The sequence below is a fragment of the Dermacentor variabilis genome, unplaced genomic scaffold, assembly GCF_050947875.1.
Source record: "Dermacentor variabilis isolate Ectoservices unplaced genomic scaffold, ASM5094787v1 scaffold_19, whole genome shotgun sequence".
Classification (NCBI taxonomy): domain Eukaryota; kingdom Metazoa; phylum Arthropoda; class Arachnida; order Ixodida; family Ixodidae; genus Dermacentor; species Dermacentor variabilis.
Genome location: NW_027460357.1, coordinates 2,971,905 through 3,116,083, shown reverse-complemented (window position 1 = coordinate 3,116,083; position 144,179 = coordinate 2,971,905). Strand labels below are relative to the sequence as shown.

Here is a 144,179-nt window from a genome sequence, read left to right as displayed (position 1 = left end):
GGGAAGCAAGGCAGCGGGATGGCACCACGAAGACGGTCACTGAAGAAACAGCGGCCGACAAGGACAGCTGCACAAAGAGAGGACTCAGGCTTCAGATGTGGGTCATGCAAGGCCGCTGCTGCCAGTGAAGAGCAGGTGTCGATGTCCACTTGATTATAGGGCGCGCAGCGATAGCAGTGATCTCCAGTGGTGATTTTGCCGATGCCAGCAGCAGACCACGAAGTGCCTACGCAGTCGCAGATTCGACCAGTGTGGATGATTCAGCGCCGTCCAGGGAAGCAAGGCAGCGGGATGGCACCACGAAGACGGTCACTGAAGAAACAGCGGCCGACAAGGACAGCTGCACAAACAGAGGACTCAGGCTTCAGATGTGGGTCATGCAAGGCCGCTGCTGCCAGTGAAGAGCAGGTGTCGATGTCCACTTGATTATAGGGCGCGCAGCGATAGCAGTGATCTCCAGTGGTGATTTTGCCGATGCCAGCAGCAGACCACGAAGTGCCTACTCAGTCGCAGATTCACCCAGTGTGGATGATTCAAGGCCGTCAGGCAAGCAAGGTGGCGGGATGGCACCACGAAGACGGTCACCGAAGAAACAGCCGCCGACAAGGACAGCTGCGCATACACAGGATTCAGGCTTCAGATTTGGGTCATGCAATGCCACTGCTGCCAGAATCCCGTGCATGTAAGGCACAAGATTTCCTTTAAGGCGTTTGCCGGGAGTGGCATCGGCAACTGACATCTGCGCGCTGGATCGCGCTTCTCTTAAAATGCGTTCCGTAACAGACACTTCTTCCGGCGGTAACGCCGGAAGAAGTAAAGAAAGCCTTAGGAGATATGCAAAGGGGGAAGGCAGCTGGGGAGGATCAGGTAACAGCAGATTTGTTGAAGGATGGTGGACAGATTGTTCTAGAGAAACTGGCCACCCTGTATACGCAAAGCCTCATGACCTCGAGCGTACCGGAATCTTGGAAGAACGCTAACATAATCCTAATCCATAAGAAAGGGGACGCCAAAGACTTGAAAAATTATAGACCGATCAGCTTACTGTCCGTTGCCTACAAAGTATTTACTAAGGTAATTGCAAATAGAATCAGGAACACCTTAGACTTCTGTCAACCAAAGGACCAGGCAGGATTCCGTAAAGGCTACTCAACAATAGACCATATTCACACTATCAATCAAGTGATAGAGAAATGTGCAGAATATAACCAACCCTTATATATAGCTTTCATTGATTACGAGAAAGCGTTTGATTCAGTCGAAACCTCAGCAGTCATGGAGGCATTACGGAATCAGGGTGTAGATGAGCCATATGTAAAAATACTGGAAGATATCTATAGCGGCTCCACAGCCACCGTAGTCCTCCATAAAGCAAGCAACAAAATCCCAATAAAGAAAGGCGTCAGGCAGGGAGATACGATATCTCCAATGCTATTCACAGCGTGTTTACAGGAGGTATTCAGAGACCTGGATTGGGAAGAATTGGGGATAAAAGTTAATGGAGAATACCTTAGTAACTTGCGATTCGCTGATGACATTGCCTTGCTTAGTAACTCAGGGGACCAATTGCAATGCATGCTCACTGACCTGGAGAGGCAAAGCAGAGGAGTGGGTCTAAAAATTAATATGCAGAAAACTAAAGTAATGCTCAACAGTCTCGGGAGAGAACAGCGATTTGCACTGGAAGTCGTAAGGGAATACATCTACTTAGGGCAGGTAGTGACGGCGGATCCGGATCATGAGACGGAAATAATCAGAAGAATAAGAATGGGCTGGAGTGCGTTTGGCAGGCATTCCCAAATCATGAACAGCAGGTTGCCGTTATCCCTCAAGAGAAAAGTATATAATACCTGTGTCTTACCAGTAGTCACCTACGGGGCAGAAACCTGGAGGCTTACGAAAAGGGTTCTACTCAAATTGAGGACGACCCAACGAGCTATGGAAAGAAGAATGATAGGTGTAACGTTAAGGGATAAGAAAAGAGCAGATTGGGTGAGGGAACAAACGCGAGTTAATGACATCTTAGTTGAAATCAAGAAAAAGAAATGGGCATGGGCAGGACATGCAATGAGGAGGGAAGATAACCGATGGTCATTAAGGGTTACGGACTGGATCCCAAGGGAAGGGAAGCGTAGCAGGGGGCGGCAGAAAGTTAGGTGGGCGGATGAGATTAAGAAGTTTGCAGGGACGGCATGGCCACAATTAGTACATGACCGGGGTTGTTGGAGAAGTATGGGAGAGGCCTTTGCCCTGCAGTGGGCGTAACCAGGCTGATGATGATGATGATGATGATGAACAGACACTTGCACCACCTTAGATATCCTGCCAAGGACAAACGTCGAGTTTGCTTTTAAAAACTTACGTTCACTACATGGCACCAAGGCTGGCTAAGGGCATTCTTGAAGCAGAAATTGATAATGGCCCGCTTAACAAGCTTAGAATGAGCGGACATATACAATGCAGAAGGGGCTTGTTGGCTCGCGGCTGAAACTACCAACACGTGTGGCTGTCCTGAAAGCTTTGGCGAAGATCAAGAAAGCAAATAGACCTCTCTACCGGCAACTCATGAGTAGCTTTAAGAGGAACTAAGCACTTCCTAATTGTTTGTAACGCTTTCTTTGTTTCCAGAATGAAAGCACCAGAAGAGCATTCAATGAAAATTAAAAAGTCATCAACGTATCTAAATATCTTAAATACTGCCGTGCCTTGAACTTGTAGTGAAATGTCACGGTCTAAACATGATAAAAACAAGTCACTAAGGATGGGAGCAATACAGGAGCCAATGCAAACTCCGCTCTTTTGCAAAAAAACATTGGTTACCCTAAGGGATGCAAGTGGAATTATAATAATGCTCTAAAAGTTCTAAAAACTGACTGCGAGACATGCCGGCCTCATTCTGGAAGTAAACAGCACCATACACATGAATAAATTGCTCAACACAGGGCAGTACGCTTCCATGCGGCAAAGAATACTAGAAGTCTTTAAATAGGAAACGCCTGAAGGCCACGGTCAAAGCGTAAATTCAAAAATATCAATCACAGTGTCTGAACTCTTAACAAGGTGAGTGTTGATTACAGGCAGAAGGCCCAACTTATCTTGTAAAAACGCCCCCAACGGGATGATGCTTTGGCAAAGTTTTTCGACTACTGTCACTCGGGAATTCAAATCGGACACCGTCTTATTCGTTGCCAGTAGTTGGTTCCTAATGTCTTTCCTTTCTGTGATTTACATTTTGACCGTGGCCTTCAGGCGTGTTCTATCGATGTTAAGGACTTCTATTATTTTTTGCCGCATAGAAGCGTACTGCCCTGTGTTGAGGAATGTATTGATAAGTATGGTGCTGTTTCCTTCCAGAATGAGACCGGCATGTCTTGCAGTCAGTTTTTCTGTGTTTGGTTTTGGCCGGCTAATAGATTTTGCAGCTCTTTTAGTACAAGGTCAGCAGTGTCGGGACCCAGCTTACATTCGATGTCTCCTGACAAGTGAAGCAAGGACGGCACAAACACTCTCAACAGCAATAGCGACACAGCACCGGGGGCTCGGCAGCTGCACCAGAAGATAATTGCTAGACTTCTTCGCAAAAAAGAGAATACTTGTTATCAACCTGTGTGGCGAAGAACAACGGGTTAATTGATTGCATTGTGGTACAGCAACCGAGCCCACAGAGCGGTGTGGACAATCGCGGCTGCTTTATACTTGAAGGGAGCACGAGTGTCAGTGCCGATGGGAATTCCCACAGGGAATCCAGCATCTAGATGTCGCATGGTGGCGTTGACACAGATAAGGTTGCGCAGTCGATTCCTATGGCGCAGGCGCCAGATTGCATAAAAGGTGACCGCGTGCCGGCTCCTTTGATGAGGGGCAGCAGCACATATTCCAGTGACGTGTTGATAACCGCAGTTATCCGTGATGACAGCTGCTCGTGGGTGACGATAGCTATGAACACCTGCGTGACGAAGAGCAACGGGTTAGTTGTCTGCATTGTGGTACAGCAACCAAGCCCACAGTAATGGATTACCAACTTGCCCGGAATGCTGCCCTCGTTACGCAGAGATAATGGCTTGCGACACTACGGAACGCTGCCGCTTGAAGAACCTTATGCTACACATCATTACAAAAGCGCAACACATTTCGTTTTGCAGCAAACTGCCGTTATCATGTGTAACCCAAACACTTCTGTCTATTTTCAACGTTAAGCATCAGTTTCTTATTTTATAGAGCTTGCCAGCACGCAAAAGCACTGCCGCTGCCGAGCGGCTATGCCCCCCAAGGGCCGACTCGGGTATGTTCGGCCTCGTTTTCTCGCTGTCCTAAACAAATCCTGAACGCCATCGCACAAAACTTGCTCCACTCTCATAGTGAAGTTGCTTGCAGGGAGCAACGCAAACCACATGCACAATTCTGGTTGTATACTCTGTTATGGGTCAAAATGCTTTTTGTCAGTTGCTACCATGCTGGTCCATCAACAGCAAACTTTGGCTTTGCGCAGAGTGAAGGCACTTTGGAGGCAGCGCCTGCCTACGCGACGGACATTATGCAACGCATGCTGGGCGGACCCAGCTTCGGCCAGTGCGGCGTCCTGCGCACGTGCTGCAAGCTGCCAGGTTCAGCGCACCGCGGCGGGCCCGTGTTTCAGCCGGGAATTCAGCCCGCGATCATGGCCCAAATGTTCCCCAAGAAAGCGGCCTTTGGATCACTGCACAGGAGGCCTGTTCCTAACTTCCCGCTACCATTTGTAAGTACTTTCTTCACGCACTTCATGACTCAGTGTGTGGCACGCTCAAACAGGGCTTTTAGATGGCACCAAATACTGTTCTAGCTGGAAAGCACTAGGACGGGCGAAGACTGTTCACTTGACAAACCAGACAATCAGCATGTTCACTCATTAAACAAACGCGCTATGGAACTTCTCCGCTTAGCTGTGCCAGGAATTTCGAATGCTAAGGTGGGATGCTTAACGGTGGAGCGAGGAGGTATTTCCTAAGCAAGTGCCGACAGACAATCATGCGGCTGCGGAAGGCTAGTAACAGCACTGCGCAGCACGTTATACGAAATTCATTTCTCTCTCTCTCTCTCTCTCTCTCTCTCTCTCTATATATATATATATATATATATATATATATATATATATATTGACTCAAACGTTCAAATTCGCGCTAGCTGTAGCATTTGGCTAAAGCAATCGTGCACTAGAAGCTGCTGCAAACCAACATGCTTCGCTAGAGTAGTGCACAAGCAGCTAAATTCTCTCTCTTTGGCAACTATTGACCTCTCAATACAGGAGGGAGTGCGCAATGAGAGATAAAATATAGATATGGTGAGTACCCCTTATATATGCTTCGTCTGTGTACATGAGTTAATAAGCGCACTTCTAATACCGAAGTTCCACCAACTAACCAGGGAAGTACTACGTCGGTTTTTATATTTAGTATTTAACCAGAAAACTGTATGCGCATTATTTTCCGTGGGACGAAACTTTCACTGCGCCAGAAAAACATCGACATGCTGAAGATGCACGCTGTTCCTTTTGTGGGCTGCTTTTCTAAGTCTTCTTGCAGGACTGTTGAAAGTAGATGCGTGCGCAGAGGGTCACTGAAAGGAGTCTTCCGCCGATATCCCCGTAGGCTTAGCAGTTAAGCCAAACCGAGCTGCCAGATTAGCGTCAGCGATCAAACATACCAACCGATCAAACATACCAACCAACTGTACTGATCGGTACAAAAACGTTTTCCTACCTAAATGATAGCGTGGCGTCACCTTCATCACCGCGACTCCTCGTCGGCCAAAATCATCAGCGCTGCGAATCTGGTTCGAGCCACGAAAGACACGCACTGTGATTCTCGCTCGGGCTGGCAGCACCAGCCCCGTCCTGCTCGTCACTTCGCGTTTCCTTCCCTAATAAACGTATCGACGACAGCACGCCACACTGGCTGGCATTGCGTCCTTTTTTCAATAGTCAACAAAGCGGGGACGTGGATGCCTTTCGAAAAAGAAAAGGCAAAAGAAGTCACCGCGAAACTAAGCAAGGTCGCCGTACATGGTACAGATATGGATATGTACTGAAATTGGGGACGTACTTAGATGTTTTTTCCTTATAAAATTTGCATTATTACTTGGTTCTAGTGTCACAACTGACAGTTCTTTCTTTGGACCATCTATTTCTTTTATTTAGGTCGAGTGTTTTCATTCCCTTGTGTTTACCCGCATGTACGACGACATTATCTTTTTTCGCGTTGACGTTTGTGTAGATGCTGTCTATTTTTTTACCCAAAGACTAGGTGGGCGGATCCCGAATATAAGGCAGTCTATGGTGCGACGGGGTTAATTTCGACTACAGTGTTGCTAATTATGCCCGTACAGATAATTTAATCTACTCTGCAACTAATTCACGATTCCTTTCTCTTAGAGACTTGCCTTTCGATTTATTTAGCGATTTGTTACGACATTCCAAGGTAACGTAATTGCCCCATTTCTTAGAAGCCAAATGCTAGATACGCAAAACACATTTGAAATCAGCGAACGCTTCAAAAAGCGTTGGGATGTGTACTCAATGGCTAACTGTAACGCTGAAAATGCGCCTAAAAATTCCGACAGAACTCTTATCACGATGAATGTCGATTTTAATGCGATCAGCACTGAAGCAAGTGCGGACACACCATATTGTCGCCACTGAAAACGCATCATGTACGCAGACTACCTCTTAAAGTTCTACCTTCTACCTACCTTAAACTCTTCTACCTCTTAAAGCTTCCGCTGCTGCTTCCGGTAGTGGTCAGTTTAGCCATAGAACACTTAGCGAAGTTGAGCAGAATCTTGTACAATACTTCTGAAACGCAGCCGATGAATGTGATGACATGTAATGCAAATCGCGTTAACGCAGAAAGTCATCTCTTCACGCAGCCTTTAATGATTGCGGACGCAAGCAGCAGTGACCCAAGTTGGCGTTTCCATTGAAGAGCAACACATACCCAATCGCACTCACCGAACAGGCCTGTCTTTTCGTTTTCTCAACCTACTTGATATAATCAGGCTTTACTACATCTATCGCCGTCTAGCATTTTGCCCATCTGATGTCAATCTTTACATTCATAATTAAAACATTTGCCTTTATATTGCACTGTTACCTACGCTTGCAGAAGCTCTTAGCATGTAATACTTAGTATAGGTACACAAGGTCGCATTTATAAGGTACATTGTAGCTAATATATTGTCACGATTCACAAGCAGCATGAACTGATAAAAAGGGCAGGACACTTCAGTTGTAGGCCTATTGAAAAACGATCACGCAGGGACGTCTTTTTCTTCCGCAATGCGCGAGAGCTTCGTGTTCCTCTACGTGCCCCGTACTGGATGTGGCATTTGCCTCCCTACAGAGAGAGGGCATCGTCCCGATGCTCGCCTGGCGGCAGGAAGATGTGTCAGACGAGATGTGGGCACTTCATTCTCAACAATAGGGCTTCATGCGCACAATATGCACAACTTCTGGTGGACGCTACCTCGCCCTGGAGGAAACAGTACTGTCAGGGATAGTTCAGGTCGCTGAGGCGTCGTAAAAGCTTGTAGGGACCAAAGTACCGCCTCAGTAGCTTTTCTGAAAGCGCTCGCGGACGGATGGGTCTCCAAACCCACACTTTGTCGCCTAGCTGATATGTGATGTAGCGGCGCCGTAGATTGTAGTGTCCAGCGTCGTAGTCCTGTTGTCGGGCGACTCTGACGCGGGAGAGTTGTCTCGCTTCTTCAGCACGTTGAGCGAAAGCTTTAGCGTCCGTGCCTATATCACCGCATTCATGTGGCAACATCGCGTTCACGGCCTTCACGGTCATGAAGAACTTCACGGCCATGAAGAAGGCTAAATGGTGTCTTTGGCGTTGTTTCCTGTTGAGCAGTGTTGTGAGCGAATGTGATGTACGCCAGAATTTTATCCCAATTTTTGTGCTCCACGTCTACGTACATACTCAGCATGTCGGCGATAGTCTTGTTCAAGCGTACTGTTAAGCCATTCGTTTGCGGGTGATAGGCTGTGGTCTTTCGGTGAGCGGTACCACTGAGGCTAAGCACTTTCTTTAGAAGTGTAGCCGTAAAGGCAGTCCCTCTCTCCGTTATTATCACCGCTGGTGCACCGTGCTTCAGAAGCACGTTATCAATACGGAATCGCGCAGCTTCGACTGCGGTGCCACTTCGAAGGGCCTTGGCTTCTGCATAGCGTGTCAGGTAATCGGTGCCAACTATTACCCACGTATTGCCAGTATTGGAAGTCGGGAAAGGTCCGAAAAGGTCCACCCCGATTTGGGCAAATGGGGTCGTGGGCACTTGGACTGGTTGTAGTAGCCCAGCTGGTTTCGTATGTGGTGGTTTGCACCGGTGACAATCGAGGCATGTGCGCACGTAATGTTTCACAAAGGTAGCAAGCCTTGGCCAGTAATATTTCTCTTTGACTCGGGCCAGTGTTCGCGTGTAGCCGAGGTGGCCAGATGTCGGTTCATCGTGGCAGGCTTGCAGGACCTCATTACGGAGGAACGTTGGGACGACAAGTAGGCGGCTGCTTCCGCTTGCAGAGAAATTCTTCTTGTAAAGAGCATCATTGCGGAAGCAGAATGATGGCAAGATCATTGTAAATGTTTTGGGCGCGCTTGTAATCAGGCCTTCTAAAAATTCAATAAGCGCAATCAGTTCGTTATCTTCCCGCTGCTGACGAGCAATCGTGGCCGTGTCTAGAACACCTATAAAAGCCATGTCCTCGTCATCTTCTGTGACTTTCTGCTCAATCGGTGACCTTGAAAAGTAGTCGGCGTCGGAGTGCTTTCGTCCGGACTTGTACACCACTGCCACGTCGAATTCTTGAAGCCTTAGGCTCCAACGCGCTAGTCAACCGGACGGATCCTTCAAGTTCGTCAGCCAGCAAAGTGAGTGATGATTGCTGACAACACTGAAGGAACGGCCATAGAGATACGGGCGAAGCTTCATAATGGCCGATACCACCGCAAGGCATTCCTTAACTGTGGTTGAGTAATTAGACTCAGTATGTGAGAGAATCCTGCTTGCGTATGCAATTACTCTCTCGGCTGAGTCTTGCTACTGCACGAGCACAGCGCCTAGATCTACGTTGCTAGCGTCTGTATGAATCATGGTATGAGCGTCCTCGTCAAAGTGAGCCAGTAAAGGAGGTTTTTGTAGGCACTGTCGGAGACATTAAACGCTACTTGTTCTTCTTCGTACCATACGAAGGTAACGTCTTCTCTTGTAAGGCGCACTAACGGTGAAGCTATATGTGAAAAATTGCCTATATATATTCGGTAATACGAACAGAGACCTAGGAAACGCCTCACTGCCTTCTTATCCGGTGGCGTTGGAAACTTTGCGACGGCCGTGATCTTGCCGAGGTCAGGGCGGACGCCTTGATGACTCACAGCATCACCCAAGAACTGGAGTTCATCGAAATCGAAGTGATACTTTTCTGCTTTCAGCGTTAAGCCGGCGGATCGGATCGTTTGTAGAACCGCCAACAGCCGTCTCAGGTGTTCCTCGAACGTTTCCGAAAGAAAACTATGACGTCGTCGAGGTATACTAGGCACGTCTGTCACTTCAGGCCTTACAGAACCACATCCATGAGCCGCTGAAATGTTGCTGGAGCTGAGCATAAACCGAAAGGGAGCCCCTTGAATTCGTAAAGCCCATCAGGCGTTACGAAAAATCTTTTCTCTGTCTCTCTCGTCAACCTCGATTTGCCGATAGCCACTTTTGAGGTCCATCGACGATAAGTAGCGGGCATGCCTCAGTCGGCTGAGGGTATCGTGGATACGCGGTAATGGCATACGTCTTTCTTTGTCACCCGGTTCAGCTTACGGTAGTCGACAAAAAAACGTAGATTTCCATCTTTCATTTTGACCATCACTACTGGCGATGCCCACGGGCTTTTTGATGGTTGGATAACGTCTTCGTCGAGCATTTTCTTCACTTGCGCTTGGATCTCTTCGCGCTCTTTTGGTGCTACACGGTACGGGTTTTGTCGGATTGGTCTCGCTGTCTCCTCCGTGGTAATCCGGTGTTTCGTCAATGGCGTCTGACCAACTCTGGATGTCGACGAGAAGCAATCACGAAACTGGTGAAGCAAGTCCAGAAGGTGCTACCTTTCCGCTGGTGATAACCACGCGCTCACGTCAAGAACAAGTAACAGTGTCGAAGCGTCTTGCTCTCCTTATTGTAATGCAAAGCATTCGCCGAATTCCGCAATCTCGTCGAGGTAAGCAATTGCTGCGCCTTTTGCAATGTGTCGTCGTTGCTTGCTGAAGTTTGTCAGCAGTAGTTTTGTTTTCCCATGCATTACAATGACAAGACTTCTGGGCGTGGCCCACCTTGAGTGAGCAAAAGTGTAATTATCTGCTCGGCAATACGTTCCCCATCGTACTCTGTGTCGCACCTCACGGAAACAAGACGGCGAGATAATGGTGGTACGGTCACATCGTCTATGATGCGCAAAGACTTGCGTTATAGTTCTGCACTTTCGAACCCAGAAAAGCTTAGTATACCTTCTGGTATGCTGATGACGGCACCGTACTCGCGTAAGAAGTCTATACCTAAGGTTACATCTTTGCAGCAGTTGGGCAGAATAACAAAATTTGTGACGAATGACGAATCCTCTATGTTGACTTGACCCTTGCAGTACACTTGTCTGTCGGTGTCAGTAGCTGGCCTGCAGCGCCTCTAATGTGCTCCCCTGACCATTCCATTTTCACTTTGCGAAGTCTGTCCACCAGTTCTTCAGTTACGATTGAAAAGTCCGCGCCAGTGTCTGCATGCTAGCGCCATCACGTCGTGGCCGTCAATTGATACAGTAATATCGGCGCTAACAATGTCGTCTGTCGTCAAATCATCCAGCTGTATCGGCTTCTCGTTCGACGGCAATGGGGGATTTTCGGCACTTCGATGTGTGGAAACCTTCCCTCCTAAGTTCGCGACCTTCAGTTTCCCCGGCGTGGGCTGGGAGATCGCCTTCGGGCCACATCGGTGGGACTGCGTCTTGTAGCTGGAATACGACGTCCCGAAGAAGGGGAGCGTGACCGGTAACCGGGAAAATCGGTTTGCCAACACGTTGAATTCGCGTCGATGTTCGCTCGGCTGTCGTCAAAAGCACGACGAGGAGCAGTGGATAGGAACGCTTGTTACCTTTCGACGCGATAAGGGCAATGACGGCAGATGTGGCCCCCTTCGCCACAGTGGAAGTCCAAGGGCCTGTAGTCAGCTGTGCGCCAAATGTCCGTTCTGCGAAGAGGTCGTCGCATCGGTTGTTCCCTATGGTAACAAGGTTCCCAAGGTGATGCCGGTGCTGACTGCTGATGATACTGCTGCTTCGGTATCGGAGGTGGTGGTCGACGGACAACATCTGCGTAGCTGGGCTGCCACGTCTGGGAATTTTGCTCGGGAGCTGCAAACGCTTGCTTTCAGCCATCGACTCAGCTGTGCATTCATTTGGCGTGGCAGTAAGCTTCTTAATTTTTTCCTGAACAATTTCGCGTATCATCCGGCGCAAGGAACCCTTGTGTGTGGCCGTCACTGCTGCGGCGCTTGCCGGTTCATTGCTGGTCAGCTGATCATACTGGCGGCTGCCTAGGTGTAACGCGCGCTCTATGGCCATCGATTCTTTATTACATTCATCGATGCTTGTCGGCGGGTTCCGTACAAGACCGGCTAACAGCTGCTCCTTTACGCCGCGCATGAGGTGGCTGAGTTTTTTTGCCTCAGACATATCCGGGCCTGCACGACGTCAACGACGTGTCATGTCCTCAGCGAACATGGCAACAGTTTCATTCGGCTTTTGAATCCGTGATTCGAGAAGACGCTGCGCTTGGTCTCGCTTTTCGTGGCTCCCGGACGTAAGGAGGAATGGGCGGCGGAATTCATCCCAACTTAGACAGATTCCCTCGCGATTTACGAACCATGTGCGGGCTCCGTCTTCAAGAGAGAAATACACATGGGATAGCTTCTGTCCTGCATGCCACTCATTATACTTGGCTACGCGCTCGTATTCCTTGAGCCAGTCCTCTGCATCCTCTTAGGCATTGCCGTGGAAGCTCACAGGAGATCGAGTAGTCAAAAGAGTCACCTGTGCAGGGCCTGGGTCTGTCATGGCTTGGGTACTGGTGGTAACAGGCAGACTTCCTAGTAGGGAACCAAATTCTGGGCTTAGGCCTAGTAGTCGATGGCTGGCGCGATGAACGGGTGTTTCGACGCACGGAAAACATCCTGGGCTTGATGTGGGGCTGTTGCCAGGTGTCCCAGACATTTACCCAGTGCCTCCACCAGTGTCACAATTCACAAGCAGCAGGAACTGATAAAAAGGGCAGGACGCTTTATTTGCAGGCCTACTGAAAAACGATCGCGCAGGGACCTCTTCTTCTTCCGCGATACGCGAGAGCTTCGTCTTCCTCTACGTGCCGCGTACTGGATGTGGCACTATTATAAGGTACAGTGTAACTAATACAATAAATAGATAAGGTACATTGCTACCCTGGAAAAAGTTAAAATTTAGAGGTCACGCCGTAACCATCAATTCTTTAAACGCAAATGTAACTTCTAATAGACGTTTTAAATTTAGGGTTTACTTCAGCTACCTATACGGATCTTCTTGTTTTTGATTGCACTCTATTTTTATAACCAACCTAGAAAATTTACGATGTCCTACTTCAAGAGATTTTGCATCTTGAATCGGGCTGGTATTGTGATGCCTGCCAGTTACCTTATTTCTTCTCACCTCAGATTGTTATGCAGATATTGAAATTGTGGGACTAAAGAGATTTTCATTCTCAATGCATGTCATTAAAGCTATGAAAAAGAGCATGTTTTTTGCTCGAATTGGTATTCTACCCACACACGTTTTTCTTTCAGTGTCATAATTCAAACTTCAGAATAAGAATCTCAAGTGAGAAGAAATCAGAGGCAGCTAGCAGGCATCAGAACGTTGGCCCAACTCGAGATCCTAGATACGCGAAACGCATTTGAAATCAGCGAAGAACATTACTAAAAGCATCGGGATGTGTACTCAACGGCTATCAATAACCGTAGCAGTTGACGCATGCTCTAGGTTAGCAATAAAAGTATCCCTCATTCAAAATAAAAACGTCTGCATAAGTAGCTGAAGCAAACCCTCAATTTTTAAACCCTCAACAGCCGCCCGTGTTGTCTTTATTTGTCTTCCTTTTGCGTGTGTGTTCAATTGCGGCAAAAAAAACGCCTTTTCCTCAATTTAACATATACTTTGGGTACAGTCCCTGCTGGACCAGCAATATAACTCAGCTGTAAGTATCAAACATATACTGCCTCTGAGCTAGTATCCCTCCAAAATATGTGGAAACCAAAAATACCTCAAGCTCCGGCAGTCTTACTTGTGCACGAAAGCCATTATTTAGTAAAAATCCATTCTCTTACAGGCACAAACATATTTGAGCTATAAATACAGACTCAACGAAGAAAAACATTTCTGGCAGCAACATCTTTGTAGGTATTGTAGTTCAAATACAATAATTTAGTGAAGGTGAGACTTTATTGCAAAATGTTGCTGACAATAACACGGTAACAACAAGTTGTTTTAATGTATCTAAAGGCAATACCATTATTTCGCTTGCTAACTATCCGCCTGAAAATTAGTGATAAGCTGTTCTGTTAAATATTTTGCGAATGTTTTTGAAAAATAAGTTCTCAGACACGAAATGCTTTATTATAAGTACTTTGTTTAACAAGACCTAATACAAAATATACCATCCTTGATGCCTCCCTTGTGCTGTCATCACACTACAACTATGTGAAAGGACAAAAACATAACAAATTTGATGCTGCATAATAACAATTGCAATACTATTTCTGCACAGAAGTATAAATCTACTGATCTGCTAGCACTGAGCAAGGAAGGGCAAATAGTACGAATTACTTGTTTGCAAATAAGAACCATCAACGTGGGTCAATGAAATGAATAAACTTTCTATAAGAAATTCTAAAACTTATAAATACGCAAGTAAAACAACATTAAGCGGCCTTCATTACAAATGAGAGAAATATATGACTTGCGCAAGTAAATGCACCGCTTGCGACTAGAAGTGAACAATGTATGAAGTCCAAAAATAACTGCTTAGGGGTTCAGTCTCTCCCAGCTTTGGAGGTAACCAACACCATTGAATTAAATCACATATGTTGTTCTTTCTGTCGCTTCACAGTTGCTAAGAAACTTGGAAAGCAGCGAGAAAAGCAACACTCCCTAGATGACATTTTCCTTCCTGAGGAGCGCAAGGAGATGCTTCAGACGGGCAAAAACCGTATTTTATTGTTTAGACAGGTGTGCTCTAGGGCTCAGTGTTTTACTACTTTGTCTCCTGGCAGCACAACTTTTTTGCACGAGAGCGAGCGTTTGGTAAAGCGCAAATGTGTATTCTAGGATGTTAATATAATACGTCACAAGACAAAAAAGAGCGTCCGTGGTAATCCAGATGTGGAGAGAGTGATAACAGCGGCTTGACTGCCAGCAAAAAATGCAGATCTTGTCAGGAGCACAGTAAACGCTAGGTGCTGTTACTTGAAGCTCATCAGATGGCAATTCCAACTGGCAAAAAATTACAGATGACATAAACCACTGCCCAAAATTTATCCATGTACTTCATAGCATGGCATGCATGTCGCGTTTGCCCACGTAATAAAACAAAGGCATGCAACAAAAAGGGCAAAGGGAGATAAGTGAGCTAGGAATGCTGGTGTAAACCAGACAAGTGTGTTACACAATAAGCAAACATTGACGGTGCTTATTATGTTGGATTTCGTACTACACTGACAACATCTCTAACGTAATGCTCAAAACTGTCGTAACGTCACAATTCTTGTCACGGAAACTCCCAACGGGGTGTGTCGAAATCTCGTGCCATCAATGAAATCCCTGAGGAAGTCACTTCGTAAGATGTCCAATTTGGACTTGAAGCAACGAAAACATTTCGATGGTGCAGCACATATTCAAGCAGGCTTTTAAGAGGACAAATATAGTGTTTACTCCCGCAATCAAGGATTGCCTCTACTGGAGCCATATTGTCACGTGGTGGTGACGTTGAAGAACACAGTAGCAATACTTTGGAGGACAAAACTAACTTTTATTGGGCGAACAGGGTACACTTATAGCACAACGATAGCGGTGAACACGGTCAGCGATCGTCGAAAATCTGATCAGCGGGTCAAGCGCGTCGGCTTTTATAGATTAGTCGTCGAATGTTCCAGATTAACCGCTGGGATCCGCGTGTCTTCCACAAAGTTCTACGCTATTCGCGTCGCGCATACATGCAATCAGATTACACAAGTTGCGGTGAAAGACAGTGGACGTAACCATCGATGACAATCCAGAAACTTCTTTTGCATGCAGGCGCGTCCTGAGCTGTGCGATAACATTTGTTAGGCGGTGAAACATGGTCGCCCGTTAAAGATAAGTACACATGTCATTATCCCCCTCTTAAAAAGCATCGACCCGATGCTGCAAACAAACGAAACTAAAAAACAAAAGCACTCGTAGCAAAGAAAACAAGCAAAATAAGGAAGTCCGTCAGCGTCCGTAAAAGGGTTAAAGGCGCACCACGTGGGCCACTTCAGATCGTGCGCTGCGCAGCTGTGAATGCGAAATGCCGTCTGGCATGACCTCATAGTCCAGAGCGCCAATACGCCGGATGACCTTGTAGGGTCCGAAATAGCGTCGGAGTAGTTTCCCACTGAGTCCTTGTCGGAGTATCGGGGTCCATACCCAAACACGGTCGCCGGGCTGGTACTCGACGAAGCGTCGTCGGAGGTTGTAGTGTCGGTCCTCTGCTGGTTCTTGATCCGCAGGCGGGCGAGCAGTCGGGCTTCTTCGGCGCGCTGGAGATAGGTAGCAACGTCAAGATTTTCCTCGCCAGTGACGTGCGGCAGCATGCCGTAGAGCGTCGTCGTCGGGTTCCTGCCGTAAACCAGCTTAAATGGCATGGCCTGTGTTGTTTCTTGCACGGCCATGTTGTAAGCGAAAGTAACGTACGGCAGGACCGCATCCCACGTCTTGTTCTCGAGGTCGACATACATTGCTAGCATGTCGACGAGTGTCTTGTTCAGGCGCTCCGTGAGACCACTCGTCTGCGGATGGTAGGCAGTTCTCTTCTTGTGACTTGTCTGGCTGTATTGCAGAATGGCTTGCGTGAGCTCTGCGGTAAAAGCCGTTCCTCTGTCGGTGATGACGACTTCGGGAGCACCATGTCGCAGCAGGATGTTCTCGACGAAAAATTTCGGCACTTCGGCTGTGCTGCCTTACGATAGAGCTTTAGTTTCAGCGAAGCGAATGAGATAGTCCGATAGTCCACGAGGATCCACTTATTTCGGAGGTTGATGTCGGAAACGGTCCCAACAAGTCCATCCCGATCTGCTGAAAAGGTCGGTAAGGAGGCTTGAACGGCTGTAGTAATTCCGCTGGCCTTGTCGGTGGTGTCTTGCGTCGCTAACAGTCTCGGCATGTCCTGACGTAACGGGCGACATCGGCGGTTAGGTGCGGGCAGTAATACCTTTCTTGTGTCCTCGATAGCGTCCGGGAGAAACCGAGGTGCCCAGCGCTCGGATCGTCATGTAAGGCGTGCAGTACTTCTGGACGCAGCGCCGACGGAACAAGAAGGTAGTTGGCGCGGGCTGGTGAGAAGTTCTTCTTCACGAGTAGGTTGTTTTGAAGCGTGAACGAAGACAATACACGCTTAAATGCCCTAGGGACAACGTCGGTGTGCCCTTCCAAATACTCGACTAGGGCTTTTAGCTCCGGGTGTCCTCATTGTTGTTCGGCGAAGTCTTCCGCGCTTATTATTCCAAGGAACGTGTCGTCATCCTCGTCATCTTGCGGCGGCGGGCCAATGTGGGCAATCGGCATCTGAGTGTTTTCGTCTGGACTTGCATGTTACAGTGATGTCGTATTCTTGTAGTCTGAGGCTCCACCGTGCCAGCCGTCCTGAGGGGTCCTTTAAGATAGCTAGCCAACACAACACGTGATGGTCGCTGACCACTTTGAATGGCCTGCCATATAGGTAAGGGCGAAATTTCGCTGTAGCCCAAACGATGGCGAGGCATTCCGAGGCCTAGGCTACTGGCGTCAGTGTGGATTTCGGTATCGGCGTGCTCGTCGAAGTGCGCAAGTACAGGCGGCGACTGCATGCGTCGTTTGAGTTCTTGAAATGCGTCGGCCTGCGGCGTTTCCGACTTGTACTCGACGTCCCATTTAGTTTACTCGACGTCCCATTTAGTTAGCTGTGTCAGCGGCTCAGCGATGCGTGAAAAGTCTTTGACAAATCGCCTGTAGTAGGCACACATGCCACCAAATCTACGCACTGCCTTCTTGTCGTTGGGCTGCGGGAACTTTGCGATGGCAACTGTCTTCTGCGGGTCGGGGCGGACTCCAGACATGCTGATGACGTGGCCTAGGAACAGAAGCTCATCGTAAGCGAAGCGGCATTTTTCGGGTTTCAGAGTGAGCCCTGATGACTTGATGGCCTCGAGTACTGTTGCAAGCCGCCTAAGGTGACCGTCGAAATTTCCGGCGAAGACAACGACGTCATCCAAGTAAACGAGACAGGTCTGCCACTTCAATCCTGCTAAAACCGTGTCCATCACGCGCTGGAAGGTTGCTGGCACCGAGCACAGTCCAAATGACTTAACCTTGAACTCGTAGAGGTCATCTGGTATGATGAAGGCGGTCTTTTCGCGATCTCTTTCGTCGGCTTCTATTTGCCAATAGCCAGGCTTGAGGTCCATCGACGAGAAGTATTTAGCGTTGTAGAGCCGATCCAATGCGTCATCTATCCGTGGGAGGGGGTATACGTCCTTCTCCGTGATCTTGTTCAGACGATGATAATCGACGCAGAAACGTAGGGTTCCGTCCTTTTTCTTTACCAGGACAACAAGGGATGCGCACGGGCTTTTCGACGGCTGGATGACGTCGTCGCGCAGCATTTCGTCGACTTTTTCTCTTATAGCTTCACGTTCTCACGGCGAAACTCGGTAAGGGCTCTGGCGGAGAGGTCGAGCGCCCTCCTTGGTGATTATGCGATGCTTGGCGACTGGTGTTTGTCGAATCCTCGATGACGTCGAAAAGCAGCCTTTGTATCGTCGGAGCAGACTTCTGAGCTGCTGTTGCTTAATCACGGGGAGACTTGGATTAATGTCGTAGTCTGGTTCGGGAACCATGGTCGTCGGGGTAGATGCGGTGGAATTCGAGACGACAAACGCATTACTGGTTTCCACAATTTCCTCGATGTAGGCGATCGTCGTGCCCTTGTTGATGTACTTGAACTCCTGGCTGAAGTTTGTCAGCAACACTTCAGTTTTCCCTCCATGCAGTCGAGCGATCCCTCTTGCGACGCAAATTTCACGGTCTAACAGTAGACATTGGTCGCCTTCGATGACACTTTCTACGTCAGCGGGTGTTTCGGTGCCGACCGAAATAACAATACTGGAGCGAGCAGGGATGCTCGCTTGATCTTCGAGCACACTCAAGGCGTGGTGACTACGAGGGCTATCCGGCGGTATCGCTTGATCTTCCGACAGCGTTATCGATTTTGACTTCAGGTCTATGATTGCGCCGTGTTGGTTCAGGAAGTCCATACCGAGAATGACGTCTCGTGAACACTGTTGGAGGATAACGAAGGTGGCAGGGTAAGTCCGGTCATTAATGGTTATTTTTGCCGTGCAGATTCCAGTCGGCGTGATGAGGTGTCCTCCAGCGGTCCAAATTCGAGGGCCTTCCCATGCGGTCTTAACTTTCTTCAACTGGGCGGCGATGTGTCCACTCATTACGGAGTAATCAGCCCCTGTGTCCACTAAGGCGGTAACTGCGTGGCCTCCGAGAAGCACGTTGAGGTCGGTGGTTCTTTGTCTGGCGTTGCAGTTAGGTCTTGGCGTCGGATCACGGCTGCGTCGTGTTGAACTGAAGTTGGAACGTCGCGTCGTCAAGTCGTCTTTCGTCGGTGTAGTCTTGGCTTCCTGATTCGTCGGGACGGCGGCGTGTCGTTATGTCGTCGAGGTAGTTTCTTCAACGTCTTCGTCGGCGGCGGAGGATCTTCGTCAGTTTGACGAACAGCAACCGCACCTCCATCGGTTGCTGCTTTTAGTTTTCCGGATATGGGCTCGCAGAGTGGCCCCGGGCTGAGCCGGTGCGTGGTTGGCGCTGCGGCGACAGGTAGCGGCCTGGTGACTTTCGTCGAACCCTTCACTATCCGCTGCATCGTCCGGCGGCAACCTTCCGTAAACCCTAAGCGCTTCTCCGCTTAACAGGTCGAAAGCGCGGTCGACCACTGGCCTTCGGGCCACTTCTTACCTCTGGCGATTCTCTCAAACCGCCGGATGAATGCGTCCAAATCGTCCCTCGCTTCATCGCAGGAGACGAGAAGCTTGTAGTGTTTATCCGGAAACTGTGCTCCTCCGGTACATCTAGGTGCTCGCCGCAAGCCCTGCTTCCGTTGGCACTTTGATTAAGCTGGATCCTTAATTGTAACAACTGTAATTCCCACTCTGCAGTTTCCTTCGGCACCACTCGCTCCCTCTCTTTTTCTTCGTGCTCTTCCTCTTTTTCTATGCACTCTTTCTCTTTTTCTTCTCGAGCCAACGCCCGCACTTCTCGGGCTATTGCCTGCCCCTGTTCCGTACCCATGTCCTCAGCTAAGCGCCCTCTAGGCTTAACTGTTTGCCTTGTATCCACTCGCTGAACTCCATTCCCTCCAAAATGCACTACACCTCCAAAATTTGCGCGCTCACAATTCGCATTCACGTGCATTCGACATTGGGCAACAATGTGTCAATAGCACGAATCGATCTATATTCACGATTCTCATTCTTCGTTCACTGTGCTGCTTTTGGACAGATCGCCCTGTCTGCGGACGCCAGTTTAATGCCACGGCTTGTGACGCGTTCGCCGTCGGTGCGAAGCCGTCGACGGGTGTACAAGCTGGTTGGTCGTTCCCTACACAAGCGAACACAGCGAGTCAGAATCAGGAGAAAGAAAGAAAAAAAATCATTTATCGAATGACAACGACACACAATTTAAACGAAACACAAAAAAACACAACACTAACACACATGCACTTAACACACATGCACAGTGGATATAGAATTAACCCTTAACGGTGGACAATTAACAGAGTCTAAAAGAAAACAAATGACGGCATATGTATGGCCGGGCAGCAGCAGCAGGTCCATAAAGCGTGGACTCAACGGCATATCTTTCCCGAAGAACACTGGTCAGCCGATATCGTTACGGTGGATGCGATTGCTGAGCTTGGTTTCCCGGGAATCTAGGTCTGTCTTCCCTCGAGCAGGTTAAGCTAACTTGAAGGGAACTACCGTGAGCTTCGTTGCAGACGTTGGTTTGTCTTCTCTTACGTAATGTAGGAAGTCACAGTTAAGACGCGGCTAGCCGGCCAAGGCGATACTGGATGGCAATAGCTCCTTGACGCTTTTGAGCAGATTGTAGGCTCTGCTTCTAGACTGCATAGCTGGGTCAAAAACCTGCGTTTAAATAACTTCTCCTTTCCCTAGTTCTATGTGTCAGGGAACGGCAGATATTGGTGACGATCCAGTCAAATTCACCCGATTGTATTCCGGCTGCTCCCAAGTTCTTGGCCGCGTCACTTTTAATTAGGGGCGAGGGAACGGGTGATTCCTCCCTGCTGTTAGAGGTCGCGCACTTGTATTGCTCCACACAGGCACATCCTTGAGTCCGTGGCGGGCCTTTATAATTCGCTCACAAACACAGGAGAAACGACGGCAGCCGGCCATACGGCACACATACAGTGTGAACAATTCGTGCACACAGGATTGCAGAGAGACACCAGATATTTCGGAGTATTCGCACCCCTGCCTTCTTAGCAAGATTATCAACGCACGCGCGGGGCAGAGGTTCCTATAATGCTTGCAGGGGTTCCTATAAATACTGTCAGGGCATCACGGTCGCGCCAGCGACAAAAAGAAAATTATCGCTAAATCTGCCGACTACTTTCGGCCGCTTGCTCCAGTTGCTGGCAATAACCGTCTTGCTCGTCGGTTCCTATTCCTACGAAACCTGGCGCCCGTTTATCGGCGCGTCGCCGAATCGAATAATGCCGCAACGTGACAGTTACCCTAAGCTTATGTAACTTTTCTTATCACGCCATTTTTCCCTGAGAAAAGAATCAGAACACTTACTTCTGCAGCATGTGAAGATTTTTTTTTCGGCTGAGATGTTATCATCCGCTAGAAAACAAATTTGCTCAATTTGTTAACTCATCACCAGGTTGAATGAAGTATGTCTGGTTTAGTAGAAACGCGGGCATTGCTCAGATGCACAATTAATTCCGGAAAAGGAGAGCGATTTTTTTAAACCTGCCCGTCGCAATTGTTTTATAGTTCACTGCAGCTACCGGTGTCAGTTACATTCAGTTTTCTTATATTGTCAAGTGGTACCGACGGTGAAGAAAACAGCAAAGCTGTGAATGACGAAACTGGCACTCTATTGGGCAAACCTGTGCCCACAAAAATGGGCTGCACTAAAAGCACAACGATTGCGGCGAACATAGTCGCCGATCGCCGAAAATCTGATCAGCGGGTCAAGCGTGGCTCAGGAACAGAAGCTCATCGTAAGCGAAGCGGCACTTTGGGGCTTCAGAGTGAGCCCTGATGACTTGATGGCCTCTAATACTGTCGTAAGCCACCTAAGGTGGTCGTAGAAATTTCCGACGAAGACGACGACGTCATCCAACTAAACAAACAGGTCCGCCACTTCAATCGTGCTAACACCGTGTCCATGACGCACTGGAACGTTGCAGGCGCCGAGCACAGTCCAAATTGCATTACCTTGAATTCGTACAGGCTGTCTGGCGTGATGAAGGCGGTCTTTTCGCGTTCTCTCTCATCGACTTCTATTTGCCAGCAGCCAGACTTGAGGTCCATCGACGATAAATATTTAGCATTGCAGAGTCGATCCAATGCGTTGTCTATCCGTGGAAGGGGGTATACATCCTGCTTATTGATCTTAGTGTTAGTCAACGACAATCGACGCAGAAACGTAGGATTCCGTCCCGCCTTTTTCTTCACCAAGACAACGGGAGATGGCCACGGGCTTTTCGACGACTGCATGATGTCGTCGCACAGCATATCGTCGCTTGTTGTCTTACAGCTTCACATTCTCGCGTCGAAACTCGGTAAGAGCTCTGGCAGAGTGGTCGAGCGCACTCTTCAGTTATTATGCCGTGCTTTGCGACTGGTGTTTATCGAATCCTCGGTGGCATCGAAAAGTATTCTTTGTATTGTCGGAGCAGACTCCTGAGCTGTCGCTGCTTGATCATGGGGAGACTTGGATATATGCCTAAGTCTGGTTCGGTAAGTACGGTCGTCGGGGTAGTTGCAGCAGAATCCGAGAGGACAAACGCGCTGCTGGTTTCCAGAATTTCTTCGGTATGTGCGATCGTCGCGCCCTTTTGGATGTGCTTGAACTCCTGGCTGATGTTTGTCAGCAACAATTTCGTTTTTCCTCCGTGCAGTCGAGCGATCCCTCTTACGACGCAGATTTCACGGTCGAGCAGTAGACGTTGGTCGCCCTCGATGACGCCTTCTACGTCACCGGGTGTTTCGGTGCCGACGGAAATAACAATGCTGGAGCGGGCTGGTATCGCTTGATCTTCAGACAGCTTTATGGACTTCGACTTCAGGTCGATGATTGCGCCGTGGTATTTCAGGAAGTCCATGCCGAGACTGACGTCTCGTGAACAGTGTTGGAGGATAACGAAGGTGGCAGAGTAGGTCCGTCCTTGGACTGTAATTCTTGCGGTGCAGATTCCAATCGGCGCTTTTAGGTGTCCTCTAGCAGTCCGAATTTGAGGGCCTTCCCATGCAGTCTTCACCTTCTTCAACTGGGCGGCGATGGTTCCACTCATGACGGTGTAGTCGGCTCCTGTGTCTCCGAAGGCGGTGGCTGCGTTGTCGTCGAGAAGCACGGCGAGATCGGAGGTTCTTTGTCTTGCGTTGCAGTTAGGTCTTGGCGTCAGATCACGGCTGCGTCGCGTTGACGTGTGGCTTGTAGGTCACGTCGTCATATTCGTCGTTGCGTCGGTGCATTCTTGGCTTTCAGGCTTTGTCGGAATGGCGGCGTGTCGTTGTTATGTCGTTTAGGTAGTGTCTTCGGCGTCTTCGTCAGTGGCGGAAGATCGTCATTTCGACAAACAGCAACCGCACCTCCATCGGTTGCTGCTTTTAGTTTTCCGGATATGGGCTGACCGAGCGGTCACGGGCTGGGCCAGTGTACGGTCGGCGCATCGGCGACAGGTAGCTGCCTGGTGATGGTGAACAGGATTGGTCGTCGAGGGCTCCACTGAGTAGCGGCGAGGTAGTCGGCGATGTCACGAGGGCGTTCCCCTTCCCGTGGGCGCGGTGCGTTGACGACGAACGGATGGGAGACGACACCACAATATACTAACTTCAACAACTTGATTTTCAGGAAATACACCTATATAAGCCATGCACATCGGCGCCACCTCATCCAAATCTTAACCATCCAAAAAAGCCGTCTCGTTATCTAACAAGTCGACCGAAGGGGCACTAAGACACGTATCGCTATTCCGCCAGATAGCCTGAGCCTCAATAATCTCTCGCACATCTTTATCTTTGTGATTCGCAAGAACCCGGCAGGATCAATACAGCGGCGCACAGCCGCATTCCTGACAGTGAGTTGATAGATGGCCGTATTGCTTATTTTTTACGTTTAGGCCATGTTCCCGTAATCGGTCATTAAGACATGTCCCTGCCTGTCCGATGTATTTTTCCCATATGACAGCGGAAGCTCTTATACAACAGCTTCTACGCAATCCACTGGTGCTTTTCAATTATTCGTAGAGCATCCGGCAGCTGGCTTACGGTACGGGTCCCTTAATCGACATATTTTTGCCAGCTTTTCTGGTGCTTAAAAGATCACTTTTGTGTCCGCCCGGCTAGCCATTTTCTTAAGACTATGTGCCGTTCTATGCAAGTAGGGCACTGCCGCTACCTTCCCTGGGCGTTCCGTCCGTTGATTTGCCGCGTCCCGAATTGTGCTATCTGACCTGCACCTTTTTAACAGCCCCTCTACGACCGAAACATGCACTGATTCCGGAAACCCTGCTGCTGATAACCTTCCCGACTGATCCATAAGACTCGTATACATCTTATGGTGGCAAGATTTCTTTAAAGCATTTCCAAAGCATAAGTTGGCAATGCTGTTGGTGTCGTCTCCTTCCGTCCTTGTTTGCTGGCGCTAAATAGGCTTTCCGGTTGTTAAAAAAGAAATTGTTAGATTCTAAGTGTCGGTAAACATGAGAAGCGATTATGTGTTCAAGAAGTTTGCAGCAGGTGCAAGTGAAGGAAATTGGACGGTAGCTTTCGGGAATATGTTTACCACCGGCTTTAAACACAGGCTCTATTTTACCAATTTTCCAATAATGGGAGGATGACCTATCGCTAAAGATTACCTGAAAAGGTGGTATAAAATGTCAGCAGAAACGGAGAGAGTGTTTTTAAGAATTTCAGAGTTAATATTGCCAATGCCGGCTGAAGTGGAAAATTTAACGGTATTAATTAGAAGTATTATGCCCTCGGCAGTTATTTCAATCGGTTCCATATATGGGAAGTGAAGAGCGGGTACGTATGGAACATCCAGATGGTCTTCCCGGGTTAAGACAGGTGAAAAGGATGTGTTAAATGCCGAGGTGCAATGACTGTCTGAAAGTGGAACATGATCGTCGTCTACCAAAGATATCTGTTGCGGGTCATGTTCGGGGGATATAAATTTCCAAAACGTCTTAAAGCTAGATTTCAGAAGGAAAGCTAAATCACTAGAAAAATATTATTGTTTAGCAGATTCTACTGTAGAACAATAAGTTATAAAATCTTTGTATGCCTTCCACGCGGAAGGCGTGCAATGTCGTTTTGCTGTGCGGTATAAACGTTTCTTTTTGTTTCTGAGCTGCTGGAGGGATTTTGTAAACCAGGGGTCTGATTTATCATTTTTGACTATTATTAGCGGGACGTACTGATTTGCTGGCGCACACAATTTGTCTCGGTAAAGCACCCAGTTATCATCGATGGGACGACTGTCGAAGAATGGTGGGAATGTGTCAGCGTATAAGCATTCGAGTTCGGCGTTAATTTTGCGGTAGTTGGCTTTGCTGTAATCGCGAATTTTTTTGCTGTCGGTGCTGGAGAATGGTGGCAGTATGTTAAGGGAAATTTGAAGGCGTTTGTAATCACTAAAACCATCCATGTGTAGCACGGTACCTATGGTTTCAGGAGCCGTCGTAAGTATTAGGTCGAGCATGTTTGAACCGCATGTGGATTGCTTCGCTATTTTAAATAAGTTAAAATCTAAGGTTAGGTAGGTAACTTCTGTGGACATGCGGCAGGGGGAAGACAACTGGTTCCAGTCTTTAAAACTGATGGTAGCGCTAAAAAGGACGAACGCACGATGAAAAGACGACATGACGACGAGGCCTTTTCACCGTGTGTTCGTACTTTTTAGCGCTACCATCAGTTTTAAAGAATGCATCACCAACTAGCCCAGCACCAAGTGTTATTGGTTCCAGTTTATTGTAGGAAAATTAAAGTCGCCGAAAATGTCAATGGTATCGGTGCAACATAACTTGATAGACCCAGTGATGCTACTGCGCAGTTCGTTCACAAATGAAAGGCTACAGTCAGGAGGTCGGTAAGAATTGCCGATGAGCAGAGTGGAAAACTTGGTTATGCAGGCTACCCAGATAATTTCTATGTTAGAGTGTGCATTGATTACATATGATTGTTGAGTCTTTTTTATTGCAAGAAGAACATCTCCGCCACGCCTATTTGTACGATCATTTCGGTATATGTGAAAATTGTTACGATCAGGCAGCATTTCGCTATCGGTGATGTCAGGGTATAGCCACGTTTCGCTAAGGGCAAGTATGTCGCAGTCGCTGTCGTCAAGGAAAGAACAGACCAAATCCCGTTTCGGTAGTAGGCTTCGGATATTACAAGATGATATCGATAATGAGGAAATGGCTTGATGTGACTCAGCTTTATTCCGATCTTGCATGCACGTGTTAAAGTTTAGCTATCTGCTAGTTAGAACAACTGAGTTAGTGTTGATATCATAAATGTAGGTCTTTTTGTTAATATACAGACGGTTGACTGATACTTTGAAAGGCTTGCTTTGGGCTTTGGCAAAGCCCACCAATTTTCGCCTTGCTTGTCGTGTCACTGGAGAAAAATCTTCGCTGACGGAAAACGTCGTCCCTTTTTTTTCGCGCCGAAGACAAAATCTGCTGCTTGTCTTTGAAGAAGGTGAGTTTTGCGATAGTCGGTTGGTTTTTCGTTAGGTGAACTTGCCGAGCCTGTGAACACGCTCGAATTGTGAACTAGTGGCCGTTATTTCTAATCGTTCAGAGCAAAAGCTTATTTTTTCCTCGGCCTTGGCCCATTCTTCTTCCTAATTATCTTCAACACCAAAAAAGAGGAGATTTGATTGTCGCTGCCTGTTTTCAGCATCGTCGCAATGAGACGTATTCTGGAACCTTGAGCAGGCCGTCGTCAGTAGGGCATTCGGTGTTACGCTGCAATGCAATCGTTGCCTCGAGGGCAGCGACTTTAGCGTTAAGTAACTTTATCTGATTTTTAGCTGTTTCTTATTTGTCACTTACTTGTTTCAGATGAGCTAACATTGTGGCTTGATCAGCTACTAGTTTATCAATGCTTTTTAAGGCCGAAGCAACGGCATGAGCTTTCTCTTTACTCATGGGGCCCGCTTCGATTCAACATCGCCCGACAGCATAAGCAATATGTTTAGGACGTCAGAACACAGGTTGTGCGGAATACACAACAATCGCCTCAATTCATCGTAAAACTCTGGTGTGCACGACACCGCAATAAGACGGGAATGACTGCACTTGGTACAGGAAGCACCCTTCATATAACTAACATGTAACGGCAGAGGACGTAAGTCAGCCATCCCAGATGCTGCGCCGTACGCAAAGCAGGCGGATGAAGGCTGGCGATTATATGCAGAACCGCTGAAGCCACGTGTCGATGCCGATGTTCCGTGCTGCCAGATTGAAGCGCCGATTACATCCAAGTTTGGCTTCAGAAGGGTTTCAGTAGGCCAAGGAAAAGGCAGGTGGTCAGGGTCGGTCAGCTAGCAGGATCTGGGGACCCAGGAGCAAATGGCGCAGGTGACCGCAGCCTGTAACAGCAGAGGGCGTAACTCACCCATCCCAGATGCGGCACCGTACCCATATTGCCTATTCTACCCGCAGCTACAGTGCCCACGACCCTCAAGCCATGGTTCCGACATTCCGAGGCCGCTGTTTGTTCTCGTTGCGCCATATTGCGCTTTTGAAGTTTCGAAATCGCACGTTCCGATTACTTGTGGCGACACGCATGCGCGGACGCATAAAGAGCAGGGTTACTTTTGTTTGTATTGTGTTGTTCATTGCTCTCCTGCTTGACATGATTCTATGCTTGAGACAGGCAAAAGAATAAACAAGACAACACAAAATTTTAAACGAAGTCAGATTGACTTAAAAACGAAATCTTTACTCTTGGTTAAATAGCCCGTCGAGGTCGCCAACAAAAAATTTGGAGGACGCTTAAGCTTCGCCTTCAAGAGTGGAACGCGACAGCGTTCCTGTCGACCCGCCAAGGGGTGTAAGACAATGGGCTACAGGGCAGCCATCACTTACGAGGCGCCCCGCATCGGACGCGGTGAGCGTCGAGCCATATGGTCGAGCAACGCAGCGTTCGGCGCAGCAACGAAACGTGCGCCTGAGCAAGCGGAACGAACCAAAGAACTCGGTATCTCGGAGGGGGAAATGATGCACGCCAGCCAAACGTCGTGATCGGCACGGGCCGAAAGATAGACAGATAGTGATCTAAAGAAAGGAAGGCCGCATGATTCTGCAGAGGGAGCAGGCGAAGCGTTGTCAGGGGAGAGAGAGTCCATGCCGCGACCCGCCTCGCACCGGTCCTCGTACAGCTCCAATGCGCGCGTGGCGCGCCATCTGTCGGGCAGCGCCGTACATGGAGAGAAGGGGGTCTTCTATGTTTGCCGCAAGATGGCTCTGCGTGTGCGGAAAGCCCAGAAGAAATGCAGCGGAAACGCACTTCGCTACTCGTGTAATTGCGACTTCTGTAAGTTACATGTTCATAATTACCGATATACACCGCAGTATAACTTTCCACGGCTCATTTCGAAGGCAACACCGCATTCACTAGAGGCGCGTTTGTACCGCTTGGAAGCATCGAACTCGTGGCTGAGTGGTAGCGTCTCCGTCTCACACTCCGGAGACCCTGGTTCGATTCCCACCCAGCCCATCTTGGAAGTTGCTTTTTATTTATGAAGTGCCTGCCGTGATTTATCGCTCACGGCCAACGCCGCGGACACCGACGCCGACAACACCGGCTTTTCTGCGACACGAGCTCCTTAACGCTATCGCGTTAAAACATCGGTGGCGGCGGCGTGCGGACGTCAGAAGACGCACCTCCACTTTACTCACTTTACCACGGCGGCGCGAAGTGCACGTTTTTCCGTTAAGCCCAGACCACGAGTACGCTTGCGGATGCGTGCAAACTCGCGTCTACGCGCCTTGCGCCTGCCGCGACCCTACGAGGTATAGTGGTTTGCATCCACAAAGATAGCGCGCGCTCACACGAGCTCATTGGGCAGGCTCATAGATGCCTTGTAAGACGCCACTTCGTACTTTGTTATTGACAGTCTAAAGGTGCTTCTCTATCTATAAAGGTAATTGTTGTATATTAAGAGTTCTTAGGTCTCTACAAGAAGAAAAGATTGAGCACTTTCTTGCATGCTATAAATCTGTTTCACTGAGAGTTGCATGTATCGTGCGGTAGCTGCCTAGCCAGGCGCGCCGACGCGACGCACTCCAAGCGCGCGATAACACCGAGGAGCTAGTCACCGAGATCGTGCCGTGTTTTGAACGCGTACAAGCCGTGCCGCACGGTCTGCGCTATGCACGAGCGCGCGGACGCAAGCTTACGTGCGTCCACATGCGCACGTGTGTTCTGGGCTTTAGTGTGTGTTTTGCTGCAGTTACGATCGCTCCGAGACAGCGCTAGAGCAGCGCGCGTCGTCTGTTCACCGATGACGTAACCGACAAGGCACGCGGCGATTGCGTCAAAACAAAGTCCTGTATGAACGGTGGTCTGTCCGCGCGGCTGCTGTGAATGGCGCCCACGCTTAACCCATGGGCTGCCTTTCGCGATCTCCCAATTAGAGAGGCAGTCGCTCTACACTTCGCTCTATTTGCAACGTGCCGCGCGAGATAGGTTGTCCGCGCCAGCCAATATATCGCGAAGTGAAAACCTGTATAGAGCTGCGCTGAAAGTTTGCATTAGGGAGTGTCATATATTCGTTGCAAAATTTTTTGTCTCGCTTTTTTTTGTGCTTTGGCCAGGACATCACGTTTTAACCAGCGAAGTGTCCTTTCAAGAGCACTAGACATCGTGTCGCGGAACAGCTGCCCGGATGAACCGCTGAAAAAGTGGAGTAACAATTATCGTAATGAAATGCACACGTAATTTTGACAAGCAGTACTTGAGCCCTGGAACAGCAAGGCCATTTTTTATCACCGCCTGGGAATAAGCACAGGCAAGATTTAGCATTAGTTTCGTTGCTCGTGGTGAAAAATGCCACCAGATATAGTCATGCGCAAGTTTAAGACTCCAATCAAGATACTGCAACTCAGCATTAGAAGGTAACTCGCAGATACGACGGAGATCTTTCCGTGTTCCTTGAAAACTGAATATGCTTGCGACATGGTAGTCTTTGGTTGCCAGATTATCAAGAAATCGTGAACGTATCTGAACGTTTTCATTTCTAGGGAACTCAAACTTTTTCCAAATCCCGATCCCTTTTTGCTAGGAAAATATCGCTGAAGTAAGGAGCTATTGGTCCAATACAGATGCGCCACTTTTCAACATAGGTGTCACATAACCATTCAACAAAGGTGGTACCAAATTAAAGAATCAGTTGTAGAAAAGATTCTACGGAAATGCGACAGCGCTTAGTAAACGAAATTTCATTATTATTCTCTGTAATGCAAGATTTAACACGGGCGCATAAAACGTAGTGGCCGTCATCACTGAAGATATGACAATATCTGGTTCGGGAAGCTACCGCAAGGAACACACGAGACAAAGAAAGGGACAACACGAAGTTGTACTGAAAACTCAAGATTTAAGAAAACTAACGCCGAGCTTATATAGATTAGACACCTATGCACCCGAAAAGCCAGGAAAAAAACAGAGCGACCTTCAACAGGGGTGCGATATGAATGCTAAGATAAACACTGAAGGCTACTGAAGCCCCGAACATGTGTGTATCACATGGAAAGAAGCAAACGTTCTTTCTAATAAACAGCAACTGACAGCTAGCTAGCGCAGTTAAGCTAACAAGTAAAGTGATATGCAACGTCTGGCTAATATCTGCGGACAGGAAGGCGACAATTTAGATCTGAAATTTAGCGTTAAAATTCAGATGTAATGGTAAGCAATGAAAGCAATGAACATACAGTGTCAATTTAGGACTAGGTATTATCTCACGTAAAAGTATAAATCGACCTTGGTATCTGGATAAACAAAGGCAATAAATATATATGAAAACACATGAGAAAACAACAACAGTAAAGGAAAAGAGAAATGCGGCTACAATGAAACACCTGTGCATGGTGATGTGGGCTCGACAAGTTCTGAAGTGGACGTTCACAGCAAAATTGATTATGAAGAACGACTGAGGAATATGGAAGAAAGGAAAAACATTGATTCGCAGTGGAGGAAAAGAACTAGGAAGCTTGCTAGCAAGTATGCGACCGGTAGGGTGGGCAGCATGGCAAGAAAAACGTAAAGCGTAATGTCAGAGGCCGAGATAATCTCAAGGGGGGCGGCAGTGGAAAAGAAACCTGCTATGAGCAACTACTTTAGAGGAAAAGCGAAATCATAACAGAAACAATTTATGATAACTCAAAGGGAAGCTCATTGCTTTTTGAAGCGAGATCAGGATGCCTTAGAACACGCATTTAAAAAGCGAGGTATAAGAAGGAAGAAGAAGGATGTGCTTGCTGCGGTAAAGCTAGCGAAACGATGGAGCGGGTTTTATTAGAGTGTGAAGATACCTGCCCCGCGGTCGACTGATGCACCACTGGCGTCCGTGAAGCCCTTGAGTTCAAGGAGAGCAGGGGGAAAATAAACATGTCCGCAATTGAAATTAGAGGCGATTGGAAGATTGGTGGAAGAAAAGTAGCGAAGCGAATACAACAGAGGCTTACGAAAACGAAGTTCCTAATAGGGGTTCAGGAAGTTTGCTTAATGGGAATTCATTGGTTTTCTTTTTTCTTTAGCTTAGGTAGGACGTTAGGCAATATAATAACAAGAGCTTGGTGGCGCAACCCACCAGCCCATTTCAAAGAGGATGCGCATAGCATTCATCCATCGTCTAAAACCTCTTGGTATTATTTAATCATTTGAAAGTAGCGACAATCGCCTCCCCGCGGCACTTTCCTTCTCGATTCTCCTCGCGCACCAGATGCGCGTGCTGCGCACGGCACCGTTTTTCTCCTTGGCTCTCGTGGACGGGCCGCAGTATTCCATGGAGGCGCGTGATTATGGGCCAGTTGCGCGCCCTGTGGTGTAGAAAATTGTGAAAATAGGCAATAACAGCATCGAGAATGCTGAAGCTGACGTTTATGAGGAGGTTGGTTTCTTCTTAAAGCTGTGTGAATGGGGCATACTGATGTAAAAGGTGCTTTGAGGCGAGTTCTACACTCCACTAGGGTTGAGGATCGGGCGAGTTCGTATTGCATTCTAGAACTGGTGTAGCGCAACATACAAAGGAACAAGCCCAGCCAGCCAGATAAAGGAACAGAGCGCTGTTCCTTATCTCTGTTCTCTGAGCGCTCTGTTCCTTTACCTGGCCGGCTCGGCTTGTTTCTTCGTTTGTATGTTTGGCTGTACCAGTTCTAGAATTCTACCCTCCAGACATTTTTTCTGCCACATGATTTGGTGGCTTACTTTGTGCATCTGATATTGCTTGTAGTATTGTTTGTAGCACACCCCTATGTGTTCGGCTTTTTTTCTTGCTTGTGCGTGCATGTATGCTGCAGGTATTAAATTCAGCGTTCCTTCTTATAATGGATTAGTTGTGAGTGCATCGTTTGTCCATGTGTTTCTGTTCTCAATGTGAAAGTAGCCTTTCCGCTGTGGTCTCTAAGCTGAATAGGACGGTTGCGCAATTTACATGCGAGCAATCGTACGCGATCATGTGAACGCCCCCTCCACATTGCCTTTATCCGTGGGAAAACCAAATACTTGCCACTCACTCATGCCTGCGTGGCAGCCCAATTCAAGGCAAATTGAAGAACTGAAAAATAATGTAGAAACTCCACTGAAGTTTGCTAAGTAGGCGTGGGCATACCCCCAAATTTAAATTGGCCAGCGCCCAGATTTCAACTTGGCTTATCCCCATGTTTAAGTTGGCCCACTACGAAATTTCAAGTAGGCCCGCCCCCAAATTTCCGTTCACTCACTTCCAAATTGCGAGTTGGCCAACCCAGATTGGTGGAGTTGGCCTACTCAAGTTAGCCGACCCAATTTAAATTGGCCCGCTCCCAAATTTCAGTTGGCCCACCTCCAAATTTCAAGTTGACCTAAGCCCTGATTTCCACTTGACCCAACCCAATATTTCAGTCGGCCCACCCTCCAACTTTCAGTTGGCCCACCCCTAAATAAGCTCCATGCATTTTCTAAGAACCTTTATGTATGTATATGCGCTACAAAAAGCTGGCACATGCATTGGATCCTGCGTCGCACCAGTGGTATGTGACATATTTATTTCACAAATGGGCCAAGTTCAACGCCAGGCTTTACCTAGACTAGCAAAGTTTTTAAAGTCTTTAGACATGTGGAAGATTTTTTTTTATAATTTTAACCAAGGACGGAAGCTTCAACTTCACAGAAGCTGTGGACAATGTTTTATACCTATTCAGACAACATGGAAAAGGCCTGGATTTTACGAGAAAACTGTCTGAGTGTAATGATTCAGTTTTTAGATGCGAAAATTGAGTTCTGTTCGGATAGGTTTTGTTGGAGTTATGCTCCCTGTGCAAAGAAAGGGCTTATGTCATTGCACTCCTCCCATTCAAAACTACTAGAAAGAGTGCTACGCTCTGCCTTCAATCCGCGCTCAGGAAATCTTGTATTCACAAGATGCATTCGAATTTCGAAATCAAGTTGACCAGGCAGGCTTCAGCTGGGTTCCCTGGTTCGCTTGTAACGGGGCTTGCGGAAAGCCTCTAGCAAAAATGTACAGAAGGGCTGTGAGAGCTAGTGCTGAGGTCCCTCAAGAAGAGGTGAGACCGGTGGCCGTGCCCTAGGTGCACAAGTTGGCACACAATTTGAAGAAGGCAGCGAGCAGGCATGGTGTTCCGCTCATTTTGACAGCTCCTAGGAAGGTCGGATGACTTTGCTCTCGGATGGAAAAAGAAAGGAAAAAGAAGAAGGAGGCTGCGGTACCAGGAATGGGCGACCGTTGATAATATGTGCCGTAGGGATAGTGTATGAAAAGTTGCTAAATATTCTTTCTGGTTGATGATAATGATGCAAAATGTTTATTATTTATTCTTATTTATGATTGCCTAATGAAGTTGCATGAGTAATAAATTTAGTATTTTGTATTGGCTATAAATTTGGGGCAACTATAACGGTTGTGGTCAACTTTGGCTAGTTTTCGGTTCAATTCTGGCTCCTCATATTAACTCCCCAAAAGTAACCCTGCTCAATATGTCCGTAATGGCTGCGCATCGGTAAGAAATTGTTGGTCAGAACGACCAGCAAATAGACCCTCAGTATTTCTTAAGGGTGTGAGAACTATCATATGTACAAACTTGCATACACCTGGGCGAAGAATGATTCTTTTTAAACGTAATTATCAATGATTATAAAATAAAAGTCACCTCATGTGTATCACACTCGACTAAATACGCATTTGCGGTATTTGCTTAGCGAGTCATCCTTACCTTTTGTTTTTCACGTCATGTTTCACCGGTTCAACTTTTGAGGTCAGCTTGTACGGCTGCTGCAGTAGGAACTGCCGGTGGGACAGAAGCGCAGCCTGCGTGGCAGCCTCATATTAGTATGACTCTCAGTGAGTAGTCATTCCTAAAATCAGCCAGCATAAGTACCCTCAGTATACTTAAACCTCGCTGACACATCGAACTCAAACGCTGATACATAAAGGTGTATGAAGGAGAGAGAGAGAATTAATTTCAACCATCGAGGTCATTGCTCTTGAGGTCGAGGGGGGGGGAGTGTCTTCATTCCAGGACTCCATTGGTCATGGCTGTGAGCGCTTCGTGGTCCGCCAGTGTATCGCCGATCAGCTGTACCTCCCACCGCTCAAATGAAATCCTAGGCGTATTTAAGTGTCGAGGTTCGCCCCAGCACCCCCACGAGATGTGGAAGAGTGAAGGGCGTGTGTCGCCGCACCAGGCACAGATGCGGCGACATGTTAGTGGGTAAATTTTGCTGTATCAGTGTAGGTTTGGCAATGCGTTTTTTTGGATAAGTCTGAGGGCTGCTGCCTCTTCAATGCTCAGCTTTTGTGAGGGGGAGGATAAATCCTGCGGTTGAGCCACTGGACCTCGATGCGTTCGCCGTAATTGGATGGCAGGGGCGCGAAGGCAAAGGGTGCGGATTGATGGGATGATTGGTTTCCCCCGATTGGTTGGTTAGCGCTCGAGCTAAGTCGTTCGCCCTTTTGTTGCCCTCCAGTCTCGCGTGGCCGAGCGTCCACGTTATTCGATGGGATTCTTCCAGGCTCCGGCCTAGGATCTCAGCTACCAGCAGCGCTGTTCGCCCGTTGATAAAGTTACCGCAGGCTTCGTGCGAGTCGGTAACGATATGAACTTCCCTGTCTACGTTTTCGCACAAATTGTGCGAGGCAATTTCAGCGCGATAGCGTTAAGAGCCCTGTGTCCCAGAAAATCCCGGGCGGTGTTGTCCCTGAGCAAACATTTCCTGATAGATTTCAGTATATGTATATGCCACGTCTTCCTATATGGCATGCGGTATATGCGGGTTATATTGCCACACTATTTTATCACTAAAGTTGCTCTTACCAAGTCTAAAATTTTTGACAAAGTGATTCCTCGGCATTTTGAGAATGACAGCCAACAAACAAATGTGACGAAACAAAACACCGACAGCGCATGCCTTTTATGTTAAATCTTATCAGATTTATATGTTGAAAGTGCGAAAAAATGGTAGAAATTTGAAAATGATGTAAATTTTTGGCGCGGCTGTGCACAACCTTCGGTATCCGCCCATGCAAAAGGCCGCGTTTCTACCAGAAAGCTCGCCTTCGTGCCTAGCGTTCCCCGCTAGCGTTTTCCAGTAAACATTACGGTTACATGACTTGCAGTTGCCGGGAAGCGTGAAGAGGAGTCGGGGATCTTCCACATTTTAACGCGAAGCTTAAGCGGCCTCCAAGGTTCTCCAAGGTCATTTTTTTGCCCAATTTCCCGTATGAATGCCAAATAAATAAACAATGAAACCAAAAGTGTATCTGCGTGGTGGTTAAGGACGTTCGTTACTAGCGTGTGTTTTAGGACGAGAAAGGATGGGAAAGACGCACGAGTAGGCAAAAAATTATCTTTCACACAAACGATGGGGAAAGGAGAGGAAAAACAAAATAGTATCACAAATCGAGCTGCACGGGAGAGGCAGACGCAACGCTCAGATCAGAGAGAGACAGGGAGTTAAAATGAAAAACAGTGCCGCACCAACATTCGGTGGGCCTAAAGTTCCATAGACCGTAAACGTCGTCTCACAGTTTTCGCGGGTGGTGACAGCTTGCCCGTCGTTGTTGCGGTACGGTCGTCGAAGCGAGCCGAGATAGAGATGGCACGGTCTCTGTGGTTGGAACCGTCGCCGGCACACGGCTGCGCTACTCCATGCGGCAGCTGCCTACGTTGAGGACACCACTGCGAATTTACGAGGACCGTGACCCAGGGATGAACCACGCAGACAGCAACTCGGTAGGCCTCGACCAAGAACGGGCCTCAGCGACTGCGTCCTGGCAGGAGCCGCTCAGCAGTCCCGAAACAGGCCTCCGCACCTGGCCCAGGCAGGCGCACCCTGGTCACACAGCAAGAACGGCACAGGCGCTCTTCTTTCCTAGCCGCTCACTCGTCTGGCAGCCACCGTGGCTTCGCTGCTCGAGCTCCACCGCACGTTTTCCACGTAGCACTTCTTTTTTTTCCCTCCACTTCCCGTGCTACCTTCCCTCAGCTAGTCTTCTCCGCTTCGGTTTCAATTTTCCTGAATCTCGCAAATCCACTTAGTCCAAAAATCGCACCATTTACGCAAAAAAATAATATAAAAATGCCTATTGTGTCCTTTCTCCGCAGTCACAAAATCATGATACATTAAAGACATCTCGCTGTCTTCCTTCGGTGTCTTCGGCTGGATCTTTTTTACTGATCGTACGTGTTGCGTACAGATGACGATAATTTGTGCTGGTCCGTTACTGTTCCCAGCGCAAGCCAGTGCGGCGTCCCCCGGTGCCCATCGACGCCACTCTGCCCTTTCCTGCTCCCTCGGTGGGCGTGCTGGGGCCCGTGCTCCCACCGCTGCAACAGGAGGCGTCGTCCCCAATGTGCGGAGCCCGAAATGCGTTCGGCATCCACGGCCGCGTGAAGAGTCTCCACTACCCGGAGAGCGGTGCAGACTTCGCTGAGTTCCCCTGGCATGTGGGTGCATTTTTAATGCGATTAGCATTCTTCGCCTACTTCAGCCATATTGAGAATTTCTATCTGTCTGCCCGTACGTCTATGCAGCGATGTGCTCAGGGAACGATTTCCTAGCTGAATGAATCGCTGAAGTGTGCTGCCTTTTTGTGGGGTTTGGGCTTTGCATGACACAATGCAGGTTACAGAACTTTAGAAAAACTTTGGCGAGCTAACACAAACGCTCAATTTCCACAGCACCGCTTTCGACACGGACGACGTAAGAACACGTCCGTGTCAAAAGTGGTGCTTAGAAAATGGATCGGTACAAGTACAATTTGCAATCTTAGCACACACAAACTCTTACGCACGTCAACAAATAACGTTGTCTTTAATGCACACGATACATACGGCACACGTGTCTTAAGCCAACGTAGTCTATTTGGAAAGCGTAACGTACGTGCTGTCTACGTATGCTAAGAAATAGCGTTTCTAAACACGGCAGAACCCGTGACTCCCGCTTCAATGCGAATTTATGAGAGCGCTCTCGCTATTGTTGATCGTCAGCGAATGGTGTAATACGGAAATCAAACAGTGCAAAAGACGGACGAAGAAGCAGACATAGGGCTTCGCTCTGTCCCGTGTTTTTCTCAATTCCATTTCTGTTTAAACGTGCAACAACCAGCCGAGATCAATATGTTCCTGCATCATGAAATAAGATTTCGCTTCCTCTGAAGTCTCCTGAAACAATATCGAAGAGAGCGTAATGCATCCCATTTGTGAAGTCCTTCGACGGTCGTTGCGTCCTTAAGGCTGGCCAGATGCGTCGGGTTTGAAACGACATAATGGTTGCTAAAGTTGGTGCTAATGTTTGTTGCCAATGTGAAGCTTCCCGCAAACGATATTTTTCTTAGCCTGAAGTTTTCCTAAAAGCTGTAATGATGTGAATATGCGTATCTCAGATCAAGTCGTTGGATACAGTGAAGCCTCTTTGCTTGGCACGGGGCGCCAGATGGTGCTCTCCCTGCTAACGAGTTTGGTTACGGGAATTCGTCGTTTGTTTTCTGTCTTTTCTTTGTTTTTTTTTTATTTTTTAACATAAGTAGGACATTAAGCAATATAACAAGAGCTTGGTGGCGCAACCCGTTCCCCGTTCCAAAGGGGACGCTCATAGCATCCATCCATCCATCCATTTACGAGGTACCGTTTTGTGAAACTAACGTACAAAGAGCGGCTGTGACCGCAAATGAGGCTATATAAAAAGTGAGCCTAGAGATAGGTTTCGAGGTTTTATAAGTGATCAGGGAAGTGAGAAGGTATCGTGGTTTTCAACGAGAGGGGATCCACTTCGATCACATGCTTGAACAAGAAGTGGCTGGCAACTTGCTGGTCACGCATTTGCTTTTTCGGAGAACCCACAGGTGCTCAAGAGCCCAGGGTAGGTAGCAAAAAAGGACCCCTAGGGCAACCTGCGACTAGCATCATCCTCCATAACCAAAAACGAGCAAAGGAGAAAGAAGAGATCGCCGTGTAATAGGCTACATAAACATGCAGGATATCAGAAGGAAAAAAGAATGCTAAGAGATTCCGGAGAAGTTAAATCGAAAACAGATAGGTGTGTATGCTGTTACAGAAACGCTCCTTATAGACATAGAAGAGCCCCCAAAGACTGAGAATTACTTTTGGGAAGGGTGAAACAGAACTAAATCGGAATAAAGCGAAGGGGAGTCGGAATGCTCATAGACAAGGGATCCAAATGGAAAAGAGTAGATTGAAAGTGTCAAGAGCATCTTTGGTTACCAGGCGCAATGAGCGGCACGAAAACTTGGCTGGGCGTGAAGTATTTATGTACGGGAGAAAGTGCAAAGAAAAGAACCAGGGGTTACTGGAATATTTAAGTGCTGATATTAAGGGTTTAGGGAATGATGACGAAATTATCCTATCAGGCGAACTGAATGCTCACATACAGGATCTAGACTGTTACACCGGCAACAACGGTAAGTTAATGCTAGATCTCTGTGAGCAACGTAACCTCGTTATCGTAAATACGGGCCCAGATGGGGCAGGCAAATCAATGGAAGTCAGAAATAGACAAAGGGCGATTGATTACTGTCTGATTACAGAAGGTATTTATGATACAATGGGATAAATGGTCATTTACAAGGAAGGGTATAGCAGCATACCATAAACGTATCATTTTGAAAATGCCATATGTAGTGGGGAAAGAGAGCAAGGAGCTCAGAATTGCCCGTCCAAATTTGAGCACTGAACAAATAACTATTATATTCACGAGGGTTGAGGCTAATAGCCAAACAAAAGGTGGGAATATATGCGCATCTAAGTGTAATTACGACGGAAATACGGAAAGAGAAGCAATGTGCTCGTTGGAAAGGAGAAAGGAAACCGAAAGCCTGGAGGAAAATAGAAATACGGGAAGCGATCGACGAACGACAGCGAGCATCACGAGATCTTAGACAGGAAAAAAAGCTCAGTTGCCACAAGTGGAAGTAGGCAGGTAATGGGAAATATACCGGGAGAAAAAAATATGTTGTTCAGATACTGCTTCGAGCAAATGGGAAAGATGAAACTGAAAGTTGGTTGTAAGAAATACGTGAGAAAAACAAGGCCGCACCTAGAATATTTCTGAACCACGTAACCTTAGTAAGCACAAAGTTTGGAGCACTACAACAACATATCCTATACGAGAATGGAAACAAAGTGGAAGTAGATACGGCTATAAATTACATCCGAAAAGTAACAGCCGAATCCTTCCAGACAAGGACGACGTGCTTTTAGAGGAAAAGAAGAGCATGGACAAGAACCAGATGGAAAAAAACCCGGTGGTAACGAATTTCAACTGGAAGAAAGGCGAAAATTCCTAAGCGCACAGCCAGATTCCTACAGGAGGTTTCCGTTTAGAAGCGTGCGGTGAGGGGCTAGTTGGTATGACATTATGAGAACAAAGAAAAACTGCGCAAAAAAGAACAGGACAGAGAAAGAGCCACATGACACAGGCGCAGACTAACAACTGGTTTAATGCTCCAACGCCACCTTCCGACAAACAACAGAACGCATGCGCGCCAACCGCAAAGACCAATGCCGCTATCATGTAGTCAAGCCAAGAAACGCCAACTCCTTGCGGTACAAATGTATGGAAGTCTCGCTAACACATTTATCCGGCCCTAATCTCGCGATTTCTAAAGCTTCGATTACTTCACGCTCTTTCTTATCACTTGCGCGTCCGACAATCTTAGTCCTGCCGAAAAGTGGAGTACAACCATTGCCGTCATGCCTGCAGGTCTTGCAATGCTTAGGAAGATGCTGTCCTCTAGAATCATCTAGTGAATTGGCATGTTCTAATAATCTAATATTAATGCAGCGGCCTGTTTGTCCAACGTACACGTTGCCACAACTCAGCGGAATCTCATAGATGACATTCGCTCTACAAGGCACAAACTAGTTCCTGTGGTTAGTGCTGCACTCGATTTTCTTTTTCCTATCAGGTCTAGCTAAATTGCACAGACTGGACAGCTTACAAGGTGCCGAAAAGAGAACCTGTATGCCGAATTTACCCGCGACCCACTTCAGGCCGTGCGAGACCCTGTGGACATAGGGCATAACTTCATACTTCCTCCTCTCCTGTGGATCCGCCCCACGAGGCTTTGAACTTGGTCGGAAGGACTTCAACAGGGACTCGGCAACGGCCCGAAGAAGGGCCAACGGAAAACCGGCCGACAAAAGGCGATCAGCTTGGGCATCAAAACTAGACTGAACCTTGTGTGGACAGGACTTCACTAACGAAGCCCTGAGGCACGTTGACGCAATCCCCCTCTTGACCAGCTTCGAATGGCTTGAGTTGAAGGGTAGAAGTGCTTTTTCGACCTAGGCATGTACGCCCAGCAGAGGTGGTCAGGATCGTTAAAAAATAATTTTAAGTCTAAGAATTGCAAGCAAGAGTTTTCAGGAAGTTCAATAGTAAAATTAAAACTGTCAAAAGCAGACTTAAAGGATGCTAAAACCTCCGATGCCACCTCTGCCAAGTTATCGTTGTGGTATAAATTTAAAAGAATTAAAAAATCATCGACGTATCGGAACACACGAACGATGCGGTCGTCAGAAAGTACCCGCGCTAGCGAGCGGTCAAATTCGGCTAAAAGGATCTCAGACAAAACAGGGGCTACACACGACCCGATGCAGATGCCGCGTTTCTGCACATAAAATTTGTCCTGAAAACTCACAATGGCTGAAGAAAGATATGCCTTAAGCAACTCTAGAAAACCTTCCACAGAAATACCACACGCATTCTGAAAAGACATAGCACCAGGTCGTTCAATACAGTTCCGGACTGCGCAGAACAGGTCTTCGATTAGGGTCGGATAAATGTGTTAGCGAGCTTCCATACATTTCTACCGCAAGGAGTTGGCGTTTCTTGGCTTGACTACATGATAGCGGCATTGGTCTTTGTGGTTTGCGCGCATGCGTTCTGTTGTTTGTAGGAAGGTGGCGTTGGAGCATTAAACCAGTTGTTAGTCTGCACCTGTGTCGTGTGGCTCTTTCTCTCTCCTGTCCTTTTTTGCGCAGTTTTTCTTTGTTCTCATAAGGTTTCCGTTAGGCTGCTTAACGAACTAGGACCAAAAAGTGAGGAAGCTCCTTTGAAATAAGTAGACGAATCCTTACAACATAGGCGAATACGAGACAGTTGGCGATAGAGTAGAATGAACTTAATTTGTAAAGGCAAGGAGGAGCGACAAAAATCCCTCTATTGACCTTTGACCATTGTATGGGTTGTTTATTTATTAGCAATTCAGGCGAATAAATTATTTCGGCACATCATTGATCCCCATACACCCCATACTATCAGTATCCCAAACGAAATGGGTGATATTTTATCAGGCACTGTCTGCGCTAACGTTTTTACCACAACATTTTCTTCAGTTTCCACCATGGAATCCGATATGCCACTTCAAAGCATTTCTGCTCAAGCCATGTCAGAAATGTTTCCCATTAATTTTTCATTGAACGGTATCTGCAGCATAACATAGAACCTCAAGATGTCAGCGTCTGCTGGCCCTGACAAAATTACATTAAAACTCCTAAAATACACTAAAATCATTCCTCCTTCTTTTAATCTTGCCGTTTTTCCAGTCATTAGCCACAGGTAACCTACCAATCGAATAGAAAGTGGGAAAGGTCGTTTCGGTCTACAAATCAGGTAATAGGAACTCACCACTAAACTGCCGCCTGATTTTCATAACACGCGCCCCTTGCAAAATCATGGAACATGTCATTTTTTCTCACTTAAGGGACTTTCTCTACTCAAACGATTTTTTTCAGTCATTACAACACGGTTTCCGAAAAGGGAGTGTCTTCTGAAACCCAGTTGGACATCTCCGTAATCTGCATTAAAACCTCGATACTAATACACAGACTGACACAATCTTCCTCCCTTTCGCAAAAGCCTTTGACAAAGTAGCTTATCAACGCCTGCTTCTAAAACTTACACAGTTGAATATCCACCCTAATGTTCTAAAATGGGTCAAATGATTTCTTAGTAATCGCTTATACTTTGTGCAAATCAATATAGTGCTTCCAACCCGCTTTCTGTACCATCAGGCCTTCCACATGGCTCTGTGCTAGAACCGCTCCTGTTCTTAATATATATTAATCGTTTACCACTTAATGTCTCTAGTCATATCTGCGTATTTGCTGAAGATTGTGTGGTCTACCATGCCATAACTGACACCAGTGACAATGTATTGCTTCAGAATGACCTAAATCAACATCACCACCACCACCACCACCACCACCACCACCATCATCATCATCATCATCATCATCATCATCATCATCATCATCATCATCCTGTTTTATGCCCACTGCAGGACGAAGGCCTCTGCCTGCGATTTCCAATTACCCCTGTCTTGCGCCAACCCACTCCACCTAGCGCCGGCGAATTTCCTAATATCATCGCTCCACCTAGTCTTCTGCCATCTTCGACTGCGTTTCCCTTTTCTTGGTACCCATTCGGTAACCCTAATGGTCCAAAGGTTATCTAATGAGCGCATTACCTGACCTGCCCAGCTCCATTTTTTTCTCTTGATGTCAATTAGAATATCGTCTATACCCGTTTGCTCTCTGATCCAAACCACTCTCTTTCTGTCTCTTAACATTATGCCTAGCGACCTTCGTTCCATCGTTCTTTGCGCGGAACTTAACGACCTGAATAATATTCGAAATTGGTGTGATGACTGGCTAATGCTACTAATTCCTTCTGAATGCAAAGTAGTATCGTTCCCCCTCCGTCGAAATCCTCTCGTATTCTCTTATGTAATACAAAACAAGCCTATTAAACCAGTTAAATCTTTCCAATACTTAGGCACCACTATATATCACGACCTTGACTGGTGTTTGCATGTGAATAACGTTACAAAATCTGCGAACAAAAGGTCGGTTTTTTGAACGCCACTTACGGAAAGGTCCTCCCCACGTAAAACTACCAGCATACAAATCGTTAATCAGACCTAAACTTGAATAGGCTTCTGCTATTTGGTGCCCGCATGAAATTCACCTTAATAACGCCCTTGAAGGCGTACAGAATCGTGCTGCTAGGTTCATTCACTCAGGATATTCTTACGACATCAGCGTATCATTCTTAAAAGCGGACACCAGTTTACCAACTCTTTCATATAGCCGTCGCATCACCAGCATATCATTATATCACAAATGTTTTGTACAGTCCGTTCACCATCCCACCATACATTTCACCGCTGGCATGAACATCACGTCACACGTAAGTGTATCTCGCCCCAAAACGCGCACTCTGACTTTTTCGTCTTGTTTTTTTCCTGGTGTAGTTGTAGACATCGCTGCCATCCCCAGTTCACCTGCACTCACGGAAGAAGTGTCAGCAATTCTCTCACGTTAACTAATACTGTTTTAAGTATAGTTGTAATCTCACCCCTTATGTATTACCTCCGTCTGGGGTCTTTAAGGAAATAAAGAAAGAAAGAAAGAAACAGGAAAAGCCATGTCGTTCACCCACAGGCTCTCAAGTTTCCGTACACAATTGAAAGCTTGCCTCTGGAATCAACTGATACCTATAAATACCTTGGTGTCAGTGTGTCCAACAACTTGATCGCCGGTACGCATGTTCCTGACATCCTTGCGTGGACAGGGAGAAAGAGAGCGAGGTCAGTCAGTGTAGACCAGCTGGATAATCTGTGCTGGGGTAAGGGGCTGAACGGAATTAAAGATTATACACAATTACAATGCTAAACATCATTGCAGCTTTTAAGAAAACTTTAGGGTTCCTAAAACATGATCTGCGGAAAGCTCCCAAACACGTAAAATTGCTTGAACGACCTAACCTATTTCCAGAAGAGGATTGTAGCGCCAAAAACACAACACACAGCAAGCGAGACGGGACAGGCGCATACTTCCAACTGTTTATTCATCGCGTATGCGAATGAATATAAGGACAAATCAAGATGGGTAGCATGAACCACACATGAGCGCGAGGGTTTTTACAAAAAAGCGGATAAAGATAGGTGAGACACACACGTATCTCACGCCCGTGTATCTAAAAAAGCAGTTTTATTCTAATAAAGGGAAATAGATGGGGCGCTAACACAATCGCTACAGTTTCTTTCAATATAGAAGGCCTCCAACAGTTCACGGGCTGTCCGGTCCTTACTTCTGTTTAAAACCTTTGCTTCGTTCAACCTTGCCACACACTTAATCTTCCTTTCTTCTCCGCAGGCTTTACAATGATGCGGCAGATTAGAACCAGTGCCATTTTGTAAATCCGGATTATGTTTCGCTAATCGGTCGTTAATACAACGGCCGGTTTGTCCGATGTACTTTTCGCATGTGAGAGGTATCTGATATACGACTCCCACGGCACATTTAACACGCCGAGCTGCATGTCTCTTTTTATATTCAGCTTTGTTTACCTTGTGGAGTTAGTTTTAAAGCACAAGCCAGCCAGTTTCTTTGGGGCGGAAAAAAAAAACAGGAACCTTATATTTTGTCGCTACATGCTTCAAATTGTGCGCTACCTTATGGGTGTACGGGATGACAACCGGTCTACTTTTGCTTTTGGTGACGTCATCTTGGTCGCCCCTTTTTTTACTTTCTTTTTTCAATTTTTGCAGCAAGGCTTCAGCTACTCCGGTTAAGATCGAGGTTGGAAAGCCTGCTTTTTCCAACTTCCGAATCTAGGTGTGAAAGCTTTCCTCTGCCTTATGGCAACAAGATTTCTCGCTTGCTGTGTGTTTTGTTTTTCGGCGCTACAACCCTCTTCCGGAAACATGCACCAACTAGCCCCCCAACAAGTATTACTCAGTTACCTAAACTAGACACACCTCCGGTATCTGGAATCCACATGAAGCGTATCTCATTGGCACTCTCGAATCGGTCCAAAACCGTGCCGCTCGGTTCGTGCATTCTTCATTCTCATACGACATCTACGTCTTCCAAAACTCACCCTAGCTGCGTCGGCCCATAGCTTCTCTCTATCTTTGCCACAATTAATTTTACCCTCGTACTTTTCATCAAGCACCTAACATCCGCACTAAACGACTTGTGGGCCGTTGAAGCGCATAATTTTATTTTCGTGGTGGTTGAGGCGCTTGGAGCGAGGTAGCTTCCGGAGCGCACTTGGAAAACGTCGTAGAGGCCTTATTATTGTGGGAGGCGGCGCAATATTGCCTTTAATGAATTTCATTATATCAACGCCATTGCAATCAACCTGCGTTGCAACTGGAACGTGGTTTTGTGTCGTATTAAGGCGGCAACATTTGCATCACCCTGGAACAGTTTGCTTATAGAGGCCAGGTTTAATTGTGGCGTTGGCAGCGCAGTGACCGCCGTCTGGCTCGCAGGTGGGCATCATGAAGAAACTGGCGCCGCAGGAGAGTCTGTACGTGTGTGGAGGGACCCTCGTCGCCAGCCAGTGGGTCGCCACGGCGGCCCATTGCCTCAAGAAGTGAGTGCGAGTTTTGGCTGCATACGGGACATTCGGCCGAACATTGAAGAAAAAGCGGCGCTGGCTCTGTGGGGCCGCATTAAGGCGCGCTGGTGGTTTACTCACAGGAAGCAAGATGGTGTACACACAAACAGGCGGGTAATTGTGAATGGTCTGAGGCTTCCCTCGTTCGAGCCCTGCTGGTCACTTTCTATGAGCTGTTAGACAACGCAATAGCAAATTCAGGGGCATTCTATCGGGGTGCGTTAAATGCGTTATCATTATGTCGCACCTCTTTGAAATCCCCAATACATGATTTAAACCACGTTGACCATTTTGCAATGTGTAGTTTAGGAGCTCACTTGACCCCAGCCCAGTGCAACTGACGGTGGTCCAGAGCACACCACCGTCAGTTGCACTATACAGGCTGCCTGTTGCAGTTAGCGCAATTCTAGTACATGAGGTCGTGTACTCGATACTTGCACAAAAGATTGAAACGGATAATCCAACTAATTAAAAAAATCATTAATTCACTTTTGCAATAATTATCGTAGGCGCATATTGCAATTTACAAATTCTAGCCGTGGAGTTCACAAGGCGGATGCACTTGAAACGAATTCTCAGGATGACACCAGTTTCAAGATATTACTTCCTGAATTTTTCGTAGAAATGCATTGGCGTTCCAGTTGCTTGTATTTTCATTTTTTCATTTTATTACCTTAAAGACCCCTTGCGGGATATTACATAAGGGGTGGGTGGTAAAAAATACAGGAGGTTGCCCACTATATGTTACTTTACAGACAGAACACTCGTTATTTCTTCCAGGAAGGAAGATGAGGTGGTGATGGCAGCGACGTGGTGGGGAAGGCCGTTCCAGTCTTTAGCTGTACGATGAAAAAATGGTGACGAGCAGGTGACAGTGCGCGCGCTAGGGCAAGCAACATTTAGTGGGTGGCCTGTGCGCAGCGATATGCGTGAAGGTGATAAAATGTAAGGTGCGCGGCGAAGCGAGCTGGTGTAGAATTTATGAAATAATGATAACCTCGCGATACGGCGATGTTGGGCTAGTATGTCCAAACCAGACTCTACTTTTAATGGTGATACGCTGATATCATATGAGTAGGTCGAGTGAATGTATCTTACGGCGCGGTTCTGTATGGATTTTAATGCCTTGCTGAGGTAAATCTGGTGAGGATGCCATATGGGTGATGCGTATTCAAGTTTTGGCTTAACCAGTGTTTTATATGCTAGTAGTTTTACCTGTTGAGGAGCACAGCGGAGGTAGCGTTTCAGAAATCCCAAGGTTTTGTTAGCAGATGATATGATAATAGTTATATGCGAGCACCAGTTTAAATCATGCGTGATCGTAATACCTAGGTACTTAATAGAGTTTACAGAGTCGATTGGGATGTCATCAATTGTGTAGAGAAAGTCATGACGATTACGGCTGTGGTAAATTGACATAGATTTACATTTATTATTGTTTAGTACCATTAACCAGTGATCACACCAGGCTGTAATGTTGTTCAGGTCATTTTGAAGATAAATACAGTCATTACTATGAGTGATAGTTCGATAGACAACGCAATCATCAGCAAACATACGAATCTGAGAGGAAACATGTAATGGAAGATCGTTAATGTATATTAGTAACAGGAGGGGACCTAAGACTGATCCTTGGGGTACGCCTGACGTTACGGGAAGAAATTCGGAGGTATTATTGTTAACACTGACGGACTGTGATCGGTTACTAAGAAATTCTTTTATCCATGTTAGGGCATTGGGGTGGAATTTCAAGCGAGAAAGTTTTAATAGTAAGCGTTGATTAGCTACTTTATCGAACGCCTTTGCAAAGTCAAGAGAAATATCCGCCACGTGTTAGTATCGAGATTTAAGTGTAGGTTATGAAGAAATGTAGCTAATTGAGTTTCACATGACAGGCCTTTACGGAAGCCATGTTGCGACGGATGGAAAAAGTTACTACTGTCTAGGAAATTTATTACGTGTGAGTATATGACGTGTTCCATTATTTTGCAAGGGGTACAATTTATTGATATTGGACGATAATTTAAGGGTGAATTACGGTTACCTGATTTGTGGACTAGAACGAGTTTGCTCTTTTCCACTCGTTAGGGAGCGTGCTTGATGATAATGGTTGGGAATACAGCAGGGTTAAATACATGGAAGAGATGCGCTTCGTGTTCTTTAAAAGCTTTGACGTGATATCGCCAACACCAGCTGATGAAGATAATTTATGATTATGAATGAGTGCGGATATTCCATCTGGTGAAAAATAATATCCGGCATTGGAGCCATGCCAGCAACAGGGAAAATAGGAAGACGCACGTGTAGTTCGGTAGTGAAAACAGATGAAAATGCATTGTTAAGCAGTTTGGCACAGTCAGTATCAGGTAAAATTTCACCATCTTTCGAAATTCTGACACCAGGGGATGACTGGGGATTGATAACCGGCCAAAATTTTTGGGGTTACTGTTGAGCATGCGGAGTAGGTCTGAATGAAAAAATGAGTGCTTCTGTAGCCGGATAGCTATCAGGTAGGCGCGTTCAGATGCATAGTATATTTCCCAGGAGCTAGGGCTTGGCCTCAGTTTAGCGGAGCGAAATATACGTTTCTTTTTGTTTTCAAGTTTTTCTAGTGCGTTCGTGAACAATGGTTTATTGCGATTACTGCTAAGTAAAATAGTTGGTATAAACTGTGCAGCGAGGTTAGTCATCTTATTTTGGAAGAGTAACCAATTCTCTTGTATTGAGCGATTTTCAAAACCTAATTCAAATTATTGATAGAATGCGACTAATTCGTTGTTTATCATGGTATAATTCCCTTTTTCGTACACGCGCATTGTTTTCTGATCCGAATGACGTACTGTAGGTGAAAATGAGAAAACAGCGTGGATTACTTTGCGATCACTTATTACGCGTAGGTAGCTAAAGGAGGACATGCTTTCAGGATAATAATAATAATAATATTTGGGGTTTAACGTACCAAAACCACTTTCTGATTATGAGGCACGCCGTAGTGGAGGACTCCGGAAATTTTGACCACCTGGGGTTCTCTAACGTGCACCTAAATCTAAGCACACGGGTGTTTTTGCATTTCGCCCCCATCGAAATGCGGCCGCCATGGCCGGGATTCGATCCCGCGACCTCGTGCTCAGCAGCCCAACACCACAGCCACTGAGCAACCACGGCGGGTCATGCTTTCAGGACAAGTGGTTAGTGTGAGGTCTAGTATGTTAGCCGAGCCACGAGTTCCACGCGTTTGATCTGTTATCATCTGGGAGAGGTTAAAATTAAGGCAAATATCTAAGAATTCTCTAGCTCCGGTCATGATAGTAACTGTGCTAGAATAATTTGACCAATTGATATGTGGGTAATTGAAATCCCAAACAGCGAGATGCAAGCATTCGGTAATTTTTGTTGTTGTTGTTAAATGGTTCAAGGTGTTATTCAGAAGCCGCGGGGAAGTCAGGATTAGTGTTGGGGGGACAATAACAGACGCCAAGAAGCGGTAGCTGTGGATTAGCGCGAATAATTAGCCATACAACTTCTAGGTCAGTGGCCATATTGACTGTGGAGCACATTATATGTTTTCTTACTGCCATAAGAACGCCACCACCCCGAGTACCCTGCCTATCTTTACGAAAAACATTGAAATTTGGTAGTTCACTCAGAACTTCACCCTCAGTGACATCATTGGTAAGCCATGTTTCAGTTAGTATAAGTAGGTCACTGCAGGACGAAGATACTAGATCTGATACTTGTTCTCTTTTCGGAAGAAAGCTTCTTATTTTAGTAAAAATAACCGAGATTGACAAAGAGTCTCGGGGAGCAGGCAGAGCACGTCGGGACGAATGCTGGTGACAACGCGGTAGCTATAGTTCTTTCACTGAATGGGATGCTGGATCAAAAATGTAGCGTTTTGAACCTATGAATAATGTTTTCAAGCGAAGTGAAAAGTGAACTGATTGGCTTCGTGAAAAAGCGACTAGATGTTTTCGCGCGTTCTGTACCGGCTTAGAAAAATCCTCACCCATGCCGTACGAAGTGTTTTTAAGCTTGCGGCCATTCGACAAGATGGCTTCTTTTGTTTTAAAGAAGGAAAGTTTGCCAATGATGGGCCGGTTACGACCAGGGATGTATCGACCAAGGCGATGCGCTCGCTCGATTTCCCTTGGCTCTAGGGAAACATTTAACTGGTCAGAACACAGCCGAATGACCAGTTCTTCTGACTGAGCAAATGATTCAGATTTGTTAGTATCGGTAATTCCATAAAAGATCAAGTTATTGCGCCGAGAGCGATTATCGACATCATCAAGGCGAGCTTCAAGGTTACAAACCCGATGAACCGTCTCAGCGGTGTCGGTTTGCACGGTTCTGAGCTGCTGTCTCAAGGGCTCAATTAGCTGGCAGTTTGCTTCAACGCTTGTTAAACGCCTACTGAGTTCGACCAGGGCGTCATTATTTACCGGCAGCTGATGTTTAAGATCCTGGACTTCCGAGAGAAGTTTAGACTGTCCAGAAGATAATTTCTTTAGCTCCTCTAAGACTGCCGCTGTATGGGGTCCAGAATTCAGCTCATTATCGCCTGATTGCAGCAACAAGAAACAAGCAACAACAAAGCACTCACACGCCATAGAAAACAAACCCTGGGTGCTCGGCAGCTGTACCAAGAGGTAATTGCTCATCCTTTCAGCAAATAAACTGCGTGGTGAACCAAGCTGCATGGCGAAGAGCTGCGGGTTAGTGGACATGCTCGAGGCACAGCCGCTGAGCCCACGAAATGAGTCGCACAGATGCGGAGTACTTATAGCTGCCGTGAAGGCGGCTGTCGATGATGATGGCGCTTGATACGCTCGGTCGAGGTCCAGGAACAGCGAGGGCAATACAGATTGTATAGTTGCGTTGATTATAGATGCACGAAGATGCGTCGTAATCGCCACCGCGTCATCGTTTGCGTGGGGCCATGATGCGCACGCAACTGGCATGTACGAAGGAACGGGGACGGCCGCTAAACGAAGAAGCGTCAGGATGATGCCTCGGTGAAACACCTGCATGGCGAATAGCAGCGGGTTAGTGGACATGCTCGAGGCACAGCCGCTGAGCCCACGAAATGAGTCGCACAGATGCGGAGAACTTATAGCTGCCGTGAAGGCGGCTGTCGATGACGATGGCGCTTGATACGCTCGGTCGAGGTCCAGGAACAGCGAGGGCAATACAGATTGTATAGTTGCGTTGATTATAGATGCACGAAGATGCGTCGTAATCGCCACCGCGTCATCGTTTGCGTGGGGCCATGATGCGCACGCAACTGGCATGTACGAAGGAACGCGGACGGCCGCTAAACGAAGAAGCGTCAGGATGATGCCTCGGTGAACACCTGCATGGCGAATAGCAGCGGGTTAGTGGACATGCTCGAGGCACAGCCGCTGAGCCCACGAAATGAGTCGCACAGATGCGGAGTACTTATAGCTGCCGTGAAGGCGGCTGTCGATGACGATGGCGCTTGATACGCTCGGTCGAGGTCCAGGAACAGCGAGGGCAATACAGATTGTATAGTTGCGTTGATTATAGATGCACGAAGATGCGTCGTAATCGCCACCGCGTCATCGTTTGCGTGGGGCCATGATGCGCACGCAACTGGCATGTACGAAGGAACGGGGACGGCCGCTAAACGAAGAAGCGTCAGGATGATGCCTCGGTGAACACCTGCATGGCGAATAGCAGCGGGTTAGTGGACATGCTCGAGGCACAGCCGCTGAGCCCACGAAATGAGTCGCACAGATGCGGAGTACTTATAGCTGCCGTGAAGGCGGCTGTCGATGACGATGGCGCTTGATACGCTCGGTCGAGGTCCAGGAACAGCGAGGGCAATACAGATTGTATAGTTGCGTTGATTATAGATGCACGAATATGCGTCGTAATCGCCACCGCGTCATCGTTTGCATGGGGCCATGATGCGCACGCAACTGGCATGCACGAAGGAACGGGGACGGCCGCTAAACGAAGAAGCGTCAGGATGATGCCTCGGTGAACACCTGCATGGCGAATAGCAGCGGGTTAGTGGACATGCTCGAGGCACAGCCGCTGAGCCCACCTCGCTTGAATGCCCGCCTTGCTTGAATGCCTAAATCAACGTTTCTTTAAGAAAGTAACTGGAACGCCATTGCATTTCTTTGAAAAGTTTGAAAACATTATTAGTGAATTTTTGTTAATTAGGTGATTATGCTTTTCAGTTTTTTGTTGAAGTAATGTCCACCTGGGGGGGGGGGGGAGTAATACTTGTTGGCGGGCTAGTTGGTGCATGTTTCCAGAAGAGGGTTATATCGCCGAAAAAACACAACACACAGCAAGCGAGACGAGACAGGCGCAACTTCCAACTGTTTATTCACCGCGTATGCGAATGAATATAAGGACAAACAAAGATGGGTAGCAAGAACCACACATGCGCACGAGGTTTTTACAAAAAGCGGATAAAGATAGGTGCGGTACACACGTATCTCACGCCCGTGTATCTAAAAAAGCAGTTTCATGGCTCTGCCAAGCCCCTCTTTCACTCACGATACATCTGAACGGGATTCGTTCCTTATGTGTTTTCGCTGTGAAAAACACGTGTAAGCTATTTCCTTTACAAAGCCGAATACTTTTAGCAATTCTGTCTAAGCCAATACTTTCACACAGAGAAACCGCATTAGATTTCAGTTTTCCCAGATTAACCACAGTCTTCCGGAAATTCCTGTGCACAGCTGCATGAACCTTTTCTTGAACGTACCAGACGGAATCTTGTTGCCATAAGGCAGAGGAAAGCTTTCACACCCAGGTTCGGAAGTTGGAAAAAGCAGGCTTTCCAACCTCGATCTTAACCGGAATAGCTGAAGCCTTGCTGCGAAATTTGAAAAAAGAAAGTACAAAGAAGGGCGACCAAGATGACGTCCCCAAAAGCAAAAGTAGACCGGTTGTCATCCCGTACACCCATCAGGTAGCGCACAATTTGAAGCAGGTAGCGACAAAATATAAGGTTGCTGTGGTTTTTTCCGCCCCAATGAAACTGGCTGGCTTGTGCGTTAAACTGATCCCAGCAAGGTAAACAAAACTGACTGTAAAAAGAGACATGCAGCTCCGCTTGTTAAATGTGCTGTGGGAGTCGTATATCAGATACCTCTCACATGTGGAAAGAAGTAAATCGGACAAACCGGCCGTTGTATTAACGACCGATTAGCGAAACATAATCCGGATTTACAAAATGGCACTGGTTCTAATCTGCCGCATCATTGTAAAGCCTGCGGAGAAGAAAGGAAGTTTAAGTGTGTGGCAAGGCTGAAAGAAGCAAAGGTTTTAAACAGAAGTAAGGACCAGATAGCCCGTGAACTGTTGGAGGCATAATATATTGAAAGAAACTGTAGCGATTGTGTTAGCGCCCCATCTATCTCCATTTATAAGAATGAAACTGCTTTTTTAGATACACGGGCGTGAGATACGTGTGTACCGCACCTATCTTTATCCGCTTTTTGTAAAAACCTCGTGCGCATGTGTGGTTCTTGCTACCCATCTTTGTTTGTCCTTATATTCATTCGCATACGCTGTGAATAAAGAGTTGGAAGTTGCGCCTGTCCCGTCTCGCTTGCTGTGTGTGGTGTTTTTTCGGCGCTATAACCCTCTTATGGAAATAATGTCCACCTCTTTAAGTACAGGAGCTCATGAACTATAATTGTGCTATCTACCACAGGCAACCTTTAGAAATTTTTAAAGTGGTCGCGGAAACACCCTGTGTATATACATTTTTTATAGAGCAGGCGTGACTTCGTACCACTTTTTATAAAGAAGCGAGTGTGTCTAACGCCGGATGAAGTAAAGAACGCCTTAGGAGCTATGCAAAGGGGGAAGGCAGCTGGGGAGGATCAGGTAACAGCAGATTTGTTGAAGGATTGTGGGCACAGGTAACAGCAGATTTGTTGAAGGATTGTGGGCACATTGTTCTAGAAAAACTGGCCACCCTGTGTACACAATGCCTAATGGCCTCGAGAGTACCGGAATCTTGGAAGAACGCTAACATAATCCTAATTCATAAGAAAGGGGACGCCAAAGACCTGAAAAATTATAGACGGATCAGCTTACAGTCCGTTGCCTACAAAGTGTTTACTAAGGTAATGGCCAATAGAATCAGGAAAACCTAAGAGTTCTGTCAACCAAAGGACCAGGCAGGACTCCGTCAAGGCTACTCAACAATAGACCATATTCACACTATCAATCAGGTGCTAGAGAAATGTGCCGAATATAACCAACCCTTATATATAGCTTTCATTGATTACGAAAAAGCGTTCGACTCAGTCGAAACCTCAGCAGTCATGGAGGCATTGCGGAATGAGGGGGTAGACGAGCCATATGTAAAAATACTGAAAGATATCTATACGCGCCGTGCACGCCGACGGACGCGCCACTGGTGGCGCCCTTGCGCAGAACACGCGGGAGAGGAGCCTGGCGCGCGCCGTAGCTTGTTGTGTCGTTGATCGTGCTTCTCTGTCTTATTAACGTTTTCAGAGCAAGATAGGCAACACCATTCGCACGTGTGGGGTGGCCAAAGCTTCAGGGAATGTCGAAGAAGAATTGTTGCAGGGTGGGGGGCTCAAATACCGGTGAAGACGTGGCGGCGATACGGTTCTAATCATTCCCGGCAAAGCCTCATCAGGGGGAGCAAGGGTAGCAAAAATGGATCGTCGCTTCGAAGGGAAATTTTTTGTTCTGATCCTTTCCTTTGTCTCGTCGGTGTTTTTTCCCACTCAATCATAGCTAGACGCGTGAGCAGCGAAGTGCGTCTGCAGTGCAGCATGAGGTTTAAAGGCATTTCCCTAAAGTTCGGAATGTTTTTGCCGCTTGTATTGTTTTCCGCTTCTTTACCGCGTTGCGCTAGCTAGGCAGCAAGACTGCACGAGCGCATTGCGTTGTATGTTAAAGCTACTGAAGTTTGCAAGAACTGAAATTGTTGGTTTCATCTGGCGCGGTAAATCCTCGCACCAGCTGTCGCGCACTTCATGTTTTTACATCTATTTTATGCGTGGCTTTGCAGATGTTTAACTGTTGCTAGTTGCTCCATGCATAACTCTTGTCGATTCTTTTGAGCTGCGAAATTTTCACCCTGCCTTGTTTGTAAAGGGTATAAATTACGCTGTGTCTTATCGGAATGATACCAGGGAAGCGCTTCTTTAAGAGCTTTATTCTTTTCGCCCGAGAGCATCTTAGATATTGTTTGCGTTTTTGGAAAAGCGTTTAGAAAATAGGTAGTTCAGGGCGAGAATTGCTAATAGCTGCTGCATATGGTGTTTTTGTTCCATTTCTGGCTGAAAAGTTCGCTTCCCGTTTGGGAAGTCATCACACCTTGATGCTGCCTGAGCAAACTTAACACACCGAGTGATTTGTTTGTTTCACAACGTAGTCCCTTCTTGCATGTGAGTTTTATACTCAACTGAATTCTTCCTAATACTTACGCTGCAGACTACTAAGCCGGACCTTGCCACCAGCGCTCTACTTTGACTGGCGCTGCTCTGCCTTTAAATATATCATGTGCCACCTCTTTCTAGTAAAAAAAAAAGTACTGAAAAGTTAGTCGTTCTTTAGCAATGTACGTTTCCAAGCAGCTCCCTTGGGGAATTTCAAATTGCACAAACTGCAGCGGGAACGGTAGTTCATCGGCGTATGCAGCAGAATTGCATCGGCGGTACAGCACTAACATGCGCTTTTATTAACCCGTGTGTTTTGTGACTTCGTTGGCTAGTGTACGCGTTTCCATCAATAAATTGGCAATTACTCTTCTTGAGGCGACTTCGACTGCACTTATTCGGCGATGTCACATGTATTCATCGGCAGAAAAATCACAACAGCATATGCAGAGATTGCACCGTGCGGATTTGTTTGATATAAGTCTGCACTAACGACGGGTGCTTATTATTCAGGTACAGAAGCAACATTGCGGCAAGGGTAGAATAAAGAAAACCATCGAGAGATCGCATCACTCAACAAAATTTATCAGCTAATGAACACGAGCTCCAAGTCATGTAAATGGGGTTCATGACGTTTCTCTGTGGGACACACCTTGCACGTATGTGGACCATGTTGTCCCAAACACCGGTAATACAGTGTTCATACCCGCTCGCACAGAGGTCAGCATCTTCCCTACAGCTGCCACCGCAGAAGAAGCAGCCTGGCACCCGAACAAAGGAGAAATCGCAGCCACGAACTTCAGCCATCCTTGCTGCAAAGGGTTGTCGTAAGCTTCTGCTCCCGCGTGTGCTGTTGAAAGCGTCCGCTAGGTGGCTTTCAGTGGCGCCTCTATAGGCGGAGCACGAGGCGTATGGCGGCTCCACAGCCGCCGTACGCCATCCATCCATACGCCATCCAGTAGTCATTTATAAAGAAAGCAACAAAATCCCAATAAAGAAAGGCGCCAGGCAAAGAGATACGATCTCTCCAATGCTATTCACAGCGTGTTTACAGGAGGTATTCAGAGACCTGGATTGGGAAGAATTGGGGGTAAGAGTTAATGGAGAATACCTCAGTAACTTGCGATTCGCTGATGATATTGCCTTGCTTAGTAACTCAGGGGACCAATTGCAATGCATGCTCACTGACCTGGAGAGGCAAAGCAGAAGGGCGGGTCTAAAAATTAATCTGCAGAAAACTAAATTATTGTTTAACAGTCTCGGAAGGGAACAGCAGTTTAGGATAGGTAGCGATGCATTGGAAGAGGTAAGGGAATACATCTACTTAGGACAGGTGGTGACCGCAGATACGGATCATGAAACTGAAATAATCAGAAGAATAAGAATGGGCTGGAGTGCGTTTGGCAGGAATTCTCAGATCATGAACAGCAGGCTGCCATTATACCTCAAGAGAAAAGTGTATAACAGCTGTGTCTTACCAGTACTCACGTACGGAGCAGAAACCTGGAGGCTTGCGAAAAGGGTTCTACTTAAATTGAGGACGACGCAACGAGCTATGGAAAGAAGAATGATAGGTGTAACGTTAAGGGATAAGAAAACAGCAGATGGGGTGAAGGAACAAACCTGGGTAAATGACATCTTAGTTGAAATCAAGAAAAAAAATGGGCATGGACAGGACATGTAATGAAGAGGGAAGATAACCGATGGTCATTAAGGGTTACGGACTGGATTACAAGGGAAGGGAAGTGTAGCAGGGGGCGGCAGAAAGTTAGGTGGGCGGATGAGACTAAGAAGTTTGCAGGGACAACATGGCCACAATTAGTACATGACAGGGGTTGTAGGAGAAGTATGGGAGAGGCCTTTGCCCTGCAGTGGGCGTAACCAGGCTGATGATGATGATGAGTGTGTCTGCTCTTAGTCAGGGAAGGAAAGAAAACGGATATATCCTGTTTAACATAATAAAAGACTTAGTATGGGTAGACATTGATGAAATGACGCGAATTGCCCTTAATAAGCACAACAAACACGTGAGGGAATCACATTGACAAAGACCAGTTCGAAGCATTCCATTTTCTCGTGACCGCGCACGAATGGAACCGTCTTTCTGCTGACGCTACATATGCTGAAGCTCGCGCTTTATTTCCAACCCTTGTTCCACATTGCTTGTAAGGATGGTATTTGTTTTGTTTTAAGACATTGATGTGCTCATGTGTTAGTTTTATTTTTTTTATGTACATCTATATTTTTGTAGTATTGCAATGTATTGCAATTATGTATTTTTGTATAGCGTTACTGTATTGATAGATTATGATACGTGCGTCTTTTTATTCATATAATGCCCGAAAGCATTACTAGATGTATGTAGCGTTTTATTGAGTTATTTTCAGCACTCATGTGGTGAACATAAGTACAATACTATCAGTCCAATATTGGACTGAACGCATCGTCAAACAAATATGTATATATATATATATAACGCTGTAATTGCGTTCCGCTTTGGTCAGCGCACGACTGGCGTAAGCAACGACGTACTCGGAGTAGCCAGACTTGCGCTGCGCAAGGACAGCGCCAAGGCCAATACCACTGGCATCGGTATCCACTTCAGTTGGGGCGGTGGGGTCGTAGTGTCGCAGTATAGGCGGAGACGTCAGGAGACGGCGTAAGGTCACGAACGCGGTGGCGCATGCAGGACACCAGGAGGATAGGTCGTTGGTGCCACTTAAGAGTTGTGTCAGAGGTGATATTATCGAGGCAAAATTGCGAACAAAGCGTCGGAAGTAAGAACAGAGGCCGATGAAGGCGCGGAGTTCGCTGAGTGTCTTAGGTTTCGGAAATTCTGCCACGGCGCGAAGTTTGGATGGGTCGGGGCAAATGCCGTCTTGTGATACGACGTGACCCAGAATCATGAGCTTGCGCGCGGCGAACTGGCACTTTTTCAGGTGCAGCTGCAGGCCTGCGTTGGTCAAGGACGTCAACACTTGCCTAAGGCGAAGAAGATGCGTGCTGAAATCAGGGGCGAACCCAACGATGTCGTCGAGATAGCACAAACACGCGCTCCGTTTTAGGCCGCGCAAGATATTGTCCATCATTCGTTCAAAGGTAGCAGGCGCATTGCATAGGCCAAATGGCATCACATTAAATTCGTATAAACCATCGGGCGTGACGAATGCAGTTTTAGGGCGATCAACTGCTAACATCGGGACCTGCCAGTAGCCCGAGCGTAAGTCCAACGAAGAGAAGAATTTAGCGCCTTGCAAGCTGTCCAGAGCGTCGTCAATGCGCGGTAGCGGGTAGACGTCCTTGCGCGTTATCTTGTTGAGACGGCGATAATCGACGCAGAACCGAATGGAACCATCTTTTTTGTGACGAGAGCCACCGGTGATGCCCACGGGCTATTGGAAGGTCGAATGACACCACGCTGAAGCATGTCGTCCACGTGCTCACTGATCACCTGACGCTCCTTGGCGGATACGCGGTGCGGGCGCTGCCGCAATGGCGCGTTGGAGCCAGTGTCGATGTGGTGGCTGACGGTTGACGAGCGACCCAGAGTAGGCTGAGCGACATCAAAAGAAGAGCGGAACTGGGCAAGTAGGTGAAGAAGCTGGGAGCGCTGCTCGGAAGTAAGGTCATCGGCAATGAAAGGTGTGAATAAGTCAGGCGATGGCGGAGCAGAAGTGGAAAGTGCACAGAAGTCGGTGAGCTCTGCATACGAAGCATCCGGCACGTCGGTTATAAACATGTCATCAATAGGCTGAACATGGCCAAGTGCTTCGCCGCGAAGAGCCATCAGGGCTGTAGGAAGCGGATTGCAGACAACGATGGCGCTGAAACCGGCTGAAATGTCAAGAGTGGCGAAAGGCAGGGGAACGTCTTTGCGGGTCATGAAGAGTTCTGAAGGAGTGAAGAGGACAGCGCCTTCATAGACAGCGCCACAGAAGACGGGAACAACGGCAGACGAGTACGGCGGTATGGCGATGTCTTCTCGAAGAACTAGCTTAGCGGAAAGAGAAGTGGCGCCGACGAGGGGCACGTCACACAGAGGCGATAATTCGACTTCAGCACGTGCACAATTGATGACGGCGTTATTTCGCAAAAGAAAGTCCCACCCAAGTATCACTTCGTGAGAACAGGACTGGAGAACCACAAACTCCACAATATAGAGAACGCCCTGAATAACAACTCGAGCTGTGCATGCTGCTGAAGGCTGAACTGGCTGCGCGCTTGCTGTGCGAAGACAAAACCCAGAAAGTGGCGTCGTAACTTTTCGTAAAGCGCGAGAGAGGCGTTCGTTTAGGACAGACACGGCTGCTCCAGTATCAATTAGCGCAACGGTAGGGACGCCGTCAACAGTAAGATCGACAACGTTGGAAGGCGACAATGGAGGACTTGTACAGATCGATGGTGACGCAGTTCTTGCCTCCTGAACTGCGGTACTTAGTTTCCCTCTAGCGTGGGTGAAGGGCGCCGACGCATGGGGGACAACGAGCGGCGACGCGGGGAAGGTAAACGACGTGTAAAGACCGGGCGCTCGGCTGGTGGCCTGTTCGACTGCCGACTAAAATAAGTGTCGTGGAAAGGCTGCACGTTGGCGTAGGGAGGCGACTGCACAAACTCATCAGAGTGCAGCATGCGGCGGCGGCATAGTCGTGCAACGTGGCCGGGAATACCGCAGGCATAACATATGGGCCTGTTGTCTTGCGTGCGCCAAGGATTAGTAAAGGCAGGAGCAGGTCGATGAACGGGACTATGAACGGGTGGTGGCGGCCGAGGATGTAGGGCAACGAGTGGTTAAAGAGGGGGCTGCGCGGCGACGGATGCGTAAGTAAGTGGCGCGGCGGCAGGGTACTGCTGGTGCTGCATTGTTAGAGCCTCAGCAACGTGGTCTTCAAGAACCCGCCGGAGCGTAGGAGCGAGCTGTGTAGGAGGCTGTTGCGGCAGCGGCTGCTGTAGCTCAGCGAAGGGTAGCAAAGAAAGCTGACGTGCAACTTCCTCCCGCACAAAAGCTTGGATTTGTGTGAGCAAGGAGGAACGATCAGAGAAGGCCGTCATGGAAGAGAGGGCCTCGTCAGCCACTGAGGTGCGCCTAGTCAACTCGCGCTGCCGCCTCAACTCGTCGTAGCTTTGGCACAAGTTTATGAGCTCTGCTACGGTGCGCGGGCTCGTGGCGATCAACATTTGGAAAATGTCATCGGCGATGCCCTTCAAAATGTGCTTCAATTTGTCATTTTCCGGCATAGACGCATCCACACGTTTGCATAGGTCGAGAGCCTCTTCAATATAACAGGTGAATGGTTCACCGGGTTGTTGCGCTCGCTCTCGTAACCGCTGCTCGGCGCGCAACTTGTGGACGGCAGGGCGACCGAAAACTGCAGCGAAACTGGTCTAGAACGCGGACCAGGACTGAAGGTCGGCTTCGTGATTCTTAAACCACAGGTTAGCCACTCCCGCTAGGTAGAATATGACGGCATTTAACTTGGCGGTATCATCCCATCGATTGTGCAAGCTCACCCGCACGTACGTAGCCAAATAGTCATTGACGTCCTGTTCGTCCATACCGCTGAAAACCGCTGGATGGCGTTGCGGGACAGCGCCAGAGCAGGCAACGGGGGGTGGTGGCGGCGTCGGTTGGGGAGAGTCAGGCATGACGGGAGGCACAGTCGGAGACCGGAGTTCCATGGTGTAGATGTTCTTGAGTACCCCGCACCTTCCACCAATTGTAATGGGTGCACTGAACAGTTCCGATGGTAACGTCTCTGCGTAACCGAGGAGGCAGGTGACGCAGAGCAGGAACAGCTGGTAGCTCGAACGGCTCACACTCGTGCCAAGCACTGGCGATCCGGCTGGCCCACTGGTTGCACAGCAGGCATGGAAGAGACGATCTGGCTGGCCTTGTTCCTGTGCTCTTCTTCTTCATTACAATATATATATATATATATATATATATATATATATATATATATGCAGTGAAATAGATGTGCGTATTAAGTAGAAATGTTCGAAATATACCATCGTCATCATCTAAGAATGACTGCCCTGACGCTATCGGAAGCCACGCTGTGCGGAAAACCGCGATGTAAAGTATGCCCCTACTTTCGTATATCGCAGCAAGTAACTAGTATGGCTTTCAATTCAATTCAATTTATTTCCAGAATTACAAGTGTTCTGGTGGATACCAAAGGCTAAAAGCTTTCATTTAAAAATCAAAGGCGATTTCAACTGCGATACCTTAAGCGTAATATATGTGATTGAATGTACACTGTGCAAAACAAAAACAATACGTTGGACCCCCAGAAGGGCCTTTTAGGTTGCGTTTGAGCAAAACACGTGTCCTGCCCACTGATTTGATAAGATGAAAGTCACGTTGCTCAAATCGGGATTTCCTTCAAATTATGATACAGAAGCCCGTTAATTCTTTCTCATATGCATTGACGCGACGGTATCAAACTTATCAGTTTGATGATACGGCCGCGTTGGTTTGAACGAAAGTGTAGGAAAATTGAGTTGCCTGTCCACATAAGCCGTCACATCTTCCCTCGTATCTTTCCTTTTTCATTAGTACGGCACTATTTTTGCGTTTTACTAGAAAGTCACCATTTTTCCTTTTTGCTTCCAATTTTCTTTTATTTTTTCGTTTGTTGTTGATTGGTGACGTAGCACCTATTCGGTGACATTTTCTACTGTCACCTGACAATTGCAGCTCGAATTTCATTTTCTGTGCGTATCTTCAAATTATGCGTTTGCAAACGCCATCTGTTTAAACATGTATCAGCTGTTTCTTCAGAACGATTGACACGCATTCTGTTCGCGCATTTCTTCGTTTTTTATGCAGATATATGTTCATTAGGTTTATATGCACATGTATATAAACTACGCTTACGCCTTACATTGTATTCTGATGAAAGCTGGACCCCGTCCGAAATGTCAATAAATCGCTCCATCCGCGCGTCCACATCACTCATATATTTATCCAGATCCAGAAACGCGTTTTCCTGCTATATATATATATATATATATATATATATATATATATATATATATATATATATATATATATATATATATATATTGACACGTGTACTTGCCTATCTTTATCTCTTTATCAGGCGGCCACGGTTCACCGCCTGACGAATGTTATCGCACAGCCCAGGGCGCGCCTGCATGTATCGGAAGTTTCTGGAATGTTATCGATGGTTCCACCCGCTGCCTGACCAAACGTTCTGTAATCTGATTGCATGTGTGTGCAGCGAATAATGTAGAACTTTGTGGAAGGCACGCGGGTCCCAGCGATAACTCTGGAACATTCGACGACTGATGTATAAAAGCCGACGCTCTTGACCCGGTGATCAGATTTCCACGACCGCCGATCGTGTTCGCCGCTATGCCATTTTTCTTTGTGTGTAGCCCGTTTTTGAGGGCACAAGTTCGCCCAATAACACGCTCGTTTCGTTAATCACAGTTTTGCTGCCTTCTTAGCTGTCACTACCACGTGACAATATATATATATATATATATATATATATATATATATATATATATATATATATATATATATATATTTATTCTAAAGGTGTAGTGAGCAGGAGCGCTCGACCCACTACCGTTTAGAGCCAGTAGCGCTGAAGCCACTAGCGTCTCTCTTCGCTACAATCACCCCCCGGGAGCGAGAAGGGAGCCGTCCGGCGACCTAACAGCTCCTCACGATGAGCGGGTCGTAGTAAGGCTTTAAACGGTCGACATGGACAATGTCTCGTCCACGGCGGCGCATGTCTGAAGACGGCTCAACTGGTTCTATCACATAGTTCACTGGAGGTGCGCGTTCGAGAACACGATAAGGGCCTTCATACTTAGGGACCAGTTTTGATGAGAGGCCAGGGGCAGTTAAAGGAACTGAGAGCCACACGAGCGCTCCCGGATTGAAGGAGACCGTGGCAGTGGCGTCACCGCGAGTGCTCCTCTGGCGCTCTTGATCAGCGGAAGTAAAGGCCCGTGCGAGGTCGCGGCACTCTTCTGCATGTCTGACCGTGGCAGAAATTGGCACGCACTCGGATGCATCCGGCCGGTACGGCAGAATGGTGACAATGGTGTGCGAAGGGTGTCGACCATACAGCAAGAAATAGGGTGAAAATCCAGTGGTGCTCTGCGTAGCGGTATTATACGCGTAGGTGACGAATGGCAGAACGGCGTCCCAGTTCGCGTGGCCGGAGGCAACGTACATTGAAAGCATGTCGCCGAGCGTACGGTTGAAGCGTTCTGTGAGGCTATTCGTTTGAGGGTGGAACGCCGTAGTCGTACGATGAACAACGTGGCACTCTTTGAGAATCGCTTCAACTACTTCCGACAGGAAGACGCGTCCGCGATCGCTGAGCAGTTCTTGAGGTGGACTGTGCCGCAGGATGAATCGGCGAAGCAGGAATCATGCAACATCGCGAGCTGTAGCTGCTGGGAGAGCGGTGGTTTCAGCGTATCGTGTCACGTGATCTACTGCCACAATGGCCCAGCGGTTACCAGACGACGTCAGGGGAAGTGGCCCATGCAAATCGATGCCAACGCGCCCGAACGGCCGGGTAGGGCAGGGTAGAGGCTGCAGACCAGCTGGCGAGTGGTGGAGTGAAGATTTTCGGCGCTGGCAGTCGGGACATGAGCGAACGAACTTTTGAATGTAGTTGTACATTCCCCGCCAGTAGTAGCGTCGTCCGAGGCGCTGGTAGGTTTTGAAAAGCCCCGAGTGAGCACACTTTGGATCAGAGTGCAACGATGCGCAGATTTCAGAACGCAGGCTTCGAGGTACAACTAATAACCACTGGCGGCCGTCAGAGGTGTAATTGCGTCGGTGAAGCAGGTCGTCTCGAATGGCGAAATGGCGAGCTTGACGGCGCAATGCACGAGTGGTTGGCTGCGATGACGGACCAGCAAGGCAGTCTATGATGGAGGCAATCCAGGGGTCCTTGCGCTGCTCAGAAGCGATGGTCCCAATGTCGATGGAAGAAACGTCAAGCTGGGATATTGCGCAGCAGGGATTGTCGACTGGCAAGGGAGAACGTGAGAGGGCGTCAGCATCAGCGTGCTGGCGTCCGTTGCGGTACAGTACGCGGATATCGTAATCCTGTAAGCGAAGCGCCCAGCGGGCGAGACGGCCTGAGGGATCCTTCAATGACGACAGCCAGCATAGTGCATGGTGGTCCGTGACGACATCAAATTGTAGACCATACAAATAGGGCCGGAACTTGGTAAGCGCCCAGATGATCGCCAGGCATTCTTTTTCCGTGACGGTGTAATTGGTCTCGGCTTTAGTAAGCATACGGCTTGCATATGCCTCAACATATTCAGCAAACCCTTCTTTGCGCTGCGCTAGGACAGCGCCGAGGTCAACACCGCTGGCATCTGTGTGTACCTCAATAGGTGCCGTTGGGTCGTAGTGGGGCAAAATGGGAGGAGACGTCAGCAAACGACGGAGCTTACTGAACGCCTCGTCGCACTCGGACGACCACGAATGAAGAGGTCCGTTGCTGCCAAGGAGCTTCGTCAGGGGCGATATGACGGCGGCGAAATTGCGAATGAAGCGCCTGAAGTAGGAACACAAACCTACAAAACTGCGCAGTTCTTTGACGGACGTCGGTTTAGGAAATTCAGCTACGGCACGAAGTTTGTCTGGATCGGGGAGGATTCCATCCTTCGAGACGACGTAACCTAGTATCGTGAGCTGCCGCGCTGCAAATCGGCACTTCTTTAGGTTCAGTTGGAGGGCAGCGTTTGCTAAGCACGTCAAAACACGCCGTAGGCGTTGAAGGTGCGTGGTGAAGTTAGAGGCAAAAACAACAACGTCTTCGAGATAACATAAGCACGTGTGCCACTTCAAACGGCGGAGAACTGTGTCCATCACGCGTTCAGAGGTTGCTGGCGCATTACAAAGCCCAAACGGCATGACGTTAAATTCGTATAAGCCATCGGATGTGACAAAGGCTGTCTTCGGCCTATCGACGTCAGCCATGGGTACTTGCCGGAGCGTAAATATAGAGATGAAAAGAATTCTGCTCCGTGTAGGCTATCGATGGCGTCATCGATTCGCGGCAGCGGGTATACATCTTTGCGAGTGATCTTGTTCAGGCGCCGATAGTCCACACAGAACCGTACCGAGCCGTCTTTTTTCGTAACAAGGACGACAGGGGATGCCCATGGACTGTTCGAGGGTCGGATCACTTTGCGGCGAAGCATATCGTCCGCTTGCTCATTAATCACATGACGTTCTGTGGCAGAAACGCGATATGGTCGTTGCCGCAATGGCGGTTGGGAGCCAGTGTCAATATGGTGCGTGACAGCACACGCCTGGCCAAGGGAAGGTTGCCCGACATCAAAAGAAGAACGAAATTCTTCTAAGATGTGCAGAAGCTGCGAACGCTGAGGTGGGGTGAGGCCATCGGCAATAGATGAATCGAACATACCTGTGGGCAAAGGGTCCGACGTAGAGAGAGAACCGAGCGTGTTGTAACTGGCGCAGGACGTGTCTTCGGGAACATCCATAATTTGTACGGCGTCGATCACTTCCACGTGGCCAAGACATTCGCCTTGAAGCAGCATCACAGGGTATGGGAAGGGGTTACAGACAAAAATAGCTGTGGAGCCCTGTTTGACGTTCACAGTCGCAAAAGGCAGCAGTAGACCTTTTCGAGTATAAAAGTGGCCCGACGGAGAAAGTAGTGCGATGGCGTCAGAGAGGCTGCTGCACTGCATTGATACAATCACTGACGAGTTGGCAGGAACGTTTGTGTCGTGCCTGACGAGTAGTTTGTTCGCAAAAGAAGCATTATCGGCAAGCGTCATATCTGAGATCGGCGACAGTTCTAGTTGGCCCATTGCGCAATGAATGACGGCATCGTGGCGGGCGAGAAAGTCCCACCCCAGGATAACTTCGTGGGAGCACGAGGAAATCACAATAAATTCGACGGCGTATACAACGTCCTCGATGAGAACAGGAGCGGTGCACGCCGCAATCGGGTGAATACGCTGTGCGCCTGCTGTTCGGAGGGCGAGTCCAGCAATGGGCGTCCTAAGCTTTCGAAGGAAGCGACAAAGCTTTGCGTCCATAACTAATGCAGCGGCTCCGGTATCCACGAGGGCATATGTGCGCACACCGTCAACTAACACGTCTATCGCATTGGTCGGGCTACGTTGAGGATTTCCGCGTTTCGATGGGGTCGCAGCCCTTACCTCATGGACTGCGACGATTAGTTTTCCTCATCCGGAGCTTCGGGCAGAGGCCGCATCGGTGATGGGGAGCGTCGGCGTGGAGAAGTTGAGCGGCGGATGTTGGCGGACCGGCGGAATGGTGGTGACGCAGCCCGAGGTTCGTCGTCGTAATAAGGGCGCGGAGAACCCGCCATAGAACTTGGCCCATATGGTGTAGCGCTAGGCGACTGCCCGTGACTACAGTAGCGTGCGACGTGGCCTGTGTAGCCGCACGCAAAACATATCGGTCGATTGTCCGCTGTACGCCACCGAGTCGTTGCGGCAGGTCCCATCCATGTGGAAGGACACGTTGGACGTGGCGGCTGGTGAATTGATTGCATAGCAGGCTCTTGTCGGGGCATAGCGAGGACTTCGGCGTACGTGAGAGGTCCCCGTTGAGGGAGTTGTTGAGGCTGGGTGACGACTTCCGCGTAGCTGAGTGGCACAGCTGTCGGGATCTGTTGGGGCCTGGCCATGACTTCGACGTAGCTTTGAGGCGCAGCCGCAGGAACACGCTGGTGGTGCGCAGGCAAAACCTCGTGCAGTTTTTGCGCTATGACACGGCGAAGCGGAGGCTCAAAACTTGGCGTAGGCGCGTGTACCGACTGCGGCTGTGCAAAATCCATCAACGAGAGTTGCCGGGCAACTTCCTCGCGGACGAACGCCTTCATTTCTGCGAGCAACGCTCCCTGGTTGGACATGGCAACCAAAGCAGCGAGGTGTTCGTCACACGGTAGAGATCGACGGGTCAGTGACCGCTGCCTGCGGAGTTCTTCATAGCTCTGATACAGTGTGACAATTTCAGCCACAGAGCGTGGACTTTTGGCCAGCAACATGTTAAAGGCGTCGTCTTCTATGCCCTTCAGGATGTTTCGGATTCGATCAGACTCCGCCATGGTCGAATCGACTTTCCTGCATAGGTCCAGGACATCTTCGATATAGCTGGTGAACGTTTCGCCTGGCTGTTGAGCTCGTTCTCGCAAACGTTGCTCGCCACGCAACTTGCGAACAGCAGGGCGACCAAATACATCGGTGAGGGAAGTCTTAAATTCCGACCATGTCTGGAACTCTGCTTGATGGTTGTTATACCACAGGCTGGCAACTCCAGCGACGTAGAACAGAACATGGCTCAGTTTGGCCGCTTCGTCCCACTTGTTATGGTCGCCTACCCTGTCGTACGCCGTGAGCCATTCGTCCACGTCAGTGTATAATAATAATATTTGGGTTTTTACGTGCCAAAACCACTTTCTGATTATGAGGCACGCCGTAGTGGAGGACTCCGGAAATTTTGACCACCTGGGGTTCTTTAACGTGCACCTAAATCTAAGCACACGGGTGTTTTCGCATTTCGCCCCCATCGAAATGCGGCCACCGTGGCCGGGATTCGATCCCGCGACCTCGTGCTCAGCAGCCCAACACCATAGCCACTGAACAACCACGGCGGGTCCACGTCAGTGTCGTCCGCTCCAGTGTAGATAGGAGGGTCGCGATGACGAGGCATCCCGGGACACTCAGTGGGTGCAGGAGGAGGCGTTTCCTGGGAGGCGTCCTGGGGTATGGTAGATGGTAGGGTACGAGACCGGAGTTCCAGGATGATCGCCTTAGGGTACCCCGCACCTCCACCAATTCTAAAGGTGTTTATTAGCCAGAGCTCGGAGCAGAGCAACGTCGACGGACAGGGCAGTCACAGCTTCCAAGCACGAGAGTCGTTGCTGAGCAGGAGCGCTCGACCCACTACCGTTTAGAGCCAGTAGCGCTGAACCCACTAGCGTCTCTCTTCGCTACAATATATATATATATATATATATATATATATATATATATATATATATATATTGCCGCCAGCATTGTGAGAAGAAAAAGACGACCGACATATCCCAACTGCGTAGCCGCCACACCGCGAGCAGCAAGCAAAGCACCGCAAGGCAACGCTCGGCCGGTGCTGACAGGCTGGCGGCTCGTGCGCGAGAATCGGACGATTGGCACGCGACAGGAGGCGACAAAGAGGAGAACGACGTTCGAGGGAGCGTGGCTCGAGGAACGTTTTGTTGTTGCTGTTGAGTATTCAGTCGGGTTCTGTTGACGGGCACAGGTTCGCCCAGAATAAATCAGTTTTCCTAGAAACGGCTGTTGTAACTGTTGGTTACATATCTGGTGGAGGTGCGGGGTATGATTCCAAGCCCCACACTAGCTAGGGAAGGTAGCCCGGATCCCCGAAGTTTGGGGCCAACGGAATTAACGCCTGTCCACCAACGCACGAGCCGCCGCATACGAGGTGAGGCCCCCGAGTTTGGTCCTCTCGCCGATTCACCAAGGGCAGCGGCGGCAGTCAGCCTAGGTACCAGTGCGATGGCTACCCAAGTAATCCCTCCTCACGTCGTCGTTGACTCGCCTCGGACGCCAGAATCCTTTCATGGAGACACATTCGAGGATGCCGAGCACTGTCTCGAAAACTTCGAGCGTGTCGCCAGGTGTCACGGTTGGCACGAGACAAAGAAACTCCGGTATGTGTACTTCGCGCTGGAGAAATCTGCACGCATGTGGTTTCAAAACCACGAAGCGTCGTTATCATCATGGAACGACTTCCGACGAGAGCTGTTAGCTACGTACCCGAGTACGGACCGCAGAGAGAGGGCAGAAGCCGCTCTTCAGGCGAGGAACCAGCGGAACAACGAAAGTCTGACCATGTACATTGAAGACATGACCCACTTCTTCCGCCGAGCCGACCCAAACATGGCTGAGGACAAGAAATTGCGGCACCTAATGCGCGGTGTGAAACAGGAACTCTTTGCCGGCCTGGTTCGTAATCCGCCCCGCAATGTAGGCGAATTTCGATCAGAGGCAACGACGAGGGAGAAGACGCTGCAGCAGCGTGCGAGGCAGTACAACAGAGATGTATGCGTCGCATCATTTGACGTTGGGTCAGGAGCCCTCCCCAACAACATGCACATCCTACGCGAAATGGTGAGGTCCGTCGTCAGGGAAGAGCTGCAGAAACTGCAGCTGGCCCAAAGCCCTCCTATGGTGTCCTCGCTTGCTGATGTCATACGCGAAGAAGTCCGGCAAGTAATTTGTGAGCCAGAGCCTCAAGTACGGCCCAACGCACAGCCAGAGCGTCAGCCGCGGATGTCGTACGCCCAAGCTTTACGTCAGGACCTAGGACGCGCCGACTTTGGACGAACGGCCACAATACCCCAGGTACTCCCTCGCAATGTGCAGCCCATGCCAGAAGGAAGCCCACGTAAAAGCGATGTATGGCGCACTGCAGACCGGCGTCCCCTCTGCTACCACTGTGGAGAGGCTGGTCACCTATACCGGGAATGCCAGTATCGCCGAGTAGGACTGCGTGGCTTCTCTGTGAATGCGCCTTGCCCTCGAAACGGTGAACGCCCTTATGAGATTGAGGCATTTTTATCTACGCGCCAAACTGTTCGGAACCCCCAGCAACACGAACCTCGATCAGCAGCGCCTATGCGTTATAGGTCGCCCAGTCCGCGTCCGACTTCCATTTCACCGAGGCGTCGCTGCCAAAGTCCGCGACGGGAAAACTAGAGCCAGCGACCTGTGGAGGCAACGCCGCTGACACTAGGAACAGTGAAGGCCCTCCATCGATAATCCGACAAGACGACGGCAGTGACGAAACGACGGACAAGTCGACGCCGTTACTTACGATTTGCGCGTCATCATCGACGACTTCGAAGTGACGGCGTTGATAGACACTGGTGCGGACTATTCAGTTATTAGCAGTGGACTTGCCAGAAAATTGAAAAAGGTATTGACCCATTGGACCGGATCTCCAATACGTACAGCGGGGGGACACTTAGTCGACCCCGTAGGAATGTGCACAGCAAGAATCGGAATTAGAGGCTTTACATACGTCAGCAGCTTTATTGTTCTCCCTGAGTGTTCCCGTGATCTGATACTGGGCATGGACTTTTTGCGAATGAATGGCGCAATTATCGACTTGCAAGAATCACGCGTGTTGTTTTCCACAGAAAATGCTGTTACCATTTCTGATACAGAACAGCCACATATTTCCTCTCTCCGTATTGTGGATGAAGACGTGACGGTGCCGGCACGGTGCAGTATGACTGTCGTTGTAAGGAGCGACGTATTTCGTGACTATGAGGGACTAGCAGACGGAAATATCGGGCTGCTACTGGAAAAGCAAATATGCGTGGCAAGAGGCCTAGTTCACCTGCGTAACGGATATGCGGACGTCCTTTTGACTAACTTTGGCAATGAGGCACAACAAGTGGCGAAGGGAACAGCCATAGCGTCTCTTCGTGACTATGCACAATTTGAGGATGTGTCCACCCTCGATGCACCATCACCAGCTTCTGCCACTTTAGACAGTGTCCGTACCTCTATCGACATTGGCCGAGAGCTGTCATCACTACAAAGAGATGAGATTGTGGACTTGGTCACAGAGTTTGCAGAATGCTTTTCGACTTCATCGAAAGTCCGTCGTACTCCCGTCGCAAAACACCGCATTCTGGTCGAAGAACCTGCAAGACCAGTTCGCCAACACCCGTGCCGAGTAGCTCCAAAGGAAAGAGAAGCGATAAGAAGTCAAGTACAGGAAATGCTCAAGGACGATGTAATACAACCATCCAATAGTCCGTGGGCATCTCCAGTAGTCCTAGTCAAAAAGAAGGATAACACCCTACGATTTTGTGTTGACTACAGGAAACTCAACTTCGTCACGAAGCGGGATGTTTATCCACTCCCCCGCATTGACGACACCTTGGACAAACTACGCAATGCCTACTTCTTCTCTTCTCCGGATCTCAAAAGCGGATACTGGCAGATAGAAGTGGACGAGCGAGATCGCGAAAAAACGGCATTTGTGACACCGGATGGTTTATACGAGTTTAAGGTGCTTCCATTGGGTCTGTGTTCTGCGCCAGCCACATTCCAGCGGATGATGGACACTGTTCTCTGTTCTCTCCGGACTGAAATGGCAGTCGTGCCTCGTGTACATTGATGACGTGGCGGTCTTCTCCACTACATCCGAGCAGCACGTGCAGCGACTGAGAGCAGTTCTGGATGCTATTCGCACGGCGGGATTGATCATAAAACCTGAAAAATGCCACTTCGGCTTTCGCGAGCTCCGCTTTCTCGGACACATTGTCAGTGCTGAAGGCGTCCGCCCCGATCCTGAGAAGATCACTGCAGTAGAACTGTTTCTGAAGCCAAGAGACAAAAAAGCTATTAGACGTTTCCTGGGACTGTGTGCCTACTACAGGCGTTTCGTAGAAAATTCTAAAATTGCTGAACCACTCACGCGACTGACAAAAGAAGATGTCCCTTTTGTGTGGGAGAAAGAACAAGAAGACGCCTTCTCTGAACTACGACGGCGTTTGCAGAGTTCTCCTATACTTGCCCATTTTGATGAAAATGCCGAAACGGACATCCACACCGACGCGAGTAACGTTAGTCTCGGTTCCATACTTATTCAGTGGCAGAATGGCAAAGAAAAAGTCATTGCGTACGCAAGCCGTACCTTATCGAAGGCCGAGACAAATTACTGAGCTACAGAAAAGGAATGCCTGGCGGTTATATGGGCCATCAGTAAGTTCCGGCCATACTTATATGGCAGACCGTTTCGAGCCATCAGCGACCATCACTCATTGTGCTGGCTGGCGAACCTCAAGGACCCTTCTGGAAGACTCGCTAGATGGAGTTTGCGTCTACAGGAGTATGACACCATGGTCATTTACAAGTCCTGTCTCAAGCACAATGATGCTGATTGCTTATCACGCGCACCAATCGAGGCTACGTCACCTGAATACGAGCAAGATTTCCCATTTCTTGGTGCTATGAATACGACGGAAATGGCTCATCATCAGCGTACTGATCCGGAATTATTCCAGCTCATCGAGTACCTGGAGGGTCTACAAGTGAAAGTGCCTCGAGTTTTCGTTCGCGGATTGTGTTCGTATGTCCTCCGGAACAACGTCCTCTACAAACGAAACTTCTAGCACAGTGGTGAGACGTTTCTACTTCTCGCACCATGATCGCTGTGAGCTGAGATCTTAAAAGCTTGCCATGATGACCCTGCAGCTGGCCACTTAGGCGTTAGTAGGACTCTGGCGAGAATCCGCCAGAAATATTACTGGCCGAAGTTGATGAATTCAGTGCAGCACTATGTCAAATGGTGCCGAGATTGTCAAAGACGAAAAACACCGCCACTCAAACCTGCAGGTTTTCTGCAACCGATACAGCCACCAACAGCCCCATTTGAACAAATAGGAGTGGATTTACTTGGACCATTTCCCGTTTCAACCTCAGGAAAGCGGTGGATTGTGGTAGCCACCGATTATCTGACCCGGTATGCTGAGACCTCTTCTCTTACAAAAGGAACCGCCATTGAAGTGGCTGAGTTTTTTGTCACACACATAGTATTACGACATGGCGCACCTAAGGTACTCATAACAGACAAAATAACAGCTTTTGTGGCCCGTTTGGTGCAGTCTGTTATGAAACTAACACATACTGCTCATAGAAAAACCACAGCGTACCATCTACAAACAAACGGCCTGCCTGAACGGCTCAAGAGAACGCTCGCTGACATGATCTCAATGCACGTGGACGTCGAGCATCGGACATGGGACAGTATTCTACCATACGCCACCTTTGCGTATAATACTGCAGTACAAGAAACGACACATTTCACGCCATTTGAACTTGTTTACGGTCGGACAGTAACAACGACACTAGACGCGATGTTACCTGTAGACAACAGCACCGAAGACGACCCCGACGTTAGTGAGTACATAGAAAGGGCAGAAGAAGCACGGCAGTTGGCAAGGCACCGTATCATACAACAGCAACACGTCGACGCAAACGGGTACAACCTAGGGCGAAGGGAGGTACAGTACAACCCCGGAGACAGTGTGGGTATGGACGCCTATACGTACGCCCGGTCTTTCGGAGAAGTTACTGCGCCGTTACTTTGGCCCCTACAAAGTACTTCGCCGGTTAAGTCCCTTAAATTACGAGGAAACTCCTGAAGGCCAAGTCTGCTCCACACGACGCAGGACTCGCCCAGAGGTCGTACACGTAGTACGAATGAAGCCATACTATGAAAGACATTGACTAACAGAAGTTGCACATACGGTCAAGCCTAGCACTGGCCATCCTCTGACCACTGTCCTTTTAAAGCAGCTAGCCTCTCTAGGCCTTTCCTACGCATCGGGACGATGCTTCTTCGGAGGGGGCTAATGCCGCCAGCATTGCGAGAAGCAAAAGACGACCGAGATATCCCAACTGCGTAGCCGCCACACCACCAGCGTCAAGCAAAGCACCGCAAGGCCACGCTCAGCCGGTGCTGACAGGCCGGCAGCTCGTGCGCGAGAATCGGACGATTGGCACGCGACAGGAGGCGACAACGAGGAGAACGACGTTCGAAGGAGCGTAGCTCGAGGAACGTTTTGTTGTTGCTGTTGAGTATTCAGTCGGGTTCTGTTGACGGGCACAGGTTCGCCCAGAATAAATTAGTCTTCCTAGAAACGGCTGTTGTAACTGTTGGTTAAAATATATATATATATATATATATATATATATATATATATATATATATATATATATATATATATATACAGGTGCAAATATGAGGCGTAACGTCAAGAGATAGAAAGAGAGCGGTGATGGTTCAGAGAGCACACGGGGATAAGCGCTATTCCAGTTCGCATTAAGAGACAAAAAAATGGAGCTGGGCAGGCGATGTAATGCGTAGGATAGATAACCGGTGGACCATGAGGGTTGCAGAATGGGTGCCAAGAAAAAGAAAGCACAGTTGAGCACGGCAGAAAACTAGGCGCGGTGGTGAAATTGGGAATTTTTCAAGCGCATGTTGGAATAGCTTGACGCAAAACGGGATCACAGGGAGAGGCCTTCGTCTTGCAGTGGACATAAATAGGCTGATGGTGGTGGTGGTGGTGATGATGATGATGATGATGATGATGATGATGATGATGATGAAGAAGAAGAAGAAGAAGATGATGATGATGATGATGATGATGATGATGATGATGATGATGATGATGATGATGATGATGATGATGATGATGATGATGTATACACACTCCTCTAAACAGTACCATCGCCTCTCTACCCCTAACGCGTGACCGAGTTTCCACATTACAAACACACACTTTTTTTCCACTTTCACACTCCTAGTGTTAAAGGAATGGCCCGCCAGCTGCAATCATACTCGATAACCACGGCCCTTAAAAACAAAACTCGAATAAAATAACAAGTATAGCATACAACTATTGTAAACAGCTAACCACTAAAAAACAAACAAGAATAAACGTGGCTGAAAGAAGGGCATACTTTGCCCCTTATTGAGGCACACAAAAGGAAGAAACATAGACGACGCACGCAGTAGCCACGGAGATGGTGTATGAAATTCGCCTTACGGGCGGCAAGTCTCACATCGGCCAGACCTGGCGCTGTATAAATGAAGCAGCCAGGAGACATGACCTAAATACAAAAGGACGGCGTCTCACATGCGGCCACGCACTGCCAAGACTGCGTTTCTCCACGAGAATGAGCCCTGTGTTCTCAAACGATCCTCGACTCTTGCTGCACTCCACGATAATGATGACTTTGTTGGCATCCCCTTTGAAACAGGGTGGTGACAAATAGTCAGCTAGCCTGCTTGAAGTACTCAGGTATGCTATAAACGATTTTCATTCTAGCATTTTCTTATGCGTCTCCTTATTCTTCTTTCTCTTCCTCAAGACTTCTCTAACCACGGCTACCTATGCCCATAACGGAGCCAATCCTATCAATCTCTTCCCTGCTGTTTTTCCACCAATACTCTAAACATCTCTTGCTTATCTCGACTGCTGACCGCTTAACGCTGCCGTCCACTTTAAATCCAAGCACTTCTGGAAGGTATACGCTACATCCTGATCTCACTGGATGAATTCATTCGCATTTCATTAAGGTGTGCAGAGTGGTCTTCCGGATTTTCGGTGACGAATAGTCATGCCTTATCTAGTTGCGATATATATTACTCCGTTATGTTTTTGTGCTTAGCTCGAGCCTCAAATAACATCCATTCGTGTTATCGTACAGGTCTTCCCTTCTAATTTGTTTCTTCTTGTTCTTGTAAATGTCTGCTGTCTTTTTTGTGTCCATTCTTTCCATCCAATCCATTGTCTCTGTTTCTTTCACTTTCTTTCTGATAATTCCTGGTTGTCTGTTGACACTTTCAATTACCCTGTACTTGGTTGCCAACTTTTTTTAGCATTCTATCTCCACACTTTTCAAGTGCAGATATTTGTGTACTTTACCCACCCATTTATTTTGATACGTGTTCCTGAATCTTTCTTCAAAAGCAATTTTGCATTGCGCTTCTCCTAATTCAAACGAGAGCCGGCCCATGTCATCCTGCACTGCCTCATTTGTGGTTTCGGTGCAGGCTCCCAAAACCATGATGAAATAACCAGTGTCTTACATAACCTGAATGAAATGACCCTTCTCACACATTGTCCTCAAACCAACCGGTCAACCAATCTTTGGTTACCTTGCAGCCCCAACAAGATATCGGAGTTTGGATTTGGATTTATTTTCTCCTGTTTACAACAGAAAGGAAGCTGAAGCTAAAGGCAGTCGGGTCTGACAATGGCTTCAGCTACTACAACAATTCAGCACGCAGTCTGCACATAGCACACAAGTCATTTAATATACGCTAATAAGCTAGTGTGTCCGGATACAAAGTATTATTCCCGTAAAAAAATTAAAAAAAGATGACGATGACTTAAATAAATACACGTAAGGTAAATTTTAAGGTATTGTGTTTCAAACTAACTATAACCCGAAAACAAATGACTGGAAGGACTAACAATTTATGCTACGGTTCTAATCACACAAACTCAATATTGTTCGCAATTAGAAAGGTTTGTTAATTTATTCGAACCTTCCATAATTTCATTACGAAAATCACGTAGGTTATTTACACGTAGGCGCCTACACTGCAATGTAGGTGCAGTGTAGTTACTAGGCCCAGAATGCATTTGCGAACATTTGCGCTGGCACCATTACTCCTTTCCAGATTCCACGCAGCACCCCATATTTATTTTCGCCCCAAGTGTTCCACGTTTCATCATTGTTGCATTCCGCTTCCCCTTTTATTTTCGGATTACCTCGGTGGTGCTTCACTCCGATTCAGATTCTTTATTTTTCTTGAACTTCTTTCTTCAAGAAAGGTATAGGAGCTAAAGGTATGGCTATACCTAACAGAGGACTCTGTAGCGGTTGCAGATAAACATAATACATACTTAGTAAAAATGTTCGCAGCATGTGTCAATTTTCATTTATACAACAGCAATAAAAGAATTATATATTCACAATTCCCTCTTGAAGATGTGTACTACGAGAGCTTCGTAGGCACAATGTTATAATCAACTTAACAATATGTGTCGCAGACAACATAAAGAAAAATACACAAAATAAAAAATATTATTTTGCTTAATTGGATGTAGTAAAAGTGGATGTATTTTAATAATACTTTCTTTAGCTGTTTCTTAAACAGGTTTCGAATAACTTAGAAGTCGAAATATCTTTCCAGTTAATTAAGAAGCAATGTTATGTGATATATCATGGATTGTTTTCCATAGTTAGTCCGTGTTATTGGCATGCGTCGCTTTTGTTCTCTAAAGTAGTAAGATTATTGGTCAATGTTGCTATTTATGTATAATTTTTCATGATGCACAAATTGTAAAAGCTTGCAATAAAATATTTGGTCGGCTCTTAAAGTATCATATTTTAAAAATACAGGTGGTGTTCTGAGATCCCGTGGGTTCCCTTTATAACGTTCGTAGCAGCGTAGTACTCGTTTTTTAATACCAGTAATTTATCGTAATTACCACGTGTTGTTGTTCCCCATACTAAATTTCCATAGCATAGTTTGGAGTAAGACAGTGCGTAATACATAGATTTCATTAGCCTCACAGGAACGAGAGCGGCCGCTTTGTAGAAACACCTCACACATTTGGCAAGCTCTACTGCTAGCCTATTGATATGAGCGTTCCAGGATAGGTGTTCTTCAAATATTATACCGAGAAATTTTTTTGTTTTGACTCTATTAATAAACTATCCGACAAATGTAATTTTCAACTCTCTGTTTATCATTTTATGAACAGCATGAAGTATGATATATGTCGTCTTTTTTGTTTTTAATTGCACTCGATTGACCCTTAGCCAGCATGAAAGAACTGACAGATAATGGTTTACATTTGGTTCGAGTGTTTGTAGCTCTTTAGATGCGAATAACACGTTTGCGCCGTCTGCATACATGATTATTTCAGGGGAATCAGGAATATTTACTAGATCATTTACATAAATTAAAACCAAAGTGGCCCTAGAATTGATCCCTGTGGTACACCTTGTGCTAACGTTTGTTTGGAAGAAAATATATTATTTACTATGACTACTTGAAAACGATCTCTTAAGTAATTCCCTACTAGTTTTAATGCCGTCCCCCTTATACTATACCTTGACAATTTAATAAGCAATATTTCAAGATAAATGCAATCAAAAGCCTTTTTAAAGTCTAAGAACAAACCAAATATGTATTTTTTATTTTACTTATTTCATATACCTCACAGGCTCCAGAAGTAGTATTTCGTGAGGGGGCCGGTACAGATAACAATTGTGGAACAAAAACATAGTTTCTTTTTAATAAGTCTTTATTTCTGCGCTTAATAGGCGAAGCCTTGCGGCAGAAAAGGGGTGTTCTGTGGGGGAGGTGCTCTCTTCTTCCTCGAGGTGGAGTGGTCCCGAGGTTGGCTCTGCAAAGAGGCGGCCAGGCCCTTCCTTGTCCCTGAAAAAGTCCAAAAAAGCACTCCAAAGTTGGACTGGGTCCTTGAGCCCGATGTGCGATGGCGGGTCGAGCCACTCCTGTAGGGTGCCAGGTTGGTTCCCGCCCAGGCAGTGTAGTGTCCTTTCTCGGACCGTGTCAAAGGCAGAGCAGCTCCACAGGAGATGGCCAGGCATGCTGGGCACTTAGGGCTCGGGTATGAGTGCGGGTTGATGATGTGTAGCCTTGCTGGTGACAGAAGCTGGCCGGTTTGGGCTCGGCGAAGAAGAACCGCCTCTATTCTGCGAAATGTGCTGGGTGGGCGGCGAACATAGTTTTTGTTACATAAATATGAACAGAACTAGAATCAAACAATAAACAAAGATAAAAAGAAAGGAAGGTAAACAAACAGTAGTTCGCTTTCAGTATACAGTAAAGCAAACAACCTAAGAACAAATGCTTACATAAATAAATAACAATGAAGTTAAAAGTAACAAAACTAAACAGATACTTGTTTTTAGCTAAGTACTAGCCAAATATGCAGTGATTTCTTGTCTGAAGGTTAATGGGTCGTTAATGTCAGTGATGTTATCAGGAAGACCATTCCATAGTGCAATCGCGCGTGGCAAAGCTGAGCAGTTAAATGCATTGGTGTGACCGAAGATGCGTTGGAAACTGGGATGATTATGCAGACGTCTATATGTGCGGGAGGGGCGAACGAGTTGTAAAGTAGGTGGCCGTACATTATGCATGATTTTGTGCAAAAGACAAAGTAATGCTATATTCCTGCGCGATTCCAAAGATGAAAGCGACAACGACAACTTGATATTAGTTACGCTCGAAAATGGGCTATAATTTCTGGTAATGAAACGTGCAGCACGGTTTTGGATCTACTCGAGAAGATGGATTAGACATGCCTGATGAGGTGACCATACAGAAGCTGCGAATTCGAGCTGCGGTTGCACTGACCTCATCAAGTCTTATCGGGCGTTCCACAGGAGTCCGTCTTGGGCACACTGTTATTTCTAATATTGATAACTGACATAGGAACGCATATTTTCAGTCACATACGCCTGTATGCTGATGATTGTTGCATATATCGCGCCATTGCATCCCCTGCCGATTCAAGTATCTTACAAAATGGCCTTCTAACAGTGTCCACGTGGTGCGACAGCTGGAGCATGAAATTAAACTCTGCCAAGTGCAATGTCATTCGCTTCACTAACAAGAGGGTACCACTTGTTAAAGATTACTTTCTAAACACTAAACCATTGATCGAGGTAAGTAGTTACAAGTACTTAGGCGTTCTCTTTAAAAATAATCTTTCTTGGAATGACCATATAGAGAGCGTGGCGTCTAAGGCTAGTCGTATGTTAAGTTTTCTAAAACGTAATTTCTGGAGAGCCCCCCATAAGGTAAAGGAAACGCTTTATTTAACAAACGTTCGTCCGATGTTAGAGTACGGCAGCTCTGCCTGGGACCCAGAGACAAACACAGCCATTAACCAACTGGAACAAATACAAAAACGCGCCGCCCGGTTCGTTACTGCCAACTATGATTTTACTCAGAGCTCATCATAAATACTTGTTAACATGGGCTGGCCACTTCTCGAGAACCGACGGAAATATTTGCGACTTAAACTTTTCTTCAATATTTACACAGGCAAGACTGGTTTGTGCAGGGACACATACGTAGCGAACCCAAGCTACATATCACCTAGAACAGATCATCCGCTAAAGGTACAAGAGTACAAATGCCGTATCAACCTATATAAGCATTCCTTCTTTCCAAAAACTGTACATGATTGGAATAAACTGCCGCTCGAAATTGTTACAGCAACGCCATCTGTGTTCGAAACTTTGTTGTCGAAACATTTATATCTTTAGTTCTAAAATGTATTTCGCTTCGGACAGAATAGGAGATTAACCTTTTCTGTCCGCGGCTTTTTGCCTTACTCGCTGTTCTTTTTTCCATTACTTTATTATAATTATAAATAATATCATTGCGTTGTATTATGTACTAAAGTGTATGTATATTGTATTTCATAATAACCTTAGATGTAATGTGTTAAGTACTGTGTTTTCAATGTCAATATTTTGTTGTATTGTGTATTAGATGTATCCTTTTGTAACATCAATCATCTGTATTTCCATCATTTGTATATTCATTCCCCCTACTTTAATGCCCAACATTGGGCGCTGTAGGTAAGTAAGTAAATATATAAGTAAATAAATAATGTTTGGTAGGCTATCTTTCTAGTGAGGGAAGGAGCGCTGCGAAGGTTACGTTTTAGATATCCAAGAGTGCGCCATGCTTCAGCGGTTATTTTCTCAATCTGGGATGACCATGAAAGGCTAGGTGTGAGAATAATTCCAACGTACTTGTATGAAAATGCGCGAGCGACGACACTATTGCCAAGTGAGTAACTCAATCAATTAATCAATCAATCAAGTTTTATTTTCGCCGCAGACAATACATTGTTACTGCGAAAATAGGGGGCCAGAGAAAAAAGCTGCAACTGTGCAGCTTGACTAAGCTCTAGCCACCCGTACAACAGCAGTGACACGACGATTTATTATCTTGATTCAGTTATATAAACATATCAGCAAATAAACGATCAGGCAGTTCGATCACAAATGACAATTACAAGAACAATTAGAAGCATAAGCAGTTTCAATACAGTCAAACAAACAGGTCAAATAAGGTTTTGTTAGTAAGGGCCAGAAGGTTCACACCTTTCCGGTCTAGCTCATTTAGTGTAGTTGCCAGGGCGTAGTCAAGTTTTTCTTTCCCATAATGGGTGCGCGAGGAGGGAACGTAGTATGGCGGTTGATATCGGAATGGGTAGGAAATTGTACTTTTCCTGAGATTTGATAATTCTTGGAATAATTCCGCCCTACCTAATGTGGCGTTCTTATAGGTTCTTAATAATTTGTAGTTGTATATATTGTGGATTTTTAGAATTTTATGTTTGTGAAAGAGTGGTTCTGTGTGTTCTAAGAACGAGGAATTTTCTATTGATCTAAGTGCTTTTTTCTGAATAAGGAAGAGTTTCTGCAAGTTCAATGCTGTCGTGTTTCCCCGTATTAGCAACTGAAAATAGAGTAGGACTTTTTGCGAGTAAATGTCATTAGATTGCATTTGTTGGTGTTTAGGGTCATTTGTCAATCCAAACACCAGTTAGTGACATATTGAAGGTCCTGTTGAAGAGCAATATGATCAGCGAAGGAGCGGATTTATCGGTAGATAGCGCAGTCATCTGCGAATAGTCGAGATCCTATTTTCTGTTTTCTATAGTCGTTATTATTTTGTCTTTAATGAACGCCAAAGCTTGCTCTGTTGATTTATTCTTCTGAAAGCCATACTGACTCTCAGTATGTAGTGCTTATTTATGAATGAGATTAATCTACTGTGTATGATGATTTCAAAAACTTTGACATAGTGGATAGGACGGACACCGGTCTATAATTTGTAGGCATATCCCTTCTACCGGTTTTATAGATGGGTGTCACTCTTGCTATCATTAAAGCGTGTGGAAAGATACCCGTACTCAGGGTAAGGTTAGTAATGTGTACAAGGACATTACTTATTAAATGGTGATACACTATTAATTATACGAGACCTATGCCATCGATAGCAGCTGCCACATTGTTCTTTAATTTCTCACTAGTTTGTGCGATTTCTGCGAGAACAATCTGGAGTAGCTATGGTGAATTCATTACATCTTTGTTTACAGTTGCCGGTCAGGGTGTTGACAACCTCCCAGACCTTCATATGATCGTCTACTATTTTTTCAAAGATGTTCTGAAAATATTCTGTTTTTGCTCTGTTTAGATCGAAATTCAGAGTATTTCTGTAGTTTTTATATTTTACCAATAAGCCTGGATTTCGTGTCTGAACGAATGTATAATACAACGAGTTCTTCTCTTTGATACGTTTACGAAATGCAGAATTCATCCAGGGCTTTCGGTACTTTTTGGTCTTACGGTTATCTATCTGCTCTAATGGGAAAGCTTCGTCATATTATTCCTTTAATAACTGGGAAAATAACTGGTAAGCTTTATCTGCATTTTTTTCGTTATAAACATTTTTCCAATCAGTTTTTTCTACAATTTCAACGACAGTTTTTCTTTCGGCGTCATCCATGCGTCGTTTAAAACGTATTTGTTTGTTGAGTGAGCCGGTATCCGAACTGGTGACGCAAAATATTGGTAAATGGTGGCTTACATCGTATGTAATATTCCCGCTGTTTAAATCACTGTCATTTTGATTTGAGATACAGATATCGAGCTGTGTAGCGGTAGTTACAGTTATTCTAGTGGGTGAGTTGATGTGATATGTGGAACCATAAGCAGACAATAACATCACCATTTCTCTAGCACCCGGATCACTGGACATCATGTCTATGTTGATGTCACCCATAATTAAAAGCGTATAGTTCGGTGAAAAACTCGAGAGTAGATTCTCCAAGAAACGCATAAAGTGACTTTTTCTTGCCATAGGTGGTCTACATATGGCTAAAGTATTTGTTTTTTCAGTTCGCAGTGGGGGGGGGGGGGGGCTAGGCATTCAACATCATCATTAATAACACAGTAATCTTCAAGTACCTCGTGAAAAAATGTTTCTTTGAAATCAATTTCAACTCCGCCTCCTTTCTTATTAACACGAAGTATATCTTTTGAATTATACCCTGAGAGATGAGGCAAGTCATCATTTTTAATGATCCTTGTCTTAGAGAACAACAACACATCGAAGCTAACAGATAATGACTCAAGAAATGTAGTTCTGTCATCTACCTCGCTTTTTATGCTTCTTGTGTTCATGTGCAATGCAACGAATGTTTTACCAGCAGTAGAAAATTTTGAATCGTGTTTTCTTCGCTGTGGGGTGACAGCGAAGGGCCCACTTCTGTCGAGGGGCGGTGCTAATATTCACCTCCTCTAGTCGAGGTGGAGTGTTGAGTGGACGAGCGTTATAGAGTATGGGGACAAGATTCTCGTTACAAGTAAGGATCAGACAACACGTGAACAAATGGAAGCTTACTATATAAAAAAAAACTCAAGCTGTAGTAGTGATACGCTGGTTCATCATCATCATCAGCCTATTTTATGTCCACTGCAGGATGAGGGCCTCTCCCTGCGATCTCCAATTAGCCCTGTCTCGTGCCAACCGATTCCAACAAATGCCCGCGAATTTCCCAATTTCCTCGCTCCACTTAGTCTTCTGCCGTCCTCGACTGCGTTTCCCTTCTCTTGGTATACATTCTGTAATTGTGATACGTCGGTTACGTTTAATCAATTGGAGACGAGATTGTTCGACCGCTGGTTATCCTAAGTTTGTGATTAGCCTGTGCATACGTGTATCTCTCTATTTATTTTTCGGTCTGCACCCGAAATAAACCAGTTGAAGATGCCACCCGTACACACACAGAAAAAACAAACATAGAGTTGTTTCTTTTTGTGTGTGTCTTAATTCACGGCACTGTCCATCAGCAAATACCAACTAGGCCAACAGTTAGTTCTGTTGAGACGTGTGTCTTAAAGAATATAGATGATAAGGTCTGCGAAAATCTGAATGGTTTTTGAGATATGAAATCTCTATTCGATATAGAAAAGCCGATGGCGTGCCCACACTTGCCCAACATAATATACGCCTGTACGAAACGACCGCTGCTCCCTGTATTTCTGCTTTGCGCAGGCCTTATCGGATATTTATAGATTGACAGTCGCTTTCTTTTCAATAAAGCGCCATTCTGATGGCTGTCATTTCCCCTCAGTAATTGTATCTGTGATTTAAGCACATTGTGATTCGTCCAACAGAAGCTTTTTCGCTAGTCAAAGAGACCTCGTGGGAAACATTCTTCTTACAATGGACAAAGTGGTTCGTACGTTTTCTTCACATCAACCAGCGATCGACTGGCAATCTGCGGGTCTGCAGTTTGAAACCCTGTAGAGGCTTGTTCTTTCTTCGCTTATTTGTTTTACACGTCTCGAAAAGCCCGACCTCTCTTTTTTTCAGGTATGCGCAGAAGTTTGATGTCACACTTATATTTCAATCCGTTGCCACGTTAACGCTTTTGGCGCCCGGCTATTCTGTTTACTTTGTCGCCGGACGACACGCAGCCCATGCGACGTTGGTCATTGCTAATATTTTTTTCAGTTTTGTGATATTTACGTTAGCGTCAATAAGCCATTCACTGTCAGCGCCGGTGTTATTGTTGGTCTTTTTGGGATCGGGTAGCCTTTGTTCAGAATATTTTGTTAAGAATATGGATGCTGAACCAGCTCGACCAACTCTCTAGTTCTTTACGATCATATTCATATTAACCATTATTAGAAAGGTAGATTTGAGTGTGAAGAAATAGGCGCGAACAAGAAAAACTACGAGGACGATTGCTTCATTCCACAATATAGATAGGCGCTCAAAGCAATCGTACCGTTTTCTGAATATATTGTTGACTTCTACTATGGTGACTTTTTTTGCATATTAGGATGGATAGGTGGTCTAGTTGGTAATGCACTATAATAGAAAACTTAGAGCGCTGAAAACACAAAGGACATAGAAAAATGCACACACCACACGCGCTCAACGAGCGCTCACGACAAACACGAGCAAACACACTACCGCGTGTGGTGTGTGTTTCTTTTTATACGTCTTGCGTGTTTTTAGCGCTCTAAATTTTTGTTTTTTATTGGCCTTGAGTTGGTTTGTGGAAGACGGAGCTTCTTACAAAGCACTTCTGCTCCTCGCGGGTTTTGTCATCTTAGTCGACCAGCTAGAAAGCATCTGAGAAAATTTTGACCGACGGAGATACATTGCACAATGGTCGTACGCTTCTTTTCTTTTTTTTCTTTCTTTCCTGGGTGCATTTCTGCGCTTTACTGTGTAACGATAATGAGAGAAATTTCACTGATTTTTCTCATCTTGCCCTTAAGTAACCTTGCAAAAGCTACCGCGTTATCTTTCTTAATTCGTGCATATAACGCTAAGACGCGGTGATCAGCACAATCGCCTTGGGCAGCCTCCGGCCGCAGGACATCAAGATCCGGCTCGGGGAGTGGGACGTGAACCGCGAGGACGAGTTCTACGCCCACGTCGAGAAGCAGGCAGCGGAGGTGGTGGTGCATCCGGAGTTTTTTCCGGGAAACTTGAACAACGACTTGGCGCTCATCCGACTGGACTCCCCCGTCGACCTCAATCTGCCCCACATCGGAGCCGCCTGCCTGCCGGAGCTGCGCGAGACGTTCGAGGGACACCGCTGCTGGGTCACCGGATGGGGCAAGGACGCCTTCGGTGAGGAAAAAGAATTGACCACAGCCTCTATTTTTGCATGCGAAGCTTTTCCTTCCGAACCTCGCGGGGTTTCGTAACCGTGGCTGCGGCGTGGCTGCTCGCTTGCCGAATAGGCCAACCAGTGACAGTGGAGTACGCGAGCCGCTGCACTCCTTGCCCCCACCAGATGACGCTAGCCTCCGCGCTAGCCTGCTCCTGTTTTCGCTGTTTATGATGTACATGATGAGAATGCAAAGGGCGCTAGAAGGAAGTAATATCCAGTGTCATCTCTCATACAACCAGGCGGGTACAGTAGTAGAGCAGCAGCTTCCAGGTTTGTATTATATGGACGACATTGTGTTGCTAGCTATCAAGCAAAGTGATATTCAACGTTCGGCTAATATCTGTGCACAGGAAGGCGATAAGTTACGTCTACGTCTACTGAAGACGTAATGTCTGAATTAGGAAAGCTAGCTTCTGGCCAGTCACAACTTATTACCGAAGTACTAGACCTAAAAAGCAAGCTACTAACAACAGGCAAAACCCTATCGAATTTAAGTAAACGCATGACTGACTTAGAAAGGCATTACAAAGCCATTTCAACACTACGAACTGACCTTGATACCATAAGAATCGATACCACCCAAATGGCAGGTCAGATCGCATGCATTGCTGCACAGATGGATGATAACGAAAAAAGGTCACGACATTATAATCTAATATTTTATAACATCTCCGATCCTAACACGAAAGAAACATTTGCAGAATCTGAAAAAATCGTCATCCGCCACTGCAATGAACACTCGAACTTCGTCATTGATCCCAACCATATTGACCGTGCGCATCGCCTTGGACGCCATACAGAAGGCCGTGCTCGGCCACTTATCGTAACATTTAATCAATTCAAAATTAAAGAGTCTCTACTTTCTAATGGCCCTAAATTTAAGGGAAGCCATTTCAGCGTCGGGGAAGATTTCCCTCAACCCATCAGAATTGCTCGTAAAAACCTTATTGCTTTCGCTAAATCGAAATCCACGTCCTACTTTCTCCGCTTGAAAACATTACACATAGGTACCAAACGATACGTGTTTGACCATTCCACAGAATCTGTTAAGGAAATATCGTAGCAGTTGCCCAGTCATCAACACGTGCCTTCCCACCCTCGGCCCGCCCCGCGATCAAACTTGTTCCTTTCCGCTATTTTCACTAACATACGGAGCTTCATCCCAAAACGTGACATTATTTCTAATCTGGTTTCGCCATCTTGCAGTAACCTTCTAATATTAACGGAAGCAAGGCTTACAGGAGACGTAACGGACAGCGAAGTGCTCGCTGACCTACCAAATTTTCAAATCTTCCGAAACGATCGCAAGGGCACGAGGGGGGAGGGGTACTTGTCGCCGTAGACCAAAATATATCATGTACATCTGTTAACTCTATGTCCGATCTTGAAATCCTATCGCTTAAATGTCATGCCCGCACCCTATTGAATCTTACTTGGCGTTTGCTATAGGCCCCCTCATAGTACTCCAGACTTCTCTTTCAAACTGAATCACATCTTAAGTGAAATAACCACCAAACACCCCAACATGCATGTAATTCTATTTGGAGACTTTAATTTTCCTAATATCGATTGGTCAAGCCGGCCTGCACCAACGGCTACATCAAGGGAATCGAACGAGATCCTTGAGGTATGCCTCAACTTATCTCAAGTGCTCACAGAACCAACCCGTGTCACCGATAACTGCCAAAATATTCTAGACCTTCTCTTAACAAGTAATCCTGAGAGCGTGTCATCCATCGCGTATATCCCGAAATCAGTGACCATAAAGTCATTCATGTCGTAATTAAACCCGTTTTCACCCCGACTGTTAAAAACACTATTCGCTTGTATGAAAAGGGCAATTATGAAGCAATTAATCATGAACTAACGCAATTTTACCCCAGTTTTGCAAGTGCCTTTCCTTGTCATACCATGGGTTAAAATTGGCAAATTTTCAAAGAGAAACTAAACAATTTAGTTGGAAAATACATTCCCCAAATTAGCATTCATTCCAATTCAGCACAACCCTGGTTCAATAATAATAATATTTGGGGTTTTACGTGCCAAAACCACTTTCTGATTATGAGGCACGCCGTAGTGGAGGACTCCGGAAATTTTGACCACCTGGGGTTCTTTAACGTGCACCTAAATCTAAGCACACGGGTGTTTTCGCATTTCGCCCCCATCGAAATGCGGCCGCCGTAGCCGGGATTCGATCCCGCGACCTCGTGCTCAGCAGCCCAACACCATAGCCACTGAGCAACCACGGCGGGTCTGGTTCAATAAAGCACTGAAGCGATTAGAAAACAAGAAAAAAACGTCTCTTCCGAGCAGCTAAGCCCCGTAACACCCCTAACGCATGGAAAAAACACAAAGCCGCTGAAACTGCCTATCTGGAAGGCATACTTCATGCCAAACGCTCATTCTTTTATTCTGATGTGCCGAACATGCTTAAGAACGACCCAAAAAAATTCTGGCAAGTCTTAAGCCCACACGACACGCGAACTATTACCTTATCAAATTAATCAGGCGATTCCCTAACCGACGCTGAATGCGCTCACTTGTTTAACACAACCTTTGCGTCAGTATTTACACAGGAAACTGAAATGTTATTTTCTATTCCTCATGCGAACTTTCAATGTACCATGCCACCTATTACATTTTTTCCATCCGGCATTACATCCCTCATACACAATATCAAACTTTCTTCAGCAGCTGGTGTGGACGACATTACGTCTAAGCATCTAAAAAACACTAAACATATTTGTGCAGCATATCTCTGTCTTATATTTTCACAGTCAGTTTCAACAGGCGTGCTGCCTCCAGATTGGAAGCACGGAAAGGTCGTTCCAGTTCACAAATCGGGCAACAAACACTCCCCATTAAATTATCGCCCCATCTCATTAACCAGTGTACCCTGCAAAATCGTTGAACATATCATCTACACACATATCATGGACTTCCTTGATGCCAACCATTTTTTTCATCATGCGCAGCATGGCTTCAGGAAAGGTTTTTCCTGCGAAACGCAGCTGGCTATGTTCGTTCACGACCTGCATGTAAACCTTGACTCTAACTTCCAGACTGACGCCATCTTCCTAGATTTCGCCAAAGCTTTTGACAAAGTTCCTCATGAGCGTCTACTACTGAAATTTGCCGCATTACATCTGAATGCCAATATCTTAGCATGGATTAAAGAATTCTTAAGTAACCGTTCACAATCAGTCAACAATCATGCATCTAACTCTACCCCCGTAACCTCAGGCGTACCCCAAGGGTCATTCCTCGGTTCACTACTATTTCATATTTACATTAATGACCTACCAATGCATGTATCTTCTAACTTCCGTATGTTTGCAGACGATTGTGTAATTTCTCGTAAAATTAACAGCGTTTCCGATAACACGTCCCTTCAAAACGACCTGCGAAGTGTACAGGAAGGGTGTAACCTTTGGTTAATGGAACTAAACCCTAACAAATGTAAGACTGTCTCCTTCTACCGCAGCAGAAACGCACTTGTTTTCTCGTACCAAATTGCTGACGTCAACCTTGAATTAGTTCCTTCCTACAAATATCTCGGAGTAACCCTTTGTAGTGATTTAACCTGGGAAACGCACATTATGAACATCATTTCATCTGCTAACAAAACACTCGGGTTTTTTAAACGCCACTTGCGCCACGCCCCGAGCATGTAAAATTACTAGCCTATCAGTCTCTCGTCAAGGCGAAATTACAATATGCATCCCCCATTTGGAACCCTCGTCAAGTATATCTCATCAATCAACTGGAATCGCGTCAAAATCGAGCTGCAAGATTTATTCATTCTAAGTATTCCTACAACATCAGTATATCGGCACTAAAAACAGAATCTGGCTTATCATTGCTTGCATCTCGCCACCGCATTGCTAGTCTTTGTCTTTTTCACAAGTTCTTTTACAGCTCACTTGGCAAAGCACCATACATTCTGCCCCCGGCACGCACATCCAGCCGCACCGGTCACCCGCAACAAGTCGCGCGCCCACGTACAGACACTGTCACTTTTTCGTCTTCATTCTTTTTTCGTGCAGCAACAGACTGGAACGGCCTTTCCAACGAAATCACAGTCATAACCTGACCTAGCACATTTTTAAACACCGTAACAAATTATCTTACCCTGTAACAAAAATGTGGCCTTCAATTTTTTTATGTATGTATGTACCCACCCCTTATGTAATACCCCTTCAATGGGGCCTTTGAGGAAATAAAATGAAATGAAATGAAGTTAGGCTTTAAATTTTGCGTTAGAAAATCAGGTGCTATGGAATTCAATGAATACAGCGAACAGACAATTACACTACAGGGCCAGGAAATACCTGGCGTAAAGGAATATAGATACCTTGGTATACGGATAAACGAAGGCAACAGATATTTGGAAACACAGTAAAAAAACAATAACAGTGAAGTGAAAGAGAAATGCGGCCATAATGAAACACGGAGCGCTATGGAGGTACAATAGGTACGAGGTGCTCTGGGGTATGTGGAAAGGTGTAGCGGTTCCAGGACTTACATTTGGAAATGCGGTTGTTTGCTTGAAACCAGACGTACAATGAGGACTCGATGGCAGCCAAAGGTCAGTGGGACGCCTCGCAGTGCGCGTTCACGGGAAGACTACAAATGAAGATGTGCAGGGTGATATCGGCTGGACAAGTTTTGAAGTGAAGGAAGCTCCTAGTAAAATTAATTACGAAGAACGACTGAGGAGAATTTCTCGTTGGGCGAGTTGGTGCATATTAGCAAAGAGTTTTTAACGGCGCAAACAAACGACCACCGAGAGAGGGCATACAAGGACAGGTGCAGTCCTTGTGTGCTCCCTCTGTGTGGTCGTTTGATTGAGCAGTTATGAAACGGTTTGCTAACGACTGAGGAATATGGAAGAAAGTAAATGTGCTGGGAGAGTGTTCACCTATTTGTACAGGAAAACATTGATTGACAGTGGAACAAAAGAAGTAGGAAGCTCGCATTTGTACCAAAGTGTAATCCACTCCTGCTTAAGGCCTGGAATTCAGGCTAACAGTACCTAATAAATAAATAAATAAAAATAAAATGCAGAAATGCCTATGTACGTGTTAAAGATCTCCCTGGGGGCCCACAATTTATCCAGAGTGCCCCACTGGACGTGCCTCATATTCACACCCTACATTTAGTTTTCGCCTTGCTGACGGCACTGCCGATTCTGCTGCGTCACCGCGATTCCTAGCGTTTGCTGCAAATTTTCGTTGCTCTGTTGCCGATTACAGCCTGCGTGAAAAGATACTCTACTGGCGTGTTACCATAGATATGCCGACCGCACTGTGGTTACAGGTCAGCAGGGCGAGTACCAGCACATCCTCAAAAAGGTGGACGTGCCAGTAGTGAGCCACGACGAGTGCCAGCAGCGCCTGCGCAGCACGCGCCTCGGGCCTTACTACCAGCTGCACCCCGGCTTCGTGTGCGCCGGAGGGGAGCCCGGAAAGGACGCTTGCACGGTACGGTCCGCTGATCTGAACGAGGCGAACCCTTGCCATGCATGGCATACATCAATGTCAACAAGTGGGTCGTAATAGCACAAGTTCTTAACTTGCCATTGAACGACCATTTACCCATTGTAGGCAACGCATCCTCATGTTCATTGTAGCAAGCTACTAGTGTTTCTGGGAGTGGTTCTCAAAGGTACATGTGTGGCTCGGAATGAGTTTGCAACTATCCTCGTAATACATACAATGAAGTTACTCTTTGTTCAACAATCAAGTTAGGCAGAATTCTCTGTGTGCTGGAATCGTCCACAGCTCTTTTAGCTACTCTTTTGAAGTATTTCTTAGTGTTGCCTTCGGCATGAGTTATACGGCAATATATAAGTGCTATTCCTTCTTTAGCATAGTCACATAATAGAGTCACATATTATTCCAGCAACTTCAGCAAGATTTACATTTAGCTGATGTAATTAGATCTTGCTTTCATTTCTGGCACTACTATGCTTGTTTTATTAACAAAAAACTTCACTTGTCTTAAGCATGCATGTTTAGGCTAAACGTTTTCTTATTCGAATATGTTCAACTGCAGACCGCATGAAAACTGCATTGACTACTGGACCCGTATTCTCAAAAAAACTCTTGCGCAAATAACTGTTCAGGAGAATTCACCGACAATTGCAATACTCCCGAATGCGAAATTTCAGCGCCGCTCTGTGTGTGTTCTAATTTGAGGACACGTTCACTGGCTCGGACAATATGTCCATGGCACCGTGCAAAGGAAGTGAAGTGTGGTGCGCCCGCCTCGCTAATTGAGAGATCGCGAGAAGCAGTGCCTGGGTATGGCGTGGGCGCGATTCATAGTATCCACCGCAGACAGACCTCCGCTCATGGAGCGCTTTGTTTCCATATATGGTATCGGTGGATGCGCTCGCAGCATGCCATCGGTCAACACACGACGGCGCGCTACTCTGTGCCATCTCATAGCAGTCGTTACCACTGAGCCCGTCTTGCGCGGCACTACGCTTTCCTGCTCACGCTTTCGCCATATCCTCCTCCTCCACTTCGTGCCTCATGGTTTCGCTGCACCTGAGCCTTCCTCCTCGCGCTCTCCTCGATATCGTCGTCTTTCATCTCCCGCTATGCTCTGCATTCGCTTTTTTCATCCTTCGCTGTGCTCGTTCGCTCGGTTACGCCGAGGGATGTCGCCGACGCGAAACGCAGGAAGGCGAACCTGAGAGCTTCACTGTAAAGCAGATGCTAGCCAATAATGCTGGATATATTATTATCGAAGGCGGCTGGCCAATCGCCAACAGCACTTACGAAAGAAAGCTGTGTGAAGTCGACCCTTGCATTTTGTGTTACAGTCTTCTTTTAGTACGTATTAGACTCAGTGTTCAAAATATATTTCACTGTACAGCAGAGAGAGATATGACATACTTGCTGATACACAGCGCTAAACTGCCAGAAAACTTTATTCGATGAAGGATCCAGACGGACACGACATCGTAATCGCCACCAGTGGACAATCATGCGGCAAAGTATAGTTTTCCCCAAGTCAATGAAGTGTATTCATGCTCACGGCTTAGCAAGTACAACTCCTTCTCTTATAGGACAATGGACGTAGCGCTGACATGATCGTGCGGTCGTGCAAGGATTGACTGACAAGCCAGTTCGTTCATTATCGCAGAAAAAACAGCGCTTCAAGACAGAACACAAAAGAAGAACTGCACGCACAAAGCGCAGTGTGTACAACCTTGTGTACCGTCTTGAAAGGGTGTTCTTTTCGTGCAGTCGATTAATTCTTGCTTTAGGTGGTCCCCGTGGCTTTTAAACTGAAATCAATTTTATATTTACATGATGTCATTAGTTGTTTCTATTTCTGGCACCAAGATTCTTCTTTTATTAACGAAAGAATTTTCTTTGTCCAAAATATGCATATTTAGACTGAATATTTGTCCAAAATGCAACTATATAGGATAAAGAATTTTAGTGCCAGAAATGGAAACAATGATTAATAGCACCAGTTAAATATAAAACTGATTTAAGCTTAAGAATAGTACTTTTGCAACCGCTGTGGTAGTTCAAGGTCCATGGTGTCGGGCTGCTGAGGTCACGAGTTCGATCACTGCAGCTGTATTTTCTTGTGGCTGAAATGTAAAAACACTCGTGTGTTTAGATTTAGGCACATGGTAAAGAATCCCAGGCGGTCGAAATTAATTTAGAGTCCTCACTACTGCGCGTCTCGTAATCAGACTATGGTTATCGCTCGGGAAACTCCATAATTTTTCTTTTCTTTTTCCTTTTTTTAGAATACAGCATTTAACAGATCCTAGCACCTACATGTGCTTGCAAAACAATGGGCTGGGCGCCAGCATCCGCACGTACGCTTTGAATTGTCGTTGCAATGAGCACTAGACAGTTTTAGTTTAACTCACGCCAGAGGCCTTGCGTCGGCAAATCAGTTTTGTATCGACAGGTCGCAGGCGTATAACGCTATTGCAAACGTTGGCGTTGCTCTTGCTTGCGTGAGGGTTCTGCCGGTACGTTGTCAGTAGATGTCGTTGCTGGTGAGAGCGTCAGATGGGTCGCAAAATGGCTAACGTTAAGGTGTGCGATGCGAGTGGCTGCTATGTGCGTTCTTATGTCGCAATAGACATGGCTTTGTAGATAACCGTACAAAATAAGTTGTGGATTTGTTCCACAATTTTGCGGCTGCTAATGCGTTACAAGAGAGAGAGAAAGCAGAGAGGTTAACTAGACATTGCCCAGTTTTCTATAGACAAAGCGCGCAGAACGGATTGGTGATGAAAGAAATAGATAGATAGAGAGAGAGCCAGAAAGAACGTACAGCTCATTCATACGCAATAAGCAAGGTTCCGCGTATCTATTATCGGACACTCGAGTCCTTCGTCTGCTACAGTACTTCTGTAGCGCTCTGGGCTGATGAGCTGTGAGGCCAGACTTGCGAAACTTTTGCTTCGGTGAAAGACCGATTTAACGCCCACTGAAGAGTGTGTCGCTGTTTGTCGAACAGTAAACAGTAACATAGGAGATGATCAATGGTCTCTTCACATCTCAAGTTAGCGCACATGGGCCAGTGAGCCATTTCAATGCGATCACTGCATGATGTAGTGAAGGCTACTCTGACCCAAAGCCGACTTTGTTGTGTTGCGTCACCTCGTAAAATAAGTTGGGGTAACTGCAGTGAACTGTACCGATGGATCCAGGCTCATAAGTGACGGTTGTAGTTCCGCGACGTATTCTAATGTCTCAACGTTGATACATGTGAGATGGCGAAGCTATCTTGCAGCGTCTAGAATAGCGGTATACGGAGCGTTGCTCTAGCGTGGGAACGTCGGGCGGAGTTATCCGCGAGGTGGCTACCAAAGATGCCAGAATGTCCTGAAAGACACTGAAATATTATGTCGTATGTTCTATGATATGACTCAGTGGCAGCACATTGCCTCAGCTAGTTAGTAGCGATAAGCAGTGAAGGCCCGGATATTGGGCTAGAGCTGCGTCTTGTTTCTTTGTACGAGTTTCAGAAAGTAGGCTACATTTTTATTGCGATAGCCATTATATGGACACTCCAGGCGCATTTCCACCGGCGGCGGCGACGTGAGGTTCAGTGTAAAGTACAAGGACGATAAAATCGTCGCCGCGCGCCGTATGTTCTGTTGCGGGCGAAAGCTAGCGAGCCGGCGAACGCGGCTCAATCTCGTGTGCGCGAGCATCCTCTTCAGTCGCGCGCGGGGGTGAGGCGATGGAGTGAGGGTGCGCGTTCGTTTCCAGCGGCTGCTGCTTACGGCGCGGCTGTGCTGGCGCTGCACCTCGAAAGTGATTTGCGACGTTAAACTGCGACGTAGCCAAAGTGCGTGCCCACGCGGGCATCATCTTCAAAGTGATCTGCGATGCTTCAAGAGTGCGGGTAGTGCCGGTAGCTTCGTATGCGCTGTATTTTCGAAGTTTTGTTCGCGTTGAAGCGAGAAAGGGGGGACGGGGGGAGCGTGAAGTTCAATTCGCTCGCTGCTGCTGCCGCGATACCTCACTCCAGCGTTTTGACAGCGAGTTTACTCATTCGTCGAGCGAGGTGTGCTCACGTTTACCTGTGCGTGTGGGACACCGTGCTTGTCACTTTAGCTAGCAAGCGAATGCTTACAAGCTTATACAGCCGACAGAACTACTATCCTGACTTCGTATAGCTATCTACTAATTTGGTATCGCAATCGATGCTTCGCCTCCCGGTCGAAACTGCGACTTTTTTATGGCTTGCTGTGTGCTCCGACATGCCGTTAAGAGTCATTCAGCGTTTCTGTGGGCTGGCGTTGTGTCTCTCGGCGAAAAAGCGTAGAGAAAAAAAATGAGACTCCGATTACTGCACACGGCACTGTCGCTCGGATAGCGCAAAGCGAGGCTATGCTGGACAAAACACTGGATAGCGCGCGTATCTTGTGCAGGATCTGCTTGCCTTCGCATCGATATGCAACTATAATGGTCCTTACTCCACATTACTTTTTACTTCAGTTTACTTCAACATCATAGGAGACGATACAACAGTCCCAGCAGTGATGTTGTGGGTTGAACGCAAAAAAAAAGTGCAGTTTCGCCCTCAAGGCGAAGCATCGATTGCGATTTTAAATTAATGTACATCTATACGAAGTGAGGATAGTAGTTTTATCGGCCGTATAAACTTGCAAACAAAGGCATACTAACTAAATAACAAGCATCGTGTCTCACGCACGCAAGCACGCGGGAACACATCTCGTTCGATTACCGCGGAAACTCTCTCTCAGAACACAGGAATGAGGAAGCGAGTCAGCAGCAGCGAGCGAATTCACCTTCGTTATGCGCCTCAGCGTGTAAACGCATTAAGCTGGAACCGCAAGGCGCGTTTTTCGCGAGCGAAAAACGCGACGGGCGGCAAACGCCCGCGTTGCCGCCGACGCGCGAGCACCCGTACGAAAAAAAGGAAAAAGCGCCGCGTTATCCGGGTTGCCAGACAACATAACTCTCAACGACATGTATTGTCTCTGTTACCGCATATTTAATATGCCCTTAAACTTACAGAACACTACAATAAAAATAATGAGTGTAATTAGACAGCGACATTTCTTTCCGAAGTGTATTTATCAAGCTTAATTTCAAGCAGCAATATCGTGTGCGAAACTGCGACTATGTACCTTCCGCATGCTGAGAAGCCGCTGCTTGTTTACAACTTCACATATAAAAAGGAGGGTCGGCCGCTTACTACCGAGCAGAAGAGGCGATTGCAACTATTAAGGGGGATGCTGATACTGAAGCAAGAAAAAATGCGGGTCAGGAGGTACCTGTGGGTGCGGCCTGCCTGGTTGAGAAGAGAGCGAGCACCATACACTGGTAATATTATTAGCAAATTGTCTTGCCAGTATTAGCGATGAGACGCGACGCTTCTCCACTTTAGTTATTAGGGCCTCGTTGAAGGTTGCTTTGTTCATTTTAGGTGAACACGATGCGCGAACCAACACGATGCGCGAACGAAATCACGGTAGCACACGTTTTCCTTGACGCGTGCGCCAGGTCTGCCGAGAAAAAAAAAATTCCGCCAAGGAGATACCGTCGAGATGCGCAGAGAGCAGGGCCATCTGGTGGCAAAAAAAGAACCAAAATGCCACGTGACCAAATGCCACGTGACTTACTTGAACTCTGATTGGTGGACGCGCCGCGCGACGCGATTTTTTCTACTCCGAGCAGCAGCACGTGGCGGCGCGATTTCGTGACGGATCATGCTGGGCACGCGTCAAAATGACGCGCGCCTCCCACCATCCGCGCGTCAATCGCGCCTGAAATCGCGCCATGCGGTTCCGCCTTTAGGCCACGAAAACATAGCGCGCAGCGGAATGCGTCTCTGTCGCAGATAGCTTTCAAGATACCGCGGCCCAGGCGGGCGCACGCGGCAGCCCGGGAGTAGCGCGCCTGCGCTCCCTGCCTGGCGCCTTGCGCGGGACAGAAGACGGCGCGCTTCCTCTCCGCTTTCCTCACCCTCGCAAGCGTACACCTGCACATACAGCATATGGCGCGCAGCGACGATTTTATCGCTCTTGTACTTTATACCGAACCTCGCGGCGACGCCGACGCCAGAAATGCGCTTGGAGTGCCATATAATTGCTATCGCAATAAAGCAATTACTGCTTGGCGAAGGCTTTCACCCCGTTTAACACACAGCCACAGTGGAGTTCGCGAAATCATAAGCCTTATACAATTTCAAAAACATTAGTGATTTTCATATCGAGTGCATTTTTAAACACAGGTACATTGTGACGGAAAAAAAAGAAAAAAAAAGGTGTTTGTAGAAAAGAACGATATTATTTATTTATTGTGGAACAGCAGATATTCCGCGACCGTAGCTGCTAAGCGAGCACCCGATTTTCCAAGCATCAGTGGCTCACGTGCTGTATGGTGTATGGTATTAAATGTGTTAGCTCGATCAGAGAAGAATTGTGACTTTTTCGACAAGTACGATATCGCGTCAATAAAATGGAATTTTTAATTTCAGGCGTTGGTTGCAAATCAAGGGCATCGAAAATGGGTTTCGTGCGTTCATCGCGTGGAACACACGCATAGCTTTTCTCTGTAGTTTATCGGTAGATTTCTGTAGTTTATTTATTCCGGCTGACTTGTTTTTCGTTGTAGTGCCCCATAGTAGATAGCAATAGCTTAATGTAGATAAAACGAGATAATTATGTAGCAAGAGTTTATTTCTTTGCGACAAGAGAAAACGCAAACGCGATAAGACACCTTCGGTATGTGAAACTTTAGTGCGAACAAGCTCAGACCGGTCGTTCCACGGTATGTTTTCGTTAAAAAGTGCTCCAACGGTTGTCGCTAGAGGTTCAATTTTAATTGTTTCTGAACTCTGTATCGATCGTTTATAAACCGAACAGGCCTCTTTAAAAGCCGCGCCCAGGGCTGAAAGTAGCTCCGATGGCGTTGTTTGGATCGCACCGCTGGTACGATCTGTTGGGAACTCGGCGCTGACGCCCGTGGTTGTACCTGGGTCGCAAGCCCCAAGGGTAGCGTTGGCCTGGCGGCCTGGGGTACAACTGGAAGCATCCGAAGGTCCCGGCAAAGCATGAGTCGACTGGTAACAACAAAACAACTTGTTTATTTTAACATCGCAAAGAGTTGGCGGTCAGGTTGACCGAAGTAGAGAGACGGGAGAGCACTTTACTCAACAGAAGAAATCGGAGCCCTCCTTTTGGCGTCCGGGGCAGCTGTTTTTATACTCTCGCAGTTGAGGGCAAGAAGGAACCCCTCAAAAGACGAGCACGTGAATGTACAATGGGCTAATGGTGACGCACACTGTCGTAGCGCTGCCGTAGCACCATGTCGAGCACGATCTCGTAGCACCCTGTTGTAGCGATGCCGTAGCACCATGTCGAGCACGATCTCGTAGCACCCTGTTGTAGCGATGCCGTAGCACCCTGTTGAGCACGATCTCGTAGCACCCTGTTGTAGCGCTGCCGGTCGGGCACAATGACTGTAATGAGAGGATGATCCCTGCTTTCGCAGCGCCTGGTTCTGGCACACTGACTGGAATGCGAGGGTGATCCTTTGCGGTCGCATCGCCGCAGTCGCGCCTGGAAACACCTGCCGATGAGCGTTGCGGCGACGACGATCGGGCCAAAATGTCTGCCGCCCCGCCGCAGTCGCGCCGGCAAAACCACGTGTCGCAGGCGAAACGCAACAGACCGCCCCGCCGGGGGAAGGAGATCCCGATGGACAGGGGACTGCATCCGCTGTCCGGAGGGGTGTCGCTCGATGATGCTCATAACCGAAGTCGGGCGTCCCTCGACGTTTCTTGAGCGCAGCGCACAGAGAAGGCCTCGTTCTCTAGTTCAGGTTCGCACGGGACACTGCAAAGTGACTTCGGGAGAGTTCACATTTTTGTTCTCGTTCCCGGCAAGCGTTAGAACTACGCTGAAACTCAACCGCTCAGTCAGCAAGCACGGCACAACCCTCACTAAGCCCTGCCAGGCTCTTCCCCCTTTTTATACCACTGCCTAGTTCCTTACAGTAGTCTAGCATCACTCAGAACGCGTCCACAAATTGAAAAATTGCACTAGAAAGCATATCATCACTTTGAAACACTAAACAAAAGCAATATGTTAAAAAAAAATCCTGCCTCAGGAAGAAAAACATCAGTAACAAACAATTTTGAGGCTGATTCCTACGTTAGGGGCTTCGACTTAAGCCATCGGCGTTACCGTTGAGACTCCCCTTTTTGTAACGCACCTCAAAGGAATATTGTTGTAAAGCGAGGCTCCAGCGCAGGAGGCGGCCATTTTTGGGAGAGATGGTCTGCAGCCATTGGAGAGGGCAGTGATCCGTCTCAATGATAAACCTCGAGCCGGCTAGATAGCATGACAATTTCTGAACGGCCCACACGAGACACGCACACTCTTTCTCGGTGGCGCTATACGCCTGCTCACGACTGGTCAGCTTACGACTAACATACAGGACGGGGTGTTCTACTTCTCCATTTTCCCGTTGGCACAGTACAACGCCCATGCCTCGCTCACTAGCATCGCACTGAACAATGAACCCTTTTGTATAGTCTGGCGATCGTAGCACAGGCTGGCTTGTTAGGGCACTCTTTAGGGCGCTAAAAGCTCTTTCCTTTGTCTCGTCCCAGACGACTGTTTGAGGCTCTGTCTTTCTTAGAGCATCCGTCAGGGGAGCCGCGATATCAGAGTACCTAGGGATGTACCTCTGATAGTAGCCGGCGACACCCAAGAACGACCGAATATCGGTCTTGGTGCGCGGTTGCGGAAAGTCTCGCACAGCGGCCACTTTTATTTCAGAGGGGCGGCGACGACCCTGACCAATCACGTGACCGAGGTAGACAACCTCGGCCTGTGCTAACTGGCACTTAGGAGCCTTTACTGTCAAGCCTGCTTCGCGCAGGCGGGTTAGCACTGCCCGCAAGTGTGTCATATGCTCAGACCAGGATGCGGAGAATATCGCTACGTCGTCTAGATACGGTAAAGCGAATTCTTGCTGTCCCCGCAACACTTTATCCATGAGACTTGAAAAACAGTATGGCGCGTTCTTCAAACCAAAACTCAACACTTTAGGACGGAATGTTCCCATTGGTGAAATGAACGCCGCATACCTACTAGCCTCTTCTGTAAGTGGAACCTGCCAATAACCCCTGACAAGATCTAGGGTGGAAATAAACTGAGCGCTACTAACTTTCTCAAGGCGCTCCTCGATGTTAGGGATCGGATAAATTTGATCCTTAGTGATGGAATTAAGCCTGCGGTAGTCGACGCAAGGACGAGGTTCCTTGCCCGGTACCTCAACTAAAATCAAAGGGGAGGTATAATCACTCTCACCTGCCTCAATAACACCGAGCTGTAGCATTTTCTTTACCTCAGCCTCCATAATATCGCTCTGGCGGGGTGACACCCGATACGCCTTGGATCGTACTGGCTCTGGGGAGGTAAGTTCTATATCATGAGTAAGTACCGAAGTCCTACCAGGCCTCTCAGAGAACAGACCTTGAAACTCTTGTAATAGCTGGTGTAGTTCGGTTTTCTGCTCAGGCGACAGCGGTGCTTTACTGATAAGGTCACTAATGACTTGACCGGTGTCTTCCCTGTTCGTCACTGAGCCTAGTCCCGGAAGCTCGACCGGAAGCTCTTCAGGAACGTTTACCATCATGCACACCACTGCTTCCCTTTGTCTATAAGGTTTGAGCAGATTACAGTGGTAAACTTGCTGTGCTTTCCGCTTTCCTGGCAGACTTACCACGTAGTTAACGTCCGACAGTTTCTGAACAATTCGCGCTGGGCCCTCCCACTGCACGTCTAGTTTGTTGTTTAGCGATGTGCGCAATATCATGACCTCATCGCCCACCTCAAAACGACGGGCCCTGGCTGTCCGATCATAATAAACCTTGGCCCTCTGCTGGGCCTTTGTCATTGCTTCACCTGACAACTCCTGTGCCCTTCTTAAGCGTTCGAGGAGCTTAAGTACGTACTCCACCACGACTGGGTCGTCGCCCCTACCTTCCCACGATTCTCGAAGCATGCGAAGCGGAGATCGAAGCGAGCGACCGTACACCAGTTCAGCTGGCGAAAACCCCGTAGCCGCATGCGGCGCGGTCCTTAAAGCAAACATCACCCCAGGCAGACACAGCTCCCAGTCAGTTCGATGTTCAAAACACAACGCTCTCAACACGCGCTTCATGACGGAGTGGAGCTTCTCAACGGAATTCGACTGTGGGTGGTACACTGAGCTGTGTAACAGCTTTACCCCACACCTTTCGAGAAAAGTTGTCGTCAAAGCGCTAGTAAACACTGTGCCCTGATCTGATTGGATTTCCGCAGGAAAACCAACTCGCGCAAATATGGACAGTAGTGCATTAACTATCTCAACTGAGCTGAGTTCTTTAAGCAGCACTGCTTCAGGGAACTTTGTCGCTGGGCAGATCACAGTCAAAATGTGTCTGTACCCCGTGGCTGTTACCGGCAGAGGTCCCACAGTATCAATAACGAGCCGTCTAAAAGGCTCCGTAATGATAGGTACCAATTTCAACGGCGCCCTCGATTTGTCCCCTGGTTTGCCCACCCGCTGACAAGTGTCACATGTCCTCACGAAATGGTCTGCGTCCCGAAAACACCCTGGCCAATAGTACTCTTGCAAGAGACGGTCCTTAGTTTTCTTAACTCCTAGGTGTCCGGACCACGAACCCCCATGCGACAAGCGCAACAGATCCTGACGATAGCATTGAGGAACGATCAGCTGATCGAACTCCACTCCTCTGCGGTCTAGATACTTCCGGTACAGGACTCCACCTCTTTCCACAAAACGCGCAGTTTTCCTGGCGATACCTTCTTTGACATTGCAGCGCACGTTTTCCAGGCTGCCATCCTTTTTTTGCTCGGCTATCAAAGCCGACCGGCTGACTTTTAGCAACATATCAAGTCCGTCTGACGTAGGCGCGATGAGCAAATCAGTAGATAGCTCTTCTAACTTTCCCGAATCGGGATTTTCCTCTCCAGTATCTGGCGCCTTCAACGCTACAGACTCAATTTTATTCTGTTCGGGCGTGCTCTGAATATCAGCTTGCTGCGCCTCTGACCCTTTTTCGTTGTTTGATAACGTCGGCCCCGCAACTACCGCCTTTGCAGCGAGCTCCCGAACCTTCGACCTGGTTAAGGCCTGAACACTAGCTTCACCAAACAAAAGCCCCTTCTCGCGCAGGAGGTGATCGGACCTGTTTGAAAATAGGTACGGGTACTGGGGTGGCAGCATAGATGACACTGCCGCCTCCGTCTCAAGCGCTCCGAAAGGTCCTTCAATAAGCACTTTTGCTACCAGCAGACACACGCTATGAGCTTCCACGGCTTGCTTGATCCATGCGCACTCGCCCGTGAACATATGGGGTTCTACGTAAGACGGGTGAACTACATCCATCGTAGCTGCGGAATCGCGAAGCACTCGGCACTCTTTCCCGTTCACGAGGAGGTCTCGCATGTAAGGCTCGAGAAGCTTCATGTTCTCGTCAGTGCTGCCTATTGAAAAAAACACAACTTTTGGTGTTGTTTCCGGACACTGCGCCGAAAAGTGACCCGGCTTCTGGCACGTATAACAAACGCGCGCTTGCCTCATCTCGAACCGCTTTCTGCGTTCGGCTTCGGCTGCCGCCGTCTCCTTAGGTTCGGTCGCACTGCTTCCACTCGCATCCGCACTACGCGTGTTCCCCTTTGCTCTCATGGGTGTGAACTTCGGCCTCTCAAACTTCGAGCCAAATTCACCCTTTTGACCGTCCTTAGCTCCGCGAGCCCGACGCGTCACAAACTCCTCGGCTAGCTCAGCGGCTTTAGCCACCGTACAAACGTCTGGCCTATCCAAGACCCAGTATCGCACGTTCTCCGGTAACCGACTATAAAACTGTTCTAGCCCGAAACACTGCAGAACTTTATCGTGGTCACCAAACGCTTTCTCTTCTTTGAGCCACTCCTGCATGTTCGACATAAGCCTATACGCAAACTCTGTATATGACTCACTTTTGCCTTTCTCATTTTCCCGAAACTTCCGACGGAACGCCTCCGCAGACAGCCGGTACTTTTTTAGAAGACTCGATTTCACTGTGTCGAAGTCCTCTGCCTCCTCTCTATCCAAGCGAGCGACTACGTCGGCCGCCTCGCCGGGTAACAAAGTGAGCAAGCGCTGTGGCCACGTTTCCCGAGAGAACCCCTGCTTCTCGCACGTTCGCTCAAAGTTAACCAGGAACAAACCAATGTCCTCTCCAAGCTTAAACGGCCGCATCAGGTCAGTCATTTTGAACAATACGCGTTCTCCTGCACCGTGTGCCTGACTTCCATTACGAGCGCGTTCCATCTCTACCTCAAGACGCTTCATTTCCAAAGCGTGTTGACGGTCACGCTCTTGTTTTTCTTTCTGTTCTTTAAGTTCGCGCTCTTCTTTTTCTTTTTGCTCTTTAAGTTCGCGCTCCTGTCTTTTTGCAGTCTCCCTCTCTTCAATGGTCTCAAGGCATTCCGACAGCTCGTCATCCTCAGCCTCTAACTCAAGAATAGCCTTTAGCAGTTCAGGTTTTCTTAGTTTGTCTGAGACATCCAGACCCAACTCTCTTGCAAGCTCCAACAATTTCGGTTTGCGCAACGACTTCAAATCCATGGCTGCTCTGAATGCTGCTTTCTCTACTGCTTACTATTGTCTTGCCGCAAACTAACCCGGCAGCAACGACAACCACAATTACCAGCTCTGTTTCTAACACTAACAAAAGCCTGGCAAAGCTCAGAAGAAGAAAGTCCCGCACTCACCAAACCTCGCAGGCAGGAATTCCGCGCAGTCGTTCCGCTGCAGGCAACCAGTCGTCACACAGGGCTCGTTGCACTGCTCCCGGATCGTCGTTGAGCTGCTCAGCATACAGTCAACTGCATCTCTTCGCTGCTGGCCTCCGTTGTCGCGATCTCACCGCTGGCAGACAGTTGTTTGAAGTCGGAGGCGATCTCACCGCTGCCAACCAGATGTTTTGATCGCACCGCTGGTACGATCTGTTGGGAACTCGGCGCTGACGCCCGTGGTTGTACCTGGGTCGCAAGCCCCAAGGGTAGCGTTGGCCTGGCGGCCTGGGGTACAACTGGAAGCATCCGAAGGTCCCGGCAAAGCATGAGTCGACTGGTAACAACAAAACAACTTGTTTATTTTAACATCGCAAAGAGTTGGCGGTCAGGTTGACCGAAGTAGAGAGACGGGAGAGCACTTTACTCAACAGAAGAAATCGGAGCCCTCCTTTTGGCGTCCGGGGCAGCTGTTTTTATACTCTCGCAGTTGAGGGCAAGAAGGAACCCCTCAAAAGACGAGCACGTGAATGTACAATGGGCTAATGGTGACGCACACTGTCGTAGCGCTGCCGTAGCACCATGTCGAGCACGATCTCGTAGCACCCTGTTGTAGCGATGCCGTAGCACCATGTCGAGCACGATCTCGTAGCACCCTGTTGTAGCGATGCCGTAGCACCCTGTTGAGCACGATCTCGTAGCACCCTGTTGTAGCGCTGCCGGTCGGGCACAATGACTGTAATGAGAGGATGATCCCTGCTTTCGCAGCGCCTGGTTCTGGCACACTGACTGGAATGCGAGGGTGATCCTTTGCGGTCGCATCGCCGCAGTCGCGCCTGGAAACACCTGCCGATGAGCGTTGCGGCGACGACGATCGGGCCAAAATGTCTGCCGCCCCGCCGCAGTCGCGCCGGCAAAACCACGTGTCGCAGGCGAAACGCAACAGCGTCATTCCTGGCCTGACAATGGCACCGTCTTCTCAGGCGACATATGCACGATGGCGGGCTTCCGCTACACAATGATACCAAAGTAAGGCACTCGGGTAGTACATTTGTAAAGTTTAATTAGCGCTACATGTTTTCGGTACGAGCTGTTTAAACTAGTGACCACCTAGACAGGGCCTCTTTTTTGATGCACCAAATATTTAAAAATTGCCCGCGGTAGTTAACACAACTCTAACCCTTGATCAAATTACTCGATTGCTTCTGTGAGACCTCGGAATGTCTATCTAATTAATTGACATAATTAGGCTAAATAACATGTTATTTGATTACTTGATATCACATCTTTCAAGCCACAAATTGTAGGTATTGAGTATGCAAGCCGTATCCAATTAAAACAAAATCTTAAAACTACACCAGTTTTCAGATAGTAATTTCCAAAGTATCCGACGAAATACACTGGCGTTCCAGCTACTTTTGTGCTTCAACGCATAAAACAACGTTTTCATTAAGTGGAACAACAATGGACCTTTATTTATTTTTTATTTGTATTGATAATTACCCTCAGGGTCAAAGGCATAAAAGAGGGTAGTAGGTTACAGCAATTAAGAATAGAAAGAAATATAAGCAGTTAAAGCGTTTAAGTACAAACGCGTCTGGTTATACAGTGTAAGTCAGGTTTAACAACGTCATGATAAATTGGTAGCAAACTAAGATAGTAAAGTGGTAAATACAGAAGTACTTAGGTTACAACTATGCAGTAATCAACAAGAAAAAAATGCTCCAATTACACAGTGTTAGGTAGAACTGCTCGAAATCTTTGGTTATCGTAACTTCACCAAAAAGATGGTTGCATTCCGTGGAAGACCGCAGAAAAAGTTACTGCAAAAAAGTTTTAGTGTGACATAATTCAAGACCAACTTTATAACGGTGATCGATTCGAGGCGATACGTATTGCGACTGAAAAATGAAATCATTGCGGAGTGTTGAATGATGGTATAATTTATGAAAAAGGACTAAACGTAGGATTTTATGACGAGAAGGAAGTGGGGTAAGCGCAAGGTTGGTTTTCGTGGTAGACACACCTGCAGTTCTTTGGTAATTACGTAAGATAAAACCAACTGAATTATTTTTCCCGAGTTCTAATGACATAATTAGTTTGTCAATAGCAGGATCCCAAACAGCGAATGCATGTTCAAGTTTCGGACGTATAAGGGTAGTATAAAGAAGCATGTTTAGGGCAGTTGAAAAGTTACTGCGTAGGTAGATAAGCATGCGGTTAGCATTGCGAATTACGTAGTTGGTATGAACATTCCAAGATAAATTAGCAGAGATATGCACACCTAGCTATTTATAAGAGTGAACTACTTCCAATGCAGCATTTTTAGGTAATGTGCGTGCATGCTGTTAGTTATTCGGGATACCCGCATCACTTTAAATTTGCCAACGTTTAGTTCCAGTTGCCAATGTTTGCACCAGTTTGGTACATTAATTAGATCACACTGAAGGTGGTTAGCATACTCTGCATTAGTTATTTTACGAAAGATAACACAATCATCCGGAAATAAGTGAATTTTAGATGAATGTGATAAAGGGAGTTCTTTAATATAAATGAGAAACAAAAGAGGCCCGAGTACTGAACCTTGAGGTACACCGGAAGCTTCGCTTCGAAGTGGGGAGTTACGGCCGTTTGCAGTTACAAATTTAGAGTGATTAGATAGGAAGCATTAAATCCATTTCAGGATGTTAGTGTAAAGGTTCAGCTGACTTAGTTTATGAAGTAGAAGTCTATGACAAACCTTATCAAACCCTTTAGCGAAGTCTAAAAAAATGCAATCTGCAAAGGACGAACGATCGAGAATACGTTGCAATTTGTGCGTAAAAATTGCAAGCTGAGTTTCACATAGAAAATGTTTTTTTTTCTAAATCCATGCTGGGTTGGTGAGAAAAATGTATTTGATTCTAGGAAATTGGCAAGATGTTTGAAGATTATAGGTTCGAGCAAGTTACAACAATTGCTTGAGATTGAGATGGGGTGATAGTCAGCAAATTTTTGTTACCTGATTTATGCAGTGGAACCTTCCTGATTTTCCATTCGCATGGCTGAGTAGATGTAGCCAGTGATTGCTCAAAAGGTTTTGCTAGTATAATTGAACAAATGGCGATGGTATTATAAAGAAATTTTGAGTTGATAGAGTCGTAACGAGGCGATGAGTGTTGGTGCAGGGAATCAATTAGTTTCGCAACGCCAGCCGTATCCACAATCACTGGAGGCATACCTGCATAATCATACTGGCGAGTAGGAGGTAGGCGGTCATTGTAGGGGACAGAGAAATTTTCACAAATGCGTCACTAAGGGCGGCAGCGCACTGTTCTTTAGGTATAAGGATGCCCAGTGGGTCTTCCAGGGTGAGGTGCTCATCATGCAAGGGGTTGATTACACCCCAAAACTTTTTAACGTTAGTCTTTGACATCGATAGAAGTACATTATATAGAAAGTTATATTTAGCATTGTTTAGTGCTGTTACCTACGTGTCGAATGCGGAATTTAAGCACACCAACGTGTGGCGGTTGGCGAGTGTTTTGCGGAGTGATATAGGCGTTCTGTACGGTTACATAGGCGCTTAAGATGGGTATTTACCAAGGAGCATCAGAATTGGACGTAATGATGCGGGATTGGATGTACTATTTAGTTAGCTCCTGGACATTAGCGGCGAACAAGTCCCAATTCTGCTGAAGCGAACGATCTTCAAAATTCGGTAGGAACGTGTCGAGAAATGCAGTTAATTCGTTATTTGTGGCGGTAAAGTTAGCTTTTTCTAAATATGTATAGTTTTTCTGATTTTATTTCGTTTGCGGGTTAAAGCATTAATTGGAAATGCAAAAATGCACTTATCGCTTATACCGGATAGGTGTGTAATCTCCGGGATTGTATCAGCGTGGTATATCAAAACCAAGTCATGGGTGCTTGCAGCATTAGAAGCTAGACGTGCAGGCTGTGTTACTAGTTGTGACAATGAAAAACTGCGCACGAGCTCAAAACATCCTTAGCTTGTGCCGAAAAGTGAGAGAGTGAAGAAGGTTGATCGTTCCAGGTTATGTTAGGAAGAATAAAATCGCCCGGAAGTAGGATGGAAGATGAAGGAAATCGCGTGCGAGCAAGGTTTATACTGCCGTGTAAATCATGGAAAAACGTAAATTGTGCAGACAGCGAGAGACAGCACACGCCTATGATGAATTTTTTTGTGACCAAGAGTTATGGGAACCCAGAGAGCCTCTAGGTTGTCGCTCGTACAGACAAGACAAGACAAGATGTAATGTCATTTGAAATTGCGAAAAGGACGCCACCTATCGCTGCACGCTGTACGATCGCAGCGATAAACACGAGATTCCGCAGCACCATGAAACACTTCTGTGTCATTCACATGCGCAGGCAACCATGTTTCAGTAAGCGCAATGATTTTCGCAGAACATGTCAATTGCAGAAGATAAAGAATTGTATTTGTTGGAGGTGCTTCTGACGTTAGAATATAAAAATGAAACTTGAGTAAATGAAGAAAATGTACCACTGCCCCTGGCGCTTTCCTAGATCTGAGAACGTGGCGGAAGAGAATATGTAGGCACTACACTATCGCTACGTTGCTTGAGTTCTTCAATTTGATATGAATTGGCATTGTACCTGTATGATTTCCCGTTCAGGGTTCACTTCTCATATAGCAATTTGAAAGGTTCAGAAGAGGCTTGACTTTTACTGAATGCAATCAATTTTCTTCGCGCGGTTCGTGTAGCAACCTAAAATATCTTTGCTTAGATTGATGTTCTTATGCTTGAATTGGCTGCGCAGAGACAGTAGTTTTCCTTTGGTTTTGAAGTTTCCGAAATTCACAATAGCAGGACGGGATTTATTAGGCGTATACGAACCTAGGTGGTGCACACGTTGGATTGCGTCTGCAGGAAGTGGGTCGGTAATACTACTAAATAATGTGGTTATATTCGACTCTGTTTGTTGCCATGTCTCATTGTTATCAGGCAGACCATGGAAAATTGTATTGCGCTGCGCGACCGATCTTTCAATTCACTTAAACGAGACTCAAAAAGATTATTCCGACTGCTAACTTCTTCAATTGTTTTCGTTACGCTGGAAACTTTCAGGCTAATAACAATGTTTTGAAACTTTTCTTTTAGTGCATCTAGCCTTTCCATAATACCACTAACGTTTGATTCAAATGATTTCTGTCCACTTCTTATGGCCTTAACATCAGCAATAATCTTGGCCTGGAACTTTGACGTTTGTAAGGAACGCGTGTGCATGTCCTTTATAAGCCGGAAGATTATGCTCATCTGCTCAAAGGGGTCATCTGGCAAGGACTCAGTGTCCAGCAGAGATTCAGAGCGGGTGTTAGGGCCAGGCTTCAATTCAACGTCCCCGAGCAAAACAAAAAAAACGCCATAGAAAAACACCCACAAGCGGTTTCAGAGAAAACTCTTGGGCATGGGAGCAGAAGCAAAGATGGGTCATCGCTTTTCTTAGCGTACAAAGGAGACGCACAAACCTGCGAAGTGAAAACATAGTGGTTGAGTGCTATGTCAACGGTACTGCTCCCGTGTCCAGTGAAGGCGAAGGGCGGACTTCTTATATACCTGACAGCAGGCGATGTCACCGATGAGCGAGCCAGGGGTGATTTGCGCAGATGCATTCATGTCGATAAAGGGCGTGGCATCCAAGGTGCCAGCGGACAAGGCCGGCTGGAAGGGCTGAACATCGGAGGCAATGATGCTGTGCGTTAAGGTTGATAACCAAGCAGGTCAGGAGACAAGTAGCGCCTGTGAAGTGAAAACATAGTGGTTGAGAGTCATACCAACGGTACTGCTCCCGTGCCCACTCCGCAGCTTTGACAACGCCTATCTAGAAACCAGTGCAATCCTTCGAATTCTTCAATATGCGTTACCATCTCACTAGCTACAATTCGTAGATTGAAATGCACTGTAAAGTGAATAAATATAAAGCTAATTGGCGTAATTATTTGAATTATTTAATCAGACATTTTGATTTTTCGTAGAAGTAATGCCTGCCTCCCCGAGGAGTTAGAATTGTGATATTGACCACAGCCAATTTAAAACAATTTGGCACAACTAAAGAAAGCGCCCCATAGGCTCACCGAAACAGACTTGTACGTCACCAAGTATGTGGAATCGATTATTTGTGATCAAATAAGTTGCTGGAAGTTTTGAACTTACGGTTAATTTGTTTACTCGGCAACACGCACGTCACTAATTACTTTTTCCAGTGACCTATGATATGCAAACATTCACGTTATTGACGAGACAAGCTGTAACAGGCAACGCAGCTTTAAGCACTTGATGTTTCAATAACTACAGTAAAATTCCCGCGGTGTGCTATTCACAACGTCCAAAGGGATGAAAACGTGGACTGCTTTGCTTACAATCAACGCTTCGTAGCTCCGCCTCGATCCCCTGAACATGGCCAGCTTTCAGATTGGCTCAACTCTCTTGCAAGCGCTCTTAAGCGACCTTCGTAGGCGTTAACAACTGCTGCCTGCTCATTTCTTCGTTGCTTAGCGCAGTAGTCTATGACTTATGTGATATACAGAGAAATGTTTGGCTGCTAAACACACATGTTCCTATCTGTCTCACACGTTTTCATATAGACCTAATTTTGAGATTGTCACATGCAAAAGCTATTACATCGGGGCCTCCATTACAATTGCTCGTTTAAATCTAAACGGCTAACGAACGAAGACAGAAGCTGCGCCAGATATTGGCCGCCGGCAGTTTGAACCAGTGGCTCAATAGCGATGACCACTTTGGTGCCAGGAAATAACCTGAAGACCATTTTTCACTTGTTATTGGCCCTACCACCTTTGCCTAGATCGAGCAACACTGAAGCGCTGCATTCGTAGAGAGCCCAAACGCGAGCATCGTGGCACTGATTGACCCCAATCTTGTGCGCAAAATGTTCTTAATTTCCCCCAGCACGCACATCTATCACTTTTTGAATGTCATCGCTGAAATCTTCGCAAGAAAACCATGAAAGATTAACAACAAAGATTTTGAAAAGCAGTAGTTAGTGAAGTTAGTGAAGGACTACAGGGCATGCCAGGACAGTTTGTTTTATTTCGCTGTATTTGTGCAAAGTTAGCAAAAATTTAAAAGAAGGTAACCTAAAAGAATCGATAACATTTTAACTATTGCCCACATTCACGCGGCCTGAATTGGTCACTGTAACCTATTATATTGTGATGTAGTAGTGACGCTAAAGAACACAGTGGCAAAACTGTTAATGACAAAAGTATGTTTTTATTAGGCGAACCTGTGCCCACAAAGCCAGTTACACTTAAAGCACAACGATAGCGGCGAACACAGTCGGCGATTGTCGAAATCTTTTCTGCGGGGCAAGCGCGTCGGTTTTGCACACGAGTCATCGATGGTTCCAGAATGATCACTGGTGCCTATGTGCGTTCAAGAAAGTACTGCAGGATTCGCGTCGCGCATACAATCAGATTACGCAAAGTTCGGTAACAACAGACAACATATAGAACCGTCAATAACATTCCAGAAACTTCCCATGCATGCAGTCGCATCCTATGCTGAACGATAACGTTTAATTTCTTTTAGTCGGTGAAAAAGCGGTCACACGAGAAAGATAAACAAGTACGCATGCCAATGCCCCCTTTTTAAAAGGCATCGTCCAGATACTATAAACGTAACAGGAGAGTGAAAAATCAAAAGCACGTTTAGCAAAGAACAAGTATTACGTAGTAGTTCTGTGGAAGCCCGCAAGGTGGAGAGAAGTAATTATCGTAGCAATTGCCTTTGTAGCAATTGCTATGAACGGGTGGATGTCTGATTTCCCCCTCCCCTTTATAACAAGTATTACAGTAACAGAGTCCCAAAGTTGGTCAGCGCTGATAGATTAGCTTGTGCCGCACAACTTGGACTTACGTCGTCTTGCGGTAGCGGGTCATTGGAGGCGTGCAATAGGCAGTAGGCATCACAGTGCTTGGGTCCGAATGGGTAGACAACGATGATATCAAATTCCTGGAGTCTGCCGCTCAAACGTGCGAAGCGTCCTGAAGGGTCCTTCTCCTTCGCTAGCCAACACAATACATGGTAGTCGCTTACAATTCGGAAGGGCCTGCCGTAAAGGACGGAATTTCGTGGTAGCCCAAATGATGGCAAGGCATTCTTTTTCCGTTGTCGAATAATTGGCTTCCGCTTTACACAGCGACCGACTCGCATAAGCAATGACCCTTTTAAATCCGTCTTTCCTCTGGACTAGGACAGTGCCGAGGCATAGGCTCCTTGCGTCGGTGTGGATTTAGGTGTCGGCGTCTTCATCGAAATGGGTGAGTACTTGTGGTGACTGCAAGGCGTCGTTTCAAGCTGTTCGATTGCTTCGATTTGCGGCGTTTCCCACTTAAACTCTACGCTTGATTTCGTCAGAAAGGTTAATGGCTCGGCGGTGCGCCCAAAGTTCTAGAAGCGCCTGTAATGGGCACACAAGTCAAGAGATCATCGCACTTCCTTTTTGTCGGTGGGCTGTGGGAAGTTAGCGATGGCAGACGTCTTCTGCGGATCACACTGGACTCCAGATTTACTGATGACGTGGCCCAAGAACGGAAGCCCATCAAGCGAAGCGGCATTTCTCCGCTTCGGAGTGCGCCCTGATTACTTGATGGCGTCTAGTACTGTTCCAAGTGGCCTAAGGTGATCATCGAAATTCCTAACGAAGACGACGACGTCATCCAAGTAGGCGAGACATGTCACCACTTCGACCCTGCTAACACCGTGTTCATCACGCGCTCCATCGTTGCAGGTACCGAGCACAGTCCAAATGGCATGACCTTGAACTGGTAGAGGCCGGCTGGCGTGATAAAGGCGGTCTTCTCGCGATCCCTCTAGTCGACTTCTATTTGGCAGTAGCCAGAATTGAGGTCCATCGACGAGAAGTATTTAACGTTGTAGAGCCAATCGAATGCGTCGACTATCCGCGGAAGGGGGTACACGTCTTTCTTCGTAATCTTGTTCAGTCGACGATAATCGACACAGAAACGTAGGGTTTCGTCCTTTTTCTTCATCAAGACTACAGAATGTGCCCATGGGCTTTTCCGCGGCTGGATGATCTCCTCGCGCAGCATTTCGTTGATTTGTTGCCATATACCTTCATATTCTCGCGTTAAAACTCGGTAAGGGCTCTGGCAGAGTGGTCGAGGAAACTCTTCGCTAATTATTTGCCAACATCGCGAATAAATGGACACCGAAAAAGCACACGACACAAGCGCTGACTTCCAACAAGTAGGTTTATTGCGCGAGCGCAGAATATATAGGGAGGGAAGTAACAGTAAAAACACAAATGGCATGGAAACAGGAAAATAATGACTTGAGAATACACGTGGGCAGAGATCGGTTAAATTTGCAGATACGCAATGTCCTTGTCTAATAACTGGATGGATGGTGAACTGATCCATGAAGGACCAGGTTGGGTGATGGCAAATGCTTCGATAATTTCACGCGTGCGCTGGTCAGCGTGCTTTTGGATGACAGTGACTTATCTAAAATACGGGATGCATTTACATGACCTGCAGTGCAGAGCAAGGTTGCTGCTGTAATTTTGTTTTATGTTGTTGGCGTGCTCCCGGAGGCGATCATTGAGGCAGTGTCCTGTTTGTCCTTCGAAGGAGCACCCGCACTTCAAGGGTATTTCATACACGACACCTGTGATCCAGCTGGTGAAGGGCTCCTGATGCTTCTTGTTGCAACCTTTTTGTGGGGGTTATCTTGGTTGACCCTTCTGCATAAGGTGTTCAGCTTTCTTGGCGCTGAAAAAACAACCGAAACACCCGCCCTTCCCGGGGCCTTTTTCAATATGTGCGATACACCGTGCAAATGGGGAATGACAGCCGTCTTCGAATTATTGATCTCGGTTTTTCGTGTCTTCTTTCTTTGGTGCATTTCCGCGACCATGTCTTCCGCTAGCTGTACCAGGAGGACGCTCGGAAAACCAGCCCACAAAAGCCGCTGAACCTGGCCTTCAAAGGCTATTTCTGTCTCGTGCGTGCATGATCTTTGCAGTACATTACGGAAGAATGTATTCGTACCAAAAAGCCCGGTTGGCCACTCTTCTGCACTTCGGTTAATATGCGATGCTTTGCAACTGGTGTTGGTCGAATCCTCTATGACGTCGAAAAGCAGTCTTTGTAATGCCGGAGACGACCCTTGAGCTGCTGCCACTTACTCACAGTGACACGTGTACTTGTCTTTATCGGGCGACGCGTTTCACCGCCTAACAAATATTATCGCACAGCGCAGGACGCGCCTGCATGTATCAGAAGCTTCTGGAATGTTATCCATGGTTCCATCCGTTGTCTGTGTAATCTGATTGCATGTGTGCGCGACGCGAATAATGTAGAACTTTGTGGTAGGCCCGCGGTTCCCAGCGATTGCTATGGGACCTTCGACTACTCATGTATAAAAGCCGACGCGCTTGACCCGCTCATCAGATTTTCGACGATCACCGAGTGTATTCGCCACTATCGTTCTTTGAGTGTAGCCTGCTTATGAGGGCACAAGTTCGCCCAATAAAACGCCAGCTTCGTCAATCACAGTTTTGCTGTCTTCATCACCGTCACTACTACGTGACCATAGGAAGGCTTTGATTTATGTAGAAGACGGGTTCGGGAACTATAGTACTCGAGGAAGATGCAGCAAAATCCTAGAGGACAAACGATTTGCTGGTTTCCGCAATTTCGTCGATGTATGCGATCGTCGGGCTCTTGTTCGTGTGCTCGAACGCCTGGCTGAAGTTTGTCAGCAACACTTCGTTTTTCCTCCGTGCAGTCGAGCGATCCCTCTTGCGACGCTAATTTCGCGGTCGAGCACTAGACGTTGGTCACCTTCGATGACGCCTTCTGCGTCTGCGGCTGTTTCGGTGCCGACGGAAATTACGATGCTGGAGCAAAAAATTATCTGTCTGACCGCTCACAAGTTGGTCTCTATTTAGACACTAGGGTTGAGGATTGGGTGAGTGGTATTGCATTCTAGAACTGGTACAGCACAACATACAAAGAAAGAAACAAGCGGAGCCGATCAGATAAAGGAACAGAGCGCTCTGTTCTTTTATCTGGCCGGCTCGGCTTGTTTCTTCATTTGTATGTTGCGCTGTACCAGTTATAGAACTCTATTTAGACACCATTCAGCCGCAAACTTGAATATAGAACTCGTGTTCCAAAAAGGTCAATTTTGTCCCCTTTGGTTTTTAATGTAATAATGAAATATTTGCTTCAACTTTATTCAATTGTATATTTTTTTTCAGTACGCAGATGACGCGGTGCTACTAACGAAACATATATCTTACGTGAAAGCGATTAGTTTCCTAAACGAAAATATGTGCGATGCAATGGCATGGTTTGAAAATAAAGGTTTTGCAGCCAATTCAACGAAAACGGAAGTTGTGTGTTTCAGAAATCCGCTGAAAACAACGGTTAATGTGATACCGCTTTGTTGCACTCACGCGACAAACATTTGTGTAGTTGCTTTGCAGTAGAGTATATGGATTCGGTAAAATGCTTCGGATTATTTATCGATAGCGACCTTTACTGCCACAGCCATTTAACATAGTCTCAAAACTAGTCTCAGAATTAGTCTCAGAAGCACTAGTCTCAGCAGTGCTGCGTGTTTATTATTTAGTACAAAATCTTTTCTTCCGATGTCGGTTAGAAATGGTCATGCACTCACTCGCGTACACTGTTGTGAAGCAGGGAATAATCGCATGCGCATTTTCTTGTGTTGGTTGCCAGTGCGGATTCGATGCAATTTTAAAGACTATGCTGAAAACTATCGCTTACAATTCTCCTGTGGCGAACAGTGCAGATCTGTTTTCGTCTCTTCTATTGCCTTCCTTTTTTCGCTACTTGTGTCAGCACATTCAGGAACTCGTATTTTAGACATGCCTACACTGGACGCAGATCAATCCAATAACGTGCTCGTTTTAGTCTGCCCCGTTGCACTACAACATGTGGCGAAGCTAGAAGGTGTGTTTATATTCGCCATATGTTTAATGAACTCCCAAACTGTATACTCACTGCTACCTCAAAGCGCACGCTAAGGAATCTTTTAGATCATCTTCGAGTCGTGTAACGCCGTCTATTTGTCTGTCGACTGTCAGCTCATTTCCCCGTGAATTATATCACGTAGTTTTCTGTTTCTATTTCGTTCACTAGATAGTGGCGAGCGATTTAAATGCTGTTCAATGTCTCTTGCAATTTTTCCCCTCGCTGATGTTGCGGGGTCCAGTTGCACAAGCTAGCTGGCTTTCACAGACCCCATATTTTAATATACAAACGCAAGATGACAATCAAATTATCATTTCAGGGCGACGGCGGCAGCCCACTGGTGTGCGAGCACAACGGCCTGTGGAAGGCCATCGGGCTCGTCTCGTGGGGCATAGGGTGCGGACAGGCCGGCGTGCCGGGCGTCTACGTGAACCTGGCGCAGTATCGCCAATGGATAGACGGCGTCATCACCGGCCTCGGATGAGTGCGCTCCTCCGACGGCCGCTCCAGTCTTCCTCTGCGACCAAGCGGCCGCGAAGAGCGTGCATGTCGCACACAGAGAGAGGACGACACGACGTTGCTACCATGTGTGAATTTCCGCTGTGCGCGGCAGAAATCATGAACCAAATGAATGTCCAGGACAAACCACGTCGAGAAAATTTGCATCACTGCAGCGATAGCTGTGAGTGACTCAAACATCCGAATACATGAAAACATTTAGAAATCTGACGACTTTAAGAGAGCGCACCCGCTCAGGAAGGGTCCCGACTGACCTTGAAAACAAATGACGCGCCATTTTCAGCACCCTCCAGAGACAGCACTTCCGATTGTGACCACCATGAAATTTGCGTGTGGTTGATAAGGAAATCAAAACATTTTATTTCCATCTTTTTCTTATATGTACAGACAAGGGGCTACAGAAAGAGCTGTTCTTGCCCTCACTTTATTTGCACATTACCAAAACCAAAGCTTCCAGCGCATCAGCGTCAAGAAATTCAGACAGAGGTCAAACTCTCGCAGGGGTCGGCATCATACAACCATAGTTTCCTTGAGTTTTGTTATTGCTCCTTATTTTTCGATTTTGCCTTTCACACTAGAACCACAGGATACCCCGCGGCATCTGTGGCCCACGGTGGAACAGTCAATCTAAGATAAACCTATGCGCTCCTGCCTTTGCTTTAACACGAAGGTGGATTTGCCGATGACACAATGGTTCTTTTTTTTAAGAATCTCTATCCAGCGAAAAGCAAGCACTTGGGCCTAGGTAAGGACAGTGGATCTGCGAGACAGGATCTGTGAGAGGGTAGAACATTGGTGGAGCAAGGACGAGAGACATTGAATATAGTTATTAAGCGTATAAAACTACCTAAATTGTAACCGCGAAATTGTAACTACGAATGCTCACTCACTTATTACGTCAAAATATTGTGTTAAGACATTCTGTTGACTGCAGGGTCGTCGCGCGACGTTGCTTTAGGCCAAATAATTTTCTGTACAGCAAGCTGTGCGATGAACAGAAGGTGTAGCAGCTCAATTCAATCTCAGAATGCAAGTGTAACACGCCAGTCAAATTGACGCTGGTAAATGTGAACAAAAGCTTCACATTTACCAGGAGAAGCAAGTCGCACACCCCCTCGATATGCTTGCATAATAAGATGAGAGGCCACGGCTGGCATCCAGGCACACGAAAAGGCAGCGCGGAAGCGAAAACTGTTGGAGGCACCGCGGGCATCGTTCAGAGGACGCCGTCCTGCGGATTTCCTAGGCATATTTTGTGGCGCAAAATGCATTTCTTGAAAAGGGACAGAATACAGTGAACCGCCAGTGAAGCGTCCTGTGGACTTCGCGCGATAACGTTTCTGTCGTGCGTCATTTCAACTTGACCTCACGTATATCGTAGTGCCGAAAGGCAGAGTGAGCGTACTCCGTGTTTAGGTAAGAGTTCGGTACGGCAAATCAAGTGTGCAACTTTCGGGCACCTCAATCAAGATCAGAAAATAAAATTCTAATCCAGCAGAATTTGAGCTGCTGTATGACAATGCAAATATTGTCAACTTTGTTTAAGAAGCTTTTGGTCCAGCTGAACTTTCTTAAGTGGCGCAAGATGCCTTGAAATTGCTTGATTTAATTATGTGCACGACACTAGCTTTTGAAATTATAACCTGCAGGTCTTTCTTGTCGGTTATTGGTGCTATCACACGTTTTTTTTTATTTTTACATGTGCATATATATATATGTATATATATAATATATATATATATATATATATATATATATATATATATATATATATATAGTTCGGGGAAATTTTCTGTAGGTCCGGTGCATAGGTAGTTGAAGAAACGAAGGGGCACACTTAAGAAAATTTTGTTTTAACGTTTCAGCCGTGGCACGGCCTTCATCAGAATAAACACAGATACAAGTGCGCACCCGCTTTTATGGGCATGCGCACGTGGGCATAATCCGCAGCACATGCACGTGTACACTTGGAAATAATAACAGAAAAAGTGTAGCAGTAAGTATAACTTGAGCACGATAAATGATATGTAGGAAATATTGTTATGGTGCCACGATGACTGTACATGAAGTTACGGAATGATAGCAAGCATATATATATATATATATTCCTGAAGTACTTTTGTATTTTATGGTAAACGTTCCATCTTTTCGAACATCGGCCACGTGCGGTTTTGTCGAATTGGCGAATACTTCGGCGGCCGTTTTCTCGTCACAGACGGCAGAACGTTTCTGGACGGCGTGACGCGTTCTCGCGTTCGTTTGTTTCCCAGCGCTTGCCGACCTGGCAGAACAGTCTTTCTGACAGGTTTAACTTTCCGTACATAATATTTGTTGTTTGTTTGACATCTCTTCTTTGTAAATATGGCATTAATTCTCTACATCTGCGACTGTCATGTGTTCTTATGTTTCGTGCGTCATGAGTGCGTGGTCACTGTTCATGCATGTGAAATTTGAGTACTTATTTGCCAACACATCACAATAAGGACTAACATAATGCCTCATTTTACGTTGTTTATTACGAATATGCTGCTCGGCAACCACGATCGCAGTCACTTGTCTCATACGGTGCCATGGCGCCGGGCTCACCAGTCTCACTTCTCATAATTATATAAAAGTCTAAAAATAAAGAGAACTCGATCGTCCCTTGAAACATACTGTGGGAAAAATAGACATCAAATCAATAGCTGGGACACTGTTTTTTTTTAGTTCAAATAGAGTTTTTGTTTAATATATATATAATTGTCCATGCAAGCGCTTTGCCGCTTTCCTGAGGTGAATTTCTGGAAATGGAAGTTGCCATCGTAACAAATTATATAAAAGTGCTTAATTAAGTATATTCACTAATTACGTTGTTTAATTAAGTTTAGATCACATATTATAATTGAGTGTATGAAGCCTGGTTATATAAAAGTCATATCCTCCGAGCGTAAATTTCATGTGGCCCTATTTATTATCTCTATATTGTATGCCGTAGACTCGTGCCTCCCCCAGACGGTTATAGTGAAATTAAAAGACCACGAAAACGGGCACGGACAACACCGAACAACACAAGCGGTTGTGTTGATACAATGAACCAAATCGCCCAGCAGCAAACCTTGTTAAACCCTCAGATGGACCAGGCCACTATTTATGTCATAACGACGTTCATATTCGGACTAGCAAATGCATCGGTTGTACGCCTCCAAATGTTTACTTCCACTTAGAGCCCCCGCTCTTGAATATTTAGCTATCCTGTTTAATTGCATCTTTCAAAAGATGAGTCCATTCCGCCGAACTCATGGTTGTTGAGAAAAGACGGTGGGCCAAAAGGCAACGGCTCAAGGCTCACACTTCCTGAAATGGATCCTTGGTAAGCCACGAAGGGAGCGAAAGCAGGAAACAATGAATATTAGACAACCCGTGTGCTAATTACCTACCAGATATTTTTGTCTATGTTCGTCACTTTTCGTGTTTGCTCAGAAGGCGAAAATAGCGTGATATTGCGGATTCCAGCTTGCGCAGCTGCTGTACCCACTCAGTCGAAAAGGACAACTTTGGCGGCTTTCCGTCACAGCCGTTAGGAAAGTGCAAACTGATTTTATTACACCTTCATGGCCCAGAGCAATAGTCGGTATTAGCAGCTTCTTATTTCCAGTCTCTAATAAGTAGACGTAGCAATATCAGCACAGAAAAAAGAGTTTGCTTACAATTTATCCTGAAGGCTTATTGAGAAATGCTTTAGATCACACTACCGTGAATTTCACTTTCAATAAGCTGCATGTGTACACCGCAATTACACGAGCATGCATTGCTGCGGTTGATTTTTACCTGCATTGCGACAGCGAAGGAATTCGCACCTAACATGCTGTTCATTCATTTTTCGTATATGTAGCAACTATATTTTATTTCATCATGTTCCAGCGCCGTTGAAAGCCATTGAACATCCGGACTGGCCTTATTTGCAATTCAGATAAGTAACACAGGTAGACGTGAAAAGGAAAAGTGCCACGTGGCGCCTTCTATTGTCCATGCTATAGTTCCTATTCTATTCTCAAGTTCATCTATCGCCCTATTGTTCGTCTCTGTCCCTGTATGTTGTGTATATTTTTCCTTTTCGCGTTCGGTCTCAAGTGTGCTGGGCGACACCAGCAATACCAAGTGACGAGACGGGCTCTTCTGTCAAGCTAATGCAATATAAAATTGGTTGGTCTCGTCTCGCGCTGAAATTTGCGCCATGCATGTTTAAGCAACCCGCCCTATATTCTTGCTTACAGGGTTGGTGTAAAATGTGGCGGTACGTTGGGTGTCGGTAATACATTTTGCTCACGCACTTCTTAGCTGATCAGCGTTGTTATATACTTGCTATACCGTGCGTCAAGCACCCTCTTTTTGACTGGTGCGGCCAAGTTGCAACTTTCTGCCTTTACCAACCGACTTGTGAAAGAAGAGCGGGCCAACCCGGAAGACGGCGGCGAGAGGGCTATGATGACCGCTTGTTACTGTTAACGTCACGCATACTGCACTGCAACTTTATTTTCAATGCAATAAAAGTTTTCCGTAGTAGTATTTTGTCCAAAAATGATTGTACACACTGTCCTCTTGTGATTCACTTATGGAGTCAAATACAACTTTGTGAAGTCACTCCTCAGCAACCTGAAAGACCCCCGCTCGAAGAACGGGGGTCCAAATGGGTGCGTTCTGTGTAGCAAGGCGCTTTAATTGACATGCTCTTGTGAAGTAGAAGCTCTCAACCATGAGGCCACAAGCATATTGGTGGCGCAATACGGATGTCCGACACGGGACATTCGCACGTCCTGTAAGACGTCCTGGCAGATCCTGCAGGTCATCGTCGAATGCCTGCGGAACCATCCTGCAGTCGCAAAGCGGCAATCCGACGGATGTCCCAGACGCGTCTAAATGGAACACTCTGACGTTCGATGAGCCTTTAAAAATTAGGCAGCGTCTCCTGCGACGCGGTGCTCCCCAGACGACTCCACACAGAATCGACTACTGCAACGCACGAAGTGACGTCACTTTAATAAATTAAGCTAAAACAATTGAAATATATCCACTCTTACTAAAATATGCGTTGAACTTGCTACGATATGAAAGAAAGTCGTCTTATGCGTTAATTAATGTACACATTTTGATTAAGGACATCATCGCAAAATGTTTCAACTCTACTGTCACGCCTTTCTCTATAATAATAGTCAGCGTTCAATATTACAAGGCAGAAAGATATTATACTATCTATCAGGTGCCTGCAGAGGTGGAAAGCAATTTTTTGAGCGGCTCGTGCGTCACCAAAGAGCCCGAGGGAATGTGGTGGGGCCGCAAGCACACGCACGCTTTTCCCCCGTTTCCTCTCTGGAGCAGCAGACGACAAGCGCTGCAAGCGTGCAGCTCATGCCCACGTTTACGTCGCCACACGCTATGTTTGCAGCAGTCTCCTAACGCCGTAATATAGATTTATATACAGTGTGAAGGATACGTGAAACTGCAGTCTTCGCACTGTCACTCGAATGTTTCCGCAAAGAGTCGGGCCCATATGAGTTCTTTGCTAGCTGTCTACCATCCAAAAGTCTGTCACCACGATTCGTTTTCGAGATCGAAGCAACCAGTGAACCAGTTTTGGCACCCCATTTCCTGCAGTGCCGTGCGTCTTAATGTCGTCATAGCTGCGCAGATATTACTGACTCAGATCGCGGAGCAACCGATCCGGCCCCCACCATTGTGCTCAACTATAAACAGACGCTTTGTTTTCCTGCATTCATGGGATTAGCTGCGTCCTCGTGCGTATCGTCCAGTAAAATCAGCGGATCCTTGAAAGGGTAATAGTAAATTGGCCGGTCCCGAAGATCTTGAAAATGTATTCACGACTATGTATAATGGAAGGTCACCCAGTCGTGGGCCTTGCTTGTTGGGCTTGGAAGGCTTAAACAGAAGCAAACCCATGCTTTGCCATTGGCCAATTATCAGTTAAGGGAACACATTATGACGTCAGGCGAAGAATGCACCTGGGGAGGGTGGGAGCTTGCCATTTCGAATCTATTTCCTATAGTGATGCACATTCTTAAGATTTTTTATGGGCAATGGCTGAACGAAAATAAGTAAGCTTCAAGTATGCTCCACATTGAAGCCATTATCATTCTGAGCTTAAAGCCTCCTTAAATTTCTATAGTAAGTCTGCACCTGGCACTTGATCGAATTATACATACACGAGATAATAAAACACTTGCATCCTGAAACACTAATGATCCTTTAAATTATAAAAAGATCTGCTATTTCAGGCGTCTTCGATCTGCATAAAAAAGAAAGCCATTGTAATTCCTCTTCTCAAGGAAGCAAGATTAGGATCCATCTTTGGCAGCTAGCAACAGGTCTGTGATACTGTAGCTGTCTATGCAAAGTCTTCGAGAAAATGATAAATCATCATCTCTTACACTCTCTAGAACGCCAAATAAGCCGTATCAATGCGGCTTTAGGGAGGGCAAGTTGACGATCAATGACAATTGGTATACACTGAGCCCATCAGATTCTTTGTATCTACATATATCCAGATATAAAGAAAGCTTGTTACACAACATGGCGCTGTGAAATCTTGTGAGGCTTACCACAAATAAGCATCTGTGACATGATGAGCACAACAAAACTATGTGAGCTCATCTCACCCCGCAATTGGTGTTTTCCTCACGTACAAGACAGAAACACCCAACTCACTACTACTACTTCAATTGCAAGCCTCTCACGATGCCATCTAGTCCATCTGTAGAGCACCCAACATCACAATAGTGCAAGTCACTCTCTATCACTTACGATAAAAGATTCAATCACTTACTGCAGTGAAGCAGCTCAAACAAGTTACAGTTAACGTAGTAGTTCTGCGGAAACCCGCAAGGTGGAGAGAAGTAATGAATAAAGGGAAAATCAGACATCCACTCGTTCGTAGCAATTGCAAGTAGCAAGTTACAGTTAAGAATGCTACAAATCTTTCAATAAATTCACAGACTCTAAACTTCCTCGCATCACAGTATTGAGGTGCACTGAGTACAAGGGCACAGATGGAATTTGTTCAACCGTTTGGGCCGACCAATTGGTGTGATCACCTGCGTCATTTGTGACATCTAACTTTATTCCTTCCGTCTAATCCCCGTGCTCTTCACCACGCCCTGGAATGTTGCCTCTGGTGGGACACGTATATATGTGCCTTACTTCCCCGATAAGTCTGCTCCTTCCCTGTGACCTTACGAGGACACAGGAAATATCTCTTCATAGAATTTGTCCTGGAGTGACCCTTAGAAAATCCATCTCTTGTGCCACGATGCACCCGGGGTGGGGAACAAGGGAGGGCTCGAGGCGCCCTCCGCTAGACGGACGCTCCTCAACGTGGTGGTGCTGAAGTATCACGTCGTGGGAACAGGACTGGAGAACCACAAACTCCACAATATAGAGAACGCCCTGAATAACAACTATAGCTGTGCATGCTGCTGAAGGCTGAACTGGCTGGGCGCTTGCTGTGCCAAGAGAAAACCCAGAAAGTGGCGTCGTAACTTTTCGCAAAGCGCGAGAGAGGCGTTCGTTTAGGACAGACACGGCTGCTCCAGTATCAATTAGCGCAACGGTAGGGACGCCGTCAACAGTAAGATCGACAACGTTCGAGGCGACAATGGAGGACTTGTACAGATCGATGGCGACGCAGTTCTTGCCTCCTGAACTGCGGTGCTTAGTTTTCCACTTGCGTGGGTGAAGGGCGCCGACGCATTGGGGACAACGAGCGGCGACGCGGGGAAGGTGAACGACGTGTAAGGACCGGGCGCTCGGCTGGTGGCCTGTTCGACTGCCGACTAAAATAAGCGTCGTGGAAAGGCTGCACGTTGGCGTAGGGAGGCGACTGCACAAACTCATCGGCGGCGGCAGAGTCGTAAAACATGGCCGGGAATACCGCAGGCATAACATATGGGCCTGTTATCTTGCGAGCGGCAAGGATTAGTAAAGGCAGGAGCAGGTCAATGAAAGGGACTATGAACGGGTGGTGGCGGCCGAGGATGTAGCGCAACGAGTGGTTGACGAGGGGGCTGCGCGGCGACGGATGCGTAACTAAGTGGCGCGGCGGCAGGGTACTGCTGACGCTGCATTGGTAGAGCCTCAGTAACTTGGTCTTCAATAACCAGCTGAAGCGTAGGAGTGTAGGAGGCTGTTGCGGCAGCGGCTGCTGTAGCTCAGCGAAGGGTAGCAGAGAAAGCTGACGTGCAACTTCCTCCCGCACGAAAGCTTGGATTTGTGTGAGCGAGGAGGAACGATCAGAGAAGGCTGTCATGGAACAGAGGGCCTCGTCAGCCACTGAGGGGCGCCTAGTCAACTCGCGCTGCCTCATCAAGTCGTCGTAGCTTTGGCACAAGTTTATGAGCTCTGCTACGGTGCGCGGGCTCTTGGCGATCAACATTTGGAAAATGTCATCGGCGATACCCTTCAAAATGTGCTTCAATTTGTCATTTTCCAGCACAGACGCATCCACACGTTTGCATAGGTCGAGAACCTCTTCAATATAACAGGTGAATGTTTCACCGGGTTGTTGCGCTCGCTCTCGTAACCGCTGCTCGGCGCGCAACTTGTGGACGGCAGGGCGATCGAAAACTCCAGCGAAACTGGTCTTGAACGCGGACCAGGGCTGAAAGTCGGCTTCGTGATTTTCAAACCACAGGTGAGCCACTCCCGCAAGGTAGAATATGACGGCATTTAACTTGGCGGTATCATCCCATCGATTGTGCAAGCTCACCCGTTCGTACGTAGCCAACCATTCATTGACGTCCTGTTCATCCGTACCGCTGAAAACCGCTGGATGGCGTTGCGGGACAGCGCCAGAGCAGGCAACGGGGGTGGCGTCGGCGTCGGCTGGGTAGAGTCAGGCATGAGGGGAGGCAGAGTCCGAGACCGGAGTTCCAGGGTGTAGAGGTTCTTGAGTACCAAGCACCTCCACCAATTGTAATGTGTGCGCTGAACAGTTCCGAGGGTAAAGTCTCTTCGTAACCGAGGAGGCAGGTGACGCAGAGCAGGAACAGCTGGTTGTCCGAACGGCTCACACTCGCGCCAAGCACTGGCGATCCGGCTGGCATGGAAGAGACGATCTGGCCGGCCTTGTCCTTGTGCTATTCTTCTTCATTACAATATATATATATATATATCCTGAAGCAACAGTATACAAAACAAGAAAAATAAATAACAATAGTAGATTCACAAAGCCACGCGATAACAAAACAGTGACAAAGAATGGAAGAGTAGACATGTGTAAATATCACAAGAGGGAGAAAAATAAAAACGTAACAATAATTCATTTCACTCTAGCACACACATCTTGATCATTTTATTTATTGGTCACGAGGGTCACAACATAAGCCTGGCTAATACATTTGTCTTGTAATTTCTTGACACAGAATGTTTCAATTATTTCACCCATTAATTTGTTACGATGGTGGGAAAGCAAAAGTGTGTGATTGAGCATGGGTTTACATCCACATGAGTGACAGTAAGTGGCCAAATGGTAAGACAGTCGAAACGAAGTGAATGGATGGTGGTGCTTCTGCACTCTCGTGTTACAACTCGTCACAAGATAACGGGATCAGGTATACGAAGTCTAGTTAGCAGCATACACACTTGGACGCATGTTTTGTTTGTCAACCAGATTTTGCTTATTTTGTTTTTACCTTTTTACACTTAGTGCAGCCTTATCCCAATGGAAAGACAAGCAAGGTGGCTGGAATTTGGAATGTGGAGAATAAAAATGGATGGCATGTACACATTCTTACCTTCTGATGAGCACTGAGCCATCAACATGCAAGAAGTTTGGAGGGTCCACCTGTTCTCTATGCCTTTATGGAGAACAGGTAGTCTAGCCATAAAACATGTCTATAACACAGGTCTAGTATTTCATTACCAAAATTATATATTTATTTTTATTTATTTATTTCACAAATACTGACAGCCTTGCGTACGCTGTGACAGGAAATGCGATATAATGTGCGCCTGTGTACTTTTCAGTACAGCCCTTTTCCTTGGCAACGATCTACTTTTCAATAACAAAACTGTCAGGTACTTTTTCCAGTGATGTAGGTACGCTGGATATATATATATACAGTGTCTTCAAAGTCTTAAATCATAGCATTGCCTCCAGTTGACGGCTTGGAGTGCATGGAGTGCCAGCTTCCAAACCATTGTGGGTAAGGGTTATGGAAAGGCCCAGAGTGCTTGGTAGAAGATCACAGCAGTTCAAATGCTTTATCTTCTCATCTCCTCATGCATTTTAGCAAAGACAAACATCACTTATAGGCTTGTAATTTTAACAGTAGATGTATGTTACACTCCTATAAAGCTAGTAATTTTAAGCCTGTATACAGCCAATATTTATTACTTATAGCAATCAATTTTTTTTTGGTTAAATGTATCATGCAACATTCATGGCATTCTTTAGTCATTCCAGGTCGTTGTACTATTAAACATCAGACATAATCAGACAAAAAAAGACATCAGCGTAAAAAGAATGTGCATAAACCTCTGCCTTGCCTAAACTTGACCATGATTGCTACAGAAAGGTAGTTTTGGCAGTTTTAGGCACCTGGCAGCTGGAACTATGTGCAAGCTAACACTGCCCTAACCAGCACCATTGCCACTCCCACCACCGCATCTTAGGTTATATAATGACGTTTATATAATGACCAGTGCGACATTTTTAGAGGCATTTACCTGCCGTACATTCTGTTACCTGTGCACATTCACAGAGAGTTAACCGTTAATTCTGTAGCACGCAAAGAAATACAAACTTTCGTTAAAAATTATCTACGCCATAAGCTGCGCACATATGCTGTTAAATAAAAGAGCCATGTAAAGGTTTTGTTCACGCTTCTTTAAACCCATTAAAGCGAATTATTATTGTAGTAAACACACTTTTATGTATATGTATTACCCATAAGGCCGAAACTGCCTTTCTCTCACAATCATGGTCAAGTTTAGGCAAGTCAGAGCCTTGTGCATGTTCTTTTTACCCTGATATCCCTTTTTCTTAGCACACTGCTGTGTTCTGGCGAAGCTCTCATTTCTACCACCTATATTGTCCTTACAAACAAAATAATGCAACTTGTTTTTAATATTCAAGTACCTGTCAGGAGCTGTTTATGAGATTTTTAGAAAAATTTACGATGTTTTTTCTTTATTTGGATTTTTATATCGCGTTCATTTTCGTCAAAACTTCACATTTGAAGTCAATTGTAAAACTGATAATTTGTGATACAACAACAATATTGCGCACAGTTGTTGAATAAATTAAGGTCTCACAGTCCGCCAAATTTCAAAAGGCATGACGAATTGGTTTAGTTGATAAAAAATTGTAGATATAGCAACATTTGAAAATTGTAGCAAATTAAGCAGTTATGCTAGAACACTTCCGTTTTGCACGGCTAGCTGGCCCTTCTTTACGTCTATGTTCTACAGACAAAAATATATTCGTTGTAGCTGTAATATATTGTATTTCACATTGTTGCGAATTTCCGAGAATGCCTTTTGCATGAAATAGGTGCCTCCACACTGAGGAATTTCCCTATTTTTTTCCTCCCAAATATTCATTTGGCAAAGAAGTCATGTTCACTTTAATGCTACCGAGTGATATGCGCATAAAATATAAAATATTCTATCGAATCTAAAATATAATTTTTTTGACAGTGTTGATCTCTCATGTGATCACGCAGCATGGAGACGATGGAAACTGACACAATTTAAACATTGGTACGTGAGACAGGTTTATGACCAAGATTTTCAATGTCTGCATTCCTGCATGCTTGACTGCAAAAGATGTCTCAATGTGTAAGCGTGGTGCTGCCATATCAGTACACAGCATACACATTAGGGATGGCCAGGCTTTACTAACTATCGAAATAAAGCTTTACACCTTGCCTTAGATATGATGTGTACCTTATATATATGCAGCCCTTTCCTGTCAAAATTGTTTTAAGAGAGCAAGATGCCTTTTGCCTACAATTGAAGCAAAATAAGTAGCCTCAAGGCAGCTTTTGTTGTAACACTTCATTTGGGCCTAGTTGGTACAAAGTTCTGAACTTAACGTTGCAGCGCAAACGCCTAAGCCGATCCACAAAAAGAAAGACACGACACACACTGGCGCTGACTAACAACTTCTTTTTTTTTCGTCGTCGATGCATATATATACTTAGGCCACACAACCGCGCAGGCGCAGAGAATACATTACTGACATCGGCCAACTTATCGTATACGCAAACGTAGAAATTCAAACTCTAATAATAATAATAATATTTGGTGTTTTACGTGCCAAAACCACTTTCTGATTATGAGGCACGCCGTAGTGGAGGACTCCGGAAATTTCGACCACCTGGAGTTCTTTAACGTGCACCTAAATCTAAGCACACGGGTGTTTTCGCATTTCGCCCCCATCGAAATGCGGCCGCCGTGGCCGGGATTCTATCCCGCGACCTCGTGCTCAGCAGCCCAACACCATAGCCACTGAGCAACCACGGCGGGTCAAAAATTCAAACTCTGATGGGTGCAGGGACAAAGATGTGTCACTAATGCAATTATTGCCTTGTCTTTTTATGTGGTAGGCCTCTAAGGCAAGCCGCGCATGTTCATTCTTGCTTTTTCCAAGGATTAACGCGCCTCACAATTGCTGCAAGAGTTTATATGCGCAACAAGGTGCGCTCCTTTATCTACATTTTTGTTTACTTTTTGCGCATGTTCCCTGAGTCACTCATTGAGGCAACGCCCTGTCTGGCCAACGTATGCCTTACCACATGAGAGTGGAATGCCATAAACAACGCCGACCGCGCACGACACGTATGAGGCACCATGTCGAATTTGGCATTCTCCTCTGCTCTCACCGCAGGTACGGGAACATAGCTTTGAAAGCTTGTTTGGCGCAGAAATTGCCAAAGGAACACCATGCCTGCAAGCAACTTTCTTGAGTTGATGGGTCACCTTATGCATATAAGGGACCACCGCAGGCCTTCGCATTTCACGCTCGGTGGCCGGCCTTTTTGTGGTTTTTCTTCTCTTGATCAGAGCTTCAACCACGGCAGTCAAAAGCGACATAGGGAACCCAGCTGCCAAAAGTCGGCTGATCTGATTATCGAAACTTTCTTGCATCTTGTGCACACACGAACTCTTAAGAGCCAATTCTATACATGACGGCGCAATACCTCTTTTCACAATCTTCGAGTGCGCAGACCTGAAGGACAACACTTCCTTTTTCGCACGGGGTTGATACGCCCAACACACATGGCGTTCACAGAATTCAAGCTTCAGTTCCCAGAACTGCAATACATTGTTTTGTGGACTCTCGTGGGTAAACACAAGGCCTTGTCCATGTACCTTAAAATCCTCTAAAACCTTATTGATCGTATCCTGGTAGGACGAGTCAAGCGATAAAAATACAAAAAAACATCGACATACCTAAATACTTTTAAAACTTTCCGCTCAATAAAAGCATGGTCTAAAGAATGGTCCACACTAGACAAGAAATATCCACAAGAACGAGAGCAACACATTATCCAATACAAATACCATTCCGTTGTAAATACGGTTGGACATTAAAAACAATAAAAGTAGCTCGAAGGTAATATTGTAAAAGACTTTAAAAAATTTTTAAAATTTTAAAAGTTATCGATCGTATCCTACCAGGATACGATCAATAAGGTTTTAGAGGATTTTAAGGTGCGTAATTAGTGCCTCACATTCTTCCAATAAGCCTTTTGTTTGTGTCAAATGGAGAGGTGCGTGCATATAAAGGAAAAATATTTTTTTAATGCTGTAAATGGGATGACGACGGCGATCCATCCTATATTGCCCTGAAAATCATAGTCGCAGTAAATTGCACTGTGTCCTTTGGGCATCTTGATATCTCATATAAAAAATAGTTGCATAATTACTTTTCTTAATCATTATTCTTGTATTAGTGCTAATATAAGTACAGTGCCATACAGCAGGAGGTCAGAAAATGTCATTATCATGGGAGGATCTCTGTGGAAATAAGAAGAGAGAGCTGCAACTAATAGAGAAGACATGTTTTTTGCCGCAATTGAACACTCACAAAAGGAAGACACATAAAGACAGCACGGGCGGCCCTGTTGCAACTGTTGCAACTGTTGCAAGCAGTTCTGTTGCAACTAGTAGAGAGATCTGTTATCGTAACTGTCTTACATGCTTGAACAGAATGACAAGTTTCATAATTGTGCTAAGCTGGGCACGCAATTTAAGCATTTGGATTGAGATAAGACATGGTACAGTACCATTATTGCCCTCACTTCTCAGATGGCGATATCTAGTATAGCCCACTGTTGAGCACTCGGTCAACGAAACTCTCCTTGATAGGTGATACATGGTCAAATTAAAAAACTTGCAAGTTGGTGTGTCACCTCAGTGTGAGCTCTACCAGCACTTGGTTGAATTCTGTATACTTAGTCCAAAGTCAAGGTAGATTGCTTCAAGACTGGGTTAGGCTAGTTTGAGCCTGCACTAGAAAGATAAATTACAAGACTAAGGAGAGGTAGCTCATTCATTCTTAGCATGACTCACGGGTTTATTCCAAGCTCAAAGTCAGTTTCGAAGACTGACCTTACTTTTCCTTATCTTAATTGTTAGTAACGAATGCAGCAGGACTTACCTATAGATAGTTGAGGACCACCAGTATCTGCATATTAAGTGAGTACGTAAACAGCATTTTGCAACTGTTTACATTGCATATAAAGATTCCCATACGTTGATCAGATCGTCATGTCATCAGCATAAATCAAGAACTCAGTGCTTGTGATGTCTTGTAGCCTCCATGCAGGACGAATGATGAACAGCAAGGGGGCCAGAACAGAGCCATGTGGCACACTGTGGTTTGAAGTACAGCTAGGATCCAATATGAAAACAATTTGCATGCACACTAATTCTTCTCAGACTAAAAAATATGAGTACCGCTTTTGTTACCTGCTGTGGTAGGCAAAAGTCTTCCATGTTTCAAAAATTACCTAGATTATGTTCAGCATTATTGTATGCATTGGTTGTATCAGTTGCCACCACCGTCCACAACTAGTGGCTGTGAAGGGAGATAAGCAGGACACCATCTGGCAGGAAAAACAGACCATCCTCTGTGCTTAAGTACAATCTGAATCCAATCTGTGCGGCTGGGTCAATTTAATTGTTATATTCAAGCTCCCATGTTTTTCAAAGTGCATACTGGCCATCATTAACTTCATTAACCAATTGGTGTCACCTGCAGGATTGAAAGATTCAGTCATATCCTTGCCTTGCATTGGCTGACTCCATTCTATGTCAGTGAATTATGCTATCTCGAATTGCACCTCCCAATCCTCTGCTGCACATTACTGCCCTCTTTTCCTCTAGCACCGATTTTGGTACTCTTATAGATTATCAGTTAACTGTCTTGCATATTATATATCATAACTGATACTTTCTAGTATCATCTATTCCTTGTTAGTATATAGGATATTATACGTCATGCTGCACTTAAAATTGATATTTCCAGGAGCAAGTATTATCAGTGCAATTGTTGCAATGTATATAAGACAGAGTGAACAGCAGCAACGCAAGGAAATTAAGTGATGGCTGACTGGCTGTGAAAGGAGATGCATGCGGGGGCTAACCCACATTTCTTTAATAGAAAATTTGCCACATATATTACAAGCCAATCTTACAATTTCATAATAGGATTGCGCAAATATACAAAATTTCGAATATGAATCAAACAGTCTTTGCTATTCAATTCATATTCGATTCGAGAATTCACTATTTGAAGTTGTCGAATAGTACATTTGTTTTGTTTGAATACTGTAAGCGACAACAACAGTTCTTGCACTCTATAAGGAGGAAGTCAGATATAAATGGAGAATCGTTGAATGGTTATGGTGCAGGATAACTGTGATTGTTGCACAGATGATCCAGTTTCTAAAGAAATATATGGAGGAGGTCATTTACATGCTATAGTTGAGTAAGCATGTCCTGCCTTAGGAAGACTGCATTTGCTCTGCCTAATTAGAAAAAGCAATTTATTGTTTGGTCAATCTCTCCATATGTTTAAATTCCTTCGAAATGATATGCAGGGCTGCAGGATTCCCTTAGCTCCTTCACTGATCTGTATACTCTACTATACTCTAATACATGTGCCTGGGACATGCTGTTCATTTTTTGTTATTTGCGTCATGGTCATTGTGCACCAGATATGATTGTGCTTTCCTTTGCTTCTCAACTAGCTTCCTAGTTGACTTGACATATAGTTGTTAATGGCACTATACGCATCCAAAAAAGGCCAGCTAGTCTTTTTTTCCCTTAACGGACACCACGGCATTTTTCATTTCATTATTTTCGAAATTGGGAATATTCAATATTTGATTCGATATTCAGAGGTAATTTTTCTTGAATATTGCTATCGATTCAATGAGAAAATTTTACTATCCAAGCATGCCTATACAATATTAAAACTGCAACAATAAAAACTTAGGTTTCAGTGCATGAGAACAATGTCACTTATCATTGCTGAATGTGGCTTACGTACTGTGTGCATAACTTCTCTGCTTATATTATAAGCAAGAAAGAAGCAAAAAGATTGCTTGGAGACAGGGGACAGCTGAAAAGTGAAGCTTGCTTGACATCATGTCAAGCATTGGGGGCCCCTATATGGTAGTGATGGCTGGCAGCAAGCTCGGGTATAAAATCTGTTATGTCTTATTTTTTTCTCCACAATGGCTGTGACGAAGTGACATAGGAGCGCTGCGCCAAGAAGGCTGCAGCAGAGAGAGCTCACAGTGCTTTGCACAAAGGGAGGCAGACTGTAAGGAGTTGAAGGATGCTTCTTAATTTTGACAGCTGATGCAATCTTGGCATACATGCTAGTATCTGAAAGTTGCACATATCTACTAGGAGTTCCTTGAAATTTTAGTTTCTTTATACGTGCTGTTATTTGTGTGCAAAAAAGCATGCAATGTTTTCATTCATCTCATGAATAAAAACTCTTTATTTATTCACTATTTCTGTATTTTGACTAAGCACACAAGCCGTAGAATCATTAAGTTTTGCAGTGACGTGTGTAAATGTTGATATAACTAATATTGCACTGCACAGCACTTCCTTCGTTTCAAGCAGCTATGCACAGACATGTGTGCAATGAGAGAATGAATGTTTGCATTCACCGTCGGCGCTCAGTGTTGCCCATGTATTAAGTTAATTTACCTATACCTTAGCTACTTCTGCTGCAAGATTTATGGCAACGCTTGTGTATACTCTTGTAAAGCTTGACGGAGTTGTAACGACATCACCTGGTCTGCTTGAAAAAGACACAATGAGATTGAAGCTTTTGCAGAGTGGCACAAAATGTTCTCACTTCACATCACGCGCAAAAGCACCACCAGTGCGTTCATGCCATTTCATGTAGCCCTACTCCTGCCGCGGGTTTTACCGCAACGCTTGGGACTACGGTGGAGTTCGACAAGTTTGTAATTATTTCGCTCCATATGACCGAATTTCACGCTTCGAGACTGAATCTTGAGCGGAGCGGCAGCAAATGGTTACATTCACCTTAAGCACAAGCACACTGTGGAGTCACTCGTTCGATTACAAGATGTGTTTGCGTCTGTCGAGGGCTTTACCCCAACGCTTCGGTAGTGCGGTAAAGTTTGACAAGTTTGCAATTATGTCGCACGATTTGACCGAATTTCAGGCTTTGAGACAGAATCTTGAACAGAGCGGCAGCCAATGGTTACATTCACCTTAAGCACAAGCGCACTGTGGAGTCACTCGTTCGATTTCACGATGTGTTTCCGTCTGTCGAGGGCTTTGCCTCTACGCTTCGGCAGTGCGGTGAAGTTTGACAAGTTTGTAATTATGTCGCACGATATGACCGAATTTCACGCTTTGAGACTGAATCTTGAGCGGAGCGGCAGCCAGTGGTTACATTCACCTTAAGCACAAGCGCACTGTGGAGTCACTTGTTCGATTTCACGATGTGTTTGCGTCTGTCGAGGGCTTTGCCTATACGCTTGGGAAGTGCGGTTTGTAACAAGTTTATAATTATGTCGCTCGATATGAACGATATGAACGAGTAAATGTGTGTTGTGCTTTTCAAGCGAGTTTATTGCAAACAGTGTAATCTGGACTTGAATGTTGTGTTGTTATAGAGTGCTGACCTTTAGCATAAACTTTTTGATGCTGTCGTCTCTGTTCATTTGTGTTCATGACCAATAAAAATTGTAGGCAAAGCTATACCTTGCCTCAATTTTGACAGTGACAAGCCCCTGATCTAGGAGGAGCATTTAAAAATACTCGCCTAGGACTTAATTGGCACATGCTTAACATAGTTAGTGCAAAAACAAACTGTTGTGTGTCGGCTAGTTTGTTCTTGAACAAGGAAGCCAGGTTGTGCTGCATAGCTGATACAAAATACTCCTAACTAAATATGACAAGGCACTCAAGATGGTGCACAATCATCTTCACTGTTTTGTATGAACTATGCAGTGCAAATTGGTTTCATACCAGGTGAGTGTTATGCATCTGCAAAAAAAAGTAAAAAAGTATATGCTGCAATGGCCTGTTACATATACAATGCCAGCTTTGCAAGAAAATAAATATGTAGAATTAGTGTTTTATTGCCAGAGCCATTACAGCAAAATATACAAGTCTGATTTTCGATCTCAGAAAATAAATGTAATATTTAGATAGAGGTACAGACGCTTTTGATGACTTGATGGTACTGTGAATGCATGCAGCTGGTACATCTAGTGGACCTGTACAAGAGAGGGGAAAAAACGCAGGTGCAGTACAAAGGAATAAAAAGAATCTGCAACTTGCACTCTGAGATGAACATGTCACTGTAGCAACCTGAGTGCTGCTGTTTAGCATTTTCTTAGCCTGTTCGTCCGCGGTCACAAGTGCTTGTCTTGCATGAAGCTGCTTAGCACAGCTTCATGGCAAGAGTTTTCTCTATCCGCCACCCGAGAACGCGCTCTGTAGTGGTAGGCTCCGTCGAGATACTTACGGCAACGGGAAGGTAATGGAGCAATGTCAGCACAGATTTTGGTTGCTAAAGCCGTACCAGACCAATGGCAAGCAAATTTCGTAACACAGTTGAATATCCGAATTACTTGCTACTACTTAGAAGCAGATTGATCAGGTTTTCAAATTGAAAAATACAAAGTGAACCGGCCCATATTAAAAATTCAACCGCAAGAAACACGTTCCTGGCGGATTGTCGAAACCAGCTGGTGTCGTCAAGAACGATGAGATGCTGGGTTGATGCTCTAGATGCTGAATTGTGCCCACGTCAAATTAAATAACCAACGAAAAATATGTTGGAGACTTGTTCCTGGTGGTTGGGCCTTAGCAATCCCGGTGCGGCAGGCAACCATAAAGCAGTTGTACAGCTGCCAGAGGATCCAAGGTAATGCATTGATAATGAACAGATAGACCTCTTAACATCATTGAAGTGTACAGGCTTATTGCTAACGGGGCTCTGGAACAATAAAAGAAGTTTCACGTCACCGGTTTGTGTCAGTGTTTATTGGTAGCTTGTAGATACATTGAAACCCGATTATAACAAACTGGCCTATTCACTAAAAACAGGTTCATTATATCAGGTACTTCTCTAAATCCGAACTCGCCTACAACGAAAGGAAACAAACTTTTGTATTGTGTTTGTTCTGCACGAATTTGTTGTCTTCAGTGGAAAGATTAATTCAGAGTTACCTGAACAGAACCACGCATAGTAGACAACAATCTTTACTTTAGCCTTAAACAGCTTGCCAGTCACTAAAGATAGACTTACAATAGGAGCTTGCTTGAAGTACACTGCTGGTATGTTTCCGAGTAATCTCACATTTAGGCACAATTTAAAAAAAAGTATGAAAGAAATGCCTGTTACAAGCGAGTGTTTTACATGAGTATCAGTCAGGAAGTTTTGTTTGTCCAATATACAGGATAATTCACTTTATGCCGGTTTGTTATAGTCTTTGCCTAAAGCTGTACAAAGAGAAAAATGCTATGTACTACAAGTGTGGATTTTTTCCTTGGCAGTAATTTTCCTTGACAGTAATTTTTTCCTTTTCCTTAAGCAGAGGCTTAAAAAAGTAGCCAAACATGACTTAGAGCACGCAATTACTTTTTTATACATATTATCTGGTAAAAGGTGCACAAGAAATGTCCAGTATTTTTCCTCCATACAGCTGTTGCCTGCATACACAATGAAACTCGTAAATACAATCTTTTGGTCGCACGCGAATAGTGGGGCAGCTTGTGAGTGGAAGATCTTCCATGTTTCTTTACGTATGCATTTCAGCAAATGTCTGCGCAGCACACTCTGACTAAGGTTTAAATTTTCTGGTCTCTTATCTGATGCTAAATAATACATATTTGCAATTGCAAACAAGCCACAGTCAAGCGTGTTGCATTGGTTTTGTGCCCCTTTAGTGCAAACGGTCAGCGTTGGTGACTGCAATTTTAGCAGGTGACATATTTGCCTGATGGCATCAAAAGGAGTACCTTGGTCAATTGAGTCATATACAAAGGCTGTGTTTTCTTCAGCGTCAACATTGGTTACCATGAGCCAGTGATCAGAGTTTCGGACATGCATGATTTGAATAAAAGGGCTTTTTACTTTAGTAAAATAAAAGGGCTTTTTACTTTTTACTTTTACGATGGCCAAGCAGCACATCTTGAAAGCCATCCCAGTGAGGAAACTTTTCATGAAACAAGTATTGTGCTATGTTAATCATGCTGTCTGATATTGAGGTGCCCTGTATTAAAGCATTTAAATCGGCATCTGAAAGAGAGTAGCGTTTGCAGACAAAAAAGCAAAAAAAAAGAGTAGTGGCTATTCCGTATATTAATTCAGTGTCGCAGAGGCTTAAAAAAGTTGCAAGTAGATACGATGTTAATGTTGCTTTCACTGCTCCCAATAAGCTAGGTAAGATATGCGCTGCCGTACAGAATAAAAAGGAGGGGGTAAAGGCGAAAAACGAGCAGATATTTTTCCAGTGAAACACGATAAGAACAACAGCTTTACTGACTGTCGTATGGGTGTGGTTTATAAAATTCCCTTTAGCTGTGACCAGTTCTACGTAGGACAAAAGGGACGGAGTATCAATCAGAGGCTAATGGAACATACAAAGTCGTTAACCGGTGGATCACCTTCTAATCTTTCGCTACATTGCCGAGATTGTAACTGCACGCCAGAGTTAGATGAATGCGCGATATTGTACAGGCATAAGAATGAAGATACGTGTCTTATACTTATAGTAGAGGCATGGCATATCTATAGTGGTGGAAGTGCGTGCGTGAGTCAGCCTTCGATTACTTTACATAAGGAAGAGATTAAATGCCTTAATGCCTCACTTAATGCCTCAAGTAGACCGGCACGTGTACCCGACTGACACGTGGTGTTACCATTCCTGAGCATGCGCAGATGAGTTTTGTGTCTTCTTTCTTTTTTCGCCTCAGTGCTCCCTTCAGTTGATAGTCGGCGTCCTGTCCTGTCCTGTCCTTGTGTCCTGTCTGCAAGCCTCACTTCTTTTTTGCATAATGAATCCTTACAAACTAGCTCAGCTTTCTGTCGTTCTTTGCAGACATTTAACATGTCTGTTGTCACCATTGCAAGGCTCACTGTTTCCTTTTGCGATGACAAAAACTTTCACTTAACAGCTTTGAGTTTCTTTGGCCGTCCTCTTCTTGCTTGTACCAAAGGTACAACACGTTTTGTACTATTCGAATGCCTGCAACTGTTTGTAGCAGTCATTTGGGGTAATGGAGCTGGTGTACGTTGTAAGCTAAATGTAATTTGATTACTAGGAAAGGTGGTTAACTTTCTGAAGAATGCCTCGCATGATGCAAGTTTTTCCATTAGCTCCTTCTCATCACAATTAGATAATACATTAGCCACAGGCTTGGACATTTCACAAAGCCTCTTGTAGGTGTAGGAATACTTTTCTTGTGCAGTGTCGACTTTCACAGATGGCAGCAGCTGAATGCTGCTTGTCACCACTGGTGTGGCACTTGAGGCCATGCAGCTGTCACTCAGGAAATGATCCTTACACCACCTGTCCGGTATGCATGCTTTGTCAAAAAGGTCTAGCTGGGCAAAATGGCCAGCTGCTTTAATGTGTGCACAAGAAATAAGGAGGTGCGCATCTTTCGCAACATTGCGCAACTTGCACTGTGTGTGACCGAGCGGCAGAGCATTCGCCACGAAAACAATGCCAGTACTGCAAGAAGTGTGAACCACGGTTCGGAGAGATTACGATTCTTGGCAGAAGCAGGGTAACAAAGGCACGTGAGGTTTTGGAAGCCTTCCATATAAAGAAAAGAGGAAAAAACTGTGTTAGTGATACTTCTGTGACCCTCTTCAAAAGCGAAATGTCCTATCTAGAACGGTTTGGCAGATTATGCATTATGGTCATTGTGCGCATGTGTGTGATTATCCTTATATTTGTTGATTTTTCAGTGAATAAAGACAGATAAAGTTGGCGCTTGTCCTGTGTCGTTCTCCCCACTTGTGATCGTCTTAGTTGGCGCTGTTCCTTCCTAATTCAATGTTGTCTTGAACAAGGCAAACTGTACTGATCATTAAAGGAACACAGGCAACGCGTCAGGCATAATGAAACACTGTGCTCGCAACTTGCTGAAGCTACCACATAAGAATTAGCAGTGGAAGTAACCAGATAACCTACTTCTTTAAACCGTTCATGCTGCGCAAGTACTTTACTTGTGGCCTCAGAAGCGCAATTACGGGCCCAGTCTAGTTGAAATGCCTCACTGACATCATTTACATTTAGGTTCAGCTTCATTTCCTCAAACTTGGAAAATTTTAGAGATAAGAAATCCTTCTCAATATAACTTACTAATACTTTTATGGCTTGAAGCAAATGCATGCTTGAAGTGAGATAACTTTTAATCTTTTGATTGTGACACTCAGTGCGATTATTCGTGTTATTACCAAATGTAGGAAGTTTTCGCTGATATGCATGTACCCACATTTCTTGAGAGGAGTGCCAGTTCTGCATATAATAAGAAATAAAATCTTTAGAAGCCATAGCTTCGAGCTCAGCCAGCCTGTCTAAGTAGTTTTGCGCAGTGAAGGAATAAACAATTATTTGAAGAGAGGGAGTAACTGATCACGCTGCAGTCTAGCTTTCTCATTGACTTTTTGCTGAAAGCATTGCAGCACATGCCATGTACACAACAAAATTTCAGAATTAGGAAGAATCTTGGTCAAAATGCGTAGCTCGTTCATGTCTTTATCTATCATGACTACTCTGCAAGCAGACACAACGAACGGGTTAAACTCTGCAATCTTTGCGAACATAGCCTGCACAATGTCAGTCGTTTCATTTCGCAAAAAGGCATAACACACACGTCTCCCACGACCTCTACCATCTTCAACCAATGTAGAGTATAAGATATAGCCTTAAATGTTTACTTTATATGTTCCGTCAACAAATAAAATTACTGGATACTTTTCCAAAATGTCACGCATGTGCGTTGTCTGAAGTAGCACAAATTGCAGGTTATTACTTTTATTCTTTTCATAGTGAATGACCCAGTTTGGATTATTTACTAACAAGGTGTCTATTTCTTCTAAAACCATATCTCCGTGAGCCTGCTCGTTGCGAATAGGAATAAAAAGCCTTTGCTTGTAATTGTTAACATCTATTGCAGTTAATTTCTTGCCCATTTTCTGTTCGACCAAATTTTTAAAATACTTTGGGCCAATATTACATTTGGCAATATCAAAGAATTCTACCGTCTCTGCTTACTTCAGAAGCCTGCTTTAAGGATACAAGTCATAATACTTTGCGGCGTGATTATGCTTAGTTTGCAGGTTGGTTATTTTGTAGTGAAGAGTAGGTGATTTGCACAGGCTTACTGAAACTGCGATTTCAGAACCAGTACCATTGTATGCTTGCTTGGGTCGCTTTCTTGTGCCTCTTGGTTTTATAGCACGACCATGAACATAGCTATTTGAAATCCTAATATTCTCAAACTTCTGTGAGACCTATTTATTGTGACTATGTGCTTGACCTCCCTGCTTCATTCATGAAAACTTTGCCTAAGAGATAAAATTATCAAATGTTGCATTTAAATAAACTATGCTGCCTCCACCATGCAATAAAGTGACAGTGTTAGGAACTCTGGTTGTGTTAGCACCAGTTCCTTCACAAACAGCCTGGGCATCAGAGCTGGCAGGCCTGCAGCTGGATGTCAAAGTAGCCTCACAACACCTACGTGGCGTGGGAGCAATGCACGCAGCTTTGTTAAGGTCACCAGCCTCTGTGCCAGGATTGCTCGTCATCTAACCTCCATCTTCCATTTTTTCTTACCTACAGCACTTGCAGACAGTGACCTCATTTGGAACACCATTTATGACAGGTCTGCACTCAGCCATAGCAACTACCAAGCAGTCTTTATTCTGGCTGCTAGCCACATGCTGCACCTTGCCAAAACTATCACAAATAGCGTCATGAGAGGCACTGGCTTGCCCTTCAAGCTTGCTACCAGAGACAGCAGAAGGAGCAGACTCAGACTTTCCACTCTCAATGCATGTCTGTTTCTGGCTTACAACTGCTCTCAAAGGTGAAACGAACTTCAAGAGCTTGGCAGCTGTCACAGAAAGAACTTTGCCTTCCCTGTCTGCAGCCAGGTCACAGCTCCATTCTTGCTTGTGCAGTGCTGCAGCCTTCCATCACCTCCTCGATACTACCATTTTCCATTTCCTGTCGCCACGATAGGAGACAGCCTTTTGCACAGCTGCTTCTCGAGTACCGGCCTCTCCTTCTCCCACAGGTGAGCATACAATAGGAGCACTCTCATGCTTTTGTGTGGCTCTCCTAGTTCTCCTGACACAACTGGTGCTTCCACCTATACCAGGGATCATTGGCTCAGCAGACCTCCCCTCGGCTTTTCCCTAGCTTGGTACACTTGTGCCATGGAAAATGGGGGAAGGCAGGCTGTCCCAGGTGAACCAAGCCTTGCTTTCCTTGCAACGGACACGGACACCGTCAACAAGTGGAAATCCAGCACCTTGGAGGGTTCATGGTAAGGGTTGTAACAGCGCGCCCAAGACAAGGAGAACAGAAGGAATAAAACACCTTCGGTCGTCCTTGTCTGGGGTGAGCTGTTACAACCCTTACCATGAATCCCAACCAACTGTCCCAAATTGCCGTTCTGATGCACCTTGAAGGGTTCTGGTAGGCTGGTTAGTGCCGTGCCTCTGGAAGGGAGCAGTGCTCGCTTTCCAGACAGGAGCTGGTGCTGTGGAAGGTAAACTTGCTGCTTGAGAAGAAATGAAAATATGCAAACCAAGCGGGGGAAAGTCAGCCTCGGAGATGGCAGGGATGCTGTCCTGCTGAGTCCAACCGGTCCATGAAGGTGCCTGGGTCTCCTTGTAGGACTGCTGGATGCTGCTTCTTTCCAGATGGATGGACAAAGTGCAGGCCCCCTGGTACAGGAAGTGTGCCAGCACCTTGTTACCAAAGTGGCTCGGGTGGACAGCATCTCTGCTCAGGCAACTGGGCCAGTTGTCCACGAGACCACCCAGGAATGTGAAGCCGCACTCGTGGCAGTACTGCATCAGGGCAATGCTAACCTTTCTGTAGTTATCGTTCAGGTCGTGCAAACAAGAGGACTGAGCTTCACATGAGCTTTACTAATTCTGCCCCAGAGGAAGAATGGCAGAAAAACCTACATGCACCATAGGATTTCTTTCAGTGATCCCCTGAGCGAACTGGCGATACTTGTCCAAGCACACGCTGACGCTGTCAACAGTGTTAGTGCCAACGTGCACAATGACATCAAAAGCAGCTAGATTGTCAGCAATGATTGACAGCAAATGCTCAATCCTTACTCCTCTATGCGCGGCAACACTGACTGATAAACTACGACGTTATGGGAAATACTGGTCCGTGTATTTCACCATTGAGTCGCCGACAACCAAAACACGTGTCATGTTGCAAGCAGTGCAATCTAAAATGACACCTAGAAGAAAAAAAAGCCTGCGAGAAAATAAATCTGAGCTTTTTCACAAACGAAAGGAGGCTACCTTCTAGTCAGCACTATATATGTTGAATCCGAGAAATCCGCGCTAGGTTTGAACAAAGCAAGCGGTCGCGAACTAGGACAGGAAGATCGGCAAATACGCGATAAACACAATCAAAATATCATGAAAATACTTATTAGAATAGATATAAAAAACGGTAGCAAATATAAAATAACCCTGCAAAGCAGCTTTCGCGCATATAACAGGATGATGTCAAAGGCTTGCGAGGATGCAGCAGAACCAGGCTTTGGGTCCAGCACCAGCTGCAGCAGAAAAGCACGACCCGCAAGCGCGGCTGACGAGATGCGTACTGAATGTCACGTGCTAACAAGGAATCAAACCACGCGCCCTCGACAAACCGGAAATACACATGCATGCGACGTTGTCTTTTAGTGAGGTCACTTCCCTGCGTTGCAGGAGTCGATTCTGTGTGGCATCGTCTGGGGAGTCGCGCGTTGCATTAGTCTTTGCCTAAAAATTAACAATAGTTTTTGTGGTGACCGACCGACGTGTCGACACTGTGTTCGGACGCAGGATATTGCGGAACATTTCGCAATAGAAGAGGTCCGTGTAACGTTCTAGTAACTGCGGACATCCACAGGGCATACGTTTTTTTTATTCAATATGGCCCATTTTGAAGTACTGAGATGTAATCTTCTGCACCTGACTTTTTGTTTTACATGAAGGTGTTCAACCTCGAAACTCGCAAAGAGTAGTTGCTAGTGTCATAGCGCTCCTAATAATAACACATTTTCTGGGAACTAGCTCCGGTTATGTTTACCAAAAGGCTAATGTGTCATGACATCCGGCATGCCAGTGACTGCGACATTGCGCTGCTTAGCACGTGTTTTCAATTCCAGCACATAACGATGGATACGAAATGAAAAAGTGCTCGAGTACTTAGGTTAAATATTCCCAGATGGTGAAAATTAATTTGGAGCCTGCCACTATGACATATCCTCATAAAGAGATCGTGGTTTCGGCGCGTTAAACTCGAGAATCTTAACTAGTTGTGCAGCCCGATGCGTTGCAGACGACGGGGCGAACAGGCGCAAGAACGTCACAATGTCTTGCGGCACGGGACTACCTTCAGAGAAATGATGTTTTAAGACATACTTCTTGGAAAATGAAATTGAAGCTGGTTCATCGAAAAATTATAACAAAATATCCGCGGCGCTTTAAGGCTTCCTTGTATTTCTTCTAGAGTGTTGAATGATGTTCTAGAGTGTTGAATGATGTTTTAAGACAGATACTTCTTGGAAAATGAAATTGAAGCTGGTTCATCGAAAAATTATAACAAAATATCCGCGGCGCTTTAAGGTTTCCTTGTATTTCTTCTAGAGTGTTGAATTGCAAGGTGTTAAGACAGGAAAGTCTAAAATGTCATAATAACAATCTTTGAATCTAAAAAGGCAATGTGTGCAAGAACAACAAGAAAAGAAGAAGCAAAATAAACAATCAGCACGGGTCATCACTGATACTCAAGCTGATGTAATGACAGTTATATAGATGATTTGTAGATTAATCTTAACGTCAGAAAAGAAAGCCATAATTCTAGTGTGCTTAGCGGCTGGAAGATATGTGCCGAATGTACTAAATGTCTATCTAGATATCTATAAGCTATTAATGTCACCAGATAGAAATGATACACGCGTAGCGATTTTATAGGCGTCCTTTA

At 46.3% G+C, this 144,179-nt stretch overlaps 1 protein-coding gene across 1 annotated transcript; it reads left to right on the top strand.

The window, feature by feature from the left end:
- Positions 1-36,011: 36,011 nt before the first annotated feature.
- Positions 36,012-116,519, top strand: LOC142568491 (phenoloxidase-activating factor 2-like). Its single transcript, XM_075678408.1, has 6 exons — positions 36,012-36,095; positions 36,597-36,809; positions 45,668-45,771; positions 85,262-85,533; positions 90,896-91,059; positions 116,228-116,519. The coding sequence occupies exons 1-6, from the start codon at positions 36,012-36,014 to the stop codon at positions 116,390-116,392; spliced, it is 1,002 nt and encodes a 333-aa protein (XP_075534523.1). The 3' UTR covers positions 116,393-116,519.
- Positions 116,520-144,179: the final 27,660 nt, after the last annotated feature.

Bases quoted from the DNA above. Each gene is read 5' to 3' on its own strand.
- LOC142568491 (XM_075678408.1), top strand. From the start codon at position 36,012: ATGCGGCAGCTGCCTACGTTGAGGACACCACTGCGAATTTACGAGGAC. The intron at 36,096-36,596 runs GTAGGCCTCGAC...TACTGTTCCCAG, and splicing joins ACCACGCAGACAGCAACTCG to CGCAAGCCAGTGCGGCGTCC. The intron at 91,060-116,227 runs GTACGGTCCGCT...TTATCATTTCAG, and splicing joins CCGGAAAGGACGCTTGCACG to GGCGACGGCGGCAGCCCACT.